General features: G+C 38.6%; 3 protein-coding genes and 1 non-coding gene across 7 annotated transcripts; 2 read left to right on the top strand and 2 right to left on the bottom strand.

The window, feature by feature from the left end:
* Window positions 1–24,937: 24,937 nt before the first annotated feature.
* Window positions 24,938–137,049, bottom strand: TRAPPC8 (trafficking protein particle complex subunit 8). Of its 4 annotated transcripts, none has more exons than XM_021670014.2 (30): window positions 136,868–137,049; window positions 124,643–124,837; window positions 108,778–108,867; window positions 107,187–107,361; window positions 104,525–104,678; window positions 100,496–100,589; window positions 99,229–99,491; window positions 98,714–98,829; window positions 97,872–98,022; window positions 93,286–93,386; window positions 91,283–91,388; window positions 84,710–84,730; window positions 83,753–83,884; window positions 68,718–68,942; window positions 67,768–67,876; window positions 65,904–66,098; window positions 65,354–65,484; window positions 62,524–62,598; window positions 61,918–62,044; window positions 59,207–59,361; window positions 52,468–52,910; window positions 50,407–50,554; window positions 48,645–48,741; window positions 47,419–47,487; window positions 47,270–47,328; window positions 43,934–44,107; window positions 40,320–40,421; window positions 32,128–32,273; window positions 27,423–27,512; window positions 24,938–25,991 (listed from the first exon to the last, which is right to left on the bottom strand). In XM_021670014.2, the coding sequence occupies exons 1-30, from the start codon at window positions 137,022–137,024 to the stop codon at window positions 25,757–25,759; spliced, it is 4,335 nt and encodes a 1,444-aa protein (XP_021525689.2). In that variant the 5' UTR covers window positions 137,025–137,049; the 3' UTR covers window positions 24,938–25,756. The 4 variants fall into 4 exon arrangements, with proteins under 4 accessions (XP_021525689.2, XP_021525690.2, XP_021525691.2 ...); XM_021670015.2 differs by having other exon boundaries at window positions 99,229–99,488; XM_021670016.2 differs by lacking the exon at window positions 84,710–84,730.
* LOC105713501 (ADP-sugar pyrophosphatase-like) lies at window positions 110,342–111,143 on the top strand. Its single transcript, XM_064378985.1, has one exon. It carries the CDS (start codon window positions 110,347–110,349, stop codon window positions 111,016–111,018), a length of 672 nt encoding a protein of 223 aa, XP_064235055.1. The 5' UTR covers window positions 110,342–110,346; the 3' UTR covers window positions 111,019–111,143.
* On the bottom strand, window positions 118,858–122,975 carry LOC105713502 (large ribosomal subunit protein eL29-like). The gene has a single exon (XM_064378984.1). The coding sequence runs from the start codon at window positions 121,493–121,495 to the stop codon at window positions 120,899–120,901; it is 597 nt and encodes a 198-aa protein (XP_064235054.1). The 5' UTR covers window positions 121,496–122,975; the 3' UTR covers window positions 118,858–120,898.
* LOC135276116 (U6 spliceosomal RNA) lies at window positions 131,942–132,048 on the top strand. Its single transcript, XR_010343683.1, has one exon. It is a non-coding gene; the product is annotated as a U6 spliceosomal RNA (small nuclear RNA).
* Window positions 137,050–144,179: the final 7,130 nt, after the last annotated feature.

The following is a 144,179-nucleotide window of genomic DNA, read 5'->3' as shown; positions in this document are numbered from 1 at the left end:
AGGTGACACACACAGATAGTAAACAGAGTCCTGGCCCAGCTCGGTGGCTCACACTTATAATCCAGCACTTTGGGAGGCCAAGGCAGGTGGATCACCTGAGGTCAAGCGTTCGAGACCAGCCTGGCCAACATGGTGAAACGCCATCTCTACTAAAATACAAAAAATAGCCAAGTGTGGTGGTGGGCACCTGTAATCCCAGCTACTCAGAAGACTGAGGCAGGAGAATTGCTTAAACCCAGGAGGCAGAGTTTGCAGCGAGCTGAGATCACACCACTGCACTCCAGCCTGGGCAACAGAGCAAGACTCCATCTCAAAAAATGTAGAAAGCCAGAGTAGCTCACTCACTCTGGGGGGATCAGCAGCAAGGCTGCTGTGAACTTCAGGTGAACTCCAGAGAAGCGAAACCATAATAAAAAAATGTATATGTCTCGGAGACGAGCACTTGGACCTAGCAAAAGATAACCAGCTTTCACTGACCTTACTACAAGATAGTTGTTAGCTGAGGTATGTTAACTGAAGTATGAAAATTATAACCACAGGCTTTTCTAGGTAACTGCACCCTCCCTCTGCTATGTGCTTTGTAAATATGTAAAATAAAGTACTCAGACAGGTCGGAGCCGAAGAGACTGACACCATCAGCTTTTCAGACCGCCTGGCCCAGCTTTATGTCTGTCTGTCTGTCTGTCTGTCTGTCTTTATCCCCCGCCATTCCCTTAGGTCTTTGAACCCTTGTGCAGTGCGGGACACAGTACACGCCAGAAAAAAAAATTTTTTTAATAAAAAGAAAGGAAACAGAGTCCTGAGCAGCAAAACCTAAGAGATTCTCAGAGAGACAACTGTAAACTCATAGGTAGAGACCATGGGAAAGACAGAGTTTAAGTAAAGATGGTATTACCTAGAGTCATTAGAGGGATTGGAAGCAGAAGCAGCACAAAAACAGAAGTACCATTGGAATCCGAAGCAATAGTGGAGCTATAGACGGACGAGCTGCCCCCGTGATGCCCGGATGCAAAATGGCGTGCTAGGTCCACAGCACTGAAAGCTCAGTAACTGGAATGGCTTCTTCTGCTTCTTGACTTTCCTTTGGTTTACTACGATAAACCCAAATCACCCGAGATACCCTGAAAGCCCTAATTCACTCACTGGTTTTGAGAAGAAAGGATTTTTAGAGGAGCATGCCCTTTCAAGGGCCATGGCAAAGGCTTCTGAAGTATGCTTTCAGTCATTACACTAACTGAGGTGAACAAATAATGTATCACATCTATTAATTTACAAAAGCAACATCACTGGTGTGTGTGTGTGCATGTGTGTACACGTGCGTGTGTGTGCTTACCTTATTCTATACCAGTAATAAATCTCTGGCTGTGACAGAAAACTAGGAAGAGATTTATTTCTGAGAATTAAACGCTTTAGAACAGTTTCTTGAAAGCAACGAACCAGCCCAGGTAAATACCATTTATGAAGGCTCCTCCAAGTGACAGCCAGGCTTGGTCTGGCAACACCTAGGCTTCTCTCTCTTTTGAAAAATGTAACATTAAATTTACATAAGCAGGCTCATCTCTTAACATTCAAAATGGCAATAGTATAAAATGTACTGTATATTTAATAGTAGAAAAAACAGTAGAAAATTTAACAGGTGAAAACTTGAGCTTAAATTAAAAAATTGAAGAGCTTCCTTTTTATTAAACTTTATTAGATGGACATTGTTTTGATCATTGCAGATAATTTTAATTTTCAAAGTAGCTCTTTTTATGGATCACAAAATAAATATACACATGTGTATTTTAATGTTACAAACTAGGAAGTATCACACACACACACACACACACACACACACATTTTCTAATTCACAAATGGAGAACATGTAATTTTAAATCCCAATCCTACAATCACTTAAAAGTTAATATAAATCAGAGTTTAATTTTTTAATTCAGATCAGTTTTTCTTTCTTTTTTAAATTGTATGCTCACTATCATATCATTCCATTTGATAAAAAAAATAGGCCGGGCACGGTGGCTCAAGCCTGTAATCCCAGCACTTTGGGAGGCCAAGGCAGGTGGATCACGAGGTCAAGAAATCGAGACCATCCTGGTCAACATGGTGAAACGCCGTCTCTACTAAAAATACGAAAAATTAGCTGGGCATAGTGGCGCGTGCCTGTAATCCCAGCTACTCCGGAGGCTAAGGCAGGAGAATTGCCTGAACCCAGGAGGCGGAGGTTGCAGTGAGCTGAGATCGCGCCATTGCACTCCAGCCTGGGTAACAAGAGTGAAACTCCGTCTCTAAATAAATAAATAAATAAATAAAATAAAATAAAATAAAAGAAATAATTTAAAATGCCACAAAATATAAGAGTTGTGATATCCCTGATAAGGGACTAAAAGTAAAATTAATTTTCCTGGAAAGAGTTAAAAATCCTTTATAGGCCGGGGGCAGTGGCTCACACCTGTAATATCAGCACTTTGGGAAGCCAAGGTGGGCAGATCACCTGAGATCAAGAGTTCAAGACCAGCCTGACCAACATGGAAAAACCCTGCCTCTACTTTTAAAAATGCAAAATTAGCCAGGCATGGTGGCGCATGCCTATAATCCCAGCTATTCAGAAGTCTGAGGCAGGAAAATCGCTTGAACCTGGCAGGTGGAGGTATGGTGAGCTGAGATGGTGCCATTGCACTCCAGCCTGGGCAACGAGAGCAAAACTCTGTCCCCCCCCCAAAAAAAATCCTTTATAATATCACATCATCTCACAAGGGGGAAGAGTTACACTAAATATAGAACATCTTGGATGCCTGCAAAGCCAAAATGGCAAATAATAGAAAGGAAATAAGCTGTGAACCAGGTGTCAGCCTCCTCAAAGAGAAAAGTTTGTGTGAATATTGGGAACTCTAGAATAGCTTTATCAGTCATCTGAGGACATACAGACTGCAGAACAATTGTCTTTATCTGCAAAGAATTTCTGCTTATCATCAGACAGATGTGGTGTAATACGAAGAAATAAATGTCTAGCACAGACTTTCTGTTTATGATGTTACACTAGAGAAGACATATATATATAAGGCTATCTCCTTACTCCTTGATTCTTTCCTAGTAATCTTAACAATTTCTTGATATGACACTTCTTTTTTCCTTTAAGATTTTACTCTAAGGATAGTTTTCCAAGTGGGTTGCATTCTAAAATTATTTTGCTTCTCTTAACAGTGCTGAAAAAAAGACTCTTAGATGTGCAAAGGTGTTTTCAAGGGATATAATGGATGCTTTCTGTTGGGAGATAATTCTCTATCAATCTCTTACATTTCTGCTAGTCTTGTTAGGCAAAGCATTAATTTCCTTTTTGTTTCAGACTACGTTTTCCTGGATGTTTATGTCAGCCATGGAAGACTGAGACCTGTCTCCCTCTGAAACTGAGAGCCAGTTGCTTCCTGTGCAGTAGAACAAAGCTAATATATGCCTCTACAGTGAAGGTCAAGGCAGGTTTGCTTGCAGCTCTTTATAACAGATATTTTATAAATATTTTAGAAACCAAAGTTTGAATCTATGTTGTCCCACAATCGACCAGTGAAACCCATTGAGACAAATGGAACGATAAAGACTGAAATTTAAACTTTTGTTTCAATGTGGAAATTTTGCTATTTGGGCAATTTCACTCATTTAGAAAACAGACTGTAGCTGGTGTCCTTGTTAACCTCAAGTCTTCACTTAATTCTTGTTCAGTGCTGCAGCTTATAGTATTAGCTGTGCTTTGGGGCCTTAAGGAAGGCTTAAATTGGCCACAGTTGGGACAGAGCAGCACGAAAAAAGCTGTGGCCAAAGAGAAGCCTGTTACCTGCCAATGGCCAGAGGTAGCCCTGGAAGCACAGCCACTGCCCAGACAAGAACCACCAGGACGGCTGTGAGTATCCTGAGGGAGGATGAGGGGAACCTGGTCAAAGACTAGACTTCTAAAAAACTCACTCCGGGACAAATGCCCATCAATGATAGACTGGATAAAGAAAATGTGGCATATATACACTGTAGAATACTATGCAGTCATAAAAAAGAATGAGTTCATGTCCTTTGCAGGGACATGGATGAAGCTGGAAACCAACATTCTCAGAAAACTAACACAGAAACAGAAACCAAACACCGCATGTTCTCACTCATAAGTGGGAGTTGAACAATGAGAACATAGAGGCACAGGGAGGGGAACATCACACAGCCAGGCCTGTCTTGGGGTGGGGGGCTAGAAGAGGGATAGCATTAGGAGAAATACCTAACGTAGATGATGGGTTGATGGGTGCAGCAAACCACAATGGCACATGTGTACCTATGTAACAAACCTGCACGTTCTGCACATGTACCCCAGAACTTAAAATATTACAAAAAGAGAAAAGACTCTGAGAGATGGAGAATTGAGGGGATAAGTGGTCAACAATAACAATACTAAACTCAACCAAATTAACTGCTGTATTAAAAATTGTTTCAATAATAAAATGTGGCACATCAAACCAGCCTGCCCCTATAAAAATACCAGGTTGATTCATTCATGAAACAAACATTTTTGAACAGGTAGTCTATGCCCAGGCAAACCCATAGGTATAACATGATGAACAACATGGCTTCCTGCCAGGATCTTAACACTCAGCAGGGATAACACCCCTTACTGGAAATGGCAACACAGTTTTATTAGTTAGGGTATGTTCAGCAAAAAATATCAATAGGTTTAATAAAATTAAACTTGATTTCTTTTGCACAAAGGTCCAGATAGACAGACCTAGGCAACTATGTAGACTCCATAGTCATCAGGACCATGGGCTTCTACTAAATTGTTGCTCCATCATTGACACATGGCTTCCACCTTGTGGAAGATTCCCAGTAATGGGAGGTCTCTCAAGAACCCACAAAACTTTCCTTGATACACTTAGTTTGAGACAACTGCCAAGACCAGAGTGCCCAGAGACCATCAATGCCAGATTATCATGGTACCAGTGAGGTAAGGCCTTCCTATACCGTTGCTCCTCCTACTTAGGTAGTCTTACCAAATTCTGCAAGATTCAGAGGCAGCCAAGTATATTGAGACAGGAAAGAGAAGAAGCACACAGTAGAAAAATGAAGAAGTTGGCCACCTTCCTCCCAAACTGAAAACTTCCCAGGAGAGAACCCAATGTTAACTTTATGAAACTCAGAATGCTGGCTATTAAACTTCTTGGAAAACTAAATGATTGAAACTGAGCCTGTTCTTGAGATTGTTTTTATTGTACTTTAGATTCTGGGGTACATGTGCAGAACATGCAAGATTGTTGCATAGGTAAATTCATGGCAAGGTGGTTTGTTGCCACCATCCCCCCATCATCTATACCTGACATTTTTCCCCATGTTATCCCTCCCCCACCCTCCCTACCACTATCCCTTCAGTAGCCACCCCCCTCCAATGGACCCCAGTGTGTGATGCTCCCCTCTTTGTGTACAAATGTTCTCATTGTTCAACACTCGCCTATGAGTGAGAACATGTGGTGTTAGATTTTCTGTTATTTTGTCACTTTGCTGAGAATGATGGCTTCCAGGTTCATCCATGTCCCTGCAAAGGACACAAACTCATCATTTTTTATGGCTGCATAGTAGTCCATGGTGTATATGTGCCACATTTTCTTTGTCCAGTCTATCATTGATGGGCATTTGGGTTGGTTCCAGGTCTTTGCTATTGTAAACAGTGCCACGATGACCATGTGTGTGCATGTGTCTTTATAACAGAATGATTTATAGTCCTTTGGGTATATACCCAGTAATGGGATTGCTGAGTCAAATGGAATTTCTATTTCTAGATCCTTGAGGAATCAACACACTGTCTTCCACAATGGTTGAACTAATTTACACTCCCACCAACAGTGTAAAAGCATTTCAATTTCTCTACAACCTCTCCAGCATCTGTTGTCTCCAGATTTTTTAATGATCGCCATTCTAACTGGTGTGAGATGGTATCTCAATGTGATTTTGATTTGCATTTCTCTAATGACCAGTGATGATGAGCATTTTTTCATATGTTTGTTGGCTTCATATATGTCTTCTTTTGAAAAGTGTCTGTTCATATCCTTTGCCACTTTTGGATGGGTTTGTTTCTTTTTTACTTGTAAATCTGTTTCAGTTCTTTGTAGATTCTGGATATTAGCTCTTTGTCCGATGGGTAGTTTGCAAAAATTTTTTCCCATTCTGTTGGTTGCCAGTTCACTCTAATGATTGTTTCTTTTGCTGTACAGAAGCACTGGAGTTTAATTAGATCCCATTTGTCTATTTTGGCTTTTTTTGCCATTGTTTTTAGTGTTTTAGTCATGAAGTCATTGCCCATGCCTATGTCCTGAATGATTTTGCCTAGGCTTTCTTCTAGGGTTTTTATGGTGTTAGGTCTTATGTTTGAGTCCTTAATCCATCTGGAATTAATTTTAGTGTAAGGTGTCAGGAAAGGGTGCAGTTTCTGCTTTCTGCACATTGCTAGCCAATTTTCCCAACACCATTTATTAAACAGGGGATCTTTTCCCCATTGCTTGTTTTTGTCAGGTTTGTCAAAGATCAAATGGTTGTAGATGTGTGGTGTTGCTCCAGAGGCCTCTGTTCTGTTCCATTGGTCTATGTCTCTGTTTTGATACCAGTACCATGCTGTTTTGATTACTGTTGCCTTGTAGTATAGCTTGAAGTCCGGCAGTGTGATGCCACCAACTTTGTTCTTTTTGCTTAGGATTATCTTGGCTATGGAAGCTCTTTTTTTGGTTCCATATGAAGTTTAAAGTGGTTTTTTCCAGTTCTGTGAAGAAGGTCATTGGTAGTTTGATGGGGATAGCATTAAATCTATAAATTACTTTGGGTAGTATGGCCATTTTCACAATATTGATTCTTCCTAACCATGAGCATGGAATGTTTTTCCATCTGTTTTTGTCTTCTCTTAGTTCCTTGAGCAGTGGTTTGTAGTTCTCCTTGAAGAGGTCCTTTACCTCCTTTGTTAGTTGTATTCCTAGGTATTTTATTCTTCTTGTAGCAATTGTGAATGGGAGTTTGCTCTTGATTTGGCTCTCTGTTTGTCTGTTATTGGTGTATAGGAATGCTTGTGATTTCTGCACATTGATTTTGTATCCTGAGACTTTGCTAAAGTTGCTTATCAGCTTAAGGAGAGTTTGGGCTGAGACAATGGGGTCTTCTAAATATACAATCATGTCATCTGCAAATAGAGACAATTTGACTTCCCCCTTTCCTAACTGACTACCCTTTATTTCTTTTTGTTTTTCTTGCCTGATTGCTCTGGCTAAAACTTCTAATACTATATTGACTAAGAGTGGAGAGAGAGGGCATCTTTGTCTAGTGCCAGATTTCAAAGGGAATGCTTCCAGTTTTTGCCCATTCAGTATGATATTGGCAGTGAGTTTGTCGTAAATAGCTTTTATTATTTTGTGATAGGTTCCATCAATACCTAGTTTATTGAGAGTTTTTAGCATAAAGGGCTGTTGAATTTTGTTGAAGGCCTTCTCTGCATCTATTGAGATAATCATGTGGTTTTTGACTTTGGTTCTGTTTATGTGGTGGATTACGTTTATGGACTTGCATATGTTGAACGAGTCTTGCATCCCCGGGATGAAGCCTGTTTGATCATTATGGATAAGCTTTTTGATGTGCTGTTGCAATCGGTTTGCCAGTATTTTATTAAAGATTTTTGCATCTGTGTTCATCATGGAGGTTGGCCTGAAGTTTTCTTTTTAGGTTGAGTCTCTGACAGGTGTTGGTATCAGGATGATGTTGGTCTCATAAAATGATTTTGGAAGGATTCCCTCTTTATGGATTATTTGGAATAGTTTCAGAATTATTGGTACCAGCTCCTCTTCGTACATCTGGTACAATCAGCTGTGAACCCATCTGAACCTGGACTTTTTTTGGTTGGTAGGCTGTTAATTGCTGCCTCAACTTCAGCCCTTGTTATTGGTCTATTCAGGGTTTCAACTTCTTCCTGGTTTAGTTTTGGTAGGGTGCAAGTGTCCATGAATTTATCCATTTCTTCCAGGTTTACTAGTTTATGTGCATAGAGTTATTTGTAGTAATCTCTGATGGTAGTTTGTATTTCTGTGGAATCAGTGGTAATATCCCCTTTATCATTTTTTATTGTATCTATTTGATTCTTCTCTCTTTTCTTTTTTATTAATCTGGCTAGCGGTCTGTCTATTTTGTTGATCTTTTCGAAAAACACCTCCTGGATTTATTGATTTTTTTTTTGAAGGGTTTTTTGTGTCTCTATCTCCTTCATTTCTGCTCTGATCTTAGTTATTTCTTGTCTTCTGCTAGCTTTTGAGTTTTTTTTTTATCTTGCTCCTCTAGCTCTTTAAATTTTGACATTGGGGTGTCAATTTTAGATCATTCCTCTTTTCTCACGTGGGCATTTATTGCTATAAATTTCCCTCTAGACACTGCTTTAAATGTGTCCCAGAGATTCTGGTATGTTGTGTCCTCGTTCTCGTTGGTTTTGAAGAACATCTTTATTTCTCCCTTCGTTTCATTGTTTATCCAGTCAACATTCAGGAGCCAGTTGTTCAGTTTCCATGAAGATGTGCAGTTTTGAGTTAGTGTCTTAATCCTGAGATCTCATTTGATTTCACTGTGGTTACAGAGACTGTTATGATTTCCATTTTTTTGTATTTGCTGAGGCGTGATTTACTTCCTATTATGTGGTCAATTTTAGAGTAAGTGCGATGTGGTGCTGAGAAGAATTAGCGTAGATTAGGTCTTTTCATGTAATCTCTTATTTCTTGGAAGCTTTGTTCACTTCTTTTCACTCTTTTTTCTTTTTTCTTGCTTTCTCTTTTTATTTCATTGAGTTGATCTTCAATCTCTGATATCCATTCTTCTGCTTGATCGATTCGGCAATTGAAACTTGTGTATGCTTCGCGAAGTTCTTGTGCTGTGTTTTTCAGCTCCATCAAGTCGTTTATGTTCTTCTCTAGGCTGGTTATTCTAGTTAGCATTTCATCTCATCTTTTTTCAAGGTTCTTAGTTTCTTTGCATTGGGTTAAAACATGTTGTTTTAGCTCAGAAAAGTTTGTTATTACCCATCTTCTGAAGCCTGCTTCTGTCAGCTAGTCAAAATCGTTTTCTGACCTGCTTTGTTGCCATGCTCGTGAGTGGTTGTGATCTTTCTGGGGAGGAGAGGCGTTCTGGACTTTGCTGTTTTCGTCCTTCTTGCGCTGGTTTCTTCCCATCTTCTCTGAGCAGTTGGCGTTATTTCTCCTGTATGAGGCTTTTTTTTTTTTTTTAAATGCAGGTGTCAGTGTGCCACTTAAGACAGTGTGTCCATTGTCTGCCTGTGGAGGCGCTGCTGGGCTGCCTCGGTCTCAGCCAGGCTGCTGTTTATTCTTTGCCTCGTTTCCGTACTGCTGGGGTCAGCCCCGCCCTCCCAATGGCAAGCTCTTTCGCTCTGCTGAGCCCACTGTTCCCGGGTGGAGGATGTGTTAATTGTGAAACTCTCCCAGGAGAAGGACTCCGGTTGCTGGATCTTGTGGGGGAGGGGCCTGTCTGGTCGTATCCCCCTCCCCGCTTTCAACTCTCCTTTCTGTGGGACAGGCAGTTCCTTTTCGCAAGCTTTCTCGGTATTAGTCCAAATCTCCACCCTGGTCTGTGCTAACAAGGCACTGGTCTGGCCAAGGCTGCTGGCCTGGGCCGTCTCCCAGGTCTGCGACTCTGGGTGATTCTCAGCAAGGCAGCGTTTCCCTGGTCTGTGTGCTGCCGAAGTCTCAGAGTGAATTGCCGTATCTAATTCAGAGAACCGAGAAGGTGATGCTGCCCTCCCTCCCCCCACCATCCTCCGTGCCTGATACACTTTCCAGGTGGGGCAATGCCCCTCCTTGCCTCAGCTGGATGCCTTTGGGCTGCTTTTGCTGCCTTTTGGGGGGTTAATCCCACTGTTCAACCAGTCCTTTAAAACAAAACCAGTACCTCACTCGGAGACGCAGATATCGCTCTGGTTCTGTCTCATTCAGTGGTAGCTGCACTCTGGAGAAGCTTCCTTTCGGCCATCTTCCCCACGAGATGTTTCTTATACCTGTTCTTGAGATTTAAAGTGACCAGAGGGTATTGGTCAAAGAGTTATGGTGCCCCATATTTCATTCCTCAGTTCATTTCTTCTGTTCAATTCAACAAGAATTTCTAGCTGGGCACGGTGGCTCACGCCTATAATCCCAGCACTTTGGCAGGCCGAGACGGGTGGATCACAAGGTCAAGAGATCGAGACCATCCTGGTCAACACATGATGAAACGCCGTCTCTACTAAAAATACAAAAATAAGCTGGGCATGGTGGCGCGCGCCTGTAGTCCCAGCTACTCGGGAGGCTGAGGCAGGAGAATTGCTTGAACCCAGGGGACGGAGGTTGCGGTGAGCCAAGATCGCGCCATTGCACTCCAGCCTGGGTAACAAGAGCAAAACTCCATCTCAAAAAAAAAAAAAAAAAAAAAAAAAAGAATTTCTAGTATGTGTCCTGCATTGTTCTAAGTATTAAGAAATGATATGAAAGAAGCAAATCTCACAGTTGATGTGCACAAGCCCCCAGGTTCACAATCAAAATAAAGCCTAGAATCTTGAACAGAATTGGAAACTTAAAATAGTGCAGTGGTTGCCAGAGAGTGTCAACCTTAACTAAAGAGATTCAGGAAATATGCTTAAATGTAGAGTTTAATCAAGCACAAAGTTTAAGGAGAGCCACCAGGAACACAGATTCCAAAGAATTGAAGTGAGTGCTCCAAAGTGGAGAAGTTTTGGAGGTCGTTTATATAAATAAGGTTTGGGAAGCTTAACAGGGTTTCAGTGTTTTCCACACAAGGCTAGCACGCAGTTATAGTAATCTGATTAATTGAGGCGGTGTTCTTTTTGGGAAAGGTATATTTAACATTCCACATTGAGGATTTAACAGTCATGGGGGCTTTTGTGCTATCTGATCTGAGTTAGGTGCAAGATAACAAAGGAGGAAAAGCTCGCCATCAGCGGGGGAGAGGGCCTATCTCCGGTGCCTCTTAGTTTTTCCTAGTTGATTTGCAGAACAAAAACAATGAGAAAGATTGACTCTATAATCTGAGAAGCAGAAATTGCAGCCACATGCATGTGCTCAGACCATACAGTCACATTTCCTTCAAGGCTCAACATAATTTTTAGAGTTTCAAAAATGATAATTAGTTTAAATTATTTAGGTTTTATACAGCCATTTGAAATCACATCTATTAGAGGAACTTACAAAGGTATTTATGAACTTCAAATGGAATTTAAGTAAATCATGTTTTAAAATAATAATTTTTTGAGTACTTACTACAGTCAGTCACTGAGCTAAGAAATTTATGAGCCGGATGCAGTGGCTCACGCCTGTAATCCCAGCACTCTGGAAGGCCGAGGCGGGTGGATCACAAGGTCAAGAGGTTGAGACCATCCTGGCCAACGTGGTGAAACCTCGTCTCTACTAAAATTACAAAAATTAGCTGGGTATGGTGGTGCATGCCTGTTATCCCAGCTACTCAGGAGGCTGAGGCACAAGAATTGCTTGAATTCAGGAGGCGGAGGTTGCAGTAAGCCAAGATTGCACCACTGCACTCCAGCCTGGTGACAGTGAGACTTTGTCTCAAAAAAAAAGAAAGAAAGAAAGAAAGAAATTTATGGAATTAGGTCAGTTGATTTTCACAATGACCCAGTGAGATAGGAATTATTGTTGCTACACTATACAAATGAAAAAACTCATATTACTGTCCAAAGTCTTATATTTGGTAAGGAGTAAAGCCATGGATTCAAACCCTGGTAGTGTGATTTAGCAACCTTTCAATGCTAGATCTCCCAAGGTCGTCTTGTTTACAGAGATGACGGCCTGCATTAGTCTGTTTTCACACTGCTGTAAAGAAATGCCGGAGACTGGATAAATTATAAAGGAGAGAGTTTTAATTGACTCACAGTTCTGCAAGCCTTGGGTGGCCTCAGGAAACTTACAATCATGGCAGAAGGCAAAGGGGAAGCAAGGCACCTTCTTCACAAGGCAGCAGGAGGGAGAATGAACACAGGAGGAACTACTAAACACTTATAACACCATCAGATCTCATGGGAACTCACTATCACAAGAACTGCATGGGGGAAAACTGCCCTGTGATTCAATTACCTCCACCTGGTCTCTCCCTTGACACGTGGGGATTATGGGGATTACAATTCAAGATGAGATTTTAAGTGGGGACACAGCCAAACCATATCACAGCCTGTTATTCGCAAGTAAACTCATACATCCAAAAAAGTGTTATTGTTTAGAAAATATTGCAACCTGCCTTCAAATACTTAAAATATTCAAATACTTTCTATAAACTTGATACATCAATCTTGATATTGATTTTGAAATTTAAAGGTACAAGAATATGCCCCCACAAAAAATATACCACTTTAACATAAGAATTATTTTGAGTTATAGGCAACTGAAAACCAGCAGTGCAGGAAAAGCTTTTTACTTCCCCCTGTCTAAAAATAAAGTATAAAGTTTCCCTTTTGTAAAGGATATTTATATTTATAAAGGAAATTTCCATTGTAAAGACATCTCCATACCAAGAAGAGAGGTACTCCTGGAGACAACTCTTATCACCTGATACGGTTTGGCTGTGTCCCCACACAAACTCATCTTGAATTGTAGTTCCCATGTGTATCCCCACGTGCCATGGGGGGATTGTAGTATCCCCACGTGCCATGGGGGGACTAGGTGGAAGGCAATTTAATCATGGGGGTGGTTCCTCTCATGCTGTTCTCGTGATAGTGAGTGACTTCACAGGAGATCTGATGGTTGTATAATGGGCTTTCCCCACTTTTGCTGGACACTTCTGCTGCCACCATGTGAAGAAGGACATGTTTGTTTCCCCTTCCACCATGATGGTAAGTTTCCTGAGGCCTCCCCAGCCACGCTGAACTGTGAGTCAATTAGATCTCTTTCCTTTATGAATTACCTAGTCTCACGTATGTCATTATTAGCAGTGTGAGAATGAACTAATACACCACCTTAGAGGCTCTTATTAGCATGACAAAACAACCTTTATTTATCACGCATTTCCTTCTCTATCCTTCCCAGAACTTGCCCCCAACTTCAGCCCAAATTCCCCTTTCTTTTGTTTATCCTAAAATGATATATAAGTTTCAATCATCTGGCCACCTCCTTGAGCCACATTTTTTCTTTGTGAACTCCTCGAAACTCCGCTATGTGTTACCTCGTATAATGCTAATTTCAACATTTTAAAGGCAAAGATATGGACCACAATGATGCAAACTTGCACTCCTAGTGCCCTCTAGTGGATACAGTTGGTTTCAGGCATCACTTGCTAGGTTTTAATGAAACTTTCCATAAAAAGAATGCTCTGTCACTATACTCTCCTCTCTCCTTTCTCCTCCTCTATTTTTTGGTCTTGTCCGTGTTCCCAAGATACAGTGACAATGTTACTCAGTGTTAAAGCTAATAAAGCTCTATTTACAAAACAGGTGTTTATTTAGAAAAATAGCTGTACTCTTTCATTTGTGTCTGGTGGTTTTTTTCTTTTTAATTTTCTATTTATTTATTTTTTTAGACAGAGTTTCCCTCTGTTGCCCAGGCTGGAGTGCAGTAGCGCGATCTCGGCTCACTGTAACTTCTGCCTCCCGGGTTCAGGCAATTCTCTTGCCTCAGCCTCCTGAGTAGCTGGGACTACAGGCTCACGCCACCATGGCTGGCTAGTTTTTGTATTTTTAGTAGAGATGGGGTTTCACCTAGTTGGCCAGGATGGTCTCAATCTCTTGACTTCATGATCCACCCACCTTGGCCTCACAAAGTGCTTGGATTACAGGCATGAGCCACCATGCCCAGCCTGTGTCTGGTGGTTTTTGTGCTGCAACAAGAGCTGAATAGCTGCAACAGAGACTGTATGACCTGCAAGGCCTAAAATAAGTATTATCTGTCATTTTACAAAAAAAGTTCACTAACTTCTAATCATGGAACGTTTCACTAGTTCTGAAAGATGCTTTGGCTAGTAAAGGCTATTCCCCAGTTGAATATGTTTGGGAAACCCTCCGCTAATACACATGAGCAGTGAAGAAACCTCTTTAATTTTAATTCCATGTTTCTTTGATTAGTTTAGTCTGGGAATTCTTTTTTTCACCTAAGACCTATTAACATGGTATTCAATGAAACATATTTTGGGAAATACTACTTTATGACATTGTACTTTCTTGGAGTCAACAATTCTGCTTTTCACAATAGAAGAATTGCTTTCTAAAGAATAGCACTATGCTTAGCTTTCATTTATTATAAAAGAATATTTTAAAAATTCATTTAATCTTGTTACTCTGGAATTTTTTTTTTATTATACTGCTGTTTCTTGGTTGTCTTCTTTATTCATTCATCTGGTTTTTGAGCATGGTCAATTTTTAAATGCTTAATTATGCACCTCAAAGAGTCAGAAGAAAATGCACTTTTAAAATGATTTTCCATGATTATTAACCCAGAATTCTACAGAATATGGAAATGAAAAAAGAGTGGGAGTAGAAACTAGTTTTCCTTTTTAATGGAAATTCCATGCTGTGCCAAAACGAGCTAGTTCACTTTTTAACAAATAATTAGGCCTAACTGTTGGGGATTGAGTAAAGCAAAGTGAGTTTACAAAGGATACTGAAGTGGAACATGATGGCTCACACCTGTAATCCCAGCACTTTGGGAGGCTGAGGTGAGTGGATTGCTTGAGGCCAGGAGTTCGAGACTAGCCTGGTCTAAATGGCAAAACACCATCTCCACTAAAAATGTAAAAGTTAGCCAACGTAGTGACACATGGCTGTGAGAGAGTGAGTAAAAAGAAACTAGTTAGGCAGATAGTTAGGGTTAAGAGTCCTCAGCCGAACTTCTCTTCTAACAAAAAGCAGCCCAAGAAATCATTTCCCTTCGAACAAAGAGCAGCCTGGAAGATCTGGCTACAAACATAGATAAAGAAGCAGCTCCGGAAAAGAGGGGGCACTTCCTGGGTAATCGGCAAGCTTCACATTCATACGGTGGGTCCCAGTAAGCACATTTCTTTCTTTTTTTGGTCATACTCAGATAAGGAAGCTGGAAGTTTGCATGGGGTATGCCTGCAGCTGCACTGATGAGAAGGGGTACCTGGTGCCAGGAACGTCAACCATGGGGGCTTTACCTCCCACTTTTTTAGCACATGCACAGTAGGAAAGAGATAAGCAATGTGAGTAGCCCAGGCCAAGGACCTGCCTACATAATAAAAGGTTGTGGTAGAGCTACCAGAAATGCATGCCTTATGCAACTGAGATACTAAAAATACAAAAATTAGCCAGGTGTGGTGGTACCCACCTGAGGAAGGAGACCCTTAATCCTCTTCAGCCTTCTACATTACATCTCAAAAGAAGAAGAAGTCACCCAGAGGAGGGAGCAGTTGGCGCCGCAGGCCAGGTTAAGGATAAGACCCATACTGCTAACCACAATCCCATCTATAGATCACGGATATGGCATGGAGGTATCTTTCCGGAAGACATTGTTTTTACTCAAACACAATCAGACCCCCACCTAAGTCACATACCCCACATCTACTTCATGGATCAAGACCCTTTCACATGTAATTTCTAGACCTGTAAGCTTTTAAAAGGGCAAGGATTTTTTTGTTGGGGAGCGTGGTTGTTAGGCATTTATGCCACCGCAGCTTCCAGCCAAATAAAACACCACTTCCTTCCCAGTTTGGTGTTGGAGAGGTTTGTCTGCAACTGTTTCTGCTTCATTATTTGGTTCCCTGACCAAGAAATGAGTTTTGATTGGCAGACGGCCAGCACAGGCCTTTCAGGCAGTTTTGCCTTGCCCTGTGGAGCATCCCTGAGGGGGACTCCAGCCTGCTTGGGCAACGCAATTCCTGAGAGCACTCCTGGGAAGTTATTGGCCCCAGTGGAAAGCCTTGCCAGAGCAAAGCAGGAAAGCCCCAGCAGTATGGATCCACCCTGTGGCTGAACACCAAGAAGGAACGGGTGCCTGGAGTGTCCGGTTGACAGAAACACGGTAGGAGTGATCCTGAAAACCTTGCCCACCTCCTTTAGGTGGAAGCGTAGCCTGATCACCCATGTGTGCTGGATTGGGCACTCCTGAGCTCAGCTCTCTCTCTCTCTCTCTCTGTAACTAACCTTGGAAGTCTTGGTGTATTTTCACATACCTGCCATTCACCTCAGCTGATCTTATCAACTGGAAAAATAACACCCTGTCTTATACTGAGAAGCCACAAGCTCTCATTGACCTACTACAGCCTATTATTCAGAATTATAACCTCGCTTGGGCTGACTGCCACCAGCTGCTTATGTATCTTTTTAACACTGATGAAAGATGGAGAGTACTCCAAGCTGCTTCTAATTGGCTGGAGGAGCATGCTCCAGCAGATTACCAGAGCCCTCAGGAGTATGTCAGGGTCCAGTTACCAGGGACTGACCCCCAGTAGGATCCAAACACCACAGAGGGCATTCACAGGCTAGTCCGGTACACAGAGGCTTTATTAGAAGGATTGAAAAAGGGAGCCCAGAAGGCTACAAACATCAATAAAGTCTCTGAGGTCATTCAAGGGAAAGAGGAAAGCCTGGCACAGTTCTATGAGAGGCTGTGTGAAGCCTATCCCATGTATACTCCTTTCGATCATGAGAGCCCTGAAAAGCAATGCGTGGTAAATATAGCATTTGTCAGTCAGTGTGCAGAAGACATTAGGAGAAAGTTAATGAAGTAGGCAGGATTTACAGGCATGAATACTTCACAGTTATTGGAAATAGCTAACCAGGTGTTCGTGAACAGAGACGCAGTAAGCCATAGAGAAAGTCTTAGAGAAAACGAGCATCAGACTCAACGAAGCACTCACTTGATAGATGCCGCTATTAGAGGAGTGCCCCCAAAAGGGCAGGGAAAGGGGGGTTCCTGGAAAGCTACCCAGTCTAATCGCCCAAGCCTGCAACGTGACCAGTATGTTTACTGTAAGGAAGTGGGAGGACACTGGAAGGACAGGTGCCCCCAGTTAGCAGGAAAACAGGGAAATCTTAAGCACGAGGCTTCAGACAAAGGTGAAGGAGCTCTGCTCAATCTAATGGAAGGGCTACTGGACTGAAGAGGACCAGGCTCGATTGCCCCCAAAGAGCCCATGGTCAGGATGAGAGTTGGGGACAAGGACATTGAGTTCCTCGTCGACACAGGTGCTGAATATTCTGTGGTAACCACCCCCGTAGCCCCCACCATCAAAGGAAACAACCGATATTGTTGGCGCTACTGTGGTATCAGTGAAACAGTCTTTCTGTTTGCCTCGGACTTGTGAGGTGAGGACTCACAAGGTGATTCACCAGTTCTTATACATGCCCAACTGCCCTTTGCCCCTGCTAGGAAGAGATCTGCTCAGTAAGCTACAGGCAACCATCACCTTCACCAAGAGTGGCTCTTTACGGCTGGCATTGCCTAAAACTGGAGTCATGATGGCCCTCAGGGCTCCTCGTGAAGAAGAGTGGAGGCTCTTCTTAACCGAACCAGACTGGGAGACAGAACCTGCATTAGCAAAACGATGGCCTAAGGTCTGGGCAGAGGACAATCCACCAGGACTGGCAATCAACCAGGCCCCTGTGCTCACTGAAGTCAAGCCTGGGGTTCAGCCGGTTAGGAAAAAGCAAGGCATTTTGCTTGAGAGGCTCTAGAAGGCATTCGGATTCCACCTAAAATGGAATTATAGCTCCCATCAATCTCCATGGAACGCCCCCTTCCTGCCTGTTCCTAAACTGGGGACCAAAGACTACAGGCCAGTGCTGGACTTGTGCTTGGTTAATCAGGCTACAGGGACTTTGCACCCAACTGTACCCAACCTGTACACGCTGTTGGGATTATTGCCAGTGGAGGATAGTTGATTCACCTGCTTGGACTTAAAGGATGCTTTTTTTTTAAGCATTAGACTGGCCTTAGAGAGTCAGAAACTATTTGCTTTTCAATGGGAAAATCCAGAAACAGGTGTAACCACCCAGTACACCTGGACACGCCTACCCCAGGGGTTCAAGAACTCACCCATCATCTTTGGGGAGGCACTAGCCCATGACCTCTAGAAATTTCCTGCTAAGGACTTAGGCTGCATGCTGCTCCATGACCTTTTATTGGGACATCTCATGGCAGTCGGGTGCGCTAAAGGAACAGATGACTTACTTTGGTACCTGGAGCACTGTGGGTGTAAAGTGTCTAAAAAGAAACCCCAGATTTGCCAATAGCAAGTGCGATATCTGGGGTTCACCATCTGGCAGGGTGCAGCCTAGGAGCAGAGAGGAAATAAATCCTTTGCAACCTGCCAGAACCTGAAACTAGAAGGCGGGTGTGGGAGTTCCTGGGAGTGGTGGGTTTCTGTAGATTGTGGATTCCAAACTTCATAGTACTGTCCAAACCCCTATATGAAGTGACAAAGCGGGAAGACAAGGAACCCTTTGAATGGGGATCTCAGCAGTGGCAGGCCTATCAGGAATTTATGTCAGCCCCGGCTTTGGGGTTACCTGATTTAACAAAGCCCTTCACATTGTATGTGTCAGAAAGAGAAAAAGTATCAGTTGGAATTCTAACACAAACAGTGGGACCTTGGCCCAGGCCTATAGCTTATCTCTCCAAGCAGCTGGACGGAGTTTCCAAGGGATGGCCCCCATGCTTAAGGGCCCTGGCAGCAACTGCTCTGCTAGCACAAGAGGCTGATAAGCTAATTCTGGGGCAAAACTTAAATATCAAAGCACCCCACGCAGTAGTGACTCTAATGAATACCAAAAGACATCATTGGTTGACAAATGCTAGGCTAACCAAATACCAGAGCCTGCTATGTGAAAATCCCCGCATCACCATTGAGGTCTGCAACACCTTAAACCCCGCCACTTTGCTCCCAGTGTCAGAAGGCCTGGTTAAACACAATTGTGTTGAAGTATTGGACTCAGTTTATTCCAGCAGGCCCAATCTTCAGGATCAACCATGGACAGTAGTAGACTGGGAGTTGTATGTGGATGGAAGCAGTTTTTTTAATCCATGAGGGGAAAGGTGTGCAGGCTATGCAGTAGTAACTCTGGACACCATAATCGAGTCCAAGCCATGGCTTCAGGATGCTTCGGCTCAGAAGGCTGAACTTACAGCTCTGACCTGAGCCCAAGGACTGAGTAAAGATAAGGCTATGAACATTTATACTGATTCCTGGTATGCCTTTCTAACTCTTCAAGCACATGGGGCATTGTGCAAAGAAAAAGGCCTGTTAAATTCAGGGGGAAAAGAAATTTTGCAGTTGCTAGAAGCAGTCTGGAAGCTCCAGAGGGTGGCAGTCATGCACTGCTGAGGACATCAGTGGGCCCACACCTCTGTGGCCCTGGGAAATGCCCAAACTGATTCAGCAGCTTGTAAGGAAGCATCTACTCCCTACCAAGCAGCAGTTACAGCCCCTCTGATTCCCCAGCTACCTGACTTGGTGCCCACTTATTCTAAGGAGGAAAAGGACTTCTCTAGGCAGAAGGGGGCCAACTAATTAAAGAGGGATGGATCTGGCTACCAGATGGAAGAGTAGTGGTGCCACAGCCATTGGGGGCGGCGGTTGTACAGGCCGTACATGAAACCACTTAGGTCAAGAGTCGCTTGAGAAGTTGTTAGGCTGGTATTTTTACATCTCACACTTGTCAGCCCTGACCAAAACTATGGCACAGTGATGCATTACATGTAGGCAGCACAACACGAGGCAAGGTCCAACTATTGCCCCTGCCATTCAAGCTTATGGTGCAGCTCTGTTTGAAGATCTCCAGGTAGACTTTACTGAAATGCCCATGTGGGGGCATAAGTGTTTGTTGGTCCTGGTATGCACATATTCTGGGTAGGTAGAGGCCTTCCCGACTAGAACTGAACAGCCCATGAAGTAACCCATATGCTTCTTTGAGATCTCATCCGTAGGTTTGGACTGCCACTGCGCATCGGCTCAGACAACAGACCAGCATTTGTGGCAGATTTGGTCCGGAAAACGGCAATGGCATTGGGTATCACTTGGAAGCCGCATGCCGCCTACCAACCACAAAATTCCGGAAAGGTGGAGTGGATGAACTGGACTATTAAGAATAGCTTAGGGAAAATGTGTCAGGAAACAGGATTAAAGTGGGTGCAGGCACTTCCCTTGGTGTTATTCAAAATTAGATGTACTGCCTCTAAGAAAACAGGATATTCCCTCCTATGAAGTCTTATATCATAGGCCCCCTTCTATACTGTGGGCACTCCCTGGAACTACTCGGGAGTTGGGAGACATTGGGCTAGGATGACAGTTACAAGCTCTAGGAAAAATCACTCAGGATATTTCAACCTGGGTAAATGAAAGATGCCCTGTAAGCTTATTCTCCCCAGTTCACCCTTTCTTACCAGGTGATCGTGTGTAGATAAAGCACTGGAATGTAGTCCCTCTGAAGCCATGGTGGAAACGACCCCAGACCGTGATCCTGACCACCCCTACAGCCATAAAGGTAGAGGGAATCCCAGCCTGGGTCCACCACAGCCACATGAAACCCGCAGCAGCTGAAACTTGGGAAGATAGATCAGACCCAGACAACGAATGCAGAATCACCTTGAGAAGAACAACAAGCCTTGTTCCAGCCACATCCCAGAAACTGGCTGGCCCATGCATGGCTGAAGCATGAGGAAACTCACCGTGGGACTTCTTATTCTTAATATTGGACTTATACAGTGGGGACATTAATGGATTTTGGAGAATGCTCTTGGTGTGTGCACCATTGTACCTAGGGTAGATGTGTTCCTCCTTCTTTTGGGAACGTCTTTGTCTATGGAGTAGCTATCCTTTCACCACTTTACTTTCTTAATAAACTCCCTTTTGCTTTGCAGTGTGGACTCACCCTGAATTGTTTCTTGGGCAAGATTCAAGAACCCATTTTTGGGGTCTGGATCAGGAGCCCTTTCCTGTAACATACCAATTGGAGTGGCATTCTCCACCCAGGGCTAGAATTCAGTCCTGGTTCCAGTCTGTCCCTTGATTCCAATCTGAAGGTTAGCTGAACCTTGTACATCATATCTGAATTGAGTGAACCCTTCTGCCAAAAGGTAGGAAACTGGAACTTCCTCAAGCATCTAAGTAATCATATGATTGCCTTGTTAATAAGAAATATTTGTATAAGTGGCCAAATTCATTGTAGCATAGTAGTGAGTAAACAGCCCGAGAGAAGAGCTGTAGTGAATGTGAATGTACATCCCAGTGTTAGTGATAGGGCTTCGATGCGTGGAGGAACACCAGGGCTCTTCTCTGGTGTGAATTAGAGAAACTACCCAGACACATGTGGAGTGGTTTTAAGAAGTGAAGAGTTTAACAGGCAAGAAACAAGGGAGAAGACAGAAGGAAGAAGCTCCCCTGTATAGAGGGAGGGGGACTCCGAAGCCGAAGGAGGAGACCCCAAGTGTATGGACACCAGCTCCTTATATGAGAAGGCTGGAGAAGGCGGTGTCTGATTTGCATAGGGCTCAGGGGATTGGTTTGACCAGGCATGTCATTCACTTGGCCCAAGAAAAAACTGGCCCTCCCACCCTAGCTTTTAATATGCAAATGAAGGGCGCCATAATGTTCTACACACGTGGGGATATGTGGGGGTGGCCATGTTGCCAGGCACATGTTGGGGCAAGGACAAGAGAACCATGATGGGAATCACCAAGTTTCAGTGGACCCGGTTTCTAATGGCCTGCATTTGCATATCAAAGGTTTACAGCCCGGCTTTTACAGCCAGGGTTTTCCTGCTAGACAAGAAACGTTTCTGGAGCTGCTTTAAAAGAAACAACTTTCCAAGGATCCCTTTTCCTATCTGCCTAAAATAATTTAATAACTCCTACCACATCAGGGCTCAGAATATGATACACCTAAATATGGCGTTTTGACATGTTGAACTAAAAAAGCAGCCACAAGGTCTTTCTGACCACCTCCCACTTCCATACTGACTCTACACCAACCCTATTTCTCCTAAAGCATAGGATAAGGCTTTTCTCTGATAGTCCCTTATATACCCTTAAGACCAGAGCCACCAGAGAGAACATAATTGCCCCCTTTCCCTCTGAAATCCCATTTCTATCTCAGAAGACTGAGGAATGCAACCACACCTGGACGGACTTTTTCACAAGATAACGTTTGCCTCGGGCTCATTCAAATTTCAAAAAGAATAATTTACAAGCTACTATCTCCAGGTCCATTCATTCCCACTAAAAATCATCTACTACTCCTCAAAATTGCCACATTTTCATCTTTCTCCTATGAAGAAGTGTGTAGTAGCATCTGGACCTCACTGGGTTACTGAGAAATTGTTCTCATGTGACTCCCGTGTGCTTAAGCACGTTAAATAAATTTCAAATGCCTTCTTCTATGAATCAGCCTATTGTCAGTTTATTTTCAGTGAACCTTTCAAAGGCAGAGTGGAAGCTTTCCCTTGGCCCCTATATCTTGGTGCCCAGAACAGACCCAGTTTATCCTGTTGTCCCCATAATTGTAATTAATAATGCCCTCCTTCACTCTCAAAATGTCTCACTTGGGATGAAAACTTAGTGGTCATCCTCTCATCTACCTATACCTAGTAGAGACCACATGTATCTGCTCAAAAGAACCTAATAATTGTGAATGGCAAAATAGGCCAACTAACACCAGAAGCTGGTAAGAGTTCATAGTTCTGATCAATAGCCAATAAATATAAAATTGATAGGCAAGCTGGGATTGTCAACCCTAGCCTTATTGTTTAACACAATTGAACAAATAAACTACTGGAAACTCCATTAAAATTAGTCTTTGAACAAATTGCCGTACCTTAGGGGCATGTGTTTAAAACATTGGCCTAGCAACCTGTAACTTTTAAAGAATAGTATTTCCATGATGTACCTGACAACTTAATCGACCTTATAAGAATCTGCAGCTACTAAACACAAAGTGCTTCTCAGGCTTCCTGGGACAGTGTTTCCCGAAGTGTACTACGCAGATCCTTTCTTCAGAACCAGGGCTTGTTAAAATCCCAAGATTTAAAAACAACAAATGAAAACAAAAGGAAATTAGCAACAAAAACAAACTTTCATTGCCAAACCAGACCAACAAAATTGGGTTAAGAAGGTAGAACCGTCCGGGTGTGGTGGCTCACACCTCTAATCCCAGCAGTTTGGGAGGCCGAGGCCGGTGGATCACCTGAGGTCAGGAGTTCGAGATCAGTCTGGCCAACATGGTAAAACCCTGCCTCTACTAAAAATACACAAAAAAAAATCAACTGGGCGTGGTGGTAGATGCCTGTAATCCCAGCTACTCGGGAGGCTGAAACAGGAGAATCACTTGAACCCAGGAGGCAGAAGTTGCAGTGAGCCGAGATCACGCCACTGCACTCCTCCCTAGGCAACAGAGAGAAAAACCTCCATCTCAAAAAAAAAAAGAAGAAGGTAGAACCTCTGGTATTAAATTTGTAGTAACTCCCTAATGATTATGCTCCTACATTTTGAGAACCACTGTAGATGTCAGAACATTTCTCACAGTCTATGCCGAGAGTTATGCTGATAAATGTTTATCAAATTATTCTCCAGGGTAAAAAATCCTTTAATTGCTAAAGTTTGTGTAGCAAACACTTTACAAGTAATAACAAAATGTGCAATACTCTTTATTGTAAATTCCAAAAAGCCAACTGATTCTCAGAGTGGTTTCTCTGATTTTTGCTGAGCTCTTGTATAGAAAATCAACCTATGTTGCAATTGGTGAGAATAATTCTAGTATGAATGCTGGTTGATATTTTTGTTTACATTAAGGAGGAAGAGGAAGTGAGAAAACACCTGTTGGATCTTCACTAGTTGATCAGTGATATGAGCAACTTCTTTGTTAGACTGGATAACACTTTTTAGATACTGCAGGAATATTTTCCTAAACTATTTGTGCTATTCGTAATAGCTATAAATATGCAACCCTTTAAATAAGCATCACATTTTCTCTATCACTTTCTCAAGTGTAGACAACAAAAATAAATAAAGCAAGCCCTGGTGTGTAGCATTTGCTGGTTTTCCTGAGGTAAATATTCCACTATAATCGATTTTAAGCTACTAGCAAGATGTCACTTAATGCAGAGTTGGCAAGAGACAAGCAGAAACACACCATTATATTGTATTTCCATGATACAGATGCAATAGACATAAACTATCTTGAGTACAGCCAGTAATATTTAGGAAGTAATTTTGAGTATTTATTACCTTTGTTTTTAATATATTCAGTTGTAGGTTTATATAGTTTTTTTTTACTAGTCTCTGTTTAACAATCAGTTCAATCTAATATTCAGCTGAATGGTTTAAACATGCTCCAAGATACCACTGTGATCATGTCTGCTTCTCGTTCTCGTATTTCCTCTCCTCCTCAGACTTTTTTAGAAGCCCATGGCCCTAAACTCTCAAGAAGGAAATGAGTGTCCCTAGCATGTGATCTTCCTCTTCACCTTCTCCCACACCTGCTAAGACAGAGAGTGAAAGAAGCTGAGAAGATCCAGAAGCATAAGCAGCAGTTGCGGAGAGGCACACAGATTAACCACCCCTCTCTCAAGAAGAGTTGTTCCAAGTACAGGTTTGGAATCTTCAGTCTGAAAAATGCTCTTTTGGTCTCTCCCCACTCTGGTGCAGTCTGCTCTGATTATTGCTGAGATTGAGACTGGAACAAACCATGGTAGCTGCCAATGGCACAAGGACCCCATCTGCTCCAGACTTGGTTGAGCCTGGCTCTTATACTCCCTGCCACCCACCCCATGCCTGTCCTCCCTCCTTCTCCATTTACAAGGGTGTTCATCTGAAACACCCTTGCTCCCATTTCTCTACCTGCAGCAAGGCTGAACTGAAATTTCATATGTCCAAATGCCCATTCTCTGAACAAAAGGTTATTTTGAAACCAGACTTTCTAATAATCAATAGATACAAATACTCTATACAGTGAATAGCATGTCTTTATTCTATTTACAGTACATTTGTTATAAATATAATACATTTTTGAAAAGCTTATTTTTAATTAACTTGAGATTTATATTTTAAACAGATCAACTCAGCTGTTAACATTATATAATAAAGAATATGGTAATTTTAATGACAAAAATCGTATGTATTGTGAAATAGTGCACTCTATACTGAGATGAATGAGGGGGAAAAAAGTCAAAACTCCTTTCAAAACTATATTCAAAGCATCAGAAAAAATTTTTTTTCTTTTTACAAAGTTATGTATAAGCCATAGGGACCACCAAATACTGAAATATGAAGACTCTATGACCAAAGTTCAAAACTGATTTTAAGGAACTGTGTGAAGCAAGACAGGAAGATTTGTATTTAACACTCTGTAGAACTTCACAGTAAAGCTGGAATTTAGAGACTAATGGCTTAACAGGAGTATTGCCAACAAGGCCTTTCCTTTCTCAGAATCATCTCCTAACAGTCATATACCATCATTGACAAGTTGTAACAGCAGACTTAGACTTTGTGTTAAGATGGGGCTTAAAAGGTGCATGGATATATTGAAATCCTGTATTATGAGCATGTAAATTATTCGCACGGTTTAAAGAAATACAGAAAAATAATATAAGTATTCTCAGTCCAAAGTGCTTTGCATCATCAACGAAATGACAAGTCAAAGGATTTTTCAGGGATCAGATATCAATCAGCCTCCATAACAAGTTAGGTATATCAAATACCGCTGTAAAACCCATCCAGCAAAATTAAACGGATTCTTGTGAATTTCAGTACAAATATGCAAGTTGTCACACATTATTGATGATGATCAGGGCAGGCATGGAATTCTGCTGACTTGTTTCAAACACTGTAACTTGGTCTGATAACTTGGCAAATACCCTAGGAGTTCCAAGGTTATAAACACCTGTATGAACAAAGCACGCTTTCAGCTGCAGACTGTGAATCTCCTGGCTTTTAAGCTGAAGTTTATACTGTGTTTGTCCAAGCCACGTGAATGATCCATGGATTTCCAGTGCTTCTGAACTAAGGGAGGAGGAAAATGATAAGTTGTAGGATTTTTTCTTTATAATTTTTTTTCCAGAGTCACATTAACATATCGCTTTCAGTGGTGCACAGTGGCTCACACCTGTAATCCCAAAACTTTGGGAGGCCGAGGTGGGAGGAAGATCACCTGAGGTCAGTAGTTTGAGACCAGCCTACCAACATAGTGAAACCCTGTCTCTACTAAAAATACAAAATTAGCCAGGTATGGTGCTGCATACCTATAATCCCAGCTACTTGGGAGGCTGAGGCAGAAGAATCCCTTGAACCAGGGAGGCAGAGGTTGCAGTGAGCTGAGATTGCACCACTGCACTCCGGATTGAGACTCCGTCTCAAAAAACAAAACAAAAACCAAACATATCCCTTTCATCTAACAATTCCATTTCTAAAAATTACTTTATGGGCCGGGCACGGTGGCTTACACCTGTAAACCCAGCACTTTGAGAGGCTGAGGTGGGCAGATCACCTGAGGTTGGGAGTTCGAGACCCGCCTGACCAATATGGTGAAACTCTGTCTGTACTAAAAATACAAAAAATTAGCTGGGCATGGTGGTGCATGCCTGTAATCCCAGTTACTCAGGAGGCTGAGGCAGGAGAATTGCCTGAACCTGGGAGGTGGAGGTTGCAGTGAGCTGAGATCGCGCCACTGCACTCCAGCTTGGGTGACAGAGTGAGACTCCATCTCAAAAAATATATATATTTTATGAAGCCAACTGTTTATTAATAATAGCAACATCATTACTATAACAGCTAACATATAGTAATAGTTACTATTTTTTAGGCACAATGCTAAGAGTGTATTATTTCATTTAATGCCCACAAGAGTTAGTATATGTTGGAACTTAATTTCAAACCTAAGCTTTTAACCCCTTAGCCATATATAAAAATAAATGTGTGTACATGAATGCTTCTAATATTGAAACTGTTTATAATATTGAAAAATAGAAAACAATCTAGTACCCCCAATAAAGTATTGTTAATAAATTTATGATATACAAAATCATATACATAGGCATGTGTCTGGATTTCAGAGAATGGTCCCAGATCGTGTTTGGGGGTTATACAAAAATATTAAGTAGATGCTTCACAGTATTTTTCCAAAAAATTAAAAAATTTCTTAATTCCAAAAAGCATTTGGCTCTAGTAGCATCAGTTGTGGGATTACGGATTTGGATTTGTTGTTGTTGTTGTTAAGTACTATTTTATAATCAAGAAAAAAAATCTTTAATATTTAAAACCACTGTAACACATCTGTAAGCCTTCTGTATTACCAAACAAAAAACCAGGACATGCTTGAGGAACTTTCTTACCCATGTTAGATAATTATTTGCATAATTTCAAAATATTAAACTGCTCCCAAATCACTTTAAACCTTAAACTACAAAATAACCTTGCACTAAACAAATTCTTTACCTTGTTGTTTTATGCCGAAGATCAACTATGACATCTACATCAGCCTTAGAACAATTGGAAAGTAAAAGGGTGACTGGTACTAAACAAAGGCTATGAAAGAAAAATAAACAAAAAAGTTATATATCTTTTTCTTAAAAACAATTTTCCTGAAAATAACACTTAAGAATATGTAACAGAGCATAAGTTCCTTAAAAACAATCAGATTCAAGAAGAAAAAAGATCAAGTTCCAAAATCACTCAAGACAAATTATTCTGTAAATAAAAATACAAATATATTAAAACAATGACAATACAATGTTATCTCCTGTCACCTATTCTTTTTCTCCTCTCATACCTCTACTGCTCTGTGTCCCACTACCATGACCAAACCTCCTACTTTCCCATTTCCTCTCACATTTCTACTTGTTTTCTGAAACCCCCATTAAATTAAGAATGTTTCCCTATATCCTCCATCTCTTCTTTTTATATTTCTACATCTTTAACTGTATAGTACTCTTAACAATGGATGCTGTATTTCTTCCAACATCTTCCATATCTTGGGGTGGTTGATGTAGTTCTTAATGATTTCTTCCTACTACCTCTCCTGTAAAGATGCCTCCATTCTTTCATCATAAACTACCTTATGGTTTGTATTCTATTTTTCTGTCCCCATTCTAACAAACTAACACAGTGACAGGAATTCAGTAGAGCTGGAATTCTTTGGGGAAGGGCGAAGGAATGGATATTTTGGAATATTTGAGGTAACAATGAAGCATGTGTAGGTTTGACCATCTGCTTCACCTCCCATTTGTGAATTCGTCTGCTCTATCAGTCAAGAAAACACTTAGTAAGACACTATTCTCTGGCTCCCTTCTTCCATACCCTCTATTAGCATAATTTTACAAGTGTCAGGGTAAGTTTGTTTTCTTCCTTTCAAGTCTTGTCATCATTTTTAACAACTTCATTGTCTAGGTAGATGACTCATTCAACACCTTCCCAAATCCTGGACCTATCATCTCCATAATCTTCAGTACTATTCAAAACTCAGCCATACAACTTCCATGACCACACCATGATTTTTTTCACATCACATTAGACAGCTATCCCTAACATAATACTCGGTCACTCCACTCTGACCACCATCTCCTATCTCTTCGGATCTCCCAATTACTCTCTCATCTGTTTTTGAGTTTCACACAGACACCTAATCATTTGATCCTTCATGTCAATGGTTCTCAACCTTGTTCCCATAATAACTATGAGTACTGCTTAACAGTTACTCACTCCCAATACTTCCCACTGTGGGACTGTGAATCATCCTTGTTGATTATGGAAGTGAGGCTATTTGGCCAATGATATATTAATATCTTTGATGCAAGCAAAAGCCTTAAACGCGCTTTTGCAATTTGGCTCCAGAGACACACCACCAGAACACACTCCAGGTAGCAACTGCTCCTTTGGACTGGGCCCAAAATATATGTGGCACAGACATGAACTCAAGTTTCTTCAGGTGCCAAATCCAACCAACCCACAGACCAAAGCAGAGCTTCAGCCAAATTATCAACCTGCAGACCCATGAGTATGGAAATAAATGCCTTGTTATAAGCTACTGATTTCTGAAATGGTTTATTTAAAGAAGCAATATTGTGACAACAATGACTAATATAAATGCACATGGGTATGATCTGAAGACATTTTAAAACTAGAGATGCCTGTATCCTGCTTCCCGAGAATCTGATTTAATCAGCCTGAGCATTGGAAATTTAAGAAATTCCCAAGTGATTCTAATGTGCAGCCAAGGAAAAAACTGCCACATTTTATCCTTGAACCTGTCCCATTTTCATGTACTTCCATGTACAGTTTTGATTTTGGAATGCTTCATTTAACCCCTCTTCTACTTTAGTTTAATCAAACCTGTCCTGTTTCACATAGATTCTTTAGGACTTTTTAACCCCAGTAGCATGATGTAGAGAACTAAACATCCTAGCCTCTAAATGCAGCCACGGTTTTAACCACTAAGGTTAAAAAGAAGCACCAAGGGTATTCAGAAAGTACATGAAGCAGAACAGGTTTAATCAACAGAGCTGAAGTAGAAGACTGAGTTAAAATAAATCATGGAATCAAAATTGCTCATGGAAGTATATAAAGTTCAATAAGGATAAAATACAAAACTTCTTTTTTCACTTATGGTTGCATATTAGGAGCACCTGGAGAACTTCAAAAAATCCAGATGTCAACCCCTGGGCCAATCAAACTGGAACCTCTGAGGGTAGGATTGAAGCATCCTTCAATATTTCTTTTATTTTCCCAGGTGACCCTGCACTCATCTCTGTCAGAAAAAGGAACACAGAATGAGTACTGGGCAACATTATGACTATGACAAAAACTTAAGACCACAAGTATTTAAAAAATAGGATAAAATTTTTTAAAGATCCAACAAGAGTAAGTGCTGGTGAAGGTATCAAGCAGAAGGAATTCGCATATGTTGCTATTGGGATATGCAAATTAGTAAAACCACTTTGGAAAAGTTCCTAGGTAAGTATGCAAAAAAAAAAAAAAAAAAAAAGGCCAGGCATGGTGGCTCACGCCTGTAATCCAAACACTTTGGAGGCCAAGGCGGGAGGATCACCTGAGGTCGGGAGTTCAAGACCAGCCTGCCAACATGGTGAAACCCTGTCTTTAAAAAATAAATAAATAAATAAAAGACAAGTACATATGTACAAGGAAAGGTATAGAAGAATATTCACAGCAGTAGAATTCAAAATAGTTCAAATCAGAAAACATTCTATGGTTGAACACAGTGGCTCATGCCTTACTTGGAAGGCCAAGGCGGGCAGATCACTTGAGCCCAGGAATTCGAGACCAGCCTGGCCAACATGGTAAAACCCCATCTCTACTAAAAATACAGAAGTTTGCTGAACTGGTGTCATATGCCTGTAATCTCAGCTACTCAGAGGCCGAGGCATGACAATCACTTGAACTTGGGAAGCAGAGTTTGCAGTAAGCTGAGATCATGCCACTGTACTCCAGCCTGGGTGACAGAGTGTGACTCTGTCTCAAAAAATGTTTTTAAAAGAAAAGAAGGAAAAAAAAAAGGAAAATATTTTAAAAGTCCATTAATACTTAAGTAGATAAACTAATTCTCGTATATCCAAACATATTCATATGCAATGAAAATCAATTCTTCAGGTTCATACAATGGTTGACTCTTACTAACACAGTATTAAATGGAAGACAGATATACAAATATACTCTGTATAATTCTACTTATACAGAGATGATTATTTAGGTGTTAGCTTTGAAAAAAAAAATCACTTAAAAAATAAAGAGAGAGAGAGAGAGAGAGGGTCTTGCTGTTTTGCCCAGGCTGTAGTGCAGCAGTGCAAACATAGCTGACTGTAGCCTCAAACTAATGGGATCAAGCAATCCTACTGCCTCAGCCTCCCAAGTAGCTGGAACTACAGGTGTGTATCACCATGCCAAGCTCTAAGTTGCTTTTTAAAACACTTTTTCTCTTAAAGTCACTGTCAAGGTCTTAATTTTGCTACGTACTCCTTCTGTGCATCTTCAGCTAGCATCTTCTCAGTAGTTATCCTAAAATTTCACTTTTTCTCAAATTCTCTACCCTTTACTCTTAATTAGTTAACTTTGCTCTTATAACTACCCCCTAAAATGGAGGCACTCCATAATGTGTAAGAAGGTCCCTTCTTTAGCCCAAAGCAAATCCTGCCATTCTTCATTATATGTATCTTATCTTTCCATCTACTAAGGATTCTGTTACTTTCCCTGTATCCCATCATTTTCTTCAAGACTACAAACATCCACATCTTGCCTAGTAAGAACAGATACTCCCTAATCCCTTTTGATAGCCCAGTTTCTTGAAAGGATGGTCAACCTACTATCTTTACTTTCTTACCGCCTATTCACTTCTCAACCTATGTCAGGCCCCTGTCCCCCATACAGTGGCATTTCAAAAATCATGAAGATCTCCTTATTGTCAGATCCAATAATCTTTCTGCCCATTTACTATTTGACCTTTCCATAGCATCTTAAAACTACTAACCACTTCTCTTGAACTGCTCTCACTCAACCTTTGAGATGATAGTTTCTTTTTACTACACTGAACAATCCTTGCACTTCAAGCAAAAAAAAAAAAGGAGAGAGAGTTTCTTAGTTTCTTTTTAAATTGGTCTTTTCTTCCTAATTTTTTAATTGCTCCTTTTTCTTCAGTCTTCTTCATAGTTTTCTTTTTCCTTAGCTTCTTTCTGAGATGTTACTGTTCCACAGGTAACCATTCTCTTTTTTTCTACCCATCCTATATCCCCATCCCCATCCAGGGTGATTTCACCAAAATTCATACCTTCAATTATTACTTATAGATTGTTTCTAATAGGCTTCTCTCCATCTTTTCTAATGTTTGCAGAACTGGCAACCTTTTGAAGTGTTGCTTGCTTTAGGACTTCTTATTTTTAGAATTTTAGCTTTATATATTCAAGCTATTAACCAAAATTACAAATATATCACATTTGCCATGAAATTTAGTACTTAATAAATCTTAAGCAACTGATATTGTCTAAACTTGAACTGTTTAGTTCAAGTATTCTGTAAACTCAGTAATATTATAAATTTCCTCTTCATATTTGGGTTAATGTCATTGCCAAAATAAATAAATAGATGCATGTGTCAGTGTGTTGTAGAAAACTTTTAACAAAAACAAAGCTCAAACCTTTTTTGATGAAACGGATGATTAAATGATTCTGGGTAGTGAAGACTCGTTTTAATGAGACTAGAAAGCTGCTCTACTGATGGTCTTGAGGAAATTGTAGTGTTTTCTGGCCTGAAAAATTTCAACAGTTCCATTTCTGGTGGCTCCTGAAAAAAGAAAGGGAAAAACATATGACAATAAAAACACTTCCTTGTTTAAAAAAAAAAAAAAGCATGGTTTATACATACAAAAGTTAAAATTAGCAGAGATAATGTAATGCATGAACAGTACTTTTTCTGCTGTTAAGCTAATAGCTGCTATCATTTGCAATATAATCCAGGATAAAAACATCAGTATCTGGAATCATTTATTCATTCCTCACTTATTACGTGTTGGAGTTAGACTTGAATCCCAGTAGCCTTACATATTAGCTCTGTGATCTTGGATAAGTTGCTTAATACTTTAATAATTAATTTCTTCATATGTAAGAAGAAGTTGCTGACAATAATAACTTCAAAGATTGTTGCAATTCTCATCTGATAATACTGCACAGGACTTAGGAGTGCAGACATTCAATTGCATAGCACCTGTTTTAATAGCCGAAAATCTAAAACTGTCTTAATATTTCATTCTGAAAATATCCTGATACATTGTATGGATTGTAGCACTTCAACTATATTAGCTGAAGGTTAAAATGCATGTAAAAAGTCTTAACATGGCCATTTGTCAGGCACATTATGACTATTTCAGTAAATAATCATTATCATCTAAATGAAAATAGAGGTCAGGCATGTGGGGTCACACAGGTAATCCCAACACTTTGGAAGGCTGAGGTGCGCAAATCACTTGAGGCCGGCAAATCACTTGAGGCCAGGAGTTGAAGACCAGCCTGGACAACATGGTGAAACACCGTCTACTAAAAATATAAAAATTAGCCAGGCATCGTGGCACACACCTGTAATCCTAGCTACTCAGGAGGCTGAGGCAGGAGAATCACTTGAACTTAGGAGGCAGAGGTTGCAGTGAGCCAAGATCGCACCACTGCACTCCAACCTGGGCAACAGAGTGAGGTTCTGTCTCAAAATAAAGAAAGAAAGGGAGGGAGGGAGGCAGTGAGTGGGGGAGGGGTAGAGAGAAAGATGAAAGAAAGTAGAGAAACATTCCATTTCTACTATTATTTTCTTTCTTGGTTATTTTCTGTATCTTCCCTCACCACCCAGGTGAATATTTGATTTATAATTTTCTGATAGCTGAGTTTGATTTTGATCTATACCAGCAACTGGCAAACTATAGCCCATGGGCCAAATCCAGCCTGTGTCCTGTTTTGGTAAAGTTTTATTGAAACGCAGCCACATCCATTGGTTTACATAATATCTAGGGCTGCTTTTTTACTTCAATGACAGAAGTGTGCAATTATGACACAGTCAATCTGGCAGGCAAAGCCTAACCCACTTCCTGGCCTTTTTCAGATTAAGTTTGCTGACCCCTTATCTACATAGTTGCAAAAGCAAGAACTAAATTTGCTGGAAATAAAATGAAAGCTGCCACTGGTTCCAGATTCATCCCATTGACAAGTAACAAATTAACCACATTATATTCAAGTAACACCCTGGGGCTACTGGTAAAACAAAGACAAATTTTTAAAAATGCAAACAGAAAAGTTTATAACCTAGTCAGCAGTAATAGATAAGCATATAATCATACAGCAATGTATGATTATCGTAATCATTTCTAGAAATCTAACCCACAAAACATGCAAAAAGCAAAATATTTGAAACTGGTATGACATAGAAATGTATGAAAACTGACCAAAAGTATCATATAATAGCCAAATAATGTTTAATAGCATGTTAAAAATACATATATTTCAATGCTTATATTTGCATAAGCATGGAATATTTCTGGAATAGAAAAGGAACTTGACAGGCCGGTCATGGTGGCTCACACCTATAATCCCAGCACTTTGGGAGGCAGAGGCGGGCAGATCACCTGAAGTTGGGAGTTCGAGACCAGCCTGATCAACATGGAGAAACCCCATCTCTACAAAAAAACACAAAATTAGCCAGGCGTGGCGGCGCATGCCTGTGATCCTAGCTACTCGGGAGGCTGAGGCAGGAGAATTACTTGAACCTGGGAGTCAGAGGTTGCAGTGAGCTGAGATCACGCCATTGCACTCCAGCCTGGGCAACAAAAACAAAATTCTATCTCAAAAAAAGGAACTTTACAATGGATAACTTCAAATAGTGGCTCTGATGAAAGAAAAGCAGAATTTGCTTATATTTGATCTTTTGTTTTAAATATTTTATCTTTCCAATTGACAGTTTATGGATATTTTATTTTTTTGCAATAAAAATTACTGCTTTTATAATACATTTTTTTAAAAAAAATCAGATAAACCAGGGTATATAAAAGAGAAGAGAAATGTGATTAAGGGGAGACAGGAGAAAGAAACTATCTGATACAATGTAATGGCCTTCACATGTGCAATGTGGGTGGAAGTATTTGCATTTTAAAAAAGAGGAAAATTAATTTAGAAATGTTAAAAAAAAATTGAAGATCTTTTTTAAGTGACAGAGATTATATGCAAATACAATTCTATTTTGATCTATTGTGCTATACTGCTTTGGCAATTAAATTTTCCTTCTGCTAATGATATGACTTAAAATTACAATTTTATATACCTGCTGTTGCCTAAACAGAGGATTCAGATCATGAGGACTTCTACCTACACCTCATAGGGTTGTAACTAAGTACTGATGTGAACCAACACTTGACAAATATCAAATACCTAATGAATGGTATATACTATTGTTATTTACTTATGTGGATTACTTTATCCCCCAGTATCAGATAATTTTCTCTAGCTGAATGTAATTTTTTAAATTTATTTTTAAAAAATAAGCTATTTCAGACTTTTTTTCTTTAAGAGACAGGGTCTTGCTATGCTGCCCAAGCTGGTCTTGAACTCCTGGCCTCAAGCAATCCTCCCACCTCAGTCCCCCATGCAGCTGAGACTACAGGCATGTACCACCACACTCAGCTTGTTTCAGACTTTAAGGAAATTTAGACTGGCCAATTAGAGATTCAAATACAAGACTAGTATACTATTGGTACACAAGCATCTTGGTGTATGGATGGGCTAGTTGCCTGCTTTTCACAGGACTCAAAATGCAACGTTTATATTGGTGATTTTTACCTTTGGCCAAGGTATGTCATTCAGCCTTACAGACACAGATATTTAATCCCACTATTTTCTCAGAGTTAAGTTATGGTGACACGTTAATCACTACAACATAGTTCATGTGGATGAATGCATAAAGACAAAATGCGAATATAATCATGTATAGTGATAAATGTAACTTGCCACCAACTGACCAAATTGCACAGACTTTCTGTGGGTAGACCACTCAGGAAACAAAGTTTCAGAAGACTGATTGCCAAGCATGAAATCAGACAAGGGATATTAATCAGTTAACATAAACATTGACTGGCATCAGCCTGATCACCTGCACAATGAAGACACTACAGAGACACAAAATATTAATGTGGGTAAGCAGAACATACCCCATGACAATGGCTGGATGAATATTGGCAAAGTCTTTTTTTATTCTATAATTTTATAACTGACTGACTCCCCTACTGATGGACAGTTTCTTTCTTTCTTTATACAAGATAAGCAGCCCAAATCCAAAGATCCAAAATCTGAAATGCTCTGAAATTGGAAATGCTGCAAAATCCAAAAATTTTTGAATGTTGACATGACACTCACAGGAAATTCTCTTTAGAGTATTTTGGATTTCAGATTTTCAGATTAGGGATGCTCAACTAGCAGGTATGTGATGCAAATATTCCAAAATCAAAAAAACTTTGGGTCCCAAGCATTTCAGAGAAGGGATACTCAATGTATTATCTTCTTATTTTCTCTCAGGTTGAATTCAATTTGTGTATCACTAGGAATGCTCTTTCAAATCTTGCATATTTCTGCTCTGATCCATTACATAGTCTTTAAAAAAAATGCAAATGAATCAGTTTGGAAAAAGACCTAAAGGTGCAATACATGTTCAATGCAAAAAAATTCATGTACAAAATTGTAAGATAAAAAGTAAAAAGACTTTCCTTTTATAAATTCTTAAGGAAAAAATTCTAAAACACTAAACTTATGGGTTGTATATTAATCTGCAATAAAATCAATTTAGCAAGCACTAATATTTAAAAATAAAAAAAAATTATAATTTATTTTTCTGTAATTGTAACAACCACTCAATGAAACCTGTAGTTTATTAAACAATATCACCTCTTCTCTCCCTTTTCTTTTTCGGTTAAAATTTTACCATTCATATAGTGAGCTGAATGAATGTTTACATGAACTTAATATGTAGTAAATGCACAACATAAGCACACATATAAGTTCCAGAAACAGAATATTTGCTAAAGGACATAGATTATGTTGCTACATTGGTAAAATAATTTTGTGCAGAGCATTCCCTATATTTACCCTTTATAAGGCAGAACAAAAATTAAAAGACATGCTGATTACAGAACTGCAATGTTGAAAGTTGCAACCTTAAAGCTTACTGTGTACTATCTATTTGTGTGCAAACCATTAGTATGACTGAGCCACTCATATCCAGTTAAAAAATATTTTTGGTTTCTTAAAGCAGTGGAATAAATTTCATAACTCAGCATTCTTTATTCATTCAATAATTACCAAGTACTTACTATGTGCTAGCACTATCCTAAGACGTTGTAGTAAAACAGTAAATAAAGCAAACAAATTCAACCTCAATAAATAAGTTTACCTGGGTGATGGATGGAGCAATGTGAAAATTGATAAAACTACAAATCTTCAATCAACAGATATCTATTTTCTCTTGGAAAATTTTAAAACTGAAAGTTATTATGAAATATTATAGCTGTACTTATTTCACAGAGTCTCATTTGTAAAACAGAGATAATTCTACCTGCCCTGCTTACAGAGTATAAGGACCAAAGGAGAAAACAAGTCACTTTGTAACCTATAAGAAACACAAATTCAATATGCTCTCAGTCAGTTTGGGTACACTTCCTTATTTTCTGGCACCATAAAATCTTCTGGCTCATCTTGAATATCCTCTGCCCCAGCCCTAGAATCAACCATTTTTCCAAGGAACCCTGGCTCCTTTTGTTGGAGAACAGGCAGAAAGTTTTAAGCTGATATTATTCTTGCGAATCAAAAAACTACAAGTATACCAATGGATAAATTTCACAAACACGTTGAATAAAAGCTGAGGTAAATACTGTATGATTCTATTTATATAAATCCAAATCAAGTAGTTTTGCTTTTGGCTTGTAAGTCAGAAGTGACTAGAAATTTGGTCTAGAAGAGAAAGATTCCTGATCGGAAAGGAACAAAAAGCAGAACTTCTGGGGTGCTGGTTACGTTCTATATCTTGATCTGGGTCCTGGATTGGAGTGTTCCTCAGTTTATGAAAATCCAATAAGCTATTTACTTTAATGTATTTATGCTACACTTTAGTAAAAAGTTCAAAAATGTATCATTAATATATTCAAGTAACCAAAAAAATACAAGTTATTATTTGAGACTTCTAAATTATAGTGAATACATTCCTATATACCACCTGTCTGGAGAAAAGCATGTGAACAATGGCCTTAAAAGAATACCTACAACCAGAAGCTAATTTACTAAAATAATATTTTGAAGAGTTTGTCCCTCTCTCCCAGCTTAACAATAGCAGTAAGTATTTTCGCAATCAACGCTGAATTTGTGAATGACAATTTCCCAATAAGGATTTGATTCTATTTTATGAATTCCACAAGAGACACAATGTATAAAGTACTATTATCCTTGTTTTATATGTGAGTAGTAACCCAACAGGTGCACCAGGTCAATTGAACATCTTTGGGCTCCAAATCTATTACTCACAGAATGATGAAACTGCCTTATCTCCCAAGCTTAGCTAATCATGTAAGAGAATATAAAATATTTCAAAAGTGACATACAGAGAACTAAAAGGGATATACTATATATAGTATGTAAAATGGGAATATACAAGAGTAGATTTTATAGAAAAACCTACTCTGCTTCATTTTCTAAATGCTGTCATGCCATTGTTTGAAATGTTCCAAGTGATCAAAAGTTTATGATATTTAGGACTAAAACTCAGAATTTTTCTATTAATTGAAGGAGGAAAACATTTCTTAAAGTAAGGAACAAACGTGGGGTTAAATTTTATATCTTCATTAAATATTATAAAAAATTTCCATTATGTGAGCACCAAATTAAAAAACTGATTCTAGTCACATAATCACCAATGGATACTAAAACTAGTGAACTTAAGTTTGATAAGAAACCAGCCATTTAGGCCAGGCGCAGTGGCTCATGCCTGTAATCCCAGCACTTTGGGAGGCCCAAGCGGGCTGATCATAAGGTCAGGAGTTCAAGACCAGCCTGGACAATATGGTAAAATGCTGTCTCTACTAAAAACACAAAAATTAGCCAGGTGTGGTGGTGTGCGCCTGTAATACCAGCTACTGGGGAGGCTGAGGCGGTAGAATCACTTGAACCCAGGAGGCAGAGGTTGCAGTGAGCTGAGATCACACCATTGCCCTCCAGCCTAAGATATAGAGCAAGACTCTGTCTCAAAAAAAAAAAAAAAAAAAAAAAAAAAAAAAGAGAAAGAAACCAGATATTTATACCACCTCAAATCATCTCCCCATAAATTACTTACTATCATGAAAGGAAAAATAGTAACTTGACTGTGAATTAACGTGGCACCGCCTTAATTAAATGATCCAACACTGATAATAATGAGACAAAGTAACATCATGTGCGTTCTTATGCAACATATCACTTAGCATAAACTTAATCTAATCATGAGGAGACAGGAGAAAAACCCAAAGAGTTATTACTCTAGAAAATAACTGGCCCAAACTCTTCAAAAATGTCAATGGTATAATCATGTCATAATCCTGGACAGAAAAGAGCAAATACTTACTTACAAGGATGTAATTAAAACCTTTGACAGCATTTGAATATGGATTGCATATGATAGTACTGCATCAATGTTAAACGTCCTGAATGTGATAATACTGTGGATTTTTTTTTTTTTTAATGTAAGAGATTGTCTTTCTCCTTAGGAATACTCAATAAAGTATGATATTTAGGAACAGAGTGGCAGGATTCTGCAATTTACTTGGGAGTAATTAAGAATGATTAAGGGAAAAAAATTAATACATATGTAAATAAAAAACAACAAAGCAAATAATGTAAAATGCCAACCACTAGTAACCTGAATGAAAATTATAAGGGAGTTTTTAACATTATTCTTGAAAGTTTTTCATAAGTTTGACAATTATTTCAAAATAAAAAGTTGTCAAAACTAATGGGGAGGTACTTTAAGGACCACAGTGAAATGAAAAATAATAATAATAGAGGTAGGGCCTTGAAAATTAAGATCCATTATTTATAAACACAATACAGGGCCAGTGTTTGAATTACTGGACTAAATGTGCTTATATTTTATTCATATTTGCCATAAAAAATTTTCAGTAAGATTAAATAGTTTTAGGAAAAATAAGAAAGCATATTCAATGATATCAGCAGCTGCTACACAACTGCAGAGGCCACCTTTTACATATTACAATATACCCCCAGAACTCTGCAATGATATTCTGTTATAACAAGTAAGAAAATAAAGAGATACGGTTTCTCTACTCTTAAGCAAATCAATTCTTTTCATACCTATGAATTCCAGAATCAATATGGAAAGTATCTTAGGAAACCCCAAAAATCATAACTGGATCTTAATATTCTGATAAAGGTGCTAATGAATTTTACAATCAACTTATGTTCACTTTTAACTTTAGTCATTCTTCTGTCACCAACACACATTCCAAATACCAATATAAAAATCTGAACATGGCGGTATGTAGTAGCTCATGCCTATAATCCAAAAATTAGCTAGGTGTGGTGGTACACATCTCTAGTATCAGCTGCTCAGGAGGCTGAGGCCATAGGATCACCTGAGCCTTGGGAGGTCAAGGCTGCAGTGAGCCATGATTGTGCCACTGCACACAAGCCTGGGTGAGAGACTGAGTTCCTTCAAAAAAAAAAAAAAGCTGAACAAACCTGACCCCTTCAAAAAACACAAATGCCAAACAAAAAAACAACCCACAAGTTCACCAGAAAGCTCCAAAGTGAACTATTTTATCACCTGTTTCTGAGGATATGAAAATGCTTCTTTTCCTACTGTGCGAAGAATAACATGATGTTGACCTTCCAAAATAAGCTGTTTACTGTCTTCCACAACGTATGCCTAAAAAATGCAAAGAACAAAATGTTACCCTGCTTGACAGTAACCTCAAAAGTAACCAACCCAATATTTGATAAAAGGTGGAAATATTATGGCCAATATCTATCAATTATCAACACTGCTGGCAATGTCATTACTTCCACTTTTAGTTATTCATTAAATCAATAAATTATCTATCCAAAAAACAAATCTTTTTTACCTCAATATAACACAGTTGGCCTGGATATTTGAGAGAGACACATCATGAAATCTTTTCCCACATTCTTTAGAATTATTAAGAAACTACTTTAAAAGAGCTGTGCCATAACACAAGCTTTCTCTTCACTGAACTATCAATATACAGGCAAGAGGCTTATTCTCAGTCTAGCTTCTGAAATGCCCTAGGGTTTCATCACATAGCTGAGCAAAATCAGTGAGTACAATCATAAATCCTGTAAGTGGAAATCTTACGTCCATAAATATAAATATATATGCTTTTAAAAAAGCTTTCTTCTTCCGATATAGTGAGCTGATTTTATCTATATTAAAATACTTGTTACAGTTTATACATACTCTTCTCTCCCTTGAATTGCTTCTATGCTGGGGAAAATATAATCTACAAATAGCTCTGATTTACTGTTATTATCATATTATGCAAATACAAAGGCTTAATTTTTTTTGACAAGCCCAATATTTTTACTATTAGAGATTGAAAAGATACAAAATTACTCTGTCAAAATGCTATGAAAGTTTCTAATTGTTTACTTTCAATTTCTGTACTTATCATGGACAAGTGACAGTTTGCCAACCACAGAAAAACTTAGTGCTGCAGTAAGACATAAGATGGTTCAGGACCTGCTCAGCGTCTATATTTGCAAAACCCAGAAAGGCAAGAGAAGTTACACACCTGATAGGGTAATCTTTAATCAAGAAGGAGTAAGAGCTGATGGATAAGGTTCTGAGACTTGGCAGATGTCTTTTCTGGTGATCCTGTAGCATTGAGTGACAGTCACCCATAGCCATGGCTAATTCTATAACACATCCTCCTGCTTGCACAAAACCTTAGATTTTTAAAACCAACCTTTATTTTTGATTAAGATTGTTTAGGAGTTGTACTACATCCCCTTTTCAACTTTTTTTCTCACAAAAATGTTCGAGCTCTTGGTTTTCCCCTGAATCATATTTTATTCAAGAGTCCTATGCTTCCTGTGCATCTTACTCTACAACTTTAATGACTTTTCAAATTTTCTTTAATCTAATGACTCATTTTTGCATTATTTAGAACTCTAATAAAACAAACAAAATTTTACCAGTCTTTTTCTCCATTGAGTAAATTATAAACTTATCAAGGTACTAACCACTACCAAACTTAATATCCCATTATTTAATCTATTCAAACTTCCATTTCCCAGCTGAGGAGCATCACAATCTTAGATAACTTTCTTCTTTATGTGATGAGTGATACTAGCAGTGGGCTTTAGGTTCAGGGCCATTTCTTAAAAGGTAACACTTTTCCCTATCAAAGAATACCATGCACTTAACAATGAATACAGAATACATTATACAAAACCTTGTCTCAGAAATATTATGAATTGCTACATGGCATAAACCTGTCGAATGAAGCTGCAAATGCTAAAGGTCTTTATATACTTATATGATTCTAACGTTCAGAAGCATTTGATTTCAAGCCAATAATGTGTAACTGATCTTTTCAATATAAAACACCTTCCATAATCAACAAAAGTATCAATTTACTTAGCAGATTTCATTTAAAACATGCAAAGTCAGCTTGGTTTTTAAAAAGTTTATTTGAAAACATGGTTTAGTTAAAAAACCACACCTTATAAAACTTCTGAGTCAATTTAAAATACGTGTATTAATCACCTACTATAAACATGTTTCTATGCTGGCTCTTGTACCAAACAACACAAAATCAAAACCTTGGCACAAAGTTCGGGTGATTATTCTTGGACAAGATCCTTAATTTCACTGCAGAATCATTTTTAAAAATAGGTAGTACAGCCGGGCGCGGTGGCTCACGCCTGTAATCTCAGCACTTTGGGAGGCCGAGGCGGGTGGATCACGAGGTCAAGAGATCGAGACCATCCTGGTCAACATAGTGAAACCCCGTCTCTACTAAAAATAGAAAAAATTAGCTGGGCATGGTGGCGCGTGCCTGCAATCCCAGCTACTCAGGAGGCTGAGGCAGGAGAATTGCCTGAACCCAGGAGGCGGAGGTTGCAGTGAGCCGAGATCGCGCCATTGCCCAGCCTGGGTAACAAGAGCAAAACTCCGTCTCAAAAAAAAAAAAAAAAAAAAAAAAAATAGGTAGTACATGCATGATACAAAAGGGTATAATGTAACAAATAAGACTCCTCTGCAGCTAACTTTTAGTTTAGCTAACTTTAGGGAATAGCAATGTCTAAATAATCTCATTCTGGTCCACCATGTGTGAACTTTATTTGGATCTGATTTTTTAACAAGGTAAAATAGTGTATTTAAATAATCTGGAAAAAAACAGAACACAAACCATCAATTAGATAATTGAGAATTATTAATTTGGTTGGGAAAGATAATACTGTGCAGTTATATTAAACAAAAAAGTCTTCTTCTGTTAAAAGTACATACAGAAGCATTTACAGATGAAATATTTTGTCATTTAAAAAGCACTACAACAAAAGGTAAAAATTTAACAATTTAATAAAAGGAAAGGGAAGGTAAATGGATTATATGAAATATGAATAACATAAAATTAGTGGTTGTTGGAGCCAAAGTAGTGGGTTTCCAGAGGTTCATGGTGCTATTTTTTCCCTCTGTAGAGTGTTTGGAAATGCCCCAACAGATGAATACCACCTGCTTTCAGAGCTTATCATGTCTACAATATTCTCTGTAATACACACACACCAAAAAAAAACAGTAACACAGAAGAATGTTACCTAATTCGAATGAATTCTTTTTGTAGGACCAAAAAAAAAAAAAAAAAAAAAGGCTTTACAGCCAGGCACAGTGGCTCACGCCTATAATCCCAGCACTTTGGGAGGCCAAAGCAGGTGGATCACGAGGTCAAGAGATCAAGACCATCCTGGTCAACATGGTGAAACCCCATCTCTACTAAAAATACAAAAAAATTGGCGACTTCTCCGGCCCTTCCTGTCCGGACCGCAGAACCTTGTCCGGGAGCCTGAATAAATTCCCTTGCATTGGGGAAAAAAAAAAAAAAAAAAAAAAAAAATTAGCTGGGCATGGTGGCATACGCCTGTAGTCCCAGCTACTTGGGAGGCTGAGGCAGGAGAATTGCTTGAACCCAGGAGGCAGAGGCTGCGGTGAGCCAAGATTGCGTCATTGCACTCCAGCCTGGGTAACAAGAGCAAAACTCCATCTTAAAAAAAAAAAAAAGTCATTATGTAACTGTTAAAGTTTCAATATTGAAACTAGAAAAGATAAGCATAAAAAATATAAATAGCAATATACATTCGTTCTTCAGCTTAAGAGTCAAGTATCTGTGAGGCTTGCTGAAATAATTTAGTAGCACATACCTTCCATAATATGACAATATTCAAATCCACCTCACTGCACTTTTGAATCAGTCTCACAGCATCCTCTGTTGACTGTTTTTCTGTATGCACAGGCAAGTGAGCTTGTGGTTTTTTCAATTCAGAAGATAAACTTCGATAAAAGAAGTCTGCACATGGGCTTGCTGAACTTATTATCTGTTAAAAGAAAATCACTTGTCTTCATAAATGCTTTTAATTATGTTCTGTCAAAATTTATTTTGTATAACTCATATTTAGTTTAAATTAAATATATCCTGCCAAAATTTGTATTTCTATAACTTATATATACCCAAAAGTCTTATTCAATAATTCCTGTCAATGTAGTTGATTACAGGAGCCACCTGAACAACCAAAAGATTTGGTACAAATTACCGTAAATTTTTTTTTTTTTTTGAGACAGGGTCTCACTCTGTCATCCACACTGGAGTGCAGTGGTGCGATCTCAGCTTACTGCAACCTCCAGCTCCCAAGCCCAAGCAACGTTCCTACCTCAGCCTGCCGAGTAGCTAGATTACAGGTCCATGCCACCACACCCACTTTATTTTTCTATTTTTTGTAGAGATAGGGTTTTGCCAGTTTCGTCATGTTATCCAGGGTGGTCTGGAACTCTTTTGAGCTCAAGCACCCGCCTGCCTCGGCCTCCCAAAATGCTGGGATTACAGGCATGAGACATCGTGCCCAGCTGCAAGTTACTCTGAATCTTAAAGCTGTCACCCCAAAACAATTAAACTACACTCCCATGACATCAGCTTTGACGTTCCAAGTATGTAGGGAGGATGAATGGGTATTGCTAAGAAAATAAAATGCTGAAAAGCCATATTTAAAAATAACAGAAATATTTCCCATTTAAATCCTAGGCAATATCCAATGAAGCAGAATGCAAATAGAATCATTAGCATTAACTTGGTTTTCCTGTTTAAACAATGGAAGCATGAGAAAAGAATTTTAAATGGACTCAATTACAGGATTTCCCTTAATTAATAAAATAATATGCTACATAATAATATCTTTACATTTATGGTTTCCTGTATTACAGGCTATGTATATATTATGTAGATGTTAAACTTCAAGTTAATTATTAAGTATTAAATATTAATAAATATATACATTTTTCTCCTTATGTGTGAACTTTTTCTGGTAAAACACTGTCCCCATAGTTTTCTCATTAATCTGTAGTGCTCAGCAAGTTCTATTTATTCAACCAGATTCATCAAATTAAAAAATGTGTTTGTGGCCGGGCGTAGTGGCTCACATCTGTAATCCAAGCACTTTGGAGACCAAGGCGGGTGGATCACCTGAGGTCAGGAGTTCAAGACCAGCCTGACCAACATGGTGAAACCCTGTCTTAAAAAAAAAAAAAAAAAAAAAAAATTAAAAAAAAAAAAAGTGTTTCTGTTTTTTTTTTTTTTTTTGAGATGGAGTCTCGCTCTGTCACCAGGCTGGAGTGCAGTGGGGCAATCTCAATTCACTGCAACCTCCACCTTCTGGGTTCAAGTGATTCTCCTGCCTCAGCCTCCCGAGTAGCTGGGACTACAGGCATGCACCACCATGCCCGGGTAATTTTCGTATTTTTAGTAGAGATGGGGTTTCACTATGTTGGCCAAGATGGTCTTGAACTCCTGACCTTGTAATCTGCCTGCCCGCCTCAGCCTCCCAAAGTGGGGGGATTACAGACATGAGCCACCACGCCCGGCCTGTTTCTGCCTTCTTCAATGCTCTTACACAAAATTATTTAACAACAAATACAATAAAAATTACAATATAAGAGTCCTGCTGATGTTTCTAGGGATTTTAAAAGTTTTTAAAGAAATAATAATAATAAAAAATAACTGAAGTCCTGAAAATTCAACCATTCAGAAAGCACTGTATCTCCAAAAGTAATGCATGTTTTGAAATTACTGAGCTTTTAGAACTTTAAGATATTTCTAAATAGTCGTTTCCTCAAATAGTAAAAAGATAGTAATGATGAGTCAGAAGAAAGCAAATGATAAAAAAAGTACAAAAATATAAGGATGTTTAGAATTATCAAGGGGATGAGCACAAAGAAGAAATCATCCCATTAATGGTATATAATTATATGAACTTTTATGACCTAGATTCAGTATTTTTCAAAGTAGGTCTCTACTTCAAATTATCTTCAGGGATAGCTTAAAAATACATACTCCTCAAGTCCACCCAAGATTTAATCAACCAAAGCTTTAGAGGTAGGTAGGTAAAGCCTATATTTTTATAAAATCTTCGAGGTCCAATTATAGTCTGCAGGCTAACAATGTCAACCTCACCTAGGAGCTTTTAACGATTTAGAACCTCAGGGTCTACCCAAGTCCTATGGAATCAAAATTTGCATATTAACAAGACTTCTGATAACTTATACATGTTTTGAAACTCTGAATACTACCGTTCTATGAGACTTTGTTGTTGTTCTTGTTTTTTTAAAGAGACAGGGTCTTGCCTTGGTCTCTGACACCCAGTCTGGTCTTGAACTCTTCCTGCCTCAGCCTCTCAAAATACTGAAATTACAGGCATGAGCCACCACACCTGGCACTCTACGTAACTCTTATATATAATTAGGATGGAATATCACTGCCCTAGACAGTAATAGCTTTAAAATCACAATAGAGCCTTATGTATCTACCTTATTAATCTGAGTCTCAGAATGATATGATATGCCAAATTTCAGAGGGTTATCATCTATATGTTCCATTGTGACCACTTTCCCTAACAGAAAAGTTCTCTCACATAACCTTGCTGTTAAAAAAAAAAATCCCAAGAACTGTATTTACTTCATATGATAGTCTCAAAAGAAAGTTAAGTTTAAATAACTACTTCAAATGGTATAGTCCGTAAGCATTTTTGGTTTGTTTTGGGAATTGAAGGCAGGTTGCATAACTCAATAAAGTTGAGGTGTTTATCCTCCAAAGAGATTGGGGAGGCTGGGTGTGATGACTTACACCTGTAATTCTAGCAATTTGGGAGGTCAAGGCAGGCAGATTGCTTGAGTTCAAGAGCCGGAGACAAGCCTAGGCAACAGAGTGAGACCCTGGTCTCTATAAAAAATTTAAGAACTAGGCAGGTGTGGTGGCTGATGCCTGTAGTCCCAGCTACTCAGGAGGCTGAGGTGGGAAGATCACTTGAGCCTGGGAGGTCAAGGCTACAGTGAGCTGTGATTGTGCCACTGTACTCCTGGATGACAGAGCAAGAAGACCCTGTCTCCAAAAAGTAGAGTTTGGGAATTACTGTGACAAGTCTTGCCAAAATTGCCAGATATGCCATAACTATGACTTTTAAAATCAAACACTACTATGCTTACTTGCATACCTGTTCATTTCCAAAGATGATATCTGCAAATGTATATTTTTCAGAGGACTGTGTGGCCGCTAAAAAACAGGGGAAAACAAACTAATCATATCACTGGCATAAAATATAAAATGACCATTTAGTAAAGTGTAAAAGTAAAGTGAATTTACCTTCTTTTTCCTCACATCTTATTGCCTTGAAGCAAAACTTTCCCTTCTCTCTACTGGCAAGTTTAGCATCTGGAAGAAAAAGGGAAATTTCAAAGATGTTTCTCAGTTCATCACATGATAAAACCCAATTCATTATTTACACTTCTTTTGTCAAAATAAAAAATAATTTGTAATTTTAAATAATGTTTAATGAAGAACATCTTTTCTTTTATCTCAATGAAGTGACCTCTTAAAAAGATTAATTTCAATTTTCTCAAAATACATATCCATGTGTGCATATATATATATTCATATATGTGACATTTCAGATAAACAGAAAGTTTGAAAGATCAGAACATGGGAACTAGAAAGCCCATAATCTCGTCACGCTTGCATTTATTTCCTTTCAGTATGTTTCATATGCATGATTTATACCACCATTATTATATGAACGCATTCTGCTATATGTTTTCCCACAACTGCAGGCACTTTTAAAATTGTACTTTAAGTACATGTCTGGTACATATTCTTTTGTTTGAACGTTATATAAACATAAAAATTCAAAGAAAAGCCAGTCAGTGTATAGGTATGGCTATTCACAGATAAACCCAGCAGTGGTAAAGGAAACAAAGAGAAAAATCCATATTTTCATCTATCTATTTTGTACTGGTTGAATTTTTTTTTTTTTTTTTGGAGACAGAGTCTTGCTCTGTCACCCAGGATAGAGTGCAATGGCATGATTCTGGCTCACTGCAACCTCCACCTCCTGGGTTCAAGCAATTCTCTTGCCTCAGACTCCCGAGTAGCTGACACTACAGGTGTGTGCCACCACGCCCAGCTAATTTTTGTATTTTAGTAGAGATAGGGTTTCACCATGTTGGCCAGGATGGTCTCAATCTCTTGACCTTGTGATCTGCCCACTGTGGCCTCCCAAAGTGCTGGGATTACAGGCATGAGCCACCATACCCAGCCCTGGTTGAATTATTGACAGTAATCATGTACCCAAGCACTAATTTTACAATAAAAAAAAAAAGAAGAAAATACAAGTATAAAAGATATAGAAGGGAATAAAAGAATGGAAATGACTGGATCAAAATGGGTAATTTGATTTATAGTTAGGTAAACTAATGAAATCACAATTTAATGCTCAAAAAGTTAATCCTAATAACCTAATATTCTGGTACTATTCTGAAAAACCAAGTAATAAAATTTCAAAATTTATCATGTAGCAGGAAAAATGCACAAACCTTTGTTTTCAGAAAGATTTACAGATTTCTGTAACTTCCAGTGTTTGCTACTACTTGATACTTGCACTACATGGAATTCCTTAACACCTGTTTCACTCTGTTAGGAAAAAAAAGACAGGAGAGTCATTCAGGATTTAGAAGAACTAAATCAGAATGTTCCAATGAGAACAAAATTCAGACGCTGCTACCAAAGGCAATGTCAATTAACATAAGATGCAATTACAACATACATTTAAAAAACTTTATTTAAATCCCTTTCTACACATTTTCAGAGACATCAATATTTTGTACCAGAAGTATTTTCAACTGTAATGCACATTCAGTGGTAAATTTTAAAATTTTGAAAGGAATTGAGTTATTAAAGTCTGTCATAATGAGCTGTTGGTAGTATTTAAAAGACTAAAAATTGTTGTCAATTTTTAATCAAAATTATGGCATTTTCTTTTTTTGCTCTACTCTTTCTGAGATATTCTTACTAGGCAAAAAACAAGCAATAAAAACTCACAAAACAGAATCCTAATATATGGTCAGTACATATGAAATTATTTAAACAGCATGTAATTTTTTATTTTCCTAAGAGCTAATCTGAAATTATTAAAAAATTCTCAATCTTACTATAAAAATACTGATTTTTGGGGGGAGATCACCAAAGTATAGCATATTAACCCTAAATATTCTAGAAAGCAGAGACCTTACAAATTTATGAAGTTAAAGTAAAGAACATTACAGAATTAAGTAATATTTCAAATAAGTACCTGAACTGGAATCAACCTAATGCTAAGGTCCTATTTTAAACATGAGATCACATTCTTGTCTTCAAGAATATTTATTTTTAAAGCCTGGCCAATATGCTGAAACCTTGTCTCTATTAAAAATACAAATAAATGAGCCAGGCATGGAGGTGCGTGCCTATAATCCCAGCTACTCGGATGGCTGAGGCATGAGAATCACTTGAACCCAGGAGGCTGAGGTTGCAGTGGGCAACCTGGGTGACAGAGTGAGACCCTGTCTCAAAAAAAAAAAAAAATTCATTTTCATATTAGAATGCAAAACCAGGAATGGCAATATTTTAGAAATTTATTATATAAAGGAAATGGTACTGTTAGAAATGTGCCAGTGAAGATTACCAATACTGAATGTGATATATTAACAGAACTTCACAATTCAGTAACACCAATAGATCTCAATGGTGAGACTACAAAGCACTTTATGAGATCTTTTAGAATTATTATCATATGGAACTATATAGCATATCAGTGTGCACCATATTAATGTCAGAAGATCTTTTTTTTTTTTTTGAGACAGAGTTTTGCTCTTGTTACCCAGGCTGGAGTGCGATGGCGCGATCTCGGCTCATTGCAACCTCCGCCTCCTGGGTTCAGACAATTCTCCTGCCTCAGCCTCCTGAGTAGCTGGGATTACAGGCACGCGCCACCATGCCCAGCTAGTTTTTTTATGTATTTTTAGTAGAGACGGGGTTTCACCATGTTGACCAGGATGGTCTCGATCTCTTGACCTCGTGATCCACCCACCTCAGCCTCCCAAAGTGCTGGGACAGAAGATCTTTTTATTTGAAGACAGACTAAGGGATAAAATTACAAATCTAATGAAGAATTAAGACTATTTCACACTATTCTACATGAACATTCTGAAAATCCCTAGCTTATGCTGTCTTGTAAAGGAAGAAAAAAAAAAACTACTAAAAATTAAAAAAATACTTCAAATATAATTAAAAACAAAATTTAGTTTTAAACCAACTTACAGTATTGGTATTTTCCACATCCACAAAGACTAGCATATTGCCTCCTCTGCCTTCTTCATTTTCAAGAGAATTACTTCTGCAGACAGTAGCCCGTACATTTAAAGACCTACTAGTACAAATAATTGCAGTGTGTCTTAATATTCTGTGGCTGAAGAAAAAAAAAAAAAGCACATTTAATCTAAGAGTCTCTACGTAATAATTAACTAATTCCAAATAAAGATTTTAAAAACTGATCACTCTCAGGACCATTTATACTCTAAAAATCCATAGAATACATTAAGTAAAATTACACAGCCTAATTCCAGTTCAATTCTTTCTATCCAATTTGGAAGGAAACTAATAATCTCCCTGTCTAACTTTTTGCCCTGCTTATAAAATTCATCTGTATAACACATAAAAATAATCTTCATATGGCAATGTTCTTATTGTGCTTCTTTCTCTTTTTTGAGATGGAGTCTTGCTTTGTCGCCCAGGCAGGAGTGCAGTGAGGTGATCTCGGCTCACTGGAATCTCTGCCTCCCAGTTCAAGCAATTCTCCTTGCCTCAGCCTCCTGAGTAGCTGGGATTACAAGTGTGTACAACTACACCAGAAAATTTTTGTATTTTTAGTAGAGATGGGGTTTCACCATATTAGTCAAGCTGGTCTTGAATTCCTGACCTTAAGTGATCCGCCCACCTCGGCCTCCAAAAGTGCTGAGATTACAGGCGTGAGCCACCATGCCCAGCTTCTTTCTAATAGTGGTTCTGAAGCTCCTGAATGACTACCAAATAAAATTCAAACGTTAACCTAGTATTCAAAACTCTTCGCCATATGGCTTTACATTCAAAGGTTTCTTCCCCTTTACTTCTTCTACACCAGTTTTACACTGTGGTTGAACTAACTATATTCAGTTTCTAGTCTCTAATTTGTAAATCTTTATTCATATATATAGCCGCTCCCTGGAATATCCACTACTCTCTTTCATACCCCTCTCTTGATATTCAAATGCTAAAATCTTTTTTTCTTTCTTTTGAGACAGAGTCTTGCTCTGTCATTCAAGCTGGAGGACAATAATATAATCATGGCTCTTGGTAGCCTTGACTTCCTGGGCTCAGTGAATCTCCTGCCTCAGCCCCTGAATTATTCCTAGTTAATTTTGTAAAAATGACAATGGAGGTATCAAAATAAAATATTCTGTTGAACAAAATACAGATCACAGATCCTGGATGAGCCAGTTCGCTTTGATTTCTTCAGTGATCATCTATTGTAACACCATCATAAGCATCCATTCTATAAATATGTACCTTTTCTTCATACATTCTTGTGGGGCAAGGGGGAATACTAGCAAAAAAAAAGGTAAAAAAAGTAATTTTCTTAAAAAAGGATGACTGAGTCGGGCATGGTGGCTCACACCTGTAATCCCAGCACTTTGGGAGGACAAGGCAGGCGGATCACCTGAGGTCAGGAGTTCCAGACCAGCCTGGCCAACATGGCGAAACCCCGTCTCTACTAAAAATACAAAAATCAGCTGGGCATAATGGCACATGCCTATAATCCCAGCTACTCAAGAGGCTGAGGCAGGAGAATTGCTTGAACCCGGGAGGCGGAGCTGCAGTGAGCAGAGACTGCACCACTGCACTCCAGCCTGGGAGACAGAGTGAGACTCTGTCTCAAAACAACAACAACAAAAAGGACGACTCAAGACAACTGTAGTCAGATAGGCAGGTTGTCTTCAAATACGCGTGAAACACTATTTTAATACATGGCACCTGTTAATTTCATTACTATGTGATAGCTCTGTCCGTAGTACTTAATCATATCAAATAATAATTTATATTATCAAATAATATAAATTAAGTTTACATATAGAAGCAACTAAATAAAGTGTATGTATTTTTTTTTTCCATTTTTGGGTACCTAAAACTTACAGTTCTATTTGAGACAACTTCAGATATAAATATCATGCATAACCTGGAAGGGAGTAATTTCTTAATATGCTAGTAAATATCAAAATGTTTATCTGAATATGTGCATGTACATTAAACACAGATGTTAAATTTTAAAGGTTTCAAAATACTAACCGTATTTTAGGCTGCTTTTTGACACTTTCATAGTAAAACAAAAAATTAATTTCATGGACACCCTCTTCATCAGGTCCACGTAACCACATTGGCAGCTGCACTGAGGCTCCAGGTAGAAGAACAGTGTCAGGAAGGGGAACAGGAATCACCTCTGGTTGACATCCTATGCCAATGCCAAAGTCTACAGAAGAAGCTGATGATATGAGTGCTGTACACACAGAGGTAGCATCTGTCACAACAGTCTTGTAAGCACTACAGTTCTCAGAAGCTGAGGGACTCAGTGGTGTTAGAACAGCAGTATTACCACCGAAAGTAAAGAACTCTGGACGTTTAGAAACAACCTTCAATCCAGTAAGTGGACATTTGCTGACATTGACAAATTCTACATATGCTTTTCGTATTTCTCCACAGAGGAGCCCCGTAGGAAAATGTATAAAGAACACCTGCATTGGAGGGAAAAAATATTATTTATCTGTTAAAAATTTTGAACCTCTAATGAATAACACTTTAAGATGCATTTTTTTTTTTTTTACTAAAGGTTTACAAGTATTTCATTAATTCTTTGCTATCTCCCTGAATATGTAGTAGTTAATGACTCCATTTTAGAAAATATGATGAGACAAAGAGAAGAATGTTACTCTGCCACTCAGTAGTGATTCTGGAGTTATGAATTAAAGGTATACGTCAGTAACAAGAAGGCTAACATGTCAAAACTTTCATAACTTGGTAGATTACAGATCAGAAAAGTTAAAAGTAGTTTAACACAGCTATATGAAGTAAATATCAGTTTTATAACCCTTATCACTGTTAACTAAAGCAGTAGCTCAACTACTTATGTCTACATCATTAAGATGAAAAGATATGCCAGATATACCATGGAAGTTAAAGCGGAAAAACGGGCAGATCTATGACTCCATATCCATAATTTTAAAATCCAAAAAACTCCAAACAACCTCAGGCTTTTAGTAACTCATGTGGGGGCAAAACCTGACCTAACAGAGGCTTTTTATAGTCTTTCCCATTTAGTGTGATATTAATATAGTTCATTCAAGAAATATTAATGTGTTTGATTACCAGGTGCTGCCACAAAACAATGGGGTTTATGTAACACTTCACACACACTTCTAAAAAAATTTTTTTCCAACACACATGTGGTCTCAGGATTTCAAATGAGGGATGGTGGACTTGTGAAGAGATGGAAATTCAGGCTAATGAACTCATACAGTAAGTTATCTGCATTTAAATGATCCTTAAGGATACTGGCTGGACACAGTGGCTCATGCCTGTAAGCCCAACACTTTGGAGGCGAAAGTTGGTAAATCCCTTGAGCTCAGGAGTTCAAGACCAGCTTGGGCAACATGGTGAAACCCTGTTACTACCAAAAATACAAAAAACTAGCCTCACAACTGTGATTCCAGCTACTGGGGAGGCTGTGATGGGAGGATTGCTTGAGCCCAGGAAGCGGAGGTTGCAGTGAGCCAAGATTATGCCACTGCACTCCAGCCTGCGTGACAGAGTAAGACCTCATCTCGTGCACGTGTATGCACATACACATACACACACAAAAGACCTTTAAGTATAAATGTCACAACTAACACTAACATGTAAACAAGCAGGAATATAAAGGTAACAATATGAGTGAAAATGTTCTAATAAAGTTATACCAGGTAGTCATTTCATTAAATTCCAGTGAAAATATGTTTCTGAATCTAAGTGTGAGTGGGACTTCATTATGGCCACATTCTTCATAAAAAAAAAAAAAATCAGATGAAATTTGGGGATATCAGAAACTTTAAATGAGAAAATGAGGGATTAATGTAGAAATCCCACGTATAGATTTAATAGGATAAAAAATAAACTAGGCATAGCATTATACTGAAGACACTGATTCTCTGATTAGTCAGTGTCAAACAAGCTTACAGTCAAGCTAAAACTTGTGGAGGAATATTAATTTTGAGTTATTACATCTAATGCACCTGCATTAATAAAAAATGAAATAGGGCATTTAGTGTGTAAAAACACACTAAAATACATAGAGATACATAAATACCATCAAGAAGGTTACAGCACTGGTAAAATGGTGACAGTGATGGAACATATAAAAGACCAGTAGTACCAATTATGTGTAGAATCACATGTACTATACCTTCAGAACACAGGTTTACTAAATATACTATTTAGACTCTTTAAGAACAAGTACATTTTGCCTTTACTTCAAATGCTCAGTTGCTGAAAATCCTTTTAAACAGCTGATATTTGTGATAATTTCAAATGTAAATGGGAAACAAGACCAAGAACTCACTATCTCACTTCTAATTTATCCTAAAGAGATACGTGTGTGAGTACAAAATGACATGCTTAGGATTATTCATTGTGGCTTTATCTGTAACAGAAAATGACAGACACAAATCAAATGGTCTAATTGAATGGTACATATATATAACAGTGCTTGTGCAGTGAGATATTAAAGGAGTTTGCTCTTCTCTCTGCTTCTCTACATGTTAAAACTATTCCTAACAGAAACAATTGTATTAAAAAAAAATAAAAAGATGTAGGGAGGGATCATTTTCTCCAACAGAACTGAAGAATAAAATATTCCTAATCCACAATTTCTAGTAAGTATATACAGTGCCCACAGATCAATGTTTGCTTTCAGTATGCTATATTAGCTGTTAAGTCTATTAGCTGACTTCTATCATACTACCTTGTTGAATTAACCAACTTCTCTATTCTCTTACTAGAAAATACTGAGTAATATTTACAGAACTGAACATCAGTGGCTTTAAAATAGCTTTTTAAAATGCCCATCATATTCTCCTTTCAAGAGTCACTATCTCTTTCCAAACTTGTTTACATAAATTAAATACTGTGTAAACTGCTTTCATCTATAGCTGAAAGTACAGCTTTTATCTGCAGATAAAAATTTAGACATACATTGTAATTAGATTACTTGACAAACTATCTAGATTCTCACTCTGAAGAAACCAAAACTGGAAACTTAAGGTGCAACTTATGGATGTAGTTTAATGCATGAAGACAAGATGAAACTCCTATCAGGAAACCCATACCAACATTCATAGAAAAGGTCTCTGTTCCAAATGCATCACCCAGAAATGGTGAATAAATGTACACCTGTATGTTTTAAATTAAGGTAAAATGTTTAGGTTATGGATCTACTGATTTTTTTGTTCTTCACTTCACAGGCTTTGTTTCATCAAACACCGTTTTTGTTATTATGCAGAACAAGAGGCCCTCTGCTCTAAAATACCCTCTTCAAGAACTGCATCTATTACAAAACTTTTCCAAAACTGTGATATGCAAGAAGCAAACTTAAATACAGCAATATCAAAAACCAAATGAATATAAATATAAAGATCAACAGAGTAAAGAATCCAAGATATTATCTGGTTTAAGCTTCCTCGTTTTCTAAGTGAAAAAAATTTCACTTAGAAAATGAAGGCCAGATAATTAGGGATGAGGCTTAGACAATCTAAAAGTAAAACTCTATTCATAAGAATATTTTATTTGAGAAGAATTGCATTTAAAAACCATTTGTACACTTAAAAATCTTAATAACTGAAAAACATTTAAATTATATGGCTTATTGAAAATCACAGGTGCTGGGCACAGTTGCTCATGCCTATAACTGCAGCACTTTGGGAGGCCAAGGCGGTGAGTGGATTGCTTGAGCTTAGGAGTTTGAGACCAGCCTGGGCAAGACAGTGAAACCCTGTCTCTACAAAAAACACAAACAAATTAGACAGGCGTGGTGGCATGCACCTGTAGTCCCAGCTATTCAGGTAGATCACTTGAGCCCAGGAAGTCAAGTCTGCAGTGATCAGAGATCATGCCACTGCACTTCAGCCTGGGTGACAGAGCAATCCTGTCTCCAGGGGGAAAAAGAAAAAAAAAAAATGGAGAGGGGTGCAGAAAGAAAAAATCATAAGTTAGCAGAATCATTAAAAACAGTATATTTTGCTGTTTTACAGCGATTTATTTTGACAACTTTAACCACATAGATCAGAATCTTCCCATCTGAAAGTAAGCTCTAACAAATTTTTATATACATAATTCTAAATAAAATGTTCATTAGTTCATGACTTTTAAACAATAATGGTGAATAGCCCTAAAATAACATTTGAATCCTAACTCATTTCATCATCAGCCTTTTAACTCCTATGCTTTACTTATACAACTCTAATCAAAATTATTATTGTGGGAACTTGAAAAGCTTGGACAAAAATGGCACAAATACAAGAAAAATGAAAAAAAATTAAAGATTATGAAAGGAACTTGCCAGATTAAAAAAAAAAGATAAAGCATAGTGCAGTACTGATACAGAAAGAAATGAAAAAAAATAGGAAATATTATCAAACAGAGTAGGCTGCATCCAAAAGAGAACCTGGTATGGATACCTTCAGAATATTAACATAATAGAAAGATGGCATAATAGCTTGCCTGTGTTCTATTAATGGTACTGGAACTAAAAAACAAAGTTTGAGCCTTATCTCTTGACAACCGGAAAATGGCACTCAGGTCAGTCCATAAGTTTTTTTTAATTGCCCTACAAAACTTTTCACATGCATCGCAATTAAACAAGGGTTAAATGTGGACAAAATACAGGTAGCTCAGCAATACCCGCCACTCAACACACACCACTCATCACCATTTTTATGAGTATGTTACCAATATCACCACTACAGGTATAGGATTGCTACCAAAAAAAATCATACAAGAAGAAAGGGGCTGGGAGTAGAAGCTCACACCTATAATCCCAGCACTTTGGGAGGCTGAGGCGGGTGGATCACGAGGCCAAGAGATCGAGACCATCCTAACCAACATGGTGAAACTCCATCTCTACCAAAAATACAAAAATTAGCAGGGCATGGTGTGCACCTGTAGTCCCAGCTACTTGGGAGGCTTAGGAAGGAGAATTGCTTGAACCCGGGAGGCAGAGGTTGCAGTGAGCCAAGATCACACCACTGCACTCCAGCCTTGTGACAGAGCGAGACTCCTTCTCAAAAAAAAAAAAAAAAAAAAAAAATTAAAAGATTTCCCAGCACTTTGGGAGGCCAAGGTGGGCGGATCACAAAATCAGGAGATTGAGACCATCCTGACTATCACAGTGAAACCCCATCTCTACTAAAAATATAAAAAATTAGTGTTGGGGGGTGGGACACGTCTGTAGTCCCAGCTACCCAGGAGGCTGAGGCAGGAGAATCACTTGAACCTGGGAGGTGGAGGTTGCAGCGAGCCAAGATCACGTTGCTGGACTGGCGACAGATCTTGTCGCCTGGGCGACGGAGCAAGACTCCGTCTCAAAAAAAAAAAAAAAGTATAAGCAGGCAATCATATGGACACATAGAGGGGGAAAAAAATCATATGGACAAAAAACGCTGATTAACCTTAACAGTTATCAGAGAAATGTAAATAAAAACAAGGTCATTTTTCAATCTGATTTGCAAATGTTAAAAACAAAAACTGATACTATCCAGAATGGCACAGATGTGAGGCAACCGGCACTCTCACTCTGAAGAATTTTAAGTGCGATTTACTATAGCTTTGCTGAGGGTTATTTTGTAGTATACTGCAAAATTTAAATGTCTCTCCACCCAGTAATTCCATTTCTAAAGTCTAGTCAAATCTAGAACATGGACAAAATATATACATAATGATATTTACTACAGAATTCTGTATTGATAAAAAACTAGAAGCACACCCATTGAGAGCATGAAAATATATTACAGTACATCCAAATAAAAGAACACCATATGCAATGGTTAAAAAGAAGACTAAGTTATTAAAAAGCAAGTATAGGATAAAACATGTATAGTATGATTCCATCTACAATTATTAAAACTACATATAAGTGCACACTGAAAGATCTGAAAAGATAAACAGCAATTTGATATCACCGGCACTTTTTGGAGGTAGGGTGCAATCCTTGTAAACCCCCTACTAGAATAACTTGAGGATGTGGGAGGAAGGGCCTCTTTCTGGTATTCACCCTTTCATTACACGGCCTTACCACTTTTGCCCTGCTCCTCAGGTATAAGCCTGATCCAAAGTGGACTATATCTTTCTTGTAGAAAATTGAAATTTGAAGTGGCACAAAGACTGTAAGTTGCTGGACTAGAGTTATATCAAAAACAATAGTTTCCAGAGGATTAAAAATATTTGCTCTTAAATTCCCTAGAGCTTCTGCCACTTCTTGTTCTATACTTTAGTATCCATCAGATATTCCAAGGTCCTTCAACTAAATAATACATTTTCTCTTTCTCTGGCTATGCAACCTAGCAACAGCTTTTATCTTTTGCAAATTTTAATTTGTCTGGCATAAAAGTAGGATAGGATGGGAAAAGAAGGTGAAGATAAGAAGAAGGTGAAGAAATACTGCTTTTTATTCATATACTTCTATATATATTGCTTACGTTTTTTATAAGCATTCATTCACAAATTATTTTTCATAAATTATGAAAAAGAGTCACTGATCTTATTATCAGAAGTATTTTTCCCATTTTCCATTAAGATTTTGAGAGTTATATTGTATAATCTAGCTATGACTTAATGGCAATTTGCATGATTGCCTTACATTGTGAATTAAATATATTTAACACTAGCTTAATAATTTAAAATAATTCAATGTACTAACAAAACCCTCAGAGCCTACAATTAATTTACTCAGAATATCTGCTCATATAGATAAATTAATTCCATGAAATTTTAAAAAGTGAAATACCTCCAATAGTGGCATTTCTTCTGTGATTATGGGATCTAAACGTCGATCAGGGCCATATTTAACAGATGTTTTCTCTTCTTTTGTGTTGTTAAGTCGAGGACCTTGAATTTCTAAATCCTGTTTCCCTCGAACTGCCATACTCAAGGAATATTTTCCTGAAATAAAAAATAATCAATGCCATAAAATAATGCAGTATATTAACGGACATCAATTTGACTTGAATATGTGAATACTGTTTCAGGTTATTTCTAGAAAATGTCTAGACAATTTTGATTAACATGATTAATCAAATAATTTAGTATATTTTCATTCCATGTTTAACACCAACTAAGGTATGCTACTTAATTTCTCACTTGGTTTTAGATTTACTTTGCTAAGACTACACATTACTCAACAGGAAGTCCTCTGAAATCTGTATTTAACCGTGTGCCTATTAGCTAACAAAACCTGAGAGAATAACTACCTTAGGTCCAACAATTTAATTTAGGGATATCTATTCACAAAGAAAAGAAGTGGAAAACAATGAAAAGGTCAACTTTTTACTTTCACTCAAATATATATACTAATTTGAATTATTTCTGGAATATAAACAACTGAATCTTCTCAAGAGCCTGCATGAAGAAACTTAAATATAGTACGGTTAGTTTTCTCAAAATTAAACTAATATTCATGTGAGATTTTTTCCCCAAAGCATCTATGTAGTGCATGTATGTGTGAAAAAAGCTAGAGTATATAACTATCTTTCTTGCAGGACTACTTAAAGCCTTTCACGTGCTGAAGATCACTGCAATGGTCTCAAATCAGATATAAAATGTACTGATTCCCATACTTCTTGTGACCCGAATCCTTATTAGCATTTTATGTAATAATGAGCTACAATAAATCATGAAAACTCTGCTTAGAAGATAGGATTTTAACAGTTAATTCAACTCTCTTCCCATTGTTATACAATAATATATAAATTATTTTATTTATTTATTTCAGACACTCTTGTTGCCCAGGCTGGAGTGCAATGGCGTGATCTCAGCCGACCACAATCTCCGCCTCTAGGTTTCAAGCGATTCTCTTGCCTTAGCCTCCCTAGTAGCTGGGATTACAGGCATGCCACGTGCCTAGCTAGTTTTTGTATTTTTAGTAGAGACAGGGTTTCTCCATGTTGGTCAGGCTGGTCTCAAGCTCCTGACCTTAGGTGATCCACCTGCCTCAACCTCTCAAAATTCTGGGATTACAGGTTTGAGCCACCGCACCCAGCCACATATAAATTATTTTAATGCATATATTTGGTGCCTTAAATGAAACAACTACCTGTATTTTACTGACAACCATACCTTTGTACTGCTAGATTAAGATCCTAGTTACATACAAGTGGGAAAAGAAAGGAGATTCAGGCCAGGCGTGGTGGCTCACGCCTATAATCCCAGCACTTTGGGAGGACGAGGCGGGTGGATCACGAGGTCAAGAGATCGAGACCATCCTGGTCAACATGGTGAAACCCTGTCTCTACTAAACATACAAAAATTAGCTGGGCATGGTGGCGTGAGCCTGTAGTCCCAGCTACTCGGGAGGCTGAGGCAGGAGAATTGCTTGAACCCAGGAGGCGGAGGTTGCAGTGAACTGAGATCACGCCATTGCACTCCAGCCTGAGTAACAAGAGTGAAACTCCGTCTCAAAAAAAAAAAAGGAGATTCAAAAAGCTCTTAATATCCAGTTATCTTGTTTTAAAAATGCAATAAATTAGCAAGCTAATTTATAAATAAACCTCATCTGGTACTTGTCAACCAAAAAATACAAATATAGTACTAAAATGAAGACTACTCAATTTTAGTGCAAATTTTTTTGTTTAGTAAAATTTTTTTAGTTTCTGTGAATTCATTTCACTTATTTTTCTTAAATGATGTACTGAATTATCCTAGATATCCAGGCAAGTATATTTAATTGAAAGTTAAAAGAACCAACAAATTTTCCAAGTGTTCCCAGTTTCTCAATATTAACAATCAGCTTTTGTAAATGTTAAATTCATGTCTGTCAATGACTATGAAGACCCAGAAATAAGAAGTTTCATGGTAAACTCCCTCTCCTAGCATCTTGTCAACTTAAACTCAAATAACTACATATAGTAGTAATTACATGTTAATGTTAAATCTTGAAGGGTTCCCTGAGTTTAAAAAAACAAAGAAAACTATGTTAAATACATATATCTTGTAGTATATGTAGAATATACTGTATAGTGCACCAAGAATATGAGATTAACACTAAAACCCTACTCTTTTTTTCAAGACAGAAGATAGAATTTTAAGATATTTAATATCCAATGATGTGAAAACACGGGTCTTTAATCTGTTCCATGATTTATAAAAAGGAAATATTCAAAAAATAGAACATACTAATATGGTTTTTAAATTGGCAGCAGACAATTAATGGTTAGAATGTACTTGGTTAGAATTTACTAAATTTGGATCAATAACAGAAAAAAATACAAACAGTCTAAAAATTATCAAAAGAAAATATATCAGAAGGGAATCAAGTTGTTTACTTTTGACACTATGTTAGAGATTAAAATAATCTAAATTTGTCATTCTTACATCTAGCTAAATGCCTTTACGTAAAGGTACAGTAAACCTATTTAGAAAATACCTCATTTTTGCTCATTTTTTTTCTATGGAATGATTTAAGAAAGTTTTCTAATTGTTTACCAATGCTATAGCCTTTACCTGTGTGACATCCGGGAAGAGCACCAATGCCATCTACTGTCACAGAGCCCTGGATAGTGCCAAGATTATAAACAACTCCCAGAATATGCAGCTCCCCTATGTGATGGGGAAAGAGCTTTAGTCTTGCCTGTGGAGATATTTAAGTCACTCTTATTATGCTTTCATAATATCTTAAATAGCACAATGCCTAATTCTATAATGTTGCAAAAACATAAACTCATGACCCAAACTTTAAAATACCAATTAATTTAGGAAAAGCATCTTCTTCAAAATAAAATCTCTAAATTTAACAACTATAGGCCTAAACCCTCAATAATCACTTTTCATAAAAAGCAAAATATTGTGGCCAACTAAGTATCAGGTGAAATTACCACACTGACATCAAGAAGAAAGCAAAAACCTTTCAACAGGCTTCTCAAGAAACTAACAAATCAAAGACCATTGCAAACCACCAATTTCCTCCTGAGCAATTCCTGTTTCCTAATCTTCCAAATTTTAGTTCTTATGAAAATTAGAATATAAACTGAATAAGTGAAGATGATTTTAAAATTTGTTTTCATCTTACTTTCAGAAAGGCATAAAGCAGAGAAATGATAAAATAATTACCACTTTTGATTCTTCACCATTAATTAAGAATTCTGAAATAACTTCAGTTCCAATCATTTCAGGTTCACTTGTAACCTAAAAAATAAATTTCATAAAATATATAGTCTAATGAACAAAAAGCAGATTATTAACACTCCTATATATCGATACTTCAAAACAACAGCACTAAAGTCTGCATTTACTAGGTTTTTACCACATACTAAGCTCTACACAAAGTGTTTTTATTTCCACACCTACAGTAGACCCACGCTGTAGTAGACCCTCAATATATGCACTCCAGCCTGGGTGACAGAGCAAGACTCTATTTCAAAACTGGGGAGCATATTAAAGATACCTCCACCAAGACAATAAAAAAAACCCTAGAGAAAATACCCAGTTGCTCATAGTCAACAATGGCCAAAATGGTCATTTAATTTAATTTTACAATAAAAGCAAATTTCTTCTTTTGCTCTGACCAGACTCTCTGGCAAAATTCGTCAGTTACTTAGAAAAGGTAATGATGGGCTAAGCATGATAGAGAAAGACAGGTGAACAATAAGAGCTGTAGAAGAGAGGGGGGAAAAGCCTGTTTTCCCCAAAGCAATGATATTTGTCTGGTCATGTTGCAAAGCAGAGCTAACTGGCTTATACTGGAGATAAGCCTGATCCTCATGAACACTATTATACTTTTACCATGACATTATTTAACACAAGAAACAAAAATTAAATCTCCCTAAATTCCAGTTAAGCATCTTAGTCCATCACCATCTTAGTCCATTTCTTCATTTCTTAGTCATGAAGAAATCCAGAGTTTGAAATTTATAGAAAAAAGAATATTTTTTAAGAAACACTTCATCACACAAAATGAAAATGTTCACTTAACTTTAAACCCCCTACACACAAATGAAAATGTTCACTTAACTTTAAACCCCCTTTAAAAATCTCCCATACTGAACACACTAATATACTTAAAAAAGCTAATAAATATTTTTAAAAAAACGTTCCCAAGTTTAACTTCTTGTACTTTTTTTTTTTCTTTTGAGATGAAGTCTTGCTCTGTCACCCAGGCTGGAGGGCAGTGGCACGATCTCAGCTCACTGCAACCTCCGCCTCCTGGGTTCAAGCGATTCTTCTGCCTCAGCCTCCCGGGTAGCCGGGACTACAGGTACCCACCACCACACCCAGCCAATTTTTTGTATTTTCAGTAGAGACAGGATTTCGCCACGTTGGCCAGGATTTCTTAACATCGTGATCTGCCCACCTTGGCCTCCCAAAGTGCTGGGATTACAGGTGTGAGCCACCACACTTGGCCATACTCTTCTAATAAGTATTCAGGCATCCAAAACTTTAGAAAAACTGCAGAGGTTGCTAAAATTCAAGACAGGATACAGCCTGAGAAATCCCAGTCATTCAAATTATCAACAATGAATATAAATAATACAAAATATCTTCAACAAATTTAACCAGCAAGACTTATTTATTTATTTAATTTTCTTTGTTTGTTTGTCTTTTGTTTTTGAGACAAGATCTTGCTCTGTCTCCCAGGCTGGACAATGGCATGACCTTGGCTCACTGCAGCCTCAACCTTTCGGACTCAAGCAATCCTCCCACCTCAGCCTCGCAGGTAGCTGGGACTACAGATGTGCATCATCATACCTGGCAAATTTTAAAATTTTTTGTAGAGATGGAGGTCTCACTATGATGACTAGGCCAAAGCAAGACTTAAAATAAGGCAATCTTTAAAAAAATCAAAACACTTGAGCACCAAAATGCTGGGGTATTTCCCAGTTCCAAAATCTTTTTTTTTTTTTTTTTTTGGCCACATTATTAAAGCATTTGGCAAGACTGTATAAAAAAGCAAGTTATGTAATACATACTGGTGAATAAACTAATAAATTAGAAGATAAATTATATGTATTTGTCCAAGTTATTTCATTTATAGTCAGATGGATATTACTATTTGACCAGATCATTTCTGCTTCAAAATTAACTATTTTAGATATATATAAAGGACTTATTACAAGATATGGAAATGAAAAGAAAAAAATACAAATGATGTTTTGAATAGGCAATTCACAAAAAAGGAAAAATAAATACAAGAGTTTCAACTTCACTAGCAATCAATGAAATAAAAAATAAGAGTAAGATGGCACTTTTAAAAATATCAAATCAACAAAGTTTCTTTTAAGTAACACTGCTGACTGTCACAAAGATGAGCCACTCAAACCCATATGCTGCTTAGTAAGAAGCTCATTGGTATGAACTTCCATGAAACCAGGAGGGCACTAAAATACTTATTCCTTAAAATCCTCACTTCATGCCCTGGGATCTTCCCCACAGAATAATCTAAAGATAAAAAGCCACATACAAAAATGTGAACCACAGCATTATTGTGATAGTCAACAAATGGAAACTTGCCAAAGATAGTAAAGATAGTAAACTAGCTTATGAATCACCCATATAATGAATTATGCAAAAATAAAATATAAAGACACGTTGGTATCAGAGTATGCTGATAAAGCGCAGAATGTAAAAAGCAACTACACACTATGAAGGAATCCCAAATACGCCAGAAAAACATACAAATGAGAATGATTGGAAAGATACACAGCAAAATGTTAAAGTGGTTATTTCTAAATACTGTAAAGACAGAGGGTTTCACTTCTATTCCTTATGTTTTCTAATATTTTCAATTTTCAAAAATAAGTATATGTCATAATTTTTATAACTAGGGAAAAATAAGCCAAAAATAAATTAATATAACTCACTGAACAGAGTAAATTGAAGTGTTACTACAGCATTTGTTAGGCTATAACTGAAACATAATTACAAATACCTTTTAATAACTTACTAGTTGTTTAACTTCTTCATCATCCTTTCCACTGAAATCTTTAGGTTGAAACTTCCAAAGTAATGACAAATCAGTCAACAAAAGCGGCACTTTCAAAGGATTTCTAAAAGCCACTTCCACTGTAATTGGTTCTATTTTTAAAAAAAGGCCTAAATTAATAAGGTTAATAAACATCACATACCTCATTCTCAGCTTCAACTTTCTAAATGCATCTTGCTTTCATAGCTCTGCATTTCTGCCTAGACTTTCCTTTATCACCTTATAAATGTCCACGTATTCAGGATTCAGTTGCAATATTACATCACCTCCTTGAAAATATTTCCCCATTTCTCTATACTAAAGAATGCCATTCGCTCTTCTATATTCCAACATCACATTGCACATAGCTGTAGCAGAGTCCCCATTGTTTGGTTTTATAAATGCAGTTCAGTAAACTACGAGTTCCTAATTTATTTTTACATCCCCAGCACCAATAATATGTGCCAATAAATTATCTTGATCATGCTGGAAGTAAAACAAAAAACTAGAAATAAAAACTCAAGCATATCACCTTCTACAACTGCAAGCGGAAATCTTGAATTATCTGAATAACTGTTCAAACAGTATTGTGTCGGATGAAAACTGGATGGAATTACTCCTTTGTTAACCACAGACACAACTTGTTCCTCAAGTTCTCGCCACTGCTGAGAGGATTCCGAATCATATTCTTGATCGAGACTTACATGAGTAGCTGCTTGTTTTTCACCTATGTAATAATACATGTTTATGAAGACTTTCCCTCAAATAAAATGTATTTTAAATACATATAAGGTACAGAAATAAACACACACACACATACACACACACACATTCACTCTTGCCTACTTCTAATTCTGAGTGAAAAATATCCTCTCATTAATGCTAGCCTATTTGGGATTTTGCTTATAATACTGATGCTCTTTTTCCTCCTGACTGTGAAAGAATGTATTTTCCCTAGCTTCCACAAGCAATTTTTATATAAAACATTTCAAACATACAGAAAAGACATGGAGACTATGACATAACAAATACTGTATACTAAAATTTAACAAACGTCAACTTTTGCCTATGATCTCAAATATTTTTTATAAAACAAACACCACACATAGTCAATGTCCTCTCTGCAACCCACCCAATCTTACTACTCTCCTTCACCCCTACTGGCACCATTTCTTCCTAGAGGTATTCCAAAGTTAAAGTGTGTAATTTTCATCCATGATTTTACCACGAGTACATATAAAAACAATGTATAGAATTAGTTTGTATGTTTGAAACTTATACTGTAATTGATATTCACTCAGCATCAACTTGTGGAAAACGTAGAATCAGCATGAATTCTCATGTACTGCAGCATGAATTCATTATGTGAATATACAAAAATGTATCAATTAATTCTCTATTAGAAATTCTAGTTGTTTCACTCTTTTGCTATTACAAACAACGCTGCTATTAATTTAAAAAAAAAAAAACTAAATCATGTCTCAAGGATAAACACATTGATTAAATTCAAATATAAAGTGTTTAAAATTACAAAGTTTAACATCCATTGAGGGCTTTAAAATACATGTATTTATATGAACTTATAAAATATATTTGTAGATTTAGGGGGTACAAGTGATGTTTTGTTATATGGATATATTTTCCTGGTGGCAAAGTCTAGGTTTTTAGTGCAGCTATCACTCAAATAGTGTACCTATACCCATAAGTAATTTCTCATCCTTCACTCCCAAGTCTCATGTCTATGTGTACAAATTATTTTGCTCCAACACCACTTATAAGTGACAGCATGTAGTATTTGACTTTCTGTTTCTGAGTTATTTAATGTAAGATAATGGAGAGCCTTAATATATTTATACTTTTGTTCCACTATTGCCATCCAAGGGCTTAATCTTAAAGAAAAAATCCTGCATTTTAAAAAAAGTCTTACAAGAATAGCAGAACACTAGTAACTGTTCTCTGCTTCTGTGTACATTAGGAAAATGTCCATAATAAGATGTTAAAAAAACAAATTTTATCTACAAAGATGTCCATCACAATATGATTTTATATAAGCAAAAAACGGAAACAGTCTCTCTCTCTGTATATAAAGTAAATGTTAAAGTACTTTATAAGCACTTTAATAGAGTATCTTACTAACATTAAAAGTTTATCAAGATTATATAATAACAAACGCATTCTTCATGTGAGAAAAGCTGTTGTAATTACAACTGTTTTGTTTTCATTGTTTTTAAAGCTGGAAAGAAAAACAAAACAGTAGTTCTCTTCAGGTGGCAGGACAAAATAAGTAATATAGAGCTATTCGTTTTTAAATATTCAACTACACACCACGTCCAGCACAAAAAAAAAGGTTTTTTTAACTGTTAATAGGTAATTAGGCTAAATAAAACTTTACTAACCGTCTGCTGGTCGTCTGTCATGGCCAAAAAAAACCCGTGTTGCTGAACTGTTAATATATGGTAAAGGAAGCTGTGGTAAAGGACCATCTGATGATAGCTGACTTACATTCTAAGAGAAATATAAAAAGGAAAAAAAGAAGTAGTTCTTGTGAAAACTGTATTTTTATTTGTTTCCTCACTTCTTAATACACACAGCATTAAAAACATGTTGAGTAACAATATTAAGACATATAATTACTAGTTTTAATATATCAGTCATAAAATTTTACAACTCAAACAAACTTCAGATATTTATTCCACCTCAAAAGAATCTTACTGAGGGTTACTCAGCTAATTAATTATCTGGATGTTAAATGTCCAAAAGTTATTTTAGTATGTATTTTACTCCTTATGACTCATTATAGTATCCTATTTGCCAAAATTCTAACCCATACAATTTCAAATTAATAAAGTCTAGACCCTAAGGGTAGTTATTTTCTGCATGATAGCTATAATATGCACTATTCATGGGCCTTGGGGAAAAATTTATAACTTCCCATTTTTTTTTCCATAAAACAATGCTTTTTATGTTCTACTTGCTTGTCTCAGTGAAACAGTCCTTCTTCCTGTTAATTGTTCTGCATTGCACCATAATAGCCTGTCTACTTTCTGCAGATCCGTATCTCCTCATATTTTGCAAGGAAAAGAATACAGAATGTCCATCTCCAAAGGATGGTAAAGAGAACCCACTTAAAACCAAGATCTATGGCAAAGAAGCCTAGCCTGCCACAGCTTTTTTATGACTGATAACTACATACATTCTAATAAAACTATCCTAAGATATGGCAATAAATACTTTTCACTAAAATACAGTTTTAGTGAAAAAGCATTCACCTGAAGTGAATTTCATTTTAGTGAAAATATTTCATTTAGTGAAAATAAAGCATTCACTCCTGAAAATAAGCATTTACCTTGTAAACATAAAGATATTCTCTGAGGAAAGCCCCTTGTTGAACAGCAGATTGTTTACTTTCATTGATTAAAATATGCCTAAAAGCAGACACAGCATTATCCAGTTGTCTAAGAGTATAGGACTGGCGCCCAATAGTGAAGTTAATGTGATCCTCTGCAAGAGACCAGCCTTTTCCTTTGTAAACTTGCATGGCTTGACAATAACAACGTAAAGCATGCTTTTTCTGTAAGAAAATAAACAAAATGATGTATTATACTCTAAATTTCTTTGACCTAGGGAAAAAAAAACACAAACACATACAATTTAGTAACTGGTTCTTCCTCTAAGGGAGACTGGGATTATGAAGAAAATTAAAGATTATGATAATCTCTTCACAATTATATATGGAATGATATTTCATAGATTGTTACCTAAGCCTGTGTGTGTGTGTGTGTGTGTGTCTGTGTGTGTATTAGAGAGGAATAGGAAACATAAAGGAGGGAAAGGGAGACCAGACTGTTTTGACATTTACCCACTACTTCACTAAGCCACATTTTCAAAAGGTCAACTTCAGAGGAAAGAGCTTACCTCTCAACTTGGATTTATCTACCTCAAATTCTTTCTGGAAAAAGGCAAGGAATATGTAAACAAACAGACTTCACCATCTAAAATGGTTAGATTTCACTAATATGATGATGAAAAAAATGCTCTCATACTCTAACTAGAAGCATGCTATGTCATCAAAGAATTTCTTCATATTAAGTAAAGCAACAAACACACTTACAAAACTTTTTTCTTGCCTACAATCAGAGACTTACATTGAATGTTTGTGGCCACATATGCCATATTCCCACAGTACAAAGTCTCATAATACATGAATGAACTTCATTTTTCCCTATTAAAAATTCACATACTGGACCAACCATGCTGATCCCAGCCTGCCTGCCTGCCAGAACTCACTGGCTAGTGTTGTGACCACTGAAAGGTTATGCCTCACATGGTTCAAAGACAGCAGCAAAGTAAATATTGCCTGGGCAAGACATGATGGGGTTCTTTGCCAGCATCAGGTGCCACCACAGCCTCCTTTTCAAGGTGCTGTTGGCAAGTGTCAGGGCATACTTCCTGTTGTTCTGTGCATCGACTGCAGGACTTAAGAAGAGCAAGAGATTAATAATATACCAATATAATATACCAGATGTGTGTTCAAAATGGAAAATTCTAAGGAATGCCAAAATCTTATGAGTACTGCAGTAAGAATGCAATATTTGTGGCAATAAGCGTCATCAATGTACAAAATCAAAAGAGGTACACAGAAAGACAAATACTGCATGTTCTCCCTCATATGTGGGAGCTAAGAAAGTAGATTTCATGAAGATAGGAAGTGGACTGGTGGTTACCAAAGGCCTGGGAGAGTGGGTGAAGGAGACTGAAGTTGATTAATGGGTACACATATATGGTTTGATTGAAGAAATAAGACCTAGTGTTAGATCAACAGGTGAGTATAGTTTACAACAATCTACATTTCAAAATAGAGAAGAATTTGAATGGTTCTAAGGTGATGGATATCCCAAGAACACTGATTTGACCTTTATAAATTATATGAATGCATGAAATTATCACATATACCCCCAAACTATGTATGTCTATTATGTATCAATCTTTTTAAAAGGAAAGTTTTTTCTTCAAGATCACTTACCAGGGACCTCAGATGACAGTTCTCCTCAGAAAGATCAAAGTAACTGATGAATGGACATAATCCAAACAGAAAACTGAGAAAAGACAGCCAGGGTCTGATGAAGAGCCCCGTGGAAAGAAACTAGAGTGCAGAAAATGAAAACAACAAGACTTTGGCAGAGATCAACCCCTGAGGAACATAAAACTCCATGGAAAGGGAAATAGAGTACTTCTTTGGGCCCTCGCCCCTCTGATAATCTGTTCACCATCAAACTGATGGGGAGTCCCTCTGCCCTCATGACCTAGGACATTACTAACAGTGGTAATTTGAGAACTTCCCAGGGACAAGGATGTGGGTGGCCAGTTCACACAGACATGCCTGCCCTCCCCTTCAGGCCTGAACTGAGACAGCAGATACCACTGCCCTTGAGTCAACACCGCACCACCAGATCTCTCACTAACATAATCACAACTGCTGTGACATTAGCAAGTATAGGGGACCAGTGGGTCCCCAGGGAAGGTGTGAGACCCATGGAGATGCAACCCTTAACTTAGGCTGCCCCTGGGGGAAGGGGGGTCTACAGCCTGCCAAAGCCCTACTTTGAGACAAAGGTAATACAGGCACAGCAACAATTGCTGAAGTGCGCAGCCCCAGCGGCTGCAAATGAACATAAGGCATTTCCCACCCACTCCATCCATCCACTGTTGTGGACACAGCAGAGGTTCTCCCTGCTGGGAGCTGGCAGATGTGTTCTTGGGAAAAGCACTTTTCATGCTTTTTGTGGTGGCTCCATCCCAGTTAAAAATGAGCCCATGGCCGGGTGCAGTGGCTCATACCTATAATCCTAGCACTCTGGGAGGCCGAGGCAAGCGGATCACCTGAGTTTAGAAATTCAAGACCAGCCTGAGCAACATGAAGAATGCTCTCTCTACTAAAAATACACAATTAGCCAGACAAAGCGATGCAGGCCTGTAATCCCAGCTACTCAAGAGGCTGAGGCAGGAGAATCGCCTGAACCCAGGAGGCAGAGGCTGCAATGAGCCGAGATGGCGCCATTGCTCTCCAGCCTGGACAACAATAATAACAACAACAACAAAAAAGTGAGCCCATGAAAACTGGGCTTGCAGGAGGGGCAGGGCCCAATTCCCCCTCCATACAGAGAAGCATCCAGGCAACAGAAGGTAGACAAACTGCAAATATGTTTACTCTGTACTGGAGGAAGATGTTCAGCCCTGAGCCCATTTTGGTGGAAGTGTACTCTGGCCAGGGCCCAGTGTACAAAGTCTACATGAACTGATGGTTGTGAGCCCTCTGAGGGGGGCATGATAAGGAAGCTTCTGCCTGCTCAGGATGAGTAACTGGTGCACCCCATCCCCAAAATGGGTCAAATAACCTACAAAGTAATTATTATCAGACTAACAACAGACTTCTCAGCAGAAACCTTACAAACGAAAAGAGACTAGGGGCCTGTTTTTACCCTTCTTAAAGAAAAACAAAACAAAAAAACTGCTAGCTAAGAATTTTGTTGCCTGCCAAAGTAAGCTTCATAATTGAAGGAAAAAATAGTCTTTTCCAGACAAGAAAATGCTAAGGAAAATTGTCACCACCACACCAGGTCTACAAGAAATACTCAAAGGAGTTCTAAACATGGAAACAAAAGGAAAATACCTACTACCATAAAGGTAAATGTAAGTACAAAGTTCAGATCCTAAAGCAGTTATACAACTGGGACTACAAAGCAACTAACAACATTCTAACAGGTACAAAACCTCACTCATCAATATTAACCTTGAGTGAAAATAGTTTAATTGTTCCACTCAAAAGACAAGATCCAACCATAAGAGACAAGATCCAACCTGTTAAGAGACCCATCTTCTGTGTAATGAGACCCATAGGCTCAAAGTATAGGGATGGAGAAAGATCTATCACACAAATGGAAAACAAAAAAGAGCAGGGGGTTGTTATTCTTGTTATCAAATAAAACAGACTTTAAACCAACAACAGAAAAAACAAAGACAAAGAAGGGAATTATATAATGATAAAGCGTTCAATTCAACAAGAAGATTTAACTAGCCTAAACATATATACACTCAATACCAGAACATCTAAATTTATAAAACAAATACTACTAGGCCTACAAAAGAGAAACAGCCATACAAGAACACTGAGGGACTTCAACATCCCACTGACAACACTAAACAGACCATCGAAGAAGAAAACTAACTTGAATTAAATTGGACTCTTGACAAAATGGACCTAATAGACATCTACAGAACATTCCAACTGACAACCACAGGATATACATTTTTCTTATCTGCACATGGAACATTCCCTGAAGTTGACATATACTTGGTCACAGAGCAAGTCTCAATAAATTCAAGAGTCAAAATCATATTAAGGATACTCTCAGACCACAGTACAATAAAATTAGAAATCAATACCAGCAGGAACTCTCAAAACCATGCAAGTACATGGAAACTAAACAACTTGGTACTGAATGACTTTAGGGTAAATAATGAAATTAAGGCAGAAATTTTTTAAAAATTTTTGAAACAAATGAAAATAGAGACACAACATACCAATAGCTCTGGGATACAGCAAACGCAGTATTAAGAGGAAAGTTTATAGCACTAAATGTTTACATCAAAAAGAGAGATCTCAAATTAATAACTTAATGTTACACCTAAAGGAAGTAGAAACAAGAATAAACCACACCCAAAGCTAGCATAAGAAAAGAAAGATCAGAGCAGAACTAAATGAAACCGAGACTGAAGAATTCATACGAAGAATCAACAAAATAAAAAGTTGGTTATTTGAAAACACAAACAAACTTGATAGACTACTAGGTAAGACTAACCAAGAAAAAAAAGACAGGATTTTAATAAGCACAATCAGATATGACAAAGGTGACATCACAAATGACAGCATAGAAATACAAAAGATCCTCGGACAGTACTATGAACATCCCTATACACACAAACTTGAAAACCTAGAGAAAATGGATTAATTCCTAGAATCACACACTCTCCCAAGACTGAACCAGAAAGAAACTCAAATCTTGAATAGACCATTAACAAGTTACAACATTCCATCAGTAATTAAAAAAAAAACATCCATCAGTAATTAAAAAAAAAAAATCAGCAACCAAATGAAGCCCAAGATCAGCTGGATTTAAAGCCAAATTCTACCATATGTACGAAGAAGAACTGGTACCAATTTTACTGAAACTATTCCAAAAAAAGAAATTTTATATATATATATATGTGTGTGTGTGTATATATATATATATATGAAGAAAGATTCCTCCTTAACTTTTCAGATATCAAAATCTGGCAAGGAGACACACACAAAAAGAAAACAAGCAAACACCTATGATGAACATAGATGCAAAAATTATCAATAAAATACTAGCAAACTACATCCAGTTGGAAATCAAAAAGTCAAATTCATCACAATCCAGTGAGTTTTATTCCAGAAATACAAGAATGGTTCAACATATGCAAATCAATACATGTTACTCACCACATAAAGAGAATTAAAAACAAAAACCATATGATTTTAATTGATATAGAAAAAGCATTCAATAAAGTCCAACATCCCTTCATGATAAAAGCCCATAACAAACTACACATTGTAAGAAACACACCTAAAAATAATAAGACCCATATATGACAAACCCACAGCCAACATCATACTGGAGAACAATTGAAAGCATTCCCCCTAAGAAGTGGAACAAGACAAAAATGTGCACTCACACTACTCCTATTCAACATAGTACTAGAAGTCCTAGCCAGAGCAATCAGGCAAGGGAAAGAAAGAAAAAGCATTCAAATAGGAAAAGAGGAAGTGAAATGATGTTTGTTCAATGATGACAAGATCCTATACCTAGAAAACCCAAAAGATTCCTCCTAAAGACATTAGTCATTAGGATAAATGACTTCAGTAGTTTCATGACATAAATTTAATGCACAAAAATCAGTCGTGTTTCTATACACTAATAAAACTCAAGATGAGAACCAAATAAGAACTCAATCCCATTTACAACTGCCATCACACACAAAATAAAATATCTGGAATACATTTAACCAAGGAGGTAAAAAAGAACTACAAAACACTGATGAAAGTATAGATGACACAAACAAATGAAAACACATCCCATGCTCACAGATAAGGAGAAATCAATATCGTTAAAATAACTATATTGCCCAAAGCAATCTACAGATTCAACAAACTATCAGACTAAAAATGTCATTTTTCACAGAATTAGAAAAAACTATTCTAAAATTCATATGGAACCAAAAAAGAGCCTGAGTAGCCAACAAAATCCTAAGTGAAAACAACAAAGTCTGAGGCATCACATTCCCCAACTTCAAACTATACTACAAGGCTATAGTAACCAAAACAGCATGGTACTGATACAAAAAATAGACACATGGAACAATGGAATAGAATACAGAACTCAGAAATAAAGCAGCATACCTGCAACCAACAAATCTTTAACAAAGTCAATAAAAATAAGCAATGGGGAAAGGACTCCCTATTCAATAAATGTTGCTGGGATAACTGGGCTAACCACATTCAGAAGAATGAAACTGGACCCCTACCTATCACCATATACAAAAAAATAACTGGAGACGGATTAAAGACTTAAAGATAAGACCTCAAACTATTAAAAAAATCATAGACTAAAACCTAGAAAATACCCTTCTAGACACTGGCCTTGGCAAAAAAATTATGAGCAAGTCCTCAAAAACAAAGGCAACAAAAACAAAAATTGACAAGTGGTACCTAATTAAACTAAGAAGTTTCTGCACAGCAAAAGAAACTATTAACAGAACAAATAACCAAAATGTGACAAAATTCTTGCAAACTACTCATCTGACAAAGGACTAATATCTAGAATCTTAAAGTAACTTAAATCAAGAAAAAAATCAAATAATCCCATTAAAAAATGGACAAAAGACATAGACACTTCTCAAAAGACACACAAGTAGCCAACATACATATGAAAAACTACTGAACATCATTAATCATTAGAGAAACGGATATTGAAACCACAATGAGATACCATCTCATACAAGTTAGAATGGCTATTTTTCTTTTTATTTATTTTTCACATTTTTATTTTCCCAAGTCTGAAGTAAAGAATGGCTATTTTTAAAAAGACTGTGGAGAAAAGGGAACAGTTACACACTGTTGGTGGGAATGCAAATTAGTTCAGCCACTATGGAAAGCAATTTGGAGATATCTCCTACAGCTAAAACAGAACTACCATTCAACCCAGTAATCCCATTACTAGGTATGTACCCAAAGAAAAATAAATTGTTCTACCAAAAAGACACCCGTACTCTTATGTTCATCACAGTACTATTCACAGTTGTAAAAACATGGAATCAACCTATGTGCCCATCAATGGTGGATTGGATAAAGAAAATGTGATACATACACACCATGGATATGACATGGCCATAATAAAGAATGAAATCATGTCCTTTGTAGCAACATGGATGGAGCTAGAGACCATTATCATAAGTGAAATAAATCAGAAATAGAGAATCAAATATGCATGTTCTCACTTGTAAGTGGGAGCTAAACAATGCACATGCATGGACATAAAGGTGGAAATAATAAACACTAGGCACTCCAAAAGGGGAGAGGGAGGAAAGTAAGTAAAGATCGAAAAACAACCTACTGGGTAATAATACTCACCAGTTTAGGTGATGGGTTAGTTCTCTGATGCCCAAATCCCAGCATTACACAATATACTCAAACAGCAAAACCACACACAGACCTCCTGAATCTGTAATTATTTTTTAAAAGACAGGTATAGACCACCTCTCAGTGTAAGCAGCAGTATGTCTGATAGAAGCATGACCAAAAAAGAAGGGATGGGAAATTGATGTTGACTAAACACACTATAAAAGTACATGCTGTAGAAAACCAAAAAGGCAGCAAGACCACCAAAGCAGTTATCCAATGTCAGCTACTACAAAAACAAGGTAGACAGTAGACTGGGTAGCGCCCCCTTTAACAGCTAGAAGACTTCCTACATCTATACATCGAAATAAAATTCCAAAGAAAAAGGTCCAAGTTCCAGTCGATCACAATTCATGGAGACAGCTTTCATCCAGATCTGGCTCTGAACTCACCAGGTACTAACTACCTGGCCATCACTGCCCAACTAATCAAAGAAGTGGACACTGAAGAACACGTTACATCAAAATGATCAAATGTTTAAAAAAAACAAGAGAACTGCAAAGTTGGAAGGCTGATTTTTAATGACAGTAATCTCAAATAAGAGGCAAAATTAACCAGATATAAGAAACCCAAAAGTGATGACAGTTCTAAAAACCTAAACGTGTTTAGAACTGTAGCCTAAAAACCAAGAGGAAGTCCTGAAACAAGCAAGCACATGCTTTGTCCAAGGTAAGAAGTATATGAACTAAATAATAATAATGACAATAAAAAAACAGTTGGGAGGCGGGGTGTGGTGGTTTATGCCTGTAATCCTAGAACTTTGGGGGGCTGAGGTGGATGGATCGCCTGAGGTCAGGAGTTTGAGACCAGCCTGGCCAGCATGGTGAAACGCTGTCTCTATTAAAATACAAAAATTAGCTGGACTTAGTAGCGGCCGCCTGTAATCCCAGCTACTCAGGAGGCTGAGGCAGGAGAATCGCTTGAACCCGGGGGGTGGAGGTTGCAGTGAGCCATCACGTCACTTCACTCTAGTCTGGGCAAAAGAGCGAAACTCTGCCTAAAAAAACAAAAACAATAAACAAAACCAGACGGGAGTTTCCAGAGTATTAGCATATGGAGTCATGGATAGAGTTAGAGGCTTTTTTCTTTTTTTTTTTCTTTACTCCTCAAAATTCAACTTCAAGGAAGACAGAGACTTTGTTATTATCTTCCAACTGGAAGCTATTTTATGAAATTTATTTTGATGTGGTCATCCCTTTTATACCACTGCACTAGGCTGAATGGAAATAACAGTGTGTGCTAAAACTGCATGTGAGTATCTACTGAGAGAAAGAGAGAGAGAGAGAGAGAGAGAATATGTGTGTGTTTTTATTTATGACGTATGCACATTTCTAAACAACTAGTTTGTTCTGTAGTGATAGAGTTTGGTATTTTTTTTCTTCTGGCCATTGCTACACCCTATCACAACCATAGGCAGATATTTGGCATGAATTACTTATCACTGCCACTCTCTGAACTAAGACAACCTACATCTTAAAAAATGGGATTTGATACCAAGAAAAGCCTTTTTTTCACAAAATTTTTGTTTCAAAATATACTCGTTTCCACTCTCCTCCACATGTGCCTTACAGTTTTGCCAGAATTGACTTTGAGGGGGTTTTTTAAAGAAATATTTTCTTGGCTTGGTGTCGTAGCTCATGCCTGTAATACTAATACTTTGGGAGGCCAAGGGGGATGATCTCTTGAGGCCAGGAGTTCGAGACCAGTCTGGGCAACACAGTGAGACCTTCCTCCATTTCTAAAAAAAAATGTTTTTTTTGTTTTTTTGTTTTTTAAAAATGTTTTAAGTGATAAAATAGTCTGCCACTGGATGGCAAGCAATCAGAGCATAGGATGCGTACTGTGATATTCCTATAAACATACCCAATTTGAATCTCATCATGAGGAAAATAGCAGAGACACTTAACTTGGGACAATCTACAGAAATAATTGGACTGTAACCTTCACGAGTGTTTTAAGTTATGAAGTCAAACAATCCTCTGACTAAAAAAGGACAAAAGATACTATCTACATCCTTTGATAAAGAACATACATAGAACAACTGTCAAAATCTGAATAAGGTCTGAGGATTACACAGTAGCACTGTATCAATGCCAATCTTTACTTTGATGGTAATGCTCTTGTTATGTAAGGGAAAGTTCTTGTTTCTAGAAAATAAGTAGTATGTTCTAAGGTATTGAGGTTAATAGGGCACTAGATAAACAACAATCAAATGGCTAAAAGAAAAATTTCTGAACAGTGCTTGCAACTTTTCTATAAACTTCGGATTATTTCCAAATTATTATTATTTTTTTGAGACAGAGTTTCACTCTCGTTGCCCAGGCTGGAGTGCAATGACATGATCTCAAGCAATTCTGCTTCCTGGGTTCAAGCAATTCTCCTGCCTCAGCCTCCCAAGTAGCTAAGATTACAGGGATGTGCCACCATGCCCAGTCAAATTTGTATTTTTAGTAGAGATCGGGTTTTTCCATGTTGGTCACGCTGGTCTTGAACTCCGGACCTCAGGTGATCCACCTGCCTCAGCCTCCCAAAGTGCCGGGATTACAGGCATAAGCCACTGTGCCTGGACTGTTTCCAAATTAATTAAGTGATGTTTCTTGGAGGGGAAAAAAAAAAAAGCAACCCTAATCTCCCTTTAGCATTTAGCAAAGGAACACAGATAGTATTAAAATCTGAAAGATGTATTTTAAAAAGAAAATTAAAAAAAAAATGCCGGGCGTGGTGGCTCACGCCTATAATCCAAGCATTTTGGAGGCCAAGGCGGGCGGATCACTTGAGGTCGGGAGTTCAAGACCAGCCTGACCAACATGGTGAAACCCTGTCTTTAAAATAAAATAAAATAAAATAAAATATGATAGATATAGAAAAAGAATCAAATGTGTCTGCATGTTTAGTTCAAGAGGATTTTTGAAGATTTTTTTTTTTTGAAAAGTTAAGAAATTTAAATGAGGTAACAAAGTTTTAGTCAGCTTTTTATAGTAAGAACAGAAAGAAAGGTTGTCTAATCACATACACTCTTCCCCAGTATTTTCTTTTTTTTTTTTTATTGACTAAACTTTCACGCCAGTTCTCTTTAAAATGCCCTTTACTTTCTGATATTCTTAAGGAAAAAAAAAATAGAACTATAAAAAACTTCTAGGGTAAGATAAGCAATTCAGCATGAATTCTCAATTGAAGAGAGGACTAAGAGAAATGGCATTACTCTATAACTTCTCTCATTCTCACTCATCCCTACCAACACACCCCAGTTTTAAATTCAAATGTCATGAAAATTTGGTGCTTTTCACCGAAAAGCTTACCTACCACAATCAGGCTGGCTTCACCCCTGGGATGCAAGGCTGGTTCCACATATGCAAATCAATAAGGATAATTTATCACATAAACAGAACTAAAGACAACAACCACATAATTATCTCAATAGACACAGAAAAGGCCTTTGATAAAATTCAACATCCCTTCATGTTAAAAACTTTCAAGGTGTGCTGGCTCATGCCTGTAATCCCAGCACTTTGCTAGGCCAGGTGGATCATGAGGTAAAGAGATCAAGACCATCCTGGCCAACATGGTGAAACACCATCTCCACTAAAAACACAAAAATTAGCTGGGCATGGTGGCGTGCCTGTAGTCCCAGCTACTCAGGAGACTAAGGCAGGAGAATCGCTGGAACCCAGGAGGCAGAGGTTGCAGTGAGCCAAGATCGTACCACTGCACTCCAGCCTGGCAACAGAGCAAGACTTCGCCTAAAAAAAAAAAAAAGACCTTTTCAATAAACTAGGTATCGAAGGAACATACCTCAAAATAGTAAGAGCCGGCCGGGCGCAGTGGCTCACACCTGCAATCCCAGCACTTTGGGAGGCCGAGGTGGGCAGATCACCTAAGGTCAGGAGTTCAAGACCAGCCTGGCCAACATGGTGAAACCCCATCTCCACCAAAAATACAAAAAATTAGTCGGGTGTGGTTATGGGTACCTATAATCCCAGGTACTTGGGAGGCTGAGGCAGGAAAATTGCTTGAACCTGGGAGGCAGAGGTTGCAGTCAGCTGAGATGGTAACATTGTACTCCAGCCTGGGCAACAGGAGCAAAACTCCGTCTCAAAAAAAAAAAAAAAAAGTAAGATATTTATGACAAACCCACAGCCAATATCATACTGAACGGACAAAAGGCGGAAGCATTCCCCTTGAAAACCAGCACAAGACAAGGATGCCCTCTCTCACCACTCGTATCCAACATAGTATTAGAAGTTCTGGCCAGGGCAATCAAGCGAGACAAAGAAATAAAGCATATTCAGATAGGAAGAGAGGAAGTCAGAGGAAGTCAAATTGTCTTTGTCTGCAAATGACATGATCCTATGTCTAGAAAATCCCATTGTCTCAGCCCAAAAGCTTCTCAAGCTGATAAGCAACTTCAGCGAAGTTTCAGGATGCAAAATGTGCAAGAGTCAGGAGCACTCCTATACACCAACAACAGACAAGCAGAGAGCCAAACCATGAATGAACTCCCATTCACAACAGCCACAAAGACAATTAATACCTAGGAATACAGCTCACAAGGGAAGTAAAGGACCTCTTCAAGGAGAACTACAAACTACTGCTCAAGGAAATCAGAGAGGACACAAACAAATGAAAAAACATTCCATACTCATGGATAGGAAGAATCAGTATCGTGAAAATGGCCATACTACCACCCAAAGTAATTTATAGATTCAATGCTATTCCCATTAAACTACTATTGACATTCTTCAAAGAATTAGAAAAAACTATTTAAAAATTCACATGGAACCAAAAAAGAGCTTGTATATCCAAAACAATCCTAGCAAAAAGAACAACACTGGAGGCATCACACTACCTGACTTCAAACTATACTTCAAGGCAAAACAGCACGGTACTGGTACAAAAACAGACAAATGGAACAGAACAGAGAACTCAGAAATAAAACCACACATCTACAACCATCTGATTGTCAACAAACCTGACAAAAGCAAACAATGGGGAAAGGATTTCCTATTTAATAAATGGTGCCGGGAGAACTGACTAGCCATGTGCAGAAAATTGAAACTGGACCCCTTCCTTATACCTTAGGAAAAAATTAACTCAAGATGGACTAAGGACTTACGTGTAAAACCCAAAACTATAAAAACTCTAGAAGAAAATCTAGGCAATACCATTGAGAACATAAGCACAGGCAAAGATTTCATGATGAAATTGCCAAAAGAAATCAACATAAATAGTCTCAAAAAAAAAAAAAAGTCAAGAAACAACAGATGTTAGTGAGGTTGCAGAGAAATAGGAATGCTTTTACACTGTTGGTAGGAATGTAAATTAGTTCAACCATGTGGAAGATAGTGTGGTGATTAATCAAAGATCTAGAATCAGAAATACTGACACAGTAATCCCATTACTGGGTATATACCCAAAAGAATATAATCATTCTATTACAAAGGTCGATTTATGCATATGCTCACTGCAGCACTATTCACAATAGCAAAGACACGGATCAACCCAAACGCTCATCAATGATAGATGGGATGAAGAAAATGTGGTACATATACACCGTGAAATACTATGCAGCCATAAAAAAACAGATCATGTCCTTTGCAGGGACACAGATGAAGCTGGAAGACATTATCCTCAGCAAACTAACGCAGGTGCAGAAAAGCAAATACTGCACGTTCTCACTTACAAGAAGGAGCTGAACAATGAGAACACATGGACACAGGAAGGGGAACAACACACACGGGGGACTGTTGGGGTGTGGGGCCAGGGGAGGGAGAACATTAGGAAAAAGAGCTAATGCATGCTGAGCTTAATACCTAGGTGATGGGTTGGCAGGTGCAGCAAACCACCATGGCACACATTTACCTATGTAACAAACCTGTGCATCCTGCACATGTACCCTGGAACTTAAAAATTAAAAAACAACAAACAAACAATAAAATGTCAGTGCTTCTCAGTCAGAATTATATGTGTTCTATGCATCCTAAATTCCAAGGAAAAGACTGTTCTTGACCAACTTCAATTAGATATATATTGTGTTGGCTTATCTAGTAGATCTTAATTTATAGTCATATTCTCAGATTTCCACAATTGTGAAAGAGCTGTCTTGGGTTCAGAGTGTATAGAGTGGTCACGTAATAGCAAACCTAGCTCCCTGGAATCATTAACTTCACAGGGCTACATACTACACTAAGAGATGATTATGAAGTCAGATAGCAAATGTATCTCAACCTACCACAAAGGTAGCATTTTTAACTTGTTAGGCATTTCCTAGAAGCAATATGCCCTATAATTTGGGAAGGTAGATACAAATTTCTAGTTCCAATGACATTACCATTCTTACATATGAAACCATTCACAAAAGTGGACAAAGATGTGGAAAAATGATGACTTATTTTCAATAGGCGACAACAGACCATTCCTAATGGGACATATGTTTTCTTTCAAGCAAAGGAAACCTCCTCCTTAATATATTTTGTCACTTTCTGAATAGAAACCTTTTAAGCAGAGATAAACAGTGGGCTAACATGTTTCAGATGCACTTGCACTTACTACTGAAGAAAAGCCAGGAAAAGTAATGTTATTTTTTTTAAGTTCTTTTCCGTGTTAGAGCCTGAGAAATTCTAATTCAAACATTAAGCAATTCCACATATTTTCTAACTTTCCACAGGTTCCAAAAATAGAGAAAGGAACCCAATTTTGAAATGTGAGTTTTTAAAAATTACAGCATTTTTCCATGAAATTGAGAGTAATTTTTGAACATCTTTACTTCTTTGCACCTTTGAAACATTGTACACTGTGTAAAACACTGGGATGCGTGGGTTAGCGCAAACTTATAAAAATGTAAGGATGTTCATACTTACATTCATACTTAGTAAATTAACTAAATTTTTTAAAAGATCCTTTTATGCCCCTACTAGATCAAAAGCTCCTAAAGAGGTAAGACCATGTTGATTTTATGGGTGTATGTTCAGCTCCTAGCACAGTCTCTGAAATATAGAGATGGTTGTTTAATCCAAGTTTCTATTTATATTTATAGTAAATCACTATCTCCCTGCTGCTACCCTCAGCCACCAAGAAAGTTAGCTCTCTCCAACTAATGCATCTAAGGACAACTGGGGCCGGATAAATCTCTCTAAATCAATAAAGATCCCAGCAACTCAACTGCTTCAAGAGATAAGAGACAGAAGATTTCTACATATTAAGTATTTAGTCAATAACAATATAAAGCACTCTGAAACAGGGTAGGATTTTTTTTTAAGTACTTTGAAAGACAACAGAAGATCAGAGCTGAAATAGGGAGAATTCATTCCTACTTCAATGCATCCAGTTTATCTGTCTTTTCACATATATGATTTAGTTTAAACTTACGAAAATATGGGTAAAAATACAAATTTTATAAATTAAAAAAACTGAGGCTCAGAGAAGTAGCTTGACCAATAAAGCTGTGAGAAGATCAAAATTTAGAGCCAGATTTGTCTAAATCCAAATCTCATGACCTTACCAATATATTACCTCAGAACAAAATTTAATTTAGCTTTTAGGATTCATTTTAAATAATAAAAATGGACAAATGACACATATTTATAAAATAAATTAATAGCAACTTATAAAGCAAATGCACTCACCTGCCCTGCTTTACTAAATCGATGGCCTGCCAATATCATATGAAATGCATATTTTCTAACCATGGGACTTTTCATGTTTATAAAGCAATGTGCCGCCTGTTCCAAAAGAAGTGCACTTCGAAGATCAGAATCCTATTGAATGTTTAAAAGAGAAAAAGGTTAGTTTCACCAAGTTTAAAGTAAAGGATAACTGGTGAAAAAACATTTAATTTCTTAATACATAGCATATCCAATGTTTAACTCAAGAGTATATGAGTGCAAAGATCAAGAGGCAAACCAATCTTGATTCTTCCAATAAACACAAAATTCTTATAAGCTTTGAAAAAATTTTCTACCATGAAATACTTAGCTTTTCATAAAAGCCAAATGCCTGGTTATGATATGTGCCATGTAACAAATCTGTGAAAAACTGCAATCCCTTCACAAATGGGAAGTATGTAAACTACAAATTTAATACAAGTATACCAATAAAAATAAACCAGAAACCATTTACACCAATCTAATTTTCTTCTGAAAACTGACTTGGTAGCGTATTTCCATCCACCCAAGAAAAAAACCATGTACACAGATTATGAAATATTCTAATCTACTACTTCATTCTCTGTAAAATTTTACTGTATTTAAAGGAATCCTGAACTTTTGCTATAATTGCAGAGGGCCAAATCGACTGTATTTCATTTAAAAGTTCAGAAGGTTTCAGCTTCAAAGATTTTCTTTTCACCTATTAGGACATTAATAAAGAATACAACGCAGTAAGTTTCCACTTCAACTGACCCTTAAAGTACAGCATCTACAAAACCATATACTACATTTCGTCATCGCCCTTAAGACAAATCTTTTGACTGAAAGAGTCATCATGCTACAGATAACTGAGAAAGTACTGAAGGTTGCTGATTAAATATTAACAACATTTTCAAACTTTCTCCAGGTTTGTAGCTGTTCTCAAGCTGAACTTACCATGCCCTTCCATGTGTTCTGCTGCCATTATTTTCCCCAGGGAAAGTTGAAAACAGAAAACATTGACTTTAAATGCAATAATTTCAACAAATTATAGTTACATCAAAAGTGTTCACAGACCATTGATTATCATAAACTATCTCTGCGTCAATCATAAAATTATACTAGAGCTGAAATAGACCCAAGGAAACCATCTAGAAAGCATTTAGGAAATGGCAGCTATTATCTATTTCAACCTCCTCATGACAAAAAAATAAATGACTAGATGATTGCTCTAGTAATTAAGATCCAAAAACTAGTAAGTAGAAAAGTCAGGAATACATAATTGAGTGGTTATTTAAAAAGCCAGAAATACTTAGGTGAGCTTGGGAGTTTATTTTTTGTTTTTTTTAGGAAAATGTTTTCTTTTTAAAAATTAATACAAACTAATTTTTTAAAAAAGAATACATGTTTGAAGAAAAAAGTGAACATCTTTCTTTCCCAGTGCATACTGCCTGTCATTTGCCATAGGTAGCTATTCTTTACAGCTTAGTGTTGTCATGCATTTTTGAACCCCCCCATATATGTATGTGCATGTGTTTACACGCCTAATACATATGGATTTTTTAAAATACACATATATTTTGATACATAAGTGGTATTTATATAGAGTACTCTGCTTTTTTCACTTAATGTAAGGGACACCTTTCTAAGACATCTACATCTGTCTCATTTCTTTTGAAGCTACACTGTATTCCATTATATAAATGTATCCTAACTTATCAACTCATTGTTTCATATTTTGTTACTACATAAAATGCTTTGATAACTATCTTTATAGAAACATATTTGAATAATTATTTGGACGTTTTTAATAGAGAAATGTCTGGAAACAGACTGCTGAGTTAACGAAAGCTATGCATATACTTCAAATTCTAATCAATATGGCCAAACTGCTACAAAAAAAGTAGCATCAGTACATACACTCATCAAAAAGAATAAGAGTATATGTGTTCCACTCTATTCAGCCAAAAATCTTTAAAATTTTTACCTAATAAAATAGCAATGACAGCTTGGGAGCTCACACCTGTAATTCCAGAACTTTGAGAGATGAAGGTGGGGATCATTTGAGCCAAAGAGTTGAAGACCAGCCTGGGCAACATAAAGAGACCCCCGTCTCTACAAAAAGTACCTAGGCATGGTGATGAGTGTTTGTGGTCCTAGCTACATGGGAGGCCAAGGCAGGAGAATCATCTGAGCCCAGGAGGCTGCAGCAGCAGTGAGCAACGACTGCACCACTGCATTCCAGCCTTGGCGAAATACCCTGTCTCAAAAAAGGAAAAAAAAACCTTGTTTCTTAACATACATTTCTTTAATAGTAGGGCTGTTAAATCTTTTCATATGTTTACGGGATTTTGTACTTTTCCTATGAATTGCCTGTTTATGCTCTTTTGTGAATGGTTTCTTGTGATTTTATGCTTTGTAAGAGCCTTTTGTATATTTAATATTAGTCCTTTGTAATGTATTTTGCAAATAGTATTTCCCAGTTTTGACATGGAAGAATGTATTCTTTTATAGGCAAGCACACTATCTTTGCCTTTATGGTGTCAAGACATTGCATCAAACTGAAAAAGGATATTATCATTCCAGAACTTTAAAAAATGCTGCCCTGGTATTTGCTTCTAGGGGTGTGTGTGTGTGTGTGTGTGTGTGTGTGTGTGTGTGTGTGTGTATCACTCTGGCTTCATTTATTATTATAGCTTAATTAAGCCATAATATATTAACATGCAATGAATAAGCTAAGATTCCAACCCCAAACAGCTGGTTAGATGTCACAATACCGTTTTGTGAATAACTTAGCTTTCTCCACTGATTTTAAATAATACCTGTGTACAGTATTTAAATTCTCATTCTAGCCCATTAATAGTTTTATTCTTATCACTGTATAGTTTTACTTTCTGTAGCCTTATATTTTAATATCTATATATTTTAATATTTAAAATAGGTAATTCCCCCTAATTATTGTTTCTATTTCAGAATTTCACTTAGGCCTCAACAGAGTTCAGTGTTTTAAGTCCTGTAATTTCTTAAGTTTATTCTTAGCACAATGCACATATGCATGCATGCATGCATACACACACACATACATGACAAATATATATATATACACACACACATTTTTTAATTGCCTATGAAGCTTCACTGAACTGCAAAATTTGGATGGGCAGCAATCCTGGACATTCTAATAAGCTAAGAATATCCCCTGAGAATATTAATGGTTTGTAAATGATTCTAATGTACAATCTGGTTAAGAACCAAAACAATAAACCCTTAGCATTCCCAAATTTAACCCTCAAGAACTGACCAACTGAGGGCAGATGTGAAAGTCCATGGCTTATATTAATTTAGCTGAAACAACATTTTCACTCTTGCATATAGAGAATCATACAGTCATTCTAGACTGACTGAGAATCAGTTTCTAGAGCTGAATACCCTGCTTTCATATCTTACTCATTTCATTCTTCATTAGACCCCTATTCTTATTGTGACACCCAAAGTGGTAAAAACATTGTTTGGGGGGGAGAAAAATAGCCCTGAAAAGAATGACAATTGCTATCAGTGTTGATGGAAGAGAAATAAAAGGATTTTTACAAAGTGATGGTTTTATCCAGAAAGCAAAGGCTTTAAATGAATTGAAGGATAAAATTTTAATATAGTGGTGTATTTCATACTATCTTATAACAAGTTTTATATATGTTCTATAAGAAACTAAAAAAAAAAAAAAATTTGTGATAGCACTTTAGCAAGAACTCCGGTCTACGAAAATTCTGTCCACAACCAAGAGGTAATTTTAACAAAAGATAAAAAGAACAATAACTTAAAATACAAGAGTATGTACAGGAGAAAAAAAAAATCACCTGAGGTAGAAGCCTCAATAAACACTTCAATAAAAACACAGCTGAAAAAACCACCAGTGTCAGCTAATTAACTGAATCAAATATCAAACAAAAGATGACTCTAAGCTTTTAAGCTTTCATCTCTGCATAACTGTGAAGTTAACAGGAAACAAAGGTGCTATCAGCTGATAAATTTCCCAGAGGACCAGTTGCCCCCAAGCTGAAGCAACTTACAAAAAACTGATATTAGCATCCCTAGAAACTGATTTTTCGTATTTAAATACAGTAACAGAAAAAACGGGTTATAAGACCAGAGTTAAGTATTCAACACAGAAACAGACACAGGCAGGTATGTCTTAAGCATTAAATTCATGTATGTCCTATGTGGCGATGAATGTGGCCATGCTTTATCATTAAACTGGGTTTGCTCAGCCATTCTGAGAATCAAATGGGCATAAAACAAAAAATAAGATCCACTTCCCCATAAATTTGCAGTATTGAAAGTCAAAGCACAACTCCTTATGCCCAAGGCCTCATTAACTATCTTTTGCTATAATGCTATTAGCAAAAATCTAGGGGACACAGTTCAGGAATGCCAAGAGTATGTAACTGAATTCTCCAGCTTCAAGAACAGTATGCATCTCTGGATATTATATAGGCTTTCTAGTTAACAAAATACATACAATAAATCTAAATTATTGGTAAAGATTTAATAATTTATAAATATTATTAGTTTCAAGTTATCTCAAAGAAATTTATGAAAAGTATAGCAGAAAAGGCCACTGAGAATCACAATTTCTGGGTAAATGTACCACCACCTGGCTCCTCTCCCCACCACATGGCAGGAAGTAACAATGATACATTTTCTAGACTTTCATGATAAAATAAATCATCCAGATTTAAAATAGAGAAGTGAAAGCAAAGAGTTGGAAAGAAGAGAAAAATGTCAAAAAATAACACAGTTATAATGCAGACAGGAGAATTTGCTCTGAAGAAATTTTATTCACATATGTGGATAGAATGGCAATTTAAAGCATTTAAGCAATGGGAAAGAAAAGTAATTTTATTCAAGCTCCTGAACCATAAATTCTTTTTACATTCACTGATAATCCTTAGGTTGAAACACACAGCAACACATTCAAACCCAAGTTAAGATTATTTATTATAAGAGAACATCAAAATACTCAAAAGCCTATATTCAGCTCTACAAAATAGTTTGGTATCTGTTCATATTTATTAGTGAGTGTCCATGCAATAACAATTATTAAACATTTTAAATATCACTTCTGAACCTTAGATCTTACAGAAACTTTTGTAGAAGAATTAATGGATCAGTTCCAACAAACATTTGTAGAGCATCTAATCCATGTGCCAAGGCCAGTGTTAGGCAACAGGAATAAAAACAGAAGGCAACATGGTTCCCTGCCCTCAAGAAGCTAACAGTTTAAGAAGTTTAAACATAATTTCCAATATAATATGATATAACATGGTAAGTCAGGTCTTACAGCATTATATGAGAGAGCAGAACAGAGACACGTAAGACAAACGGGTATTAGGAAAGACTATCTCAAGTACACAACTGATACCATGACTATTAATTAGGTGAAGCAAGATGAAAAAGGCCACAGTCCCAGAGAAAAAAATACTAAGAATGAGAACTAGAAGAGTAGGAGAAGTTTATAAAAAACATCAACAACAACAAAAGAAAGATAAGTAAACTATTTGGAGATATAAAAATATATATATTTTAAAAGATTAAAAATTTTTTAATTAAATAAATAAATAATGTTTTAAGCGCGTGAAAACAAAAATCACCCCCACCCCCACCTCCACTCTGCATTGGATTACAGACAGGATAGGAGAATATAGGAACATCTGAAACCATTTCTGCATAGAGCAAACGAAGGGCTAGTTAGTGATAACATAATTGAAGATCACAGTATCAGGTAAAAAATGTTACAGGTTTATCGATATGTTAATTTAAGATGCCCTAGAAACATGCAAGTAGATAAATCTCTTTTTTTCCTTGTTGTTGAGACAGTCTCGCTCTCTCGCCCAGGCTGGAGTGCAGTGGTGCGATCTCAGCGCACTGCAACCTCCGCCTTCTGGGTTCAAGCAATTCTCTTGCCTCAGCCTCCTTAGTGGCTGAGATTATAGGCAGTGTCACCACACCCAGCTATTTTTTGTATTTTTAGTAGAGATAGGATTTCACTGTGTTGGGCAGGCTGGTCTCAAACTCCTGACCTCAGGTGATCTGCCACCTCGGCCTCCTAGAGTGCTACCTGGCTGCAAGTAGATAAATCTTAAAGACAGTTGGCTGGCTGGGCAAAGTGGGCTCACACCTGTAATCACCCAAGTTCCAGAGTTCAAACAAGCTTGACAAACATGGGGAAACCCGTCTCTACTAAAAATACAAAATTTAGCCAGGCATAGTGGCGGGCTCCTGTAATCCCAGCTACTCAGGCGGCTGAGGCAGAGCCTGGGAGGCAGAGGTTGTAGTGAGCCAAGATCGCACCATTGCACTCTAGGCTAGGTGACAGAGTGAGAGTCTGTCTCAGAAAAAAAAAGCAAGATAGTTGGCCATACAAATCAAAAGCTCAAGGAAAGGTCAGGGTTAAAGACAGATTTGAGAGTGAAAATCATGACTGTGGAAAATTTTGATCATCCCAAAAATGTACAGAATAAAAAGTGCACTGGTCTAAGGATTAAAATCCTAGGGTAATTTAACATTTAAGGAACAAACAAAGGAGGTATTTGATTTTGTTCCTTCATTCTTCAGCATTCGTCTAAAAAACGTGTTATTAACAATACTTACAAAGGAATTACTACAATTCTTTACAAGCCTGAAGTCAATGCAACTCAATAATGTCTGCTGTAAAATCTTCAACAACTATAAACGGATTATTTTTTCTCTTTTAAAATTTCACAATATAAGTTTTTTAAATGTTTAAGATTTTTTTTTTTTTTTTTGAGATGGAGTCTTGCTCTGTCGCCCAGGTTGGGGTGCAGTGGTGCGATCTTAACTCCGCCTCTGGGGTTCAAGCGATTCTCCTGTCTCAGCCTCCTGAGTAGCTGGGATTACAGGCGCACGCCACCACGCCCGGCTAATTTTTGTATTTGTAGTAGAGACGGGGTTTCACCATGTTGGTCAGGCTGGTCTTGAACTCCTGACCTTGTGATCCGCCCGCCTAGGCCTCCCAAAGTGCTGGGATTACAGGCGTGAGCCACAGCACCCAGCCAAGATGATTTTTGTTAAAAGTTCATACTAGTTGAAAGCAAAATTTTAAATTCCTCAGTGATTAGTTTTTTAAAATGAGTTTTATTTCCCTAGCAAGCAGACTCAGATAACAAATAATGAAAAATAAAAAATAAAATATTTTATATTAGTAACAATGCAAATACATATTGTTTTAAATATTTGTATTCAACGAACAAAACCTAAGTCATAGAGGATGCTCTCAATACATATCTGTAGTTAATAACAAAATGTAGGCTTAAAACATGTAAATAAATTTAACTTATAAAAAATTACATTTAAAATTAGCTCAACGAAAACCTAAAATAGCCATGTTGTAAATTCCCAAGGCGAGATTTCCTCGGCTAATTTTATATTTTGTAAACCTTTCAAGAAAAAAGATACGTCTTTTTTAAAAAATGAACATTGCTAACTAAAGCAAATACTACACAATTTCAGTACCTCACTGGTCAACCGTATTAGGAGAGCTGCAGCCTCTGAATATTTGCTTTGGCTTTTTAAAAGTTCAGCACTAAGCAACACACATCTTTCAGCCAACACCATATTCCTACAGAAAAAAGGACAAGAAGATAAAATCAGTACTATAATAATACCTTAGCACATCAAAGTAAATGTGTTCAGCAAAAGATTCCAATTACAGTTTTAGAGGATAGTTGCAGGGAATTGGTTCCAGGACCCTCCAGGATACTAAAATCCAAGGTTTATCAAGTTCCTTATATAAAATTGCATAGTATTTGTATATAACCTATAGACATCCTCTCATATAATTTAAATCATCTCTAGATTATTTATAATAACTACTACAATGTAAATACTACAGAAATCATTGTCGTACTTTATTTTTTATTTGCATTTTTAAGTTTTGTATTGTTATTTATTGTTGGGTTTTTTCCCCAAATATGTTTAATCTGCAATTAATTGAATCTGCAGGTGCAGAACCCGAGGATACACAGGGCTGACTGTAAAAAGAAAAACAAAAGTCTATGGAGCCGGACGAGGTGGCTCACGCCTGTCATCCCAACACTTTGGAAGGCCTGGCAGGAGAATTGCTTGAACCTGGGAGGCGAAGGTTGCAGTGAGCGGAGATCATGCCATTGAACTCCAGCCCAGGTGACAGTGTGAGACTATGTCTCAAAAGAAAAAAAAATACATGGGCCGGGCATGGTAGCTCATGTCTGTAATCCCAGCACTTTGGGAGGCTGAGGCGGGCAGATCTCTTGAGGTCAGGAGTTAGAGACCAGCCTGGCCAACCCCATCTCTACGAAAAATACAAAATTTGTCGGGCATGGTGGCACGTGCCTGTAATCTCTACTCTAGAGGCTGAGGCAGGAGAATCAATTGAACCCAGGAGGCAGAGGTTGCAGTGAGCAGAGATCTCCCCATTGCACTCCAGCCCAGGTGACAGTGCGAGACTCTGTCTCAAAAAAAAAAAAAAAAAAAAAAAAAAGAGCCGGGCATGGTGGCTCATGCCTGTAATCCCAGCACTTTGGGAGGCCAAGGCAAACAGATCTCTTGAGGTCAGGAGTTCGAGACCAGCGTGGCCAATATGGTGAAACCTCTTCTCTACTAAAAATACAAAATAGCCAGGCATAGTAGCTCCCGCCTATAATCCCAGCTAATCTGGAGGCTGAGGCAGGAGAATCACTTGAACCCAGGGGGCAGAGGTTGCAGTCAGTCAAGATCATGCCACTGCACTGTCTCAAAAATCAATCAATCAATCAAACAAACAAACAAACAAACATGACGGTAAAGTTTCCTCACAAAGATTTATCTCAAACCTCCTTTCCAAATTTATCATCCAGTACTTTCCCTAGACAGAAACCTTCAAACTTAGCCAGGGCTTTATTCTCTTTAACCAATAATGCACATCTAAAACATTATGCCTGCCAATCACAATTCCTGATATGTCTTCATGGTTATCAAGTCCTAACCACCTTTCTTTCAAGGTCTATCCATCAAATATCCCATGAAAAATCCCCTGACCACTGGGGACCAGTTTACAGTCTCCTTATAGATGGTAAGTTCTAACTCTTGTAGGGTTCCAACAGAATTCACTATGAATACAGTATTATTTAACTATTTGTGTCTTGCCAATTTAACAAAGAAAATGCAAAATGACTAATTCCTAATGTGACAGCAGTTTAAAGTTAGAAATGTCCCCACAATACAAATTGCTCTCAATGTAACATATAATCTCAACATTACGTAACACATTCCTAACCATCAACTCAAACAAAATAGAAAAGAAAAAGGTGCAATAAAACATTCATTATTAAAAAATCACCTCCTCCTCTGCAGAAGACCCAATAAAAAAAAAAAGAATCACCTCAACTTGTCTCTGACTGTATTCGCTTGATTTGGGAATTTAGGAATGGAAAGAAAAAAAAAAAAAGAACAAACTGACCTCTAACTGGATACAATATAAATCTTATATAGTCACCTACTTGCAGATATCCCTGTATGTTTGAATTGCTGTATCCATGTAATGAGCAGGGTATGGCCTAGGTGCTCCTGGTTGAAGAAAAGCGGACACTGCTGCCATTTCCTAAAATAAAAGACATAGTTTACATATTTCGAAAGAAGAAATAGTATTACAGTTTAGATAGGAAGCCTAAAAGTTGGAATGAAATTTGCTGGGGTTTTGTTTTACTGGATACACATGTATAAACTTCGTAGCCTAATGCAGACTTGACATTTACAGCCCACACATCAGAGAAGCTGCGTGATCTAACTCCGAAAGGCCTGAAGTCAGAGAGGTCAGAAGAACACCTAGAATTCAATTAAGTTGTGAGTAAGAGTCCTAGAGAAACCTCCAAGTAGCACTGTCTTACCTGGCTCTTGTGAGGAAAGACTGCAATACCTTAAATTAAGACCTTTAAAACATATCCTTAAAGACTAGGGGATCTGTGGCCACCTGGTCTCAGAAAAATCATATGAGAGTAACAGGCATTTCCTTATTGTATTTATATTACTCTCTTCTTACTTTCCAATTCCTGAACACCCTCTAATGACCACTGTTTTGGGATGTGTTTTTCCCGAAGGAACATGGAGAGTACAGAGGCCAAAAGAGAGATGCTTCCATTACAGGTAAAGTTAGATAAGGTCTAGCACTTAAACTCTAGAAATATGAAGAATGAATTCTGGTGTCCAGACAATTATGAAGGGCTCAGGCAAATATAAGAGCACCACTGGCGACACTGGGAGCAAAGACTGCCTCCTAAGATTTGTTTAGACCTAGGGAGGTCTTTACTTTTGTCTAAACTCAGATTTGCCATGTAAATTCCAAAGAGAGCAGACATTTGGATTTGTCCTCATTTGGGCATCTACCTGAATGCTGTATGTGGCAGCGTGAGTGGGTGCATGTATATACAATGTGCTTATGAATGAATGAAGGGTCAGGCCTAGTGGTTAGGTGTGTTGTCCCTCGCTTTTCTATTTTTTGTTTAGATTTTTAAATCTTCTGTTTTCCAGAGCTACTCATGTTTCCCCTTCCTCTTTGTCATTATAGTATTTGACGGTTACGTTTTCCCATCAAAAATATGCTGAACTGGCCAGGCCCAGTGACACACACCTGTAATCCCAGCACTTTGCGAGGCCAAGGCAGATGGCTCACTGGAGGTCAGGAGTTCGAGACCAGCCTGGCCAACTGGTGAAACCTTGTCTCTAATAAAAATACAAAAATTTAGCCAGGTGTGGTGGCAGGGGACTGTAATCCCAGCTACTTGAGAGGCTGAGAAAGGAGAAGTGCTTGAACCCAGGAAGCGGAGGTCACAGTGAGCCGAGACTGTGCCAAGGCACTCCAGCCTGGGTGACAGACTGAGATTCGGTCTCAAAAAAACAAACAACAACAACAACAAAATGCTGACCCTATGCTGGTCAGAACAAGAGGTTATTCCTGTTAGGCAGCATCTTACCCGCAGTGTTTTCCCAGATATTCTGCCTAACAGCTTTAAGTGGGAGGTTGAACAGTTTATCTCAATTATCTATTTTTCCAAACTAGCTTGAGAGGTCTTTTCATTTATTTTTGCTCCATGGGCCTCTGAGATGTGACACAGTTATGGTTGTGGTATCATCTTTATAGAGATGGCACATGCTTGTAATCCCAGCTATTTTTGGGAGGCTGAGGTGGGAGAATTGCTTAAACCTGGGAGGCAGAGGCTGCAGTGAGCTGAGACTGAGTCACTGCACTCCAGCCTGGGCAACAGAGTGAGATTCCGTCTCAAATTAAAAAATATATATATATTCCTTCAGCGCTAACAAAAAAGAAAAAAATTATTTTTAAAAAAGTCTAGAAGAATTCCTATTACTGGTTTTGCTGTGATATTTATTTTGCCTTCGTAGTTACTATGACTAAATACCTTCTACACTTTTTTTCAAAGCTACTGCAAATCAATCTTCTACAGTTTTCATCTAAAAAGGCATATAGTCTAGTCTATTCTATTACAACACATTTTTACCTCATCAATTAGCTAACCTGTGAATGGTAAATAGGGAAATGATATCAGTACAAATTAAATTTTTATTTATTCATACATTTTTCTTAGGCAAGGGAATGAAAAAAATAGTATTATAAATTTATATTCTTCAGTAGGAAAGGAAAAAGCCCTAAGTACAGCTGCTGCACAGACAAGTACTCTATCAGCTGCTAAAAACTGAATGCCTACACTTTGGTGCACACGGACTCTGTCTCCAGAGAAGTACACCACCAGTCTTGCATAGCTCTGAGCTCAGGGCAGGCTGTACTTTCTTCTATGATCATCTTCATGGCAGCTCCACTGGTTAGAAACACTTCTCCACCCTAATCCCTATATCAAATTTATTTTTTATATTCTCTGAGGCATCCTCAGCTATCATCTTCCACCATTTAATATTTTTGTTTGTGCTCTGGTTACAAAGATGAATAGGTTTCAAGAAGACTATCCCAGTCCAACTTTTCTCAGAAGCTTATTATTTTTAGGGTACCTTTTAAAGGCTACGATGATTTTCAGGTGTACAAATATCATATAGGAGCAAATATGCCTTTGTTTTCCAGTGCTATATTATTTTATCTTAAATAGCTACTAATACTTCCAGTTGAATGGTTTAAATGTATTTATCAAACATTCTATTTGCAGGTACATTACATAAAATGTTATCATTACAAATGCATACCTATGTTACAAGGTATTAATAATAACACGATTTGTGATTTCATATTAGCTTAAATTGGATGACTATAATGAGCAATCAGAGAATATTTAGCCAAGGAAAATTCACTTATGTTTTCAAACACTTCTCACAAACAATAGCATATTTTCCATTTCTGAGAAAGGTTTTTAAAAAGTGGGCTGGCTCTGGCTCATGCCTGTAATCCTAACACTTTGGAAGGCTGAGGCAGGTGGATTGCCTAAGGTCAGGAGTTCAAGACTAGCCTGGGAAAACATGGTGAAACCTCGTCTCTACTAAAAATACAAAAAAAAAAAATTAGCCAGGCATGGTGGGGTGTGCCTGTGTTCCCAGCTACTCAGGAGGCTTAGGCACGAGAACTGCTCAAACCCAGGAGGCAGAAGTTGCAGTGAGCCAAGAGTCTGTCACAAAAAAAATAAAAGTGGGCTTATTACTATTTTCATTAAAAAATTAGAGAAATAGAAAATAATAGCAATATAATCTTGCTATTCTGGCTTCCATTTTTAAGTTACTAATTTTACATATGGACAGTATTAAAATTAATGCAAAACAAGTAACAGTTATTCAATAAGTATCTGTCAACCTGTGAATATTTTCTAGTTAAAGTATCTACATAATTACCAATAAATTAGTTCTTACACATTTTTTCTTCACTTCTGTTTATAAGTTTACATGTTTTTTAAAAGATTAAATAGAAAGTAACAGTGCTAATTTTACTCTTTTCTGAACACATAAAGCAGATTACATATATAACTTTCAAAACCATTATAAGGTTTTAGGCAACAAGTATAGAAAATGCTTCAGAAACACCTGGTTTTGTAATCAATTACAAAATTAACACAACCAACACTTACTGACACCTTATTATACATAAGGCAGTATGCTAAGTGCATGACTTATACCTTATCTGATCCTATACTGTTAGGATTCACATTTTTTACAAGTGAGAAAACTGTGGCTTAGAGATATTCAACAATTTGCCTTAGATGAGAGTGTCTCACAACAAAGTACATGTTCTTGACTAATATGAAGTCATACATCAAGCAACTTAAAAATGTTTGTCAAGGTTTAAAAATAACTTCTAAAAAAAATTTCGTATTCTGAATATAATAAAAAATGAAATTCAATTCTGAAAGCTGATGCAAAAGTTAGAAAGTACTAATCAAGAATGAAACCCAGATACATGACCATCTTTTAATGACCTAGTTTTTTGGGTTTTTTGTTTTGTTTTGTTATTTTTTTTTTGAGACGTAGTTTTGCTCTTGTTCCCCAGACTTGGGAGTGCAATGGCGCGATCTCGGCTCACTGCAACCTCTGCCTCCCAGGTTCAAGAGATTCTCCTGCCTCAGCCTCCCAAGTAGCTGGGATTACAGGCATGTGCCAGCACGCCCGGCTAATTTTTTGTATTTTTAGTAGAGACGGGGTTTCGCCATGTTGGCCAGGTTGGTCTCGAACTCCTGATCTCAGATGGTCCACCCACCTCGGACTCCCAGAGTGCTGGGATTCAGGAGTGAGCCACCGAGACCAGCTGGGTTTTATTTTTAAGAAATAAGTTTTTTCGATTTATTTTTAAAGATGTAATCTTATTATTTTGCTCAGGCTGGTCTCAAACTCTTGGGCTCAAGCAATCCTACTGCCTCAGCCTCTCAAGCAGCTGGGTCTACAGGCATGTGCCACCATCCCACCTAATGAACTAGTTTGAGGGAAATTCATCAACTCAGCATTAAGAAATTCACAATCTATAAAGCACTATATGCTCTTTGAGTACAACTTTATCCCTAAGGATTCTGTCTCCCACCAAGAGAAATTTCTAAATCATTTATGGTACCAGAATTAAGGAATTATAATACCACAGAATACCAACCAAGGCACCAGCTGCATAAAGCATTGCTTGATCATTAAGAAAATCTTTCTTTGCAGTATGATAGCAATTGTACGCCAAATCATAATGTTGCACCAAAAAACACAAGTCAGCCATTTTCCTGATTTGAAGTTCTGGTGCTTCCGGTGGATACCTGTAAATACAAAAGAAAATAATTTAGAATGTATTACTAAACCATTAAAATTATAAAATATATTAACAAGCTGCGTGTTCTTCCAGAATATGAGGAAAACTAATGCTGTTTTAAAGAACTTCTACCTCCAAAAAGAGTGTCAGTTCTCAAAAATATCTGAAAACATAAAATTCCTTGTTTTATTATTTATAGCCCTGAGAATGTCTCAATGGCAGGCAAACATTTTCTCCATGGTCAAATAATGAAGTAAATGGTTAATTCCGAGTGACTCACTTATATATAAAACCAGGAGAAAGACTAAAATCCAAAACGGATTAATTATATTTTTTCTTAAAATGATTTTTTGTGTAAAGCAAAATTTACTAAATGTATGCCTTGTCTTAGAATCGTCAGGCCATTACATTTTAGGTACAGAATAGTTACTAATGAATACCTAGTCTAACTTCATCATTTTACAAATAAGGAAACAGACCCAAAGTAAAGTGACTTTCCCATTTATTTTTAGATGTCCAATTACTTACAGTTTTTAAAAAATTAATATAATTTACTTAGAGTCACTCTTCATATCTACCTGAATTTTCACCAATACGAAACTAAGAAATTAAAGAGATAGTTATCTTCTGCAGGATATCGTACAAACACTAGTCAGAGTTAAAGAGAGGAAAAACAAAAATGGTAACACTTTACTCACAGCAAGCCAGATGTATTTTTCAGCTCATTAATGCTCTTTTCTGGAACTTTACTGCCACTAAACCATTTTTTAGTTGCAGAAAATAGAGATCGACTCAAACCTTTTCTTGATATTAGCTTTAAAAAAAGAGATTAAACATGTTGACAAATATAAAGAATTTTACATTTTTCTTTTACACACACACAAATTTTTAACTAAAAAGCTTTACTAGTCAGCAAACATTCATTTTATTAAAACTGAGTTATGGTGTTGCTCTTGTCAGTTAAAAAAAAAAAGAAGGAAAAAGAAAACTGATTTAAAGAAAACTGTCTAATATGCTGGCAAAATCCTAGTGAAAATGAATAAACCTCTTCTAGAGTTGAACAGAATTTCATCCCTGATAGTAATTTTGGGAAGTCTTCATATTGGCCTATCTTAAAAAGAAAACAAAACAAAACCTCAAATATGTTTAATAATTCTTAAATTTACTATTTACTTAAATTTTAAAAATGCTAATCCAAAAAACTAAACCTTACCTGATCATTTAATTGTCTAATTGTTTTCTCTATATGTGGCAAAAGGCCTCGAAATGTGAACTCTTGTATAAACTGTCGAATTCTATCATGATCAGTAAGTGTCAAACATGCACCATGAATTATTCCAGTATTTCCTTTCTTTGCTTCATGTAACGATGAGACAGATCTTACATGATCTGGGCCATCAATACTGTTAGAAGGGTCACTGGATTGGTCCAATTGAAGTGGGTGAGCTCTGAAGTTATTTGGTAAGCCATCTACTACTGAAAAAGAGATCTTTCTTTTACTTTCAGAATGCAACAGAAAATTGTGATAATACTATCATACTGCTAAAGGAAAAAAAGCAGAATGTTAAAACCCCTTATCTCTTTGTATACGTAAATGTCTACAATACAACACAGTAACATCGCCAGACCTCAAAATTAAAGGGCTTAATATTTGTTTTGGTACATGTATTAGAAATTTGAAAATTCATATAAACTAGGAAATGAAAAAAAAATGCTTTATTTTAAATATAATGAATGACTTTTAAACAACACAACTAAGCCATAAGAAAAAAATGTAATAAAATTTTAGTTATCATTACTAAAACTGTAATTTAAAATCAGAAATAAGGCTCTCAAAAATCATGTAAATTTTTAAATAATTAATGCTGTGCATCACATCTTCCCTTACTTTCTACAAAATATTTTAAAAGAAATTTCATACACTACTTATATAAAACAAATTTTTAAGTGTCAAAAACAATCAAACTCAAGTGGCTTAATAAAATCTTCAGAAGAAAAACTAACATGGGCCGGGAGCAGTGGCTCATGCCTGTAAATCCCAGCACTTTCGGAGGCTGAGGCAGGCAGACCAAGAGTTCAGAAGTTCAAGACCAGTCTGACCAACATGGTGAAACCCCAGTTCTTCTAAAAATACAAAAATTACCCAGGTGTGGTGGCGTGCACTTGTAATCCCAGCTACATAGGACGCTGAGGCAGGATAATCACTTGAACCTGGGAGGCAGAGATTGGAGCCTGCAGTGAGCTGAGATCATACCACTGCACTCCAGCCTGGGCAACAGGGCAAGACTCCAACTCAAAAAAAGAAAAAGAAAAAATATGCACACAAATTTTGCAAGAAAAGAAGAAAAAGGAAAACTAACCGGCCTATCATCTTTCTGTATTATGAAAATTTCCCCCATTTTTTTTATCTATAAAGGTTAGCATGCTGACAACAGTGCATATTTTCAATCAAAGGAGAAACAGAGAAAATATATCAAGACCTTTGACTTCGTTATCTAATCCATCCAGTGAAAGCAAGTTATTATCACAATTCTTATTTGAAGTTATAGGACAAGGGCCATCTTCATATGATTCCTATCAAAATAAAATTTTAAAAGCATTAGCAGTTACATTTCAATATACTTAAGATACTATCAAATCCATCAACAACTGATTGCTCTACTAACTGTTGGTCTCATTTATTTGCTACAGTGAGTACTTTCTAGTCCTCCAAATTCATAACTTCTTCCATGGATCTTATTCTGTCACTCCAATTCACACCTACTATACTCTTTTTATTTTTCTTTTTTTTTTTCAGTTTTGCCTAATAAAGCACACATCTACTATATTCTTAAATCCCCTTTCACACTCTACTATCCTAATTCTTCTTAATTCAAATTATCTTTCAGGATATCTACTTGCAAGTGATATGTATATCTACATACACATATATGTTTATACATGAATGTTCACATAAGCACATACATATGCTTATGTATCTTAAGTAATAATGGTAAGAGAGATGGACTACTAGAGTCAGATGGGGAAAGAAAAGAGGGATGGTATGAAGTTTCTTGGGTCACAGTCACAGTGTAAGCAGGTTGGAGTGAATTCTGAATATACTAAACTGTTTTAGAAAAACACCTAATGCAATATTTATTTGTGCAAAGGAACTGGTTTCTTAGTTAACAACAACAACAACAACAACAAAAACTTAAACTAAAAATACCCAGACTACGCTACCAGACCAGTAAATATGACGTATTATTCTGAGTGTCATGCTTTGAGGGAAATACATAAACTACAACTTAAGAAGAAAGTGACCAGGACAAGAAAATCCGAAGCCACTCCTTGAGAAAGAGTTGTAGAAACTAGGCATATTTAGACTGGAAGAATATAAAGACGACATGAGAATTATCCTTCTATATTTTGAAAGTTTTCTTAATGGAAAACTGACACAGTCACCCCCAAAGGATCAAACATACAAGCAAAGGTCGAAAATTTTTGGTTGATCCTCAAGCAAAATAAGAGAATTTTTGAGTGATCAGACATGCAATGGGTCACTTAATAAGAATATAGTGAGTACTGTCAATAGATGCAGTCATTCATAAGTTTAAAGGAAAATAAAGCATGATCTAATTAAGCATAAAATTAAGCATGATCAGGCATTGGATGTAAAAACCTTTAAACTATTCTCCAACCTTGAACTTCTCAGATTCTAAGGCATAGATTTCTGATATTTCTGCGTTCTGTTAAAAGTTCTCACATGGGACAATCTGCTTTATGTTCCGCTTCACAACCTTAAGTAACTAAACTCTAAAGTAAATTTTTTCAGTACAGATCTTATTCTTAGAATGGCCCTAAAATAAAGTTCCTTCATATCCAGTTGGTACTTCTTTGCTTAGAGACTTTTACCCAGCATTATCTTAAAGAACGTCAGTAATCACCTCAATATTAAAGCCATTAAAATATCAGGATAGCACTACATCTAAAGATTCCATTTCTGAGCTAAAAATAAAGCAAATAAACAGCGCAAACAATACTTGTATTAGAAGATCGAAAATTACATAAGCTTTATAAATGATATTTTTAAAATGTCACAAAAAGAGTACATAAGGTAGTTTAACTGAACAAATATATTTTCCATTTACTTAAGAATTTCTGGGCCAGGCACAGTGTTTCATGCCTGTAATCCCAGCACTATGAGAGGCCGAGGTGGGTGGATCAAGAGGTCAGGAGTTTGAGACCAGCCTGACCAACATGGTGAAACCCCGTCTATACTAAAAATACAAAAAACTTAGCATGGTGTGGCAGCGGGTGCCTGTAATTCCTGCTACTGGGGAGGCTGAGGCAGGAGAATCACTTGAACCCAGGAGGCAGAGGTTGCAGTGAGCCGAGATTGTGCCACTGCACTCCAGCCTGAATGACAAGAGCGAGACTCCATATCAAAAAAAATAAATAAATAAAAAATAAAAAATTTCTGGGCCAGGCACGTGCACTTTGGGAGGCCAAGGTGGGTGGATCATTTGAGGTCAGGAGTTCAAGACCAGCCTGGCCAACATGGTGAAACCCCATATCTACTAAAAATATAAAAATTAGCCAGGCATGGTGGTGGATGCCTGTAATCCCAGCTACTCGAGAGGCCAAGGCCGGAGAATTGCTTGAATCCAGGAGGCAGAGGTTGCAGTGAGCCAAGACCGCACCACTGCACTCCAACCTGGGCAACAGAGCAAGACTCTGTCTCAAATAAATAAATAAATAAAAAGAAAAAGAATTTATGGTCAGGTATGGTGCACTTTGGGAGGCTGGGCCAGGGGGACCAATTGAGGTCAGGAGTTTGAGATCAATCTGGCCAACACGGTGAAACCCCATCTCTACTAAAAATACAAAAATTAGCCAGGCATGGTGGCAGGCGCCTGTAATCCCAGCTACTCAGGAATCTGAGGCAGGAGAATCGCTTGAATCCGGGAGGCAGAGGTTGCAGTGAGCCGAGATTGTACCACTGCACTCGAACCTGGGTGACAGAGGGAGACTCTGTCTCAAAAAAATTTTTTTCTAGGCTGGCAGGGTGGCTCACGCTTGTAATCACAGCACTTGGGAGGCTAAGGCCTGGGTGACAGAGTTTTATTAAAAAAAAAAATCTTCTAAACAAAAAGTGACTGTTATCTGAACTAAGCCTAGGAACTTGACATTTGACTACTACCAAGTGGCATACTACTGTACCTCAGAAGTCTGACAAAACATCAAACACCCATCAGTTTAGGCCAACCAGGACAATTAATCCTATTCTAGAACTCACGGGAAAGTTAAAGGGAAATGCCCACCCACCTAAAAAGTAGGAGCTCCCAAAGGTGGTTATAAAAGCATTCTGAAAAGGTAGGAGGGAGGCTGGGCATGATGGCTCATGCCTATAATCCTACCATTTTGGGAGGCCAAGGCAGGTGGACCACCTGAGGTCAGGAGTTTGAGACCAGCCTGACCAATACGGTGAAACCCTGTCTCTACTAAAAATACAAAAATTAGCCAAGTGTGACAGTGTGCTACTTGGAAGGCTGAGACAGGAGAACTGCTTGAACCCAGGAGGCGGAGGTTTCAGTGAGCCAAGATAGTGCCTCTGCACCCCAGCCTGCACAACAGAGTGAGACTTCATCTCCAAAAAAATAACTTAGCCAGGCATGCTGGTGGGTGGTGGGTGCCTGTAATCCCAGTTACTAGGAAGCTGAGAGAGAAGAATCAGTTGAACCCAGAAGGCAGAGGTTGCAATGAGCTGAGACTGTGCCACTGCACTTCAGCCTTGCTGACAGAGCAAGGCTCTGTTTCAAAAAAAAAAAAAAATGTAGGGGTCAACCCCAGAGTATGTAGATAATAAAGAACTGACTGTAGGCATTCATAATGAATTAAATGGACAAGTCAGAAATTCTATTCTGCACCTGTCTAGCCTATGTAATTCAATTCTTAACATGTAATTCAGTTTTAAAAGAAAAAGATCAGGCCAGGTGCAGTGGTTCACACCTATAATTCCAACACTTTGGGAAGCCAAGGCAGCCAAATCACTTGAGGTCAGGAGTTGGAGACCAGCCTGGCCAATATGGTGAAACGCCACCTCTACTAAAAATACAAAAATTAGCCAGGCATGGTGGCGCGTGCCTGTAATCCCAACTACTTGGGAAGCTGAGACAGGAGAATCGCTTAAATCTGAGGAAGCTGAGGTTGCAGTGAGCCAAGATTGTGCCACTGCACTCCAGCCTGGGCAACAGAGCAAGACTCTGCCTCAAAAAAAAAAAAAAGAAAGAAAAAAAAGGCCAAGAACAATTCACACTGATATTACATACCTGAAAAGAGTATACATAAGGGGTTACTGCAGTTGGTTAAAACCAGCTTTTAAACCACTGATCTAAGAGCTCACCCCTGATAGATCAAAACTGACCAGATTCCACACAATTAACATTAATAGTTATACTAGTTAAACCAAAACGTAAAAACTGAAATGTAACTTTCGTGGTTTGCTTCATTTTATTTTTTACATATACCTGGTTTTGAATACTATTTTTCTGGAGATACTGACTCCAAGGATCTGGTATCTGTTCATCTGATGCTCGATTAGATGTTCGAGAATTAATTTTAAGTAAATAGCAACCCTGAGTTCCATATTTCTGTTTCATTTCTTCATAAATTGATTCAGCTCTAAAATAAAAAATAGAAAAAAATCTGGAGTAAAAAAGGAGCAGGTTTTAGGCAATAATAGATACTAAAGTAGTGCAAAAATAACACTAATCCCCAAAAAAGGCAGAACAGAAAATTAGGATAGAATAACCTAAAAGCTAAAACAAAAATCATAATCCCAACTGAAATTCAGCTAGCTCAGATACCACCTTAAAGCAGAGATATCAGTGTGTTCCGTGGAATAAAATTCTGCAAGATACTCCTCTGCATTATTCAAAGAGAGAGCTCTAGTGGTCAGACTACATTGTCGGGGGACTACAGTAAATAAAACAAGTGTTTTAACCTGGTGTGTAAATAAAACAAGTGTTTTTACCTGGTGTAGTGGCTCACACCTGTAATCCCAGAACTTTGGAAGGCTGAAGTGGGAAGATCTCTTGAAGTCAGGAGTTAGAGACAATCCTAGGCAACACAGGGAAATCCCATCTCTACCAAAAATAAAATTAACCAGGCATAGTGGCACACACCTATGGTCCCAGCTGCCCAGAAGGCTGAGATGGGAAGACTGCTTGAGTCAAGGAGGTCAAGACTGCAGTAAGCCATGACTGCACACTGCACTCTAGCCTAGGCAATAGATTGAGACCTCCATCTCAAAAAAAAAAAAAAAGGAGAAAAAACAAGGAAAAAAAAACCTGGAAAACCTTAAAGCACATTCAAATGCAAATGCTAATACTATGTAAGCAAGAAGCTTAGCCAACAACAAAATCATATTATGCATTAAAAAATTATGGCTGGATAAGTAAAATAGTTACAGAAAATCTGTATAAATACAGATGAAAATATATGTGTAAGTGTACACATACTCAAGGATAATAAAGCAAACTCCTGGTCATGTTACTAATGATACTGCTAAACCTAAGAACCATTGATTTAATACTTGAATTACTACCTAAATATCCTAGTTACAACCACTCAATATGGAAGATACACTCCAAATTCAATTGACAGAAACTAATTCTACAGTCATTTCACATTTTTTCTATTAATATGGTACACTTTATCAATGAACTACAGACATTTCAAAACATTCTAAAGATTAGTAATCTTCAGAGTAATCATTTGCTTCTACAGAAGAAAATTTAATAAAAAGATGGTGGTCCATGCTCAGAACGACGGCAGGTAATGAGTATTAAATTGTATTTCTTCAATGGCACTGAGGCATCAGAATACTTTTGAGACAAAACATTAATTTGCTCCACATCTTGAACCAAAAGCAAAAATAAGCTCCAAAGCCATACAAGTAAAATTACTGTGTTTATCTTATTTTTCAAGAATTTATTTTTAAAGACAATCTATTCACATATCCTGAATATAAAAGAACTACTGCAAACAACAAATGATGAATATTAAAGGGAACATAAAAATTAAATGTTTGAATGTTTCTAAGTCTATGAAAAATATCAAGGCTACAAATATAAAGTAACAAATATTAAGTCACAAGAGAGTAGACAGTGGAAAAAAAAGTACCTATAAGAAAGATAGGCAGTGAAGACTGAGAGGAAAACTAAGAAGCAGAAAAGAACAGAGAAAGAGAAATAATTTTATATAAAACCAGAAATAACATCTAAGACCTACAGTTGTAAAATGACAAGTGTTTCTGTGTAGACTGTATAAGAATTATACATTAAAAAGAAAGTTTGGGTAAGCATATGAAATCTAACATAAAGCCAGGCACAGTGGTTCACGCCTGTAATCCTACCACTTGGGGAGGCCAAGGCAGGCGGATCACCTGAGGTCAGGAGTTCGAGAGCAACCTGGCCAACATGATGAAACCCCACCTCTACTAAAAATATAAAACTTAGAAAAATTTAAAAAAATACAAAATTACCCAAGCATGGTGGTGTGTGCATGTAATCCCAGCTATCTGGGAAGCTGAGGCAGGAGAATTGCTGGAACTAGGGAGGCAGAGGCTGCAGTGAACCAAGATTGCACCACTGCACTCCAGCCTGGGTGACAGAGCTAAACTTCAGCTAAAAAAAAAAAAAAAGCTGGGTGCAGTAGCTCACCAGAAAAATCCCAGAACTTCGGGAAGCTGAGGTGGGCAGATCACGAGGTCAGGAGATTGAGACCAACCTGGACAACATGGTGAAACCCATCTCTACTAAAATATAAGAAATTAGCTAGGCATGGTAGTGCACGCCTGTAGTACCAGCTACTGCAGAGGCTGAGGTGGGGAATCGCTTGAACCCAGGAGGCGGAGATTGCAGTGAGCCAAGATCGTGCCACTGCACTCCAGCCTGGCAACAAAGTGAGACTCCGTCTCAAAACAAAAAAAAATCTAACATAAAATAACGTGGCTGTTGAATATAATGCCAGAATAAAACATAAACTGAAATGCTTTATTAATAATAAAGTTCACATTAAACTTTTACGTTCTTGTATCAAAAATAAATCTAAAACATACACAAGCTATCTCCAAATTAATGTTAAATCATTTAACTGGAAAAATTTAAAATTAAAAAAAAAACTTACCTCTGTTCGTCTCCTGCACTTACATCATGTAAAAGTACATAATATTTAAGTGTATTTGGTATAAACCACTTGGGGTAGGAATAATCACTGTTGTGCTGAATTCGATGCTGTTCTTGTGACAACTTTGAAAACTGTTCCACAGGTTCAGCTTCACTAGATGACGCTACCAACATACCTTGCAAACCGTATTAAGGTAATTATCGCTTATTACTTAATGATAAATATTGTCCTATTGAGATTAACTTTAAAGAGATACTTTCTTTCTTTTTTTTTTTTTCAGACTAAGTCTCCCTCTGTAGCCTAGGCTGGAATACAGTGGCGTGATCTCGGCTCACCGCAGCCACCACCTCCCAGGTTCAAGCAATTCTCTTGCCTCAGCCTCCAGAATAGCTGGGATTACAGGTATGTGCCACTGCATCTGGCTAATTTTTTGTATTTTTAGTAGAGACTGAGTTTCACCATGTTGGCCAGGCTGGTATTGAATTCCTGACCTCAGGTAATTTGCCCTCCTTGGCCCCCCAAAGTGCTAGGATTACAGGCATGAGCCACCTCACCTGGCAATATTTTCTCAGCTAAAAAAAACCAAACACAATTTCACAGATTTTCACTGCAAGCACAAAATAATTTCTCCAACACTCCAAATAATTCCGCACTCCAGATAATTCTACAGATTTTTTTGTTGACAGTTTTTTAGGCCATTAACATGTAAGAAAACCCATAAAAATAAAAATGGACAACTGTACAACTTCAACAGAATGAATTCTGCTGAATCTTGCTCCTGTCCATTCTATCTTGCTGCAGTTACAAACTCCACCCTACCTCTTAACTTTTGTTGGTAACCTCATTAAAAAAACTAAGCCACAATCATCAAAAAAGAATATCCATTAAAAAATTACCAAAAATATGCAATTTTTTTTGAGACAGAGTTTTGCTCTTGTTGCCCAAGCTGGAGTGCAATGGCACAATCTTCACTCACCACAACCTCCGCCTCCTGTTCAAGTGATTCTCCTGCCTCAGCCTCCCCAGTAGCTGGGATTACAGGCGCCTGCCACCACGCCCAGCTAATTTTTCATATTTTTAGTAGAAGCAGGGTTTCACCATGTTGGTCAGGCTGGTCTCGAACTCCTGACCTCATGATCCGCCTGCCTGGGCCTCCCAAAGTGCTGGGATTACCAAGCGTGAGCCACCACGCCCAGCCTGTAAAATTTAATTTTTAATGCATCTCAGGATAAGCAGTCAATTCTGAGGCAATCAACAAAAGCAGTTAACTTTGTTTACATTTTCTTTCTAAAATGACTAAAAAACTTATTAAGCATGAAATAATCATGCTAGAGGCTAAAGAAAAATAAGTAAGCTCTCTGTAGTCTTATTTTATAACCAAAAACTAAATCGGTTAAAAAATTGTTAAAGCAGTCCTCTAATTAGGAGGCCATTTAACAAAATAATAACTAAAACTCAATGCATCATCAATCAGTAAAAAATAATTTCTCTATTCTCCATGTCCTTAACAATTTTGCCTTCATTAACTATTTCTGAGATTAATAATTTCCATAATATTTGATTTTAGGAGAACATAAATGTCAAAGGATACATGCTAAATAGTGGTTCAGAAATTCATGATCCGATGCTGGCATTGACTGAAGAAAGGTTTCTCTATAAGACTCAAACCATGGAGTAGTGGCTAAAATTAACAATATACAAAACAGTTAAAATTTCTCAATAGCATCAGTTTACAACAGACAAAAATTTCAAGTCTATACTCCTAAAAGGTATAAAAAATAATTTATAACAGCAAAGAAGCATTTTTCACCTGTACGTGTGTGTATATATAAACTGTGCATAGGGCCTAGCGTGGTGGCTCACGCCTGTAATCCCAGTACTTTGGAAGGCAGAGGCAGGTGGATCACCTGAGGTCAGAAGTTCGAGACCAGCCTGGCCAACATGGCGAAACCCCGTCTCTACTAAAAATACCAAAATTAGCCGGGTGTGGTGGCACACGCCTGTAATCCCAGCTACTTGGGAGACTGAGGCAGCAGAATTGCTTGAACCCGGGAGGTGGAGGTTGCAGTGAGCCAAGATCACATAGCCGCACTCCAGCCTAGGTGACAGAGCGAGACTCCATCTCAAAAATAGTAATAATAAACTATGTATGTATGTACACATACCTTTTCAGCCATTCACAAGAATATATTCACAGAAGAATATATTCATATATTCCTGGGAGTATATATATATTTGCAAAACTAAAACTGAATTATTCCCAAACCTAATGCTCCCACAACATACTTACCTATTAATGTTCTGAATATTACTTACATGAGTAAAAAGATTATTTCTTTAGAACTCAAGTTCTGTGACCCTGCCACTAGTTACACTGCCATAAGTAGATCCTTTTCAGAAATAACACTTAGCATAGAAGTTCTCAACTCAGCATGATTTTGACCCCTAGGAAACATCTAGCAATGTGTGAAGATATTTTTGGTTATCACTTCTGGGGTAGGTGGGTTATGTTACTGGCATCGAAAAGGTCAGGAATAATGCACAACATCTCACAATACAAGACAGCCCCCACAATAAAGAATTATCTAGCTCAAAATGTAAATGGTGGTATGGCTGATAAATCTTATTTTGTAATTTGATTACTTGAATGACAATAACAAAGCCTCTTTAAATGAAATTTCAAAGCATACTTACCTTATAATCAAATACAAAGAAGTGTATTTTCATTTTTTCTATAACTGTACATAATGTAATTCTTAAAAAGTCAACTCTTGTTCCATCAAGCATTTTATATCACAACTGTTCTTTTTATTTGAACTTATGTAAACTTAGTGGTTTCACTAGGTTTTAAGCAGATTATCACAGTTGTATATCACAGTTTTACTAAAAAGACTCCATTCCTAGCTATTTATGCTATCAAACTTTATATTCCTTTTGCTTTCATCTTAACCACTGAAAACAGCAAATGTGAAGCAAAGGAGAATCCCAGGGCATACACTCAGCATGCACGCACACAAAAAGAGCTTTAGTCTCGAAAGAGGAATTACTGAAGTGTTGAGAAAGGAATTTTAAGAAGTTTACGACTCCGCCTTCGCCCTAGACGCACGTTGACCCGGAAAGGTGAATTTCTCACCAGAGGGCGATAAAAACTAGTTTGAAAATGGAGAGCCAAGAACCAACAGAGCCTTCTCAGAATGGCAAACAGCATATTATTTCAGAGGAGTTAATTTCAGAAGGAAAACGGGTCAAGCTTGAAAAAACAACATACATGGATCCTACTGGTAAAACTAGAACTTGGGAATCAGTGAAACGTACGACCAGGAAAGAACAGATTGCTGATGGTGTAGCGGTCATCCCTGTGCTACAGAGAACACTTCACTACGAGTGTATCGTTCTGGTGAAACAGTTCCGACCACCCATGGGCGGCTACTGCATAGAGTTCCCTGCAGTTCTCATAGATGATGGTGAAACCCCAGAAGCAGCTGCTCTTCGGGAGCTTGAGGAAGAAACTGGCTACAAAGGAGATGTTGCCGAATGTTCTCCAGCTGTCTGTATGGACCCAGGCTTGACGAACTGTACCACACACATTGTGACAGTAACCATTAACGGAGACGATGCCGAAAACCTAAGGCCCAAACCAAAGCCAGGGTATGGAGAATTTGTGAAAGTCATTTCTTTACCCAAGAATGATCTACTGCAGAGACTTAATGCTCTGGTAGCTGAAGAACATGTTACAGTGGATGCCAGAGTCTATTCCTACGCTCTAGCGCTAAAACATGCAAATGCAAAGCCATTTGAAGTGCGCTTCCTGAAATTTAAAGGCCAAAGATGACACTGGCCATTTCTGTAAACGAGACCACCAGGCCTTCTTCACTAAGACTTTGTCTTCAACTTAGCTTAATGTAGATTTGAAATTAGCTTTTTCATAAAATAAAAGCAGCACAGAATGCAAGAAAAATAAAAATAATAAATAAAAAAGAAAACAGTAAATGTATTATTTCTGCTTACATTATAACACTCTATTAAATAACTGAAAGGGCTGAAGAAAAAGTCATTCATTTTAACCAAATAGCATTCTAATCTGGTGTCAAATATACAAAAATTTGAACTCCAGCAAATGCCTCTAGAGAATGACCCATATGTTACATATAGTCTGAGTGGAGAGCAACTACTATCACAATTTCATGTTCACTGTTACAGAAGAGGAAATAGGCAGGGCATGGTGTCTCATGCCTATAATCCTAACACTTTGGAGGCTGGGTGCGGTGGCTCACACTTGTAATCCCAGCACTTTAGGGAGCCAAGGCAGGCAGATCACTTGAGGTCAGGAGTTTGAGACCAACCTGGCCAATATGGTGAAACCCCATTTCTTTTTTATTTATTTTGGAAAAAAAAAAAAGGAAGAAAGAAAGAGAGAAAGAAAAAAAAACCCATTTTTTGAAACCCCATTTCAAAAAAAATAAAAAAATAAAAAAAATAAAAAAAAAAAAAAAGAAACCCCATTTCTATTAAAAATACAAAAATTAGCCAAGCATGGTGGCACATGTCTGCAATCCCAGGTACTTGGGAGGCGAGGCAGGAAAATCACTTGAACCTGCGAGGTGAAGGTCGCAGTGAGCTGAGATAACGCTACGGCACTCCGGCCTGGGTGGTAGAGTGAGACTCTGTCTCAAAAGAAAATAAAAGAAAAGAAAAAAACAATCCTAACACTTTGGGAGGCTGAGGCAAGTGGACAGTGTGAGTCCCAAAGTTTCAGACCAGCCTGGGACACGTGGCGAAACCCCATCTCTACTGAAAAAAAAAATACAAAAAATTAGCCAGGTATTGTGGTGTGTGCCTGTAGTCCCAGTTACTCAAGAGGCTGAGATGAGCTGATCACCTGAGTCCAGAAGTCAAGGCTGCAGTCAGATGAGAATGCACCATTGCACTCCAGCCTGGGCAACAGAAGTAGGACCCTGTCTCAAAAAATACAAAATAAAAACAAAATAAAAGAGGAAAAACATTCCCAGAAAACATTATGATCTATATGAAAAATGGCAAAAATTGGAGAATAAATGACACACTAGCATCTGTCTTAACAATAGGAAACCAACTTGTTGCCCACCAGTAACATATACCCTTCTCCCCAACTCATCAAAATTAGTCTTTACCTGAAATTTAATATATATTTAGTACCAATGAGAAAACAAAGAATACGTAATGAAAATTTTGGTTAAATAAAAAGGGATTTCCACATATATAAGGAAATTACTATCTCCACCTTTTTAAATTACTTTTTCTATTTACTTTGTTGCTTCAATGTTTCTTGAATTGAACAAATAACAGATAAATTATAGTCATATGAAACTGGGTTTGTTTCATGGTGAGGGTGGAAAGTTCTGGATAAACAAAGCATATCTTCCAAAATAGTTCTTCTTAGCAACACTATCTGTAATGACACTGAAAGACTAGAAAACGCCAGGCACAGTGGCTCACGCCTGTAATCCCAGCACTTTGGAAGGGTGAGGCGGGCGGATCACCTGAGGTCAGGAGTTCTAGACCAACCTGACCAATATGGTGAAACCCCGTCTTTAAAAAAAAAAAATTAAAAAAAAAAAAAACCGACTAGAAAACACACGTGTTCATCAGGAGAAAACTGATGAACAATAGTTCATGATGAACAACAAATGTCTCATGAGAATGACCCATATATTCTATACCGTCTAATTAGGAGATTTACTACTATAACAATTTCATGTTCATTCTTATAAAAGAGGAATTAGGACTGGGGCAGTGGCTCATGCCTGTAATCCTAGCACTTTGGGAGGCTGAGGCGGGCAGATCGCTTGAGCTCAGGAGTTTGAGACCACGTAGGCAACATGGTGAAACCCCACCTCTACTAAAAAAAAATACAAAAAATTAGCAGGGTGTGGTAGTGCACATCTGTAGTCCCAGCATTCTAATGACGCATAAATAAATTATGACCTATCCATTAAGAAGATACAATAGCAGCTGTAAAAAAAAGGAGAAAATCTCTACATATTACAATGAAGTGCTGTCCCAGTTAGGGAAAAAAGTATTCTGGCTGGGCGCAGTGGCTCATGCCTGTAATCCTAGCACTTTGGGAGCCCAAGGCGGGCGGATCATGAGGTCAGGACCAGCCTGGCCATCACAAGCTCAAGACCAGCCTGGCCAAGATGGTGAAACTCCATCTCTACTAAAAACAGAAAAATTAGCAGGGCATGGTGGTGTGCATCTGTAATCCCAGCTACTCAGAAGGCTGAGGCAGCAGAATTGCTTGAACCTGGGAGGTGGAGGTTGCAGTGAGCCAAGAGTATGCCACTGCACTCAAGCCTGTGTGACAGAGCAAGACTCCGTCTCAAAAAAAAAAAAAAAAGATGACAGCAAAAAAGTATGCATTTTTGTGCAAATGTGCAAGTAAAGAAGAAAATATGAAAGCCACGGCTATATTTGCTTATAGTTTAAAAGAGAAGTAATAGAAGAATAAATCTACTAACATTTAATTATCTACACAAGAGAGAAGAGAAAGAAGAGAGATAAGAAAGGAGAGGGATCTACTAAGTCCTGTGAATAAAGAGATCTTTGACATTTGACTCTCAGAACCGCCTCTAATCCACATTGACAGCCTCGGAGTCTTTAGCAGTGTATAATGTAGCTTTCTCATCTCACTTTCTGGAAAAGGAATGTGATTAAATATTTCATTTATTACTCTTTGATTTTCTTGTATCTGGTTTTACTCTCAGGATAAAATTATCCAATTACATATATATTTAGAGGAAGAAATGAAGGGGAAATTCCAAATGTTTATGGCACTGTCTTACTGCCTGAAAATTGAATGAAATCAAATTTATCACAGTTGTTACCCCTAATTACTCAAAAGACCTTTTGCAAACTGTATTATATGAGTGCTTCTCCCTCTTTAAGACAAAAGAAGAATGTAACCCAAAACTGTCATTTTTTCTTAATGTTCATCATAAAAATACTAAAAGAGTAACTGTAATTAGACTTTTATTGTGTTTTAAATAAAGTAAGGTCTATGTGAGGGAAAAAAAAGAACAGGGGACACGAATAAAGGACAAACCTCTGTATCTTGCTTTATAGTTTTGACTTTGAAATTATGTTAATGTACACATAACTAAAAATAAATTAAAAAGTAAAAGACATACATGTACAAACATACACAGACATACTCTTAAATTGAAATAACTTTCTAAATACTAGCAGTGACTGGTGGCTTGTGGCTGGGTGTGGTGGCTCATGCCTGTAATCCCAACACTTTGGGAGGCTGAGGCGGAGGGATCGCTTGACTGCAGGAGTTAGAGACCAGCCTGGGAAACATGGCAAACCCATTCTCTATAAAAAGTACAAAAATTAGTCGGGAGTGGTGATAGGAGCCTGTAGTACTGTCTACTGAGGAGGCTGAGGTGGGAGGATCACTTGAACCCAGGAGGTCAAAGCTGCAGTGAGCCAAGATGGCACCACTGCACTCCAGCCTGGGTGACAGAGTGAGACCCAGTCTCAATATAAACAAACAAAAAAGAAAAAAACAAATTTCCTTGCACTTATCTTGGAATAAAAATCACTATTTTCCTCATACCCCTTTCTATCTCTACATGTTCTTTCTTTGGAATTGAAATAGCAACTACGTTTTCCTACTGAATTTTTCTGCTCATGTTCAGTGGCTAACACCTGTAATTTCAGCACTTTGGGAGGCTGAAGCAGGCAGATCACTTGAGCCCAGGAGTTCAAGACCAGCCTGGGCAACATGAGAAAACCCCGTCTCTACAAAAAATGCAAAATTAACCAGGCATGGTGGCCCACATCTGTAGTCCCCGCTACTTGGGAGGCTGAGGTAGGAGGGTTGCTTGAGACCAAGAGGCAGAGGTTACAGTGAGCCAAGATGAAGCCACTGCACTACAGCCTGGGTGACATGAGACCCTACCTCAAAAAAAAAAAAAAAAAAGTATATTCAGAATGTAGTTTTGGTAAGGAAGGGTAATATGGTCTTCCTTCCTTTTAAATAAGATGCAGCCCAAGGAGGTGCCTTACAGTAGAAGGGAAAGAAGCTAAGAAACACTGTTTTCTTCAGGTGTGTGGTTTATCCTACTTGAGCCCAGGAGTTCAAGACCAGCCTGGGCAACATAGTGAGACCCCATTTCTAGTTTTAAAAATAATAATCACCAGCAGTGGTGGCTCACACCTGTAACCCCAGCATTCTGGGAGGCCGAGGCAGGCAGATCACTTGAGTCCAGGAGTTCAGGACCAGCCTGGCCAACATCATGAAACCCTGTCTCTACTAAAAATATAAATAATAATAATAATAATAACATTTTTTGTGAATCTGCCTGAAGAGTTCAGCTATAGTAACTGCCTCCACCTGTTTTTAAATGCAAATAGTAATCAATCCTCTCATATGAGGAGATGTTGGCAGGGACCTGAGAATGCAAGTAATATAATTAGATAAAACAATTTCTTACAACCAAATCATAACTACATTGTTCCTACAAATTATCTGCCAAACCACTTTAATAGAAAAAAAGGCTCATCAGGATACAGAAAGCCAGAGAGCAGATTTGAGAATCCTTCTCTGGATAAACTAAATAGCTCAAAGAAAAAAAACTATACATAACACCAAAAGCATTGGCAACAAAAGTCAAAATAGACAAATGGGACCTAATCAAACTCCACAGCTTCTGCACGGCAAAAGAAACGGTCATTAGAGTGATTCAGCAACCAACAGAATGGGAAAAAATTTTTGCAGTTTACCCATCTGACAAAGGGCTGATATCCAGAATTTACAAAGAACTAAAACAGATTTACAAGAAAAAAACAAACAAGCCCATTCAAAAGTGGGCAAAGGATATGAACAGACACTTTACAAAAGAAGACATACACGAGGCCAACAAACATATGAAAAAATGCTCATCATCACTGGTCATTAGAGAAATGCAAATCAAAACTACATTGAGATACCATCTCACGCCAGTTAGAATGGCGATCGTTAAAAAATCTGGAGACAACAGATGCTGGAGAGAATGTGGAGAAATAGAACACTTTTACACTGTTGGTGGGAGTGTAAATTAGTTCAACCATTGTGGAAGACAGTGTGGCGATTCCTCAAGGACCTAGAAATAGAAATTCCATTTGACCCAGCAATCCCATTACTGGGTATATATCCAAAGGATTATAAATTGTTCTACTATAAGGACACATGCACACGAATGTTCACTGCAGCACTGTTTACAATAGCAAAGACCTGGAACCAACCCAAATGCCCATCGATGACAGACTGGACAGGGAAAATGTGGCACATATATACCATGGAATATTATGCAGCCATCAAAAACGATGAGTTCGTGTCCTTTGTAGGGACATGGATGAACCTGGAAACCATCATTCTCAGCAAACTGACACAAGAACAGAAAATCAAACACCACATGTTCTCACTCACAGGCAGGTGTTGAACAATGAGAACACACGGACACAGGGAAGGGAGCACTACACACTGGGGTCTGTTGAGGGGAAATAGGGGAGGGACAGCAGAGGGTGGGAAGGTGGGGAGAGATAGCATGAGGAGAAATGCCAGATATAGGTGAAGGGGAGGAAGGCAGCAAATCACATTGCCACATGTGTACCTATGCAACAATTTTGCATGTTCTTCACATGTACCCCAAAACCTAAAATACAATTAAAAAAAAAACTATACATGATAAAAATTGGGCAACCCTTAAGCCTCCTCATAGCCGTACCAATAAAGTCTACTAATTGATATGCTTTCTTATACTCAGTCAGGGTTTTTGTTTTTGTTTTTGTTTTTGTGTTTTAAAAAAGACAGGGTTTCACCATGTTGGCCAGGCTGATCTTGAACTCCTGACCTCAGGTGATCCGCCTGCCTCGGCCTCCCAAAGTGCTGAGATTACAGGCGTGAGCCACCATGCCCAGCCTCAGTCAGGGTTTTAATGCCTCAATTTGAAACAGAAAATAATGCCAGGTGTTACCAAATATTTGAGGTAAGTTGTCCAACATGAAATAAAGATAAAAACAAAAATAATATGAATGAAAAAAAAGGCACAGGATAGAAGAAAACTTAAAAAAAAAACAATTAGCCAACAACAATTTACTACTATCTTCACAGTTAAGATACTATAACATTAAACAAGAATAGCATGGCACAAAAAAGGAAAATCTAGAGAACAGTAACTTCAAAAACAAACAAAAAAGACAGCAAACATTAAAACTTCAATAGAACGGTCAGAAGATAAAGTCAAGGATATTCATACCTAGAAAGTAAAACAAAAAGACAGAGATAGACAATTTTAGAAAAAAAGACAAGAACCTTAGAGGATCAACTCAGGAAGTTCTACATCCAACTAACAATAGTTCCAGAAATAACAAAGAAAACAATGGGGGAGAAATTAACAAAGAAAGAATACAAGACAGCCTCTCAGGTCTAAAGAGTGAACGACCAGACTGTCAAAAGAAGCTGCTCAGTAAGAGTAAGTGAAAAAGGAGTTATAACCCTCAAGATGAAATTTCAAAATAGCAGGGATAAAGACCGCCAAAACTTCTAAAAGTTGGAGGGATAGGGTTAATACGTATAATGGCTTCCAGCTTTTTAAAAGCAATGCTTAAAGCTAAAAAAAAGTGGATCAATTCTGAAGAAAATGATAACTAACAATGTACACAGTCAAACCATCAATCAAGTATATAAAATAAGAACATTTTCCAACATTTATTCCTCAAAAATTTTATTTTCCATACACCCTTTCTCAGGAAGCTACTAGAGATGTCCTTTACCATATCAAGAAAATACACCCAAAAAATATATGAATGAAATACTACAGAGAAGTGGAGGGAAGGAAATCCTTAGGATGACAGCTGTGGAGTGGGCCTTGCACAACAACCAGTCCAACAGAAGACTAAACACTATTTTCCAGCTTTTATTCCATTCCATTATATTCTCTGTGTTTTTAGAACTTTCTTCTAATCAATCCTTTCCCCCAACCGAAGTATTTTTTTTTTTAAATAACACCACAATTGTATGTGTATCTATTTATGCAGGTTGACCCTTTGGAGAGCCACAAACCATTTTAATACCTAAGATTTTTTGTCCCCCCAGGACCAGTTTTTACCATATAGGAATGATATTATCAGTAATGAGAATATATGCAGCAACAAGAGAGATTCCTGGAAGGAGCTCTTGATAAATGGGTTATCTGACAAATCTCTCAAGCAGAAAATTCTTTCAAAGTTTGAGAGACTTGCAACAGACACAAAGAACTGAACAAAATTTTTTTTTTTTTGAGATGGTGTTTCACTCCTGCTGCCCAAGCTGAAGTGCAATAGCGAGATCTTGGCTCACTGCAACCTCTGCCTCCTGGGTTGAAGCGATTCTCCTGCCTCAGTCTCCCAAGTAGCTGGGATTACAGGTGCATGCCCAGCTAATTTTCTATATTTTTAGTAGAAACGGGGTTTCACCATGTTAGCCAGGCTGGTCTCAAACTCCTAACCTCAGGTGATCTGCCTGCCTCAGCCTTCTAAAGTGTTGAGATTACAGGCACAAGCCACCGAGGAGCCCAGCAGCAAGATGTTTTTAAAAAGACAATTACTAACTCCTGAAAACACACAAGCCTCTATCAGAAAGCCCAATAATTGGTTAAGCAGTGAAGAAGTGAACAACATTTAGCCATATTATAAGCAGTGAATATTAACCAAAAACTATGAGATGGAGGGAAAAGGATGGGGAGTAATTAAGCTAAATCCTTACCAATCATAATAAGAGGTCAATAAATAAAATTTATTTAAATTTAAAACTTATTATGCCATAGACAGCCATATAAAAATACTACTTAGGGCTGGGCGCAGTGGCTCAAGCCTATAATCCCAGCACTTTGGGAGGCTGAGGCAGGTGGATCACGAGGTCAAGAGATCAAGACCATCCTGGTCAACAAGGTGAAACCCCGTCTCTACTAAAAATACAAAAAATTAGCTGGGCATGGTGGCGCGCGCCTGTAGTCCCAGCTACTCGGGAGGCTGAGGCCGGAGAAATGCTTGAACCCAGGAGGCAGAGGTTGCAGTGAGCCGAGATCACGCCACTGCACTCCAGCCTGGGTAACAAGAGTGAAACTCCATCTCAAAAAATAAAAAAGAAAAAAAAGAAAAATATTACTTAGAAGCACATAATCAATACCCAAAGAGATCACTTTTGTTTTTTTCTTATTAAGTCTTTTTATCATTATGTCTACGTACACATATCATTTTGATAATTTTTTTTTTTCTTTTGAGGCAGAGTCTCGCTCTGTCACCCAGGTTGGAGTGCAGTGGCACAATCACCTTTTGTGGCAATCACACGTTTTTTTGTACCCTTGACCTTCCAGACTCAAGCGATCTTCTCACTTCAGATTCCCGAGTAGCTGGGACTACAGGTATACACCACCACACCCGACTAATTTTTTTTTTTGACACAGTCTCACTCTGTGGCCCAGGCTGGAGTGCAGTGGTGTGATCTTGGCTGACTTCGACCTCTGCCTCTAGAGTTCAAGTGATTCTCCTGCTTTAGCCTTCTGAGTAGTTGGGACTACAAGTGCCAGCCGCTGGCTAATTTTTGTATTTTTAGTAGAGAGAGGGTTTCACTGTCTTGACCAGGCTGGTCTTCAACTCCTGACCTCAAGTGATTCACCCATCTCGGCCTCCCAAAGTTCTGACTGAGAGCCACTGTGCCCTGCTACTAGCTAGTTTTTTTAAAAAGTTTTTGTTCAGATGAAGTCTCAATATGTTGTCCAGGCTGGACTTGAACTCCTGGCCTCAAGTGATCCTCCCAGCCTAAGCTTCCCAAAGTGCTGGGATTACAGACCTGAGCAACTATGCCTGGCCTTGATAAATTTTTTAAAAGTAACAGGTACATGGGCTTTGGAGGCTAGCAAAATATTTGCAGCATGAAAAACATACTTTTGAGCTCAGCATTTGAGCTCATTCCTCTCATCTCAGCACCTTGAGAGGTGGGAGGAGTGCTTGAGGCTAGGGGTTTGAGACCAGCCTAGGCAACATAGCAAATGGGTGGACCCAGTCACTCATGCCTATAATCCCAGCACTTTGGGAGGCCAAAGCAAGCAGATCACTTGAGGTCAGGAGTTCTAGACCAGCATGGTCAACTTGGCAAAAACCCCATCTCTACTAAAAATACAAAAATTGGCTGGGCATGGTGACTGACACCTGTAATCCCAGCACTTTGGGAAGCTGAGATAGGTGGATCACCTGGTCTGGAGTTCGAGACCAGCCTGGCCAACGTGGTGAAATTCCATCTCTACTAAAAATACAAAAAATTAGCCAAGCGTGGTGGTGGGCTCCTGCAATCCCAGCTACTTCAGGAGGCTAGGGCAGGAGAATTGCTTGAAATCAGAAGGCAGAGGTTGCAGTGAGCCAAGATCATGCCATTGCACTCTAGCCTGGGCAACAAGAGCAAAACTCTCTCAAAATAAATAAATAAATCATGAATAAATAAGAAAAATAAATAAATAAATATAAAAGAAAAAGATATTTTTGTGTTTTTTTGGTTTTTGTTTTTCATACTTTTGTGTTTTTTTTGTTGTTTTTTTTTTTCCTGCCTCAGGTTTATTTGTACTAATAGCACAGAAGGACCCCAGCCCCATGCAGATGGCAGCCCCGGGGGGTTGCACCAGTTCTTCTGTTCTCATGTTGGCAGATAGAGATATCTACTCTGAAGCCTTTGTAGGGGCCTGGGCACCTTTGGGAGCCTGAGCTGGAACTGAAGCTGGAACTGCAGCCTGGGCCTTGGTTTGATCCTTGGCCTTGGCCTTGACCTTTGGCCGGCAGAGCCTGAGCCCCTTGGCAATGCGAGCACGAGCACGCTTCCCAAGCCTGGGGTGGGCAATGTAGGCAAGTCGATCGAGCTTGCGGCTGACACCCTTTGGGATCTTGGGCTTAACCTCCTTGGGCTTTACAAGGGCCTTGATGGCCTCGGCACGTGCACTCATGGCCTTGGCATTGTTGGCCGGCATCTTCTTTAGGCCCTTCTTGTTGTGCTTCTTGGCAAAGTGCATGTTCCTCAGGAACTTGGGGTCCACCCCCTTAAGAGATTCGTATCTTTGTGATCGGGGTTTCTTGATATCATTTCTGTGCCATTTTCGGGACTGGTTGTGTGTGGTGTGGTTCTTAGACTTGGCCATGTCTGCACCTAAGCCGCGGTTCCTGAAGCGCCTAGGACCGGAAGAGCTTTCATACTTTTGTTTTTTAAATATGATAGGCCATCCCTCTCTGTGCCCCTTTAGCACTTTTGGCATACCAGACATGCCATAGCTCTATTACAATGTATTGTGATATTAATGTATTATAAATTAGAACGTAGAATGATTACATTAATACGTTTGTCTCCCTACCAGATTATAAGCTTATTAAAGCATGTTTTGTTCATCTCTGTATCTCAATACAAAGCATACAGCAGGAAATCAATAAATATTTGTTGCATGACTAACAAAATTATTAAGATCCTGTAAAACAGAATCACAGATAAAGGTCTACAAGAGGACTTAAGAAAGAATCCAGCCAGGCTGAGGATGGTGGTTCACGTCTATAATCCCAGCACTTTGGGAGGCCAAGGTGGGCAGATCACTTGAGGTCAGGAGTTGGAAACCAGCCTGGCCAACATGATGAAACCATCTCTACTAAAAATACAAAAATCAGCCAGGCCTGGTGGTAGGCACCTATAATCTCAGCTACTTGGGAGGCAGAGGCAAGAGAATCTCTTGAAACCAAAGGTGGAGGTTTCAGTGAGCCAAGATCATACCACCACACTCCAGCCTGGGCGACAGAGTGAGACTTCATCTAAAAAAAAAAAAAAAAATCCAGCCAAACTCCTGTTTTCAGAGATGGAAACAGAGTCTCAGAAACACTAAATGACTCAGCTGGGCATGACCCCTTATGCCTGTAATCCCGACACTCAGAGAGACCAGGGTGAGAGGACCACTTGAACATAGTGAAACTCCGTCTCTACAAAAAAACTTAAAAATTGGCCAAGCATGGTGTTGTGCAGCTGTAGTCCTAGTTACTTGAGAAGCGTAGGTGGGAAGATAGCATAAGTCCAGGAGTTCGAGGCTGCAATGAGCAATGATTACACCACTACACTCCAGTTTGGGTGACAGAGCCCTTGTCTCTTTTAAAAAAACATATTAGCCTGGCATGGTTGATAGGCTGAGGTGAGAGGATCACCTGAACCTAGGGAGGTCGAGGCTGCAGTAAACTGTGATAGCACCACTGCACTCCAGCCTGGGCGACAGAGTGAGACCCTGTCCAAAAATACTATAAATAAAAATAAAAGGAAACAATATGTGACTTATTCAAGTTATCCAATTAACTAATGACTACGATAGTATAAAAAGTTGGACACTCCGCCATTTGATACATTGCTTTTCACACTACAATACTGATGAGAGGAAAATAATAGTTCAAATTATACTTCTTTCTTCAAGAAATACCCAAATTTTTGCTTCATGTTGAAAACATATGCTAAGAACTGCCCAACTATGTACTATATACTGAAATTCAAATTCTTTTGATTGTTAAAGATAACCATAACATTCTCAACTTAAAATTATCAAGTTGACCCACTTTGCTGGAATTAAAACTAAAAGCAAAGAAAGAAAAAAAAATTATAGGACACTTAAAATAATTCTACAAATATTTTAAACTATACGAGTACAAACAACTAACTTGGTGACCTAAAATATATCCGTTTCAAATTCTCTGCATATGTTTAGGAAAATCTTTTTTTTTTCTTTTTGAAGCAGAGTCTTGCTCTGTTGCCCAGGCTGGAGTGCTGTGCCGTGATCTCAGCTCACTGCAATCTCTGCCTCCCAGTTTCAAGCGATTCACCTGCCTCAGTCTCCCAAGTAGGTGGGATTATAGGCACAGGCCACCATGCCCAGCTAATTTTTGTATTTTTAGTAGAGATGGGGTTTCACTACATTGGCCAGGCTGGTCTCAAGCTCCTGACCTCCCGTGATCCGCCCGCCCTGGCCTCCCAAAGTGCTGGGATTACAGGCGTGAGCCACCACCCTGGCTGCTTAAAGTATTAGATTATAAACTATTCTGGCCTAGAAAAATTATTTCATTAGACTGCTGAGGCCAAGCGCAATGGCTCACGCCTGTAATCCCAGCACTTTGGGAGGCCAAGGCGGGCGGATCATGAGGTCAAGAGATCAAGATCATCCTGGCCAACACGGTGAAACCCCGTCTCTACTAAAAATACAAAAAAATTAGCCGGGCGTGGTGGCACGCGCCTGTGGTCCCACCTACTTGGCAGGCTGAGGCGGAAGAATCGCTTGAACCCAGGAGGCAGAGGTTGCAGTGAGCTGAGATTGCGCCACTGCACTCCAGCCTGGTGACAGAGCAAGACTGTCTAAAAAAAAAAAAAAAAGACTGCTAAAATATGCTAAACTGATGTACTTCGAATATTTTCCCTTTAAAATATCTACCTCATGTCTATTAATATTAAAAACAGTTAAACCAAATACTGCTAAGCCACTTTAGATATTAATATATAATTTCAGGTCAGGAACAGCGGCTGATACCTGTAACCTCAGCACTTTGGGAGGCTAGGCAGAAGGATCACTTGAGGTCAAGAGTTCAACACCAGCCTGGGGAATATAATGAGACCCCCATCTTTATAGAAATTTCATTTAAAAAATAAAATACATGGCCAGGCATGGTGGCTCATGTCTGTAATCCCAGCACTTTGGAAGGCTGAGGCAGGCAGATCACGAGGTCAGGATATCAAGACCATCCTGGCTAAAATAGTGAAACCCTGTCTCTACTAAAAATACAAAAAATTGGCCAGGTGTTGTGTCATGCACCTGTAGTCCCAGCTACTCAGAGGCTGAGGCAGGAGAATCGCTTGAACCTGGAAGGCAGAGGTTGCAGTGAGCTGAGATCACGCCACTGCACTTCAGCCTGGGCAACAGAGCAAGATTCTATCTCAAAAAAATTAATAAAATAGAATAAAATACATATGTATATATACTATTTTACCTACCAATCTTGTTATGAAAACATTTACCATTCAAGTTAAAGACATACTCACAAAAGACTACATATTTACACATATTTTATAAGCATTTCCTTCACTTAACACCCCAAGCAAAATAAAAATACATTAAACTTAGTGCTTTTTATGTATTACTTATGTCACAAAAGAATTTTTTTTAATTTACTGTTAGTTCTTTCATTCAACAAATATTTATTATGCATATGTTCTAGAAACTACTTTAGGTCCTGTAATAAAATAAATATGCAAAGTTCCTAGGATGTTTTCAACATTGTATTCTCAGGCTCTAGCACTTAGTAAGCTCTTAAATATATGTTGAATGATCTCCCAAGTCAGAGAATTGCTTTTCCTAACCAAAGGAAATTTCACTCAAATAATAATAAACCTTGTTACATACCACTGATGTTAAGGTCATAATCTCCTGCTGTAATCACATTAGCTACTAATCCTTCTGCAGGCTGACTGCCAGAAACAACATCATTCAAAAGCTTCCGGATGGCTCCAGGCTGAGGTGGCTGGGTGACAATGTTGCTTACTGCTATCTTCAAATTTTTAATTACGTGAAGTTGATTATTAGGATCTCTCATATGAACTTTAAGGAAAAAAAAGAAAAAACTTGAAATTAATTCTACACAACGCATAATAACCCAAAATTGGACTAATGGTTTACAAACAAAAAGGATGCTCAAATCAGAAGCCAGCAATTCCAAGTGGAACATTCTTCCACAAATATAAATGGCTGAAACATTTCCTCATATACCAAAAGGGCTAGCTAGACAGTTTATTAACCACAGGATTCCTTCCTTTCTCACTGCTGCTCAGCTTTCCTACTGTAGGTTCTTTCCTTTCCTACGTTTGCAGTTGTCGGAAACCAATCACCATCCAGACCACTTCTCTAATTCTCACCTCACACTAAAGCTGGTCCAAGGCAACATAAGGTCTGTGGTATTAACAATAAAAACAGCAAAGGGAAAAAGAAAGGGGAATTAAATGTTGCACTTGGGCTTCCTTCTGCTTTCACTAGTCAGCCTACATTCTTAGCCTTTTTCACTCTCATAAAACTCAATGCCCACTCCAGTGCACGATGCTGTGGTGGAGACTGTGGATGTGCAGGGGCAACAGGTATGTAGAAACTCTCTGTACTTTCTGCTCAAATTTGCCATTCATCTAAAACAGGTCTAAAAATTAGAACCTACTTAAAAAAAAAAAAAAACTGGCTGGGCGCAGTGCCTCACACATGTAATCCCAGCACTTTGGGAGGCCAAGGCAGGCAGATCACGAGGTCAAGAGATCAAGACCATCCTGGACAACATGACGAAATTCCGTCTCTACTAAAAATACAAAAAATTAGCTGGGTTGGTGGGGGGCGCCTGTAATCCCAGCTACTAGGGAGACTGAGGCAGGAGAATTACTTGAACCCGGAAGGTGGAGGCTGCAGTGAGCCGAGATTGCACCACTGCACTCTAGGCTGGGTGACAAAGTGAGATTCAGTCTCAAAAAAACAAATGTCCACATTCCTTCTCCCATCCCAGTACTTCCTGCCACCACGGTGCTATAGTCCTTGCTTCAGCCTATACAATTTAAAATCAGTAAGTAGTTTAGAGCTTCAGTACTGGGAATAGGTTCTGAGGCAATTACAGCAAGAAGACAGTGCCCACAGTCCACAGAACAAAATGTGAGCATATTTTTTCGCATAATCGTACAAAATGTTCCACAGTAGCATTAAAAGCAGTCCATTATAATGATTAAGGACTCAGGTTTTTGAGTTGGACTTTAAATCTCAACCCATTACTTATCAATTGGGTTACCCTGAACAACTTTTCTGTGCTTCAAATTCCTCATGTGTACAGGTGATTACTATCTACTTCACAGGATTATTTTAAGGATTTAGGTGAGCTATTGTTAGATAGTAAAGTGTGAAGAACTGAGCACCATGCTCAATAAGTAATGGAGGCAGTACAGCAGCAGCAGCACCAGCAGATACAACATCATCTACTTCAACTGCATCATGGGTCATCATCTAAAATAAGAGGCAACTTTGGGTAAATGGTCTAGATACTTACAAATAAAGAATGACCTTTTATTCTCAATGGAAAATGCCTTATACCAAAATCCAGGCCTGCCATTCCCTCTACCTATCCTTACATACATACATACATATATATATTTTGTTTGTTTCTTCTTGAGATGGAGTCTTGTACTGTCACCCAGGCTGGAGTGCTAAGGCAGGATCTCAGCTCACTGCAACCTCTGCCTCCCAGGTTCAAGTGACTCTCCTGCCTCAGCCTCCCGAATAGCTGGGATTACAGGCACACACCACCACAAACAGCTAATTTTTTGTATTTTTAGTAGAGACAGAGTTTCACTATGTTGGCCAGACTGTTCTCCAATTCCTGACCTGATCCACCCGCCTTGGCGTCCCAAAGTGCTGGGATTACAAGTGTGAGCCACAGAGCCTGGCCCCAGGTCTGCCTATATTTTAAATAGTTATTTATTTAAAATACAGACTTTTCTGAATTTCCTATGTGTTCTATTGACTTCTACTATTTTTTATTAAAAAAATAAGACTCTACCAAAGGCCCTACCTCCAAAAAGATAAGTTTATAAATGATAGTAAAAATTAAAAAAAAGACTCAAAAACGTTTTTAAAATTATGTGGTACAAATGTATATTTATATTGTAAATGTATATATACAAAAAGTATACATGCAGCCAGGCACAGTGGCTCACACCTGTAATCCCAGTACTTTGGAAGGCCAAGGTAGGTGGATCACTTCAGGTCAGGAGTTTGAGAACAGCCTGGCAAACATGGTGAAACCCCATGTCTACTAAAATACAAAAATTAGCCAGGCGTGGTGGCAAGCACCTATAATCCCAGCCACCAGGAAGGCTGAGGCAGGAGAATCACTTGAATCCGGGAGGCAGAGGTTGCTGTGAGCCAAAATCGTGCCACTGCACTCTAGCCTGGACAACAGAGTGAGACTCCTTCTCAAAAAAAAAAAAAGTATACATGCAAATTCTATCATAGTGATCGCCTATAAAAGGAAGGAAAGAAAAGGGACTAAGAAAAAAAGGTAGAGAGAACTTCAACCAGGAAAGTTTGTCCTATAATTTTTTATTTATTTTTAAAAGAAAAGATAAAAAGCAAATATGATGGAGGGTTAAAATGTGATAGTTCTGGGTAATGGGGAGGTGGATGTTTCTTGCATTCTCTGCATTCTTCTATAATTGTTATGTTTTCTAACTTAAATAAACATATCAGCCTCTCTCCCTAAACTTCCCAGTCAGTCAAATTATGCAGCAGAGAAACAAAAAAACACTATGCTGCATTTCTGATATCCTTAGGAACATACTGTACAAGTATTTCCCTTAAAGTTGCTTCATAGTGGCTCACGCCTGTAATCCCAGCACTTTGAAAGGTCAAGGAGGCGGATCACCTGAGGTCAGGAGTTGGGGACCAGCCTGGCCAACATGGTGAAATCCCATCTCTACTAAAAATACAAAATTAGCCAGGAGTGGTGGTGTGCGCCTGTAATCCCAGCTACTCGGAAGGCTGAGGCAGGAGAATCACTTGAAACCGGGAGGCAAAAGTTGTAATGAGCCAAGACAGTGCCACTGCAATCCAGCCTGGGCAAAAAGAGAGAAACTCTATCTCAAAAAGTAATAAAATAATAAAATAAAATAAAGTTGCTTCATGATTGTCAAATAACATAAGTAGCCACGTGCGTATTTAAACTTCCCTTTAACTACCTTTTGATATTCATAAGTGTTAACACAGGAAAAAAATTTTTTTAATTAGAAAAAAAGTGTTAATACAAAAAGACATTCTAGTTTTGCTCCATATTCTAGTTTTAGCACCATATTCAAGGTGGGTTTGTCAATTACTAGGTAATTCTGTGTGACCAACAGAACACAGCAAAAGCAATGGTATTTCAGTTCTAAGTTTTGTTTTGTTTTGTTTTGTTTGAGACAGGCTCTGCAGGGTCTGGCTCTGTCGCCTAGGCTAGAGTGTAGTGGTACAACTTCAACTCACTGCAACCTCCATCTCCTGGGTTCAAGTGATTCTCATGCCTCAACCTCCTGAGTAGCTGGTATTACAGATGCCTGCCATGACAACTGGCTACTTTTTGTATTTTCAGTAGAGACAATGTTTCAACATGTTGGTCAGGTTGGTCTTGAACACCTGACCTCACGTGATCCACCCACCTCAGCCTCCCAAAGTGCAGGGATTACAGGCGTGAGCCACCACACCCAACCTTCTGAGATAAGTTTTAAAAGTCTATGCCTTCCATCTTGGGTTCTAATTATTTGTTTTGGGAGAAGCTGACTGCCATGCTATGGGGACACTCAGGGAGCTTATAACTGAGTGAGAGAACTGAGATTTCAGGCTAATAAACAGTGAGAAACTGAGGCTTGCCAACAACCATACAAGTGAGCTTGGAAAAAGAACCTCCAGCCTCAGATGACTGCAGCCCCTGCTGACAGCTCTACTGCAACCTCATGAGAGACCCTGAACTAGAGTTACCCAGCGAAGCCACTCCCAGATTCCAGATGAAGTGAGAAATAATAAATGCTTTTGTTTTAAGATACAAAGTTTTAGGCAGGCGAATCACGAGGTCAAGAGATCGAGACCATCCTGGCCAACATGGTGAAACCCCGTCTCTACTAAAAAAAAAAAAAAAATACAAAAAAAAATTAGCTGGGCATGGTGGCGCGCGCCTGTAGTCCCAGCTACTCGGGAGGCTGAGGCAGGAGAATTGCTTGAACCCGGGAGGCGGAGGTTGCAGTGAGCCGAGGTCATGCCACTGCACTCCAGCCTGACGTCTGGTGACAGAGTGAGACTCTGTATAAAAAAAAAAAGAAAAAAAAGAAAAAAAAAGATACAAAGTTTTAGAGTAATTTGTTACACAATAGGTAAATTACACTGGGGTATCACAAAACCAACCTAATAAAGAAAGCAAGAGCGAAGAATGATTTAAGAGAAATGTGAAATGCTCTTAAATCAGACCAATTCAAAAGCCTCAGATAAATATATTAAGGCTTCACTGAATTTATTTAATATATAACATCTCAATTTCAAAATGAAATTAAGCTCTACTGTTACCTTACTTTTGTTAAGTTCTTGAATACTGTATTTTGAAGTTACATTTCCTAGAATTTTCCATGGAATACTGGTTCCTCAAGAAAATTAAAGAGTGTTTCTGAAAAATGACGCTTTGTTCAAATAAATTTGGGAAATACTAAGTTTTAAAGGTATCTTTATAGGTCTTTCCAGTGTCCAACTATGGAAAATTTCCAAACTTTCCATAGTTTGCTATATCAAACTGCAATCCTCCCAAACACATGCTACCTTAAGCAAACTTATTTCACCACAATGATCTTTTTCAAGGCCAAGCACAGTGGCTGACACTTGTAATCCCAGCACTTTGGGAGGCCGAGGTCAGGAGTTTGAGACCACCCTGACCAACATGGAGAAACCCCATCTCTACTAAAAATACAAAATTACCCAGGCATGGTGGTGAATGCCTGTAATCCCAGCTACTGGGAAGGCTGAGGCAGGAGAATCACTTGAACCCAAAAGGCCCGAGGTTGAGGTGAGCTGTGATCGCACCACTGCACTCCAGCCTGGGTGACAAGAGCAAAACTCGTCTCAAAAAACAAAAGCAAAAACAAAAATCCTTGAAACAAAACCACAGCTCATATGAAGAAAAAAAAATCTGGTGTTTGAGAAACGTATTGGAAGGCCACGCATGGTGGCTGAAAACTCATGCCTGTAATCCTAACACTTTGGGATGCTGGGGCAGGAGATCATTTAAGCCCTGGAGTTCAAGACCAGCAAGAACAAGAAAAGGAAGGGGAAGGGGAAGGGGAAGGGAGGGGAGAGAGAGAGAAAGAGAGAGAGAGAGAGAGGGAGGGAGGGAGGGAGGGAAGGAGGGGGAGAGAGGAAGAAAGAGAGGGGGAGAGAGAGGGAGGGAGGGGGAGAGAGGGAGGGAGAGAGAGAGAGAGAGAGGGAGAGAGGGCGAGGGGGGAGAGAGAGTGCGCGCACGCAAGCGCGAACCCAGTGTGGTGGCTCACACCTGTAATTCCAGCAGTTTGAGAGGCTGAGGCAGATGGATCACCTGAGGTCTGGAGTTTGAGACCAGCCTGATCAACACGGAGAAACCCTGTCTCTACTAAATATACAAAATTAACCGGCATGGTGGCGCATGCCTGTAATCCCAGCTACCTGGGAGGCTGAGGCAGGAGAAAAGCTTGAACTTGGGAGGCAGAGGTTGCAGTGAGCCAAGATAGTGGAACTGCATGACCCCGCCTGGGCGACAAGAGCAAAACTCGGTCTCAAAAAAATTAAAAAAAAAAAAAGAAAACAGGCTTTATAAACACGGATGCAGTGGCTCAAGCCTATAATCTCAGCACTTTAGGAGGCTAAAGCAAGAGGATCACTTGCACCCAAAAGTTCAAGATCAGCCTGGACAACAGGGTGAGAGACCCCCCATCTCTATAAAAATTTTTTGAAAATTAGCTGGGTGTGGTGGCACACACCTGTGTGCTACTCAGGAGGCTAAGGCAGGAGGATCTTGGATACTTTATACATATAAAACTTTAACTGTATTTTTTAAAAACCTCTGACTGAGTGTAGTAGCTCAAGCCTGTAATCTCAGAACTTTGGGAGGCTGAGGCAGGCAGATCATTTGAATTCGGGAGTTCGAGAACAGCCCGAGCAACATGGCAAAACCCCATCCCTACAAAAAAAAAATTTTTTTTTAAATTAGCCAGGTGTGGGGGTGCTAGCCTGTAGTCCCAGCTACCCAGGAGGCCAATGTGGAATAATTGCTTGAGCTCAGGAGGTCGAGGCTGCAGTGAGCCATGATCATGCTCCCTGCACTCCAGCTTAGGTGACAAAGAGAGACCATGTATCAAAAAATTAATAAATAAAACAAAATAAAAACAAATTTTAAAAAACTGACTTGAATTTTATTCAAAGTTTGGTACTTCCACACCTTGGGCATTAATTACCTTGTAATATCAACATGGTAGTTAAGACTGATGAAATATCTCCAACTAAAAGAAATCTAAGGGACCAGATGAAATGGCTCACGCCTGTAATCTGGCACTTTGGGAGGCCAAAGGCGGGTGAATCACTTGAGATCAGGAGATCCAGATCAGCCTGGCCAACATGGCGAAACCCTGTCTCTACTAAAAACACAAAAATTAGCTGGGTGTGGTGGTAGGTGCCTGTAATCCCAGTTACTTGGGAGGCTGAGGCAAGAGAATTGCTTGAATCTGGGAGGCGGACGTTGCAGTGAGCCAAGATTATGCATGGCACTCCAGCCTGGGCGACAGAGCTATACTCCGTCTAAAAAAAAAAGAAAAGGAAAGAAAAGAAATTTAAGGCCGGTTGCAGTAGGTCATGCCTGTAATCACAGCACTTTGGGAAGCCAAAGCAGGCAAATTGAGTCCAGGAGTTTGAGACCAGCTAAGCAACATGATAAAATCCCATCTCTACAAAAAAATATAAAAATTAGCCAGATGTGGTGGTACACACGTGTAATCCCAGCTACTGGGGAGACTGACGTGGGAGGACTTTTTGAGCCCAGAAAGTTGAGGCTGTAGTGAGCCAAGATCATGCCACTGCACTCCAGCCTGGGTGACAGGGTAATACCTTGTCTCGAAATTTAAAAAAAAAAAAAAAAAAACAGTGCTCACTTCAGCAGCACATATACTAAAATTGGAATGATACAGAGAAGATTAGCATGGCTCCTGTACAAGGACAACACAATGCTTTTCAAGAATTTAAAAAGACGGCCGGGCGCGGTGGCTCAAGCCTGTAATCCCAGCACTTAGGGAGGTCGAGGCAGGTGGATCACGAGGTCAAGAGATCGAGACCATCCTGGTCAACATGGTGAAACTCCGTCTCTACTAAAAATACAAAAAATTAGCTGGGCATGGTGGTGCGTGCCTGTAATCCCAGCTACTCAGGAGGCTGAGGCAGGAGAATTGCCTGAACCCAGGAGGTGGAGGTTGCGGTGAGCCGAGATCGCGCCATTGCACTCCAGTCTGGGTAACAAGTGCGTAACTCCGTCTCAAAAAAAAAAAAAAAAAGAATTTAAGAATTTAAAAAGAAAAGAAAAAAAAATTTAAGAAAACTGGAGACATTAAATAGCCTTCAAAAGTAATATCCTAGTCTGCTTTTTTCTGTTGTGTTTTTGAGACAAAGTCTCACTCTGTCTCCCAGGCTAGAGGGCAGTGACAAAATCTTGGCTCACTGTAACCTTCACCTCTCGGATTCAAGTGATTCTCCTGCTCAGTCTCCCGAGTAGCTAGGACTACAGGCACCCACCACCACAAGGCTAATTTTTGTATTTTCAGTAGAGACAGGGCTTCGCCACGTTGGCCACACTGGTTTCAAACTCCTGACCTGAGGTGGTTGTCTGCCTTGGCCTCCCAAAGGGCTGAGATTACAGGCCTAAGACACTGTGCCTAGCCTACTTTTTAATCCCTTTAATAACCTTAATTTCAAAATAAAATAATGTACAAGCCACATACTTCCAAGTTAGTACTTAAGTGAAATTTTCTTGAAACATCTAAATGATATACTGCAACACTGTTTAGAACTATCAAAGAACTATCACTAAGCAAAAATAAGGCTAATTTAAATTTTTTGTTTTATGCTTGATTAACATTAATACCACGACTCTTTGAAATATGGCCAGTGGAAATTCTTCAAGTATTAGGAAATCAAAAATTTGTGTCAAACAATGACTATGTTAAGTCTCAAAAATATATCAAGCACAGCAATCACAGTAAATACATAGAATAAATTTAATTATACATTTTTTGCCAGGTGCAGTGGCTCACTCCTGCAATCCCAGCACTTTGGGAGACCGAGGCGGATGGATCACAAAGTGAGGAGATTGAGACCATCCTGGCCAACATGCTGAAACCCCACCTCTACTAAAAATACAAAAATTAGCTGGGTGTGGTGGTACATGCCTGTAGTCCTATCTACTCAGGAGGCAGAGGCAGGAGAATCACTTGAACCCAGGAGGCAGAGGTTGCAGTGAGCCTAGATTGAGCCACTGCACTCCAGCCTTGTGACAGAGCGAGACTCTATCTCAAAAAATAAAATAAAAGAAATTTAATTATATATTTTTAATATAATTTAATATTCTTCAGGTTTTAAAATGCCTCTAAGGAGGCCAGGTGCCGTGGCTCACGCCTGTATTCCCAGCACTTTGAGAGGCGGGGGCGGGCAGATCACCTGAGGTCAGGAGTTCGAGACCAGCCTGACCAACATGGAGAAATCTAGTCTCTACTAAAAATACAAAATTAAGCAGGCGCAGTGGTGGGCACCTGTAATCCCAGCTACTCGGGAGGCTGAGGCAAGAGAATTGCTTGAACTCACGCAGCGGAGGTTGCAGTGAGCCGAGAGCCGAGATCGCACCACTGCACTCCAGCCTGGACAAAAAGAACGAAACTCCATCTCAAAAAAAAAAAAAAAAAAGAAAAGAAAAAGGAAAAAAAAGTGTCTCTAAAGAACCTAAAATGGCTCTCTGTTGTCTAATACATCAAAAGCCTAACCTGTACTTTCAAAGTCCTACACATAAATAGTACTCAAATCTTGTCTATCAACCCTCTCAAATCTCTTCTATCAACCCTCTCTTCAGTGTAGCTTTAAACCTTGTGTTTTCTACTAAACTCTAAAAATAAGTCTCCTGACAATACTTGGCACTGTACCTGACACTACTTGATATCTCAGCAATCAAGGCAAAGTTTTACCCTATATAACAGCATACCTACAGGCCAGAAATTGAGTCATTTTTTTTTTAAGATTCTCTTCTCCCTCTAAGGAAATGTTAGCTTATTTTAGTTCATTGTACTTTTAAATTACACTGCCTGAAGTGATACTGTCATGCCTCACTTCCTAAAGAAAATCTGTCTTTGAAAAATCCCCACACTTGAGACAAAAAGCAGCCTGTTCTGGATGGTAAAGAACTCTAAAATATATTTACCAGCAAAAAACTAAACCAAGAAAAATTAAGTCCTTTTTGCCAAATTTCTAATGTTATCACCATAGTCTATGTCCTAATCATCTTGAAATTTAAAACTTGTATCTCCTGGTCAACTCACTAATCTCCAAAACTTTCAACTCATTAATCTCCAAGTATTTCACACCCTCAAGAATATACTGACTGCTTCATATTTACCATTAGATATAAAATCTAAAATCCCCTTCCTAGAATTCAAGGTCCTCTCTTTAAGCAATCCTCTCTTACTACTCTGTACTCCCATAAGGAAAGTTTCCCAACCATTGTCATAATTTAGACCTTTTGCCCGTACCATTCTGACCTCATCCCACTCTTTCATAGGGAATGACTGCCCTCTTTCCTGCTTTCTACCAACTGTCTACCTATCCACTAACGTCCAACTCATCATTATACCCCTTCTCTAGCCCAGGCCCAGTGGTTTGAGAAGAGCCTGTGCAACAAAGAGAAACCCAGTCTTTAAAAAAAAAAAAAAAAAAATTAGCCAGGCATGCTGGCATGTGCCTGTAGTCCCAGCTACTTGGGAGACTGAAGCAGGAGGATGGCTGGAACCTGGAGGCTGAGGCTGCAGTGAGTGAGTGAGCTATGATGGTACAACTGCACTCCACCATTCCCAGCCTAGGTGACAGAGTAAGATCTTGTCTCAAAAAAAAAAAACAACCAAGACCGGACACAGTGGCTCACACCTGTAATCCCAGCACTTTGGGAGGCCGAGGCAGGCAGATCACCTTAGGTAGGGAATTCAAGACCAGCCTGATGAACATGGAGAAACCCCATCTCTACTAAAAATACAAAATTAGCTGGGCGAGGTGGCTCATGCCTGTAATCCCAACTACTCAGGAAGTTGAGGCAGGAGAATCCCATGAATCCAGGAGGCAGAGGTTGCAGTGAGCTGAGATTGGGCCACTGTACTCTAGCCTGGGCAACAGAGCGAGACTCTGCCTCAAAAAACAACAAAAAAATAAAAACTTAATTTCACTTATTTCTTCTTACTTTTTTAAGGTGGCTACTAAAATTTTTTAATTTTAACTGTGACTCACATTATATTTCAATTAGACAGCACTGCTTTATGGGGCAAGTAGGTAATTTTAAATATTGTCAGGAGATAAGATGATTAAGAACACAATGTCTTGAGTCACACTGCCTGTTTTAAATCTTTCCCAGATGCAAGACTATGGACAAGTTAACACTTCTATGCTTCAATGTCCTCAAATTTAAAATTGCAATAACACAGGATTCAGTGAGGACTAAAGGAGGAAAGTTACACATCGCAAGTATCAGGTATTAGCATTACTATTACATAGTAACAAAGTAGGTTTGAACAAAATTCCTTCTCATAGAAAAAAAAACAAAGTAGGAAAGAGTACACACATAAAAGTCAAAATGGCTCAAGTGTTTGTTTTTTTAAGAATTCAAAAATGTAGGGCATTTTGTTGTTCCTGTTAAGTCCAACATTGAAGGAAGTGAGACTGATAGCTAAGATACAGGCTAAAGAAAATCCAAAAGTTCCACAACTGTTTTTTTGGACAGCTCCCTTTCTCCCCTAAAAAAGCTAATTTGTAATGGAGCTATTCTCCCAAAGAACACAGTAGCACGAAAATACATGAATGTATGGGACAGCACTGATTTTTTTATTTTCAGGCTAAGTCATATTAAGCTAATAAACATCACGTGTCGTTTGCTCGACATAGGCTTATTAGAAAACCCTTCAGTTCTTATTGACCTCAACAAAAAATCTTTACTTGTACTTGGTTATTTGGAAGATACTGGCTAAAACATACTTGAAGCTTTACTAAATTATTTTCCCCTAGTAAAAAAAATCCAAAGCTGGAGAAAACGGGTACCTCCTTAACAAGAGAATACATTTCTCTTAGTAAACTTATATGCGAAAAACCAAATTTTAGGACTTTTCCATCCCTAGTATAGATAACTTCAAATATCTAGGTTGAATTAACCACAAGTTGGGCTTGCTTCTTCTTCCTTCGGGCAAAAAGCTGTTTCAAGTTTTATTCTTCACATAATACTTTTAATTTTCTTGACGAGTTAAGCGAAATACTGTATATCTAAGAATGCCTTAGTAAAATAGCGAAACAGTAGTTCAGACAGAGACGATCCTCAACGCTACAAGAATGTAAGAATATCCAGAACTACTCTGAAAGTCCAGTTAACACCCAAGTGAGGATGACAGGTCTTCCTTACTCAGACACTGTCGGTTTAAGAGGCAGAATTTTCCTACCTTAGCTGCTTTGCAAGTGCCTAATTCCTTCGCTGTGGCCGTGGACAACAGTCTCAACGCCCTTCTCAAAGACTCGTGTTTACCTTTTCACCAACTACTTAACGAAATAGCTTATCTGAGAAGAAAGTGCCCAGAGAAACTGGAGCTTAGGACTGCGCTGTCTTGACAACCTCATGGTCCCTCCTCCAGCCGCCCCCGGAGCACCTCGGGGCTGCAGCCCCAGACGCCGCGGTACCTGTTCCAGGACGTAAACACTGCCCTTCTCTCCCCAGCCCGCCCGCAACTTCCTTCTCCCGGCCACGGCTTTGCGGGAGCCCACTGGAAAAGGAAGGATACCACATACCCTCGGAAGTGAGGCGGGAGAAGGGCTTAAGCAGCTCTGCGAAGCTAAGGTGATTGAGACGAGTGAGCCGCTCGGCTTCGTCGCTGCACAGCGCGGCGACACAGGGGACGAAGGAGTCCGGGATTAGCTCCTGCACTGATTGTACACACTGGGCCATCGCCGCGGCAGAGGCAGAGGCAGCGGCGGCGGCGCCTGCCCTCCGGCCCACCCTGAGAGGTGATCCTGCCGCTGCAGCAGCTACCGCCGCCGCCCGCCGGCCTGGCCCGGCCGGGCGGGGCCCCGAACGCACTGGAGCCTAGAGACGAGAAGGAACAGACGCCGCCGCTTCGGTTTCTGGTACACACACCAATGACCCCCCTTCGCGTCACCGCCGCTCCTCAGCGCTCGTCCCCCCGTGCTCGCATTCCACCCTCATAGGTGGAGACGCCGACAGTCACCACTTAGTCCTTCGGACGGCAAAACCTTGGTCACTGCCCGACCGGAACCGCCATGTTGAGGCCGAACCCTGACCAACCGGCAGCACAACTCCCGGCAGCCCCCGCGCGCCACCCTCACGTGACTGGGTTAAAGGAGACAGTAGGGGCGAGGGAAGAGAACTAGGCGAGGGAAGTGGAGAGCGACGGAGGCCGGTTGGGAAGCTGAAGCCGGAAGTGCTGTGACGGAGGCTCCCCACCCACTGGGCGGGGCGGGGCTACAAGCGCGGTGGGCGGAGCCGGGGATGGGGGAAGGCGCGCAACTCTAGGCGGGCATCTCAGGCTCGCACTTGACAGAGCAGAGCTAAGAGCGACCCGCAAGCGGCAGGCGGGACCTCGAGACGGGTGCTGTCACAGTGATGGAAGCGCACGCTCACTTTCCACGCAGGCCCGGCCTATTTTACGTCCCTAAGGCTCTCATCCTGGCTGCTATGAGCAACTGATGCTGTTGGTCGCATGGGTTCCTACGCTCGCCGGCGGAGCAGCGGGTTTTGCACCTGCTCGGGATAGAGGGTGTGGATCTCTTGGAAGTGCTTGGAGTTTCGCTGAAGCGGACTTGAACAGACCATGTATCCTTTAAATACAGCCATGCTTTTAGAAGTGGACTGTCACTTTATGTGGTCTCATCCATTGAACAGAATGTGTGCGTTTTGAGTGCTGCAATTCACTGGAGTGTAATTGCGCTGCTGCATTTTTGTTGGTCGCAGGGAAAGGGTGTGCCTGCAAATGTCCGCGTTGTTCATCCACAGCATCTTCCTTTTTACACTCTGCTAGGATGTTTATTTCCTAGTGGTGGAGGTAGGGGAAGCCAGTATTTATGAACTATGTATAACCGGCTTTCATTCCTAACTTTTCAAATGTAGTTTAACGGGGGAGGGGTCAGTGGTTTGTGCCTTTTAAGTAGAAGTGAATGAAAAGAATTTTACTAATGTGTCACTCAGTTGTTTGAGTTTCTTCTGTATTGCATGCCAAAAATATAAGGCAAGGAAAAATGAATCATTCTATCGTGATTTTATGGTGCTTTAATTAAAGGAGTCTTCCCCAACTTCAGCGTCTCAAATTTTTCCACTTTTTGACACCCTCAAGTTTTTACTATGGTAATAATTTATGACAAGTAAGATGTATGTCTCTCATGTAAGTTGACAAATGGGAGGTAGGAAAGCACAATAGGACGTATTAATGACATGCCTTGGCTACAAATTAACTTATAAAAGTGTCCATCCATCACTTTAGGAGATTTATTTGCCAAAGTTAAGGACGAGCCGGGGAAACAGGTCTATGCCTTTAGAAAACGATTTTGAGGGCTCCAAATTTAAAGAGGTTATTGAGAAGCACACAGTTTTAATCTAAGAGGGGCGATAGGGGAAAAATGTCATTCGTGCCTTTGGCTCAGTGAATCTGCATTTTTTTTTTTTTTTTTTTAGACGGAGTTTCGCTCTTGTTACCCAGGCTGGAGTGCAATGGCGCGATCTCAGCTCACCGCAACCTCCGCCTCCTGGGTTCAAGCAATTCTCCTGTCTCAGCCTCCGGAGTAGCTGGGACTACAGGCGCGCGCCACCATGCCCAGCTAATTTTTGTATTTTTAGTTGAGACGGGGTTTCACCTTGTTGACCAGGATGGTCTCGATCTCTTGACCTCGTGATCCACCCGCCTTGGTCTCCCAAAGTGCTGGGATTATAAGCGTGAGCCACCGCGCCCGGCCGTGAATCTGCATTTTTTACATAAGATGACATAAAAGGGGCAAAGGAAAAATGTGGGGAATCTGCATTTTACATAAGATAACAGACAAAATGGGGTAGGGTAACAATCAGATATGCATTTGTTTCTGGTGAGCTGGGGTGACCATCTCTAAAGATAAGCTATCAATTTGCATTGCTTGGTGAAGTTTTAGCAGCACGCTAGGAATTTCCTTGTCGGCAAAATATGGGGGAGACATGTAGCTTTTCATCTTGTAGCCATCTTATTTAGGAACCAAAAAGGGGAGGCAGATTTGGTGAGCCAGTTCCCAACTTGACTTTTCCCTTTGGCTAAATTAGTTTGGGTTTCCAAAATTTAATTTCCTTTTGCAAGCGATAACATATGCAAGGTAGGGATCTGGAAATTCATTTCCTTAAAACTATATACGTCTGGAAATTATTATCATATCCCTAGGGGTACACATAATCCCTTTTCATTGCTTCTGATTCACTTCATTACCCTTTATGTGAGTATCTCATATAATTGAATGTGACTCAAGTTATGAGACACATTTTTTGTAACAGGACTCAACATACTATTTAGTACTCAACTAAAAACTTTCAAAGGCCATTTTTTTTTTATGCTGAAAGTAAAAACAGCAGCTGGGCAAGGTGGCTCACACCTGTAATCCCAGCACTTTGGGAGGCCGAGGTGGGCAGATCATGAGGTCAAGAAATTGAGACCATCCTGGCCAACGTGGTGAAAGCCTGTCTCTATTTAAAAAAAAAAAAAGAAAAGAAAAGAAAGTAAGTAAAAACAGCTGTATTAGACTTTTTGAAAAGGACTTTCAAGGGTAATTTAGCCAAAATGAATTTTTCTGAGATATAATTCACAAGCCATAAAATTTATCCCTGCAAATAAGTGTACAATTCAATGGTTTTCAGTATATTTTGAAAGTTGTGTAACCATTACTTCTATCTAATTCCAGAACATTTTCATCCCAAAAGGAAGCCTGGTACAGGCTTTTATCATTCTTCACCCTGTCACACCCTCTAATCCCTGGCAATCACTAATCTACTTTCTGCCTGTGTAGATTTATCTATTCTGGACATTTCCTATAAGTGAAGTTATACAATATGTGTCCTTCGTGCACATATTACTTGGCAATATGTTTTCAAGGTTTATCCATGTCATAACATGAATTAGTACTTCATTCCTTTTTATAGCTGAGCCTAATGGGTTTTTGTCTTATGCATTGACTTTGCGATTTTTTTTTTTAAATGTGTAAAGATGAGGGCTCACTATATTGCCCAGGCTGGCCTCAAACTTCTGGGCTCAAGTGATCCTTCTGCCTCAGCCTCCCAAAATACTGGGATTGCAGGTGTAAGCCACCACATCCAGCTTGACTTCGCAATCTAACACCACATCCACACACAGTGTTTCCAGTGAGTAACTTCACTGTATAAATACATTTCTTTCATAGTCTATCCTGGTCTCTTCTTTCTTTTGACAGGGTACTGTTTGAACTCAGTATCATCTCCTTTAAGGGGTTTCCTTAAAGGAGATGATACTGAGGACTAAACTCTGACCTTTTTCCCCTCTTCTCCAAATTCTATCTAAAGGGCCTGTGGAGTCACACCCTACAAACCATAAAATGTTATCAGATGGGTTTTTATGTCAATTTATATAACGTGGTTTACTTTCCAACTTGACTCTGGCATAACATCACATGACAGATAAAGGAAATCAAAGTATTTTACCTCAAAATATATTTCTTCGCCATCTTTTGAAATATCCCTGCAAAGCCATTTTGTTGGAGGAAGGGTAATTGCATCTGTAAAGAATCTCTGTAATCCCAGCACTTTGGGAGGCCGAGGAGGATCAATCAACTGAGGTTAGGAGTTGGAGACCAGCCTAGCCAACATGCTGAAACCTCGTCTCTACTAAAAATACAAAATCAGTGAGGGGTAGTGGTGCATGCCTGTAATCCCAGCTACTTGGGAGGCTGAGGCAGGACAGTCATTTGAACCCAGGAGGCAGAGGTTGCAGTGAGCTGAGATCATGCCATTGTGCTCTACCCTGGGCAAAAAGAGTGAAACTCTGTCTCAAATTAAAAAAAGAAGCTCTATTAACATAACTAGATCTTTCCCCCTTCCAGGCCTTCCCAATTCTAAAGAGATTAACTGAGAGTCTAGCCCCTTTTACAGGTCAGAATAGGAAACATTTGCCAACTATCATCTCTAAGGATGGCCACCTAGGAGACTTTACATAATAAGAAACTTGGTGTTTACCACCCCCGCCATTTTTTTTTTTTTGAGACAGACTCTCCTGCTGTTGCCCAGGCAGAAGTGCAGTGGCACAGTCTCAGCTCACTGCAACCTCTGCCTCCTGAGTTCGAGCAATTCTCCTGCCTCAGCATCCCAAGTAACTGGGACTACAGGCACAAGCTACCACACCTGGCTAATTTTTATATTTTTAGTAGAGACAGGGTTTCACCATGTTGGCCACGCTGGTCTTGAACTCCTGACCTCATGATCCACCCAACTCAGCCTCCCAAAGTGCTGGGATTACAGGCTTGAACCACTGCACCCGGCCCCACTACCCATCATGTTAATCCAGGCACTCCTTTCTGTTGATTCCAAGTCTTTAGATAGTAACTTCACTCTTTCAACCAATTGCCAATTAGAAAATCTTTTAATCCACCTGTAACCTATAAGCCCTCCCTTCAAACCCTCAAGTTGTCCTACCTTTCCAGACCAAACCAATGTAGGCCCCACATGTGTTGATTGATATCTTATGTCTCCTTTAAGTTGTATAAAACTAAGCTGTTACCCAATCATCGTGGGTACATGTTCTCAGTACCTTTTGGGACTGTGCCTCGGGCCTTGGTCACGCATATTTGTTTAGAATAAACTCCTTTAGTGGCTGGGCACAGTGGCTCACACATGTAATCCCAGAACATTGGGAGGCCAAAGTGGGCATATCACCTGAGGTCAAGAGTTTGAGACCAGCCTGATCAACATGGAGAAACCCATCTCTACTAGAAATACAAAACATTAGCCAGGTGGGATGGTGAATGCCTGTAATCCCAGCTACTTGGGAGACTGAGGCAGGAGAATCACTCGAACCCGGGAGGTGGAGGTTTCGGTGCGCCGAGATCGTGCCATTGCACTCCAGCCTGGCAGCAAGAGCAAAACTCCATCTAAAAAAAAAAAACTTTACATGTTTTAAAGAGTTTGATTCTTTTCGGTGGCAGTAATTACTGTGACCATAGTAGCAGAGCTTTTAGTCAGGATTCTTTCAATGTCAAAACACAGCAAATTAGGCCAGGCACAGTGGCTCACTCCCATAATCCTAGCACTTTCGGAGGCCCAGGCAGGCAGATCATCTGAGGTCAGGAATTCTAGACCAGCCTTGCCAACATGGTGAACCATATGCAAGCCTGGAGCCTGAAAGTCTAAAGTCCTGCCTGCCTCGGCTAATTGTCTCCCACCCCATGCCTGCTTCGCCATTGTCCCTGATCACCCAGCGGAGCTTACCCCCGCAAGCCCCTCACCCAACCCTGCCATCTTAACTGTTCTTATGATAATGTGAATACCTCTCACCCATCCTGCCATCTTAACTGCTCTTCTGCCTCACCCCTACCCGCCATTGTAACTAAACTTATGGTTATGTATACTCTTTGCCCCTACCCCCACCACCGTAACTGATCTTACTCTGTAACTTTCCACTGCCCACCCCAAACCTATAAAACCAACTCCTATCCCACTGCCCTTTGTTAAACCCCTTTTCGGCCTTAGCGCACCTGCATCTAGGTGAATAAACAGCCATGTTGCTCACAGAAAGCCTGTTTGGAGGGGTCTCTTCATTCAAAGCTCGCATTTTCAACAGTCCCTACCAAAAATTGGCCAGGCCTGGTGGTGAGTACCTGTAGTCTCAGCTACGTGGGGCAGGAGAATCGCTTGAACCTGGGAGATGGAGGTTGCAGTGAGCCAAGATCACTCCAGCCTAGGAAACAGAGCAAGACTCCATCTTAAAAAAAAAAAAAAAAAAAAAAAGGCAAATTAAATTTATACTAGCTTCAGCAAAGTAGAGAATTTAATGGCTCATGTAACTACAGGTACAGGTGGGATAAAGGGATAAAAGTCACAGGAAAGAAGGAAGAGCTGCAAAAATAGTGGCTTCAAGGACCGAAGGCCAGCACTGGTTACCAGCAAGTCCCTCTATCTCTTATTTCTAATTCCCTGTTAGGCTTCCTGAAGAAGGAAGCCTCTGTCTAGATGATAGGCTTTGCCCACATACCCAGATCATATTGTTGAGGCTCAGAAATGTCAATGAAGAGTTGAACTCTGTAAAATATTTGGAGATATTTATTCTGAGCCAAATATGAGTGACTATTCAGTCTGAGAACATGTGCCCAAGGTGGTCGGGTACAGCTTAGTTTTATACATTTTAAGGAGGCATGAAACATCAATCAAATACATTTAAGAAACACACTGGTGGCCAGGCATTGTGGCTCATGCCTATAATCCCAGCACTTTGGGAGGCTGAGGCGGGCAGATCACAAGGTCAGGAGTTCAAGACAAGCCTGGCCAACATAATAAAACCTCATCTTTACTAAAAATACAAAAATTAGCTGGACATGGTGGCGCATTCCTGTAATCCTATCTACTCAAGAGGCTGAGGCAGGGGAATTGCTTGAACTGAGATCCAGGAGATAGAGGTTGCAGTGAGCCGACATCACCGCCACTGCACTCCAGCCTGGGCTACACAGTAAGATTTCATCACAAAAAAAAAAAAAAAAAAAACCAACAACAACAACAACAAACATTGGTTTGAGGCAGGGTGCGGTGGCTCACACCTGTAATCCCAGCACTTTGGGAGGCCAAGGCAGGTGGATCACCTGAGGTCCGGAGTTTGAGACCAGCCTGGCCAACATGATGAAAACCCATCTCTACAAAAATACAAAAAAATTAGCTGGATGTGGTGGTACATGCCTGTAATCCCAGCTACTCAGGAAGCTGAGACAGGAGAATCACTTGAACTCAGGAGGCAGAGGTTGCAGTGAGCTCAGATAGTGCCATTGCACTCCAGCCTGGGCAACAGAGAGAGACTTCATCTCAAAAATAAATAAATAAATACATTGGTTCAATCCCAAAAGG

The sequence above is a fragment of the Aotus nancymaae genome, unplaced genomic scaffold, assembly GCF_030222135.1.
Source record: "Aotus nancymaae isolate 86718 unplaced genomic scaffold, 86718_ANA_hifiasm-v0.15.2.pri h1tg000020l, whole genome shotgun sequence".
In the NCBI taxonomy this organism is placed as follows: domain Eukaryota; kingdom Metazoa; phylum Chordata; class Mammalia; order Primates; family Aotidae; genus Aotus; species Aotus nancymaae.
The sequence above is the reverse complement of the archived record's forward strand: the minus strand, read 5'-3'. Positions and strand labels throughout refer to the sequence as shown.

Excerpts from the sequence above, each read along its gene's own strand:
- TRAPPC8 (XM_021670014.2), bottom strand. The coding sequence starts at position 137,024 with ATGGCCCAGTGTGTACAATCAGTGCAGGAGCTAATCCCGGACTCCTTC. Across the intron at positions 98,830-99,228 it reads TTAGACAATTAAATGATCAG|CTAATATCAAGAAAAGGTTT; the intron begins GTAAGGTTTAGT and ends CTTTTTTTAAAG. Across the intron at positions 66,099-67,767 it reads TGACAGACGACCAGCAGACG|GTGAAAAACAAGCAGCTACT; the intron begins GTTAGTAAAGTT and ends ATTATTACATAG.
- LOC105713501 (XM_064378985.1), top strand. The coding sequence starts at position 110,347 with ATGGAGAGCCAAGAACCAACAGAGCCTTCTCAGAATGGCAAACAGCAT.
- LOC105713502 (XM_064378984.1), bottom strand. The coding sequence starts at position 121,495 with ATGTCTGGTATGCCAAAAGTGCTAAAGGGGCACAGAGAGGGATGGCCT.